This window comes from Pseudonaja textilis, chromosome 1 (genome assembly GCF_049901715.1).
Source record: "Pseudonaja textilis isolate UNSWEBS1 chromosome 1, rPseTex1.2, whole genome shotgun sequence".
NCBI lineage: Eukaryota > Metazoa > Chordata > Lepidosauria > Squamata > Elapidae > Pseudonaja > Pseudonaja textilis.
Window position 1 is genome coordinate 150,709,552 of NC_141990.1, and position 144,179 is coordinate 150,853,730.

Sequence of the window (144,179 nt, forward strand, 5' to 3'; positions counted from 1 at the left end):
GCTGTATCTATTCTTTTCTTTTTTTAAAAAAAGAGCATATGATTTATTGGAAGCCTTCTTCCATTTCAGAACCCTTCATCATTATTGCACTGAAAGATAAATCACAGTTATCATTTGACATCAAAAGCAGAAAGTTGTAATAAAAAGCTGCTGGGGGAACATCTGAAAAAGGATGCAAGGTCTTGGCAGAGCTGTGTGCAGATTGAAAGTGGGGCCATAGATTTAGCAATCAACCGCCACTACCACCCCAGGTTTGGTCAGGCTTGGGTAGAAATCTTCCACTTATACCTCTGCTCGGGATAGTCTCTTCTGGCTTTCTGAGAATGATATTGATGGCTTTTCTAAGATTCCTCACCTCTGGAATTCCAGTGATCCTACGTTACTACATTAATGATAAATGATGGGTTTCTGCTCTTTTGGAAGTGTTCATGAAGAAGGGAGGAATACTGTGGTTGCTGGAAATGGTTCCAAAGTAACCAGCATTTTATTTTCAGAAACCCAGGTCTTCGTTTGTTTTACATGCTGATATTATTGTCATTTGCAGAAGAAGGCAATTTGCAGAATAAATCAAAACATGTTTTGAGGATTGTGTTTTCCCAATTGACCACTAACCAGTAGAAATCAGATTTGATTTTGCAGTTTTAGAATGCTTAGACTGAAACAGCATGTTGTACTCATCTCAGGTATCACTCAAAATGCTGTTGCTTGATGCCCAAACCGTCTACTGCATTTCAAACATCGGGTTTTGAAATATCTCAAAGAATTTGAACAGCGTTCAGATATGGAAAACAGGCAAGGCTGAAAGGAATATCTTTCCCGTGTAATTATTAAGGAGGCTGCGATGAAACACTAATCATGAACAAAGATTGCCCAATTTCCCCTCCACAAGAGAATCTATTGTTTCAGGCAACAATCCTACATTAAAGCAATTACAGGCTTTTAAAAAAAGATTTAAATAGAACCCCAAGTAATTTATGGGATTCTTTTGCATTTGAAAATGGCAGAGTTTAGGTAAAATAGGTATACATGCTCTATTAGCAGCAACCCTCAGTGCCAGTAGATACTTGCATGAAAAATGCTCTTGGTGTCAGCTTCCCTTCATATTGCTAAACTGCAGTCCCCATCTTCTTAACCAGTACAGCTAGTCCTTAACTTACGATCACAATGGAGCCCAAAACTTATGTTGTTAAGGGGGAAATTTGCTAAATGAGTTTCCCTCCATTTTACGACTTTTCTTGCCGCATTTGTTAAATGGATCACTGTTAAGTTAGTAACATGGTTGTTAAGTGAATCTGGCTTCCCCGTTGACTTTGCTTATCAGAAGGCCACAAAAGAGGATCACTGGACCCTGGGACAATGCAACCATCATAAATATGAACCAGTTATCAAGCATCCAAATATAAATTACATGACCATGGGTGGGTACTGCAACGGTCATAAATATGAACCAGTTGTCAAGTATCCAAATGCAAATCACATGACCCTGGGGATGTTCCAATGATCATAAATGTGAAAAATGGTCATAAGTCACATTTGTCAGTGCTGTTGTAACTTCAAATGGTCACTAAATGAACTGTTGTAAGTCGAGGACTACCTGTACTGCTTTCTGATATGCTATCTGTAGTTGGGGATAAGAGGGTTATAATCCAACTCATTTGGAGAGAGTGCCAAATTGTGGAAGGCTTGCCCAGAGGACATCCTATAAAGATAGCAATCCCTTCTGTTCAAACATTACTTCTATTTTGTACAGCAGCTCAGTCTTGGAATGAGCTAAGGATGTTTATGAAATCAACCTTCAGTGGCCTTTGACATATTCAATATCTGATGGCATGTTTGGAATATACATTGATACATTTATTAGCATGTCTGTTTTTATAGGCAATTATAGTGATGTGATATCTTTGCAGTATAGGCTAAAAATGTGGAAGAATTGGAATTTGTCATTCCTTTTTAAAATATGGATCCATCCTAGAGATATCAATCTTATATTTGAAGTTATATGATCCACCAATGGAATTCTCTAAATATTTACATTTTTAAATGTGCCAGATTATTAGCAGTGTGTAGGGAAACCTATAGATAAGTGTATACGCCGTTCAAATAGTTTACTCTGTGATGTATCAGAAATATTTGTTTACACATTTATTTGATACTACCTATATCACCATCTGAGATGTTGGATTTGATGTACCAGTGGATGCCAACTGGTGGGCCATGGCCCACTGGTGGGCCGTGAGAAAATTTTGGTGGGCCATAGAGAAATCTCACCCCCAGAGCACCCCCCCCAAAGCAATTAAACTAGGCTGCGCAGAAACACAAGGCTGTGCAGCCCACATGGTTCACGGGAACCCTCCCTGCCCACTCACTCCTTACCCGGTAAACTTGCCTGCTAAATTGCTATTTTTCCTTTTTCTGACCATCATCTATTCTGCTCTGCCAGGAGATTTAGATTAGCTAGGAAGCAGGAAATGGTTGGATTTCTTGCTTTCTAGCTAGTCTTTAGCTCTTCAGCTTAGCACAGCCGAACCTCCCTTAGGACTGAAGGTTTGCTTGCAAGCAAATTCAGCACAGACTCACGACAAGCAAATTTGAGAGATTGAGCTAGCTGATGGCAGATAGATAGATCACTGAATGATTCTGTGAGCAACTCAATCTGCCTGATTTGCCTGATTTAGGGTAGAAGTTGCTCTTTTTTAAAAATAAAAAATTCAATATTTACATGCATGGTGTGTTGTGAGTTAATTTTGTGAGTTTGTTTGCAAGCAAATTTCATGTGACAGACTGAGCGAGTCAGTGGCAGATAGATAGATCTCTGAATGAATCTGTGATTCTGTGAGTAACTCAATCTGTCTGCCTGCTTTACCTGATTTTGGGTAAAAGTTGCTCTTTTTTATAAAAAATTCAATATTTATATAAATATTTATAATATTTACACAAAGCCATGCCCAGCCAGTCACATGACCATCAAGCCACACCCACCAATTAGGCCACGCCCGCAAAACTGGTTAGTGGTCCCTGGGATCTAAAATTATGAGTTTGGCGGTCCCTGAGGTCCAAAAGGTTGGCGACCCGTGTGATGTACAAATAATGGGAACCACTTGCTCAGCAAAGGTCAAATAGAAAATATTTGAGAGCAGTGAAATGGAAAATATTACACTTCAGCAGAAAAGATTCAGTGACATAGGAAAGACAAGATTTAATTATTATTTTTATTGTACAGCCTGACTTTGGAGAATGTCACTGTAATTTGGAGAGAAAAGAAAGGATATAAACTTAGCTTAAAAGAGAATTCTTTTAAACTTCTGTGAATAGAAACTCATCTCAGTGGACAAAAATGAGTTGTAAAAAAAACCCTAAAGAAGAGGTTAGTACATTCTGATAGTTCTTGAAGAGCTAAGAGAATGATGATAAATAATCCCCTAGGGCTATGCAAAACTTCAGTCCAATCACCTAATTGAAGAAGAGCTATGACAACCTCCACCATCCTCCCACATATACAAACCCCACATATTAAAAGTGAATCAATTGCATTATTTCGGATGCCTTCCCTAACTATTTCAAATGGTAACGGAGGTGTTCCATTGTTGGAAGAGTCTTTCTGCTCAAGGTCAGGAACCTCTTCAGTCTATTAGAACTAAGAGGTCCTTGGCGCTCTCTGAGCTTGATTGTTTTCTTGCAGATGTTTTATTACTCACACTAGGTAACATCATCAACCAAGTTCATAGAGCATCAAGGACCCCTCATGTCAACCCAGAGCTACAAATATTGTCTGTTATTGGCACTATCAGAACTGCTGTCCAAGTCTTCAAGATGACACAAAGTGATTCACTGAGGGAAACCATATTACTTCTGAAACTCGATGAAACAAATTGGATAGTCTCCCCAATGCAAATCCAGACCTCTTCAGACAAAGCCATAACTATCACACTGTCAATCACCCACAGTGTACAGATTCAGGATTTGCACATCACACCAAGCCATGGCACTATAAATAACCCATAGTGGCTTGATCCACACATACGTAAAATAATAAAACATGTATTACAAAATCAACATATGGATTTTTATGTTTGTACCCGGCTGTAAAGTATAAGGAGCTGTAGGAATAATCATAAGAGTCAGGAGAAAGTGCCACAAACTACAGTCCAAAGGACAAGTGAATCAACCCTCCCCAATTCTCTAGAATTAAAGGCAGTGGAGGAGAGGCATTGTGTATGATTGTGACCAGTGTCTGCAGATCTGAAATCTGAAGAAATTACAGAAGAATGGTCCCAGATTCCTTTGACGAAGGACATCTTGCTGTTTTTTTCTGGAGTTATCAGGCCACTTCCTTTGAATCTCTAGGGGTGCTTTGTTATTGGATGCTATGTTAGTGGAAGATGTCTTTTGATCAAATATTAGGGCAAGGTCTTCTATCTTGGTTGCCTGCAGATATGAATAAACTATAGTTAACCACACTCTATTCTATCAAGGAATAGTGAGTGTTGTAGCCCAACAGACTGGGTATGCAAAGTAGGAAAAGCTATATTTGGAGTCTACAGAGCAATGATGATGATGGGAGCTGTATTCTCCAATTGAAAAAAAATATATATACTAGGGCTTTGAAGGCAGAATAATGCCATTTTCCCAATTTCTCAGTTAGAATTAGTAGCATTGTATCAATGATACACTACCTACAATTCCATTTCTTAAATATTGAATAAGAGCAGCTCGATGGCCAATAAAACAAATTGCCATTTCTGTTAATTACCTTAAGCTACTTTGAAGCAATAAAAACGAGTGGATCTTTTCTAATACAAATTTGGAAACTTCTGTATTTTGCAGATACCTTGCCATTGTTCACCCATTGAAACCTCGGATGAATTACCAAACAGCAACCTGTCTAATTGCTTTGGTGTGGATCGTCTCCCTGATCATTGCAATACCATCAGCCTATTTTGCAACCGAGACTGAACTGTTTATGATAAAAAACCAAAAGAAGTTTTTCTGTGGACAGATTTGGCCAGTCGATCAGCAGATGTATTACAAATCCTATTTTCTGTTCATCTTTGGTGTCGAATTTGTTGGGCCAGTCTTCACCATGACCCTCTGCTATGCCAGGATTTCACAGGAGCTTTGGTTTAAAACTGTGCCAGGCTTCCAGACAGAGCAGATCAGAAAAAGGCTTCGTTGCAGAAGGAAAACCGTGCTGGTGCTCATGTGCATCCTAACTGCGTATGTTCTCTGCTGGGCACCCTTCTATGGCTTCACAATTGTCCGTGACTTCTTCCCCACTGTCTTTGTGAAGGAAAAGCATTACTTGACAGCCTTCTACATTGTGGAATGCATCGCCATGAGCAATAGCATGATAAACACCATGTGCTTTGTGACAGTCAAGAACAACACCATGAAGTACTTCAAGAAGATTATGCTGCTTAGGTGGAGGTCCACCTACTATGGATCCAAGGCTAGTGTAGATATGGACATCAGAACCAGCGCAATGCCCATCACGGAGGAGGTGGACTGCATTAGACTGAAATGAAATCTTGACAGATATTCATCTCACAGCCAAGGTTCCATAGCCTCATTCACTCACTGCTTTGCTTTCTTTTCTTCTTTTTTTCAATGTGTCAAAGTTTTACCAGGGAAGTTGCTGTCTAGAAGAGCACAGACTGAACAAGCTCCCTGAAATGCTCTAGAAAGCAGAACACTAAGGCACAACCAGCTTTATCACTGTTGACTTTGTTGTGATTCAATTTCTCTGATTTGAAATTATATTGACTGTATATCTAAGCTGGAAATCAGAAAATGGTGAAAAAAATGGGATTATTCCAAAATTTAAGATTCTTTCTAGACTCTCATAAAAATCCCCATTACTTCGTATCAGGACCAAGGCAAACAACATGCTTGTTCACTTCCATGTGTAAGACAGAGAAAGGCAAGAAATCGTTTATTATCAGCCAGTTGTTATGGATCAATGGGCTTCAAAACGTTCCTTATATTATCAGAACCTACCCAAGCAATTCCAATACTGTGATAAGGTCCCTTAAGATAGACATTAGAATGGCTGAAATTTGTCAAATTTTCTGTAAAACTTCTGCTCTTTTCTTTGTAATAGTATCAGTAATATCCCTTTCTTGCAGAAATCTTGTAGCCTATTGATGTTTATAGATGTATGAATGAGATGTTTTTGTTCCTATTTTCAGGTTTGACAGAGCTGCTACACTTTCTCTCAGTCAGCTTCTTCCATTTCTTGAATCTATTTAACTTACATTTATATTTGGGAAAAAGAAAACAGACCCCTACATTTGTAAAACACAGGGGGTTTTTTCATTATTGTGGTCATCGTTTTTATTTATTTATTTATTTAAATTTAAAGGCTGCCTAACACAATTCTAGCTCAGATGTGATTATTGTTTAAAGTGGTCTAACAATCATATTGCCTTCTGAACCATAGTTTTTTGAGATGCCCTATCTTTTTCCAGGGCTTTTCAAAACCTGAAGCTGGTTTGGTTCAAAATAGCTATAAAAAAGGAAGGCCTTTCTGCATCCCTGAAGTGCTGAGTAGAAGGTGGTTAATTATGCTTGTGGTACCCAGATAGAAAGAAAAGCCATAAAAATCAGTTACCACACGTGTACATAATTGAGAGAACTTTAAATATATTCCTGGATAGATATAATTCACAGAATAAACTGAGAAATCTGGAAGGAGCCCAAACATTGTGCAATATATATACGGTGCATATACAGTATTCATCTGTACTTTCTTACAAATATTTACCATGACTTGAAAAATGCAAAGTACACATTGCAAATCTGAAACACAAAACAAATGTTGTCTGATTAAAAAAAAATCTATACTATTCTCCTGAAACCAAAATGTCCGTTCTCTCCCCCAAAATAATGCAGTCAAGAATATCAGGGAACTTACCAAATATTGTGAGTCAGCCTTGCTGAATATGACCAACCTCCTGATGAGTACACTTCAACTCCCAGAATTCCTCAGCTAGCCTTAAGTATCCATGGGTGCAAGGTGACAAGTGGGAAATACATTCTGACCACTAAGTATGATGTTAATAATGCATGTATGATGAGGCAATGCTTGCATCATTATGTCACAATACTTGAACTGATACTTATGCCTTTAGCATAGCCATTACTGAGCATTTGGGGAGTTGAAATCCCACCCATTTGGAGGGAGCCCCAAATTGGGCTTCATCCCCACTGTCTGCAGAGTTACCCCAATTGGTAAGAGGAATCCTGACAGACTACCTACTCTGAGATTTCTCCAGGACAATTTATAAGGCATTAATAACATCTTCAAGCTAAGAAGCTTACTTGAAAGAGCCAGTAACATTGGATGCCCTGAAAAGAACCAGGTTTGTAATGGAATAGTTGGGGAGCTCCAATTATTGTCACATTTGTACTCTTTCCTCCAAATAACATCATCCCAGGCTAACACTTGCAGTGTAAGAAGAGATGGTCAGATCTCGAGTATGATCTTTGTTAGTGTAATAATCTCCTTCCTTATAGCCAAATAAATGGAGGTTTACTCAAAATTATCCCATCAAACTTACTGGAACTTGCTCCAATATAAAGTTGGAGTAAAACAACTAGGAGCAAATTACAGGCTGAATTGCCTCTAATTATTGTATGCTTTGACCACACTGTTGGGTAACCCATACTGACAAACTGCATAAACTTCCACAAAACCAGTGCCATTAGATTCATCATACTCTTTTGTGAGGAATCCACATTTTTGAAACAGACAATAGCAATCAGTGAGGGTCTGAATGCAAATCAGGATAGTTGGCTTCATTTGTTAGGTTTTGAGAATTTCATATTGTAGTGCTACAAAGTTTGGTCATTTTGTAAAACTAGTTTTGATGTCAAGTGGAGCTTTTGTATCTTGGTCTTGTGTATTTAGGAATCAATGTGGGAGAGGAGGTTCACAATAAAATGTTAAGATGTGACAACCTGCAAGAGATCTCTCAATAGGTTTTAAGGGCCGTAGGGCTCATTTGAAAGGGGTTTATCTCAAATACATACGTTTTCCAATTTTTCCCATTCTTGCACCCTGAACTAGTGGTAATAGCAATCTCTTGTAAAAATTGGTCCCCCTCAATTCTAATTTTATGTCACATGGGGAAAGGGGAACAAGTCATCTCTATTTGATTCTATGAATATACCAACAGAGACATACACCTCATCTTCATACTGGATAGCAGGAGTGTCAAACTTGATTTCATTGAGACTTGCATCAGGGTTGTGTTTCACCTCGGGCTGGGGGAAGCATGGCCAGAGTGTGTGTGGCTGGGTGTGTGTGGCCAACTCAATGTCACTCATGTCAGGGGCACCTATTGTCCCTGTTGGAATCTGATTCAGAGGGGGAGGCCAAGCAGCTGACAGGGAGTGGAAGTGTGGCTCCGTTGGCTGTGGAAAAAACTGGAGAAAGGCACTGTCAGCCTTCAAGATTTTCTCCCTTTGCTTTGCATCTTTCGACTGTCATAAGTAACGGGGGGAGGAGTGGGGAATGGTTATGGGAAGCGAGCTGGAGGTGTTACAAACCAGAACTGTATAAACTGGGGGGGGGGGTACATTTTTGCTTAGGTTTCTATCCCATCCTATGCACAGCTGCAACCCTTTATCAAACTATGTCAAGGTCAACGGACAGAAGCCTCATCACCACCTGGAGATGCCCACATGATGATATACACAACTTTTAATTGGATGAGCCAATTGAACTATTGGGGGTGGGAACGTTGCTATTTCTTTGTATATGTGATTTACGTGCCCATTTTCTCAGATTCAGAATTATTTTGTTGCTACCACTTGATTTCCAGTAAAAGATATCTTTTCTCTGATTAAAGGAGTCTAAGTATGTCTTTCTTGGATTTTGAATGGAGCACCAGCTGACAGGCACAGTCTGGCTGGGCAGAGCAGGGGAGAGGTAGAGCAAGGCAGAAGGAATTTGGAGGAAGACCCAGGCCCATCACCTCTTCATCCTAGGGCACGCAGGGAGGAACAGAGAAGGAAGCAACATAAGTTGTGTGGCTTATGGGGGAGGAAAAGGCCCTGATTCCCTTCATTAGCTTCAGCTGGGAACACAGCAGGGGTGGGATTCAAATTTCTTAACAACCGGTTCTGTGGGCATGGCCTAATTTGTGGGTGTGGTTTGGTGGTCATTTGACTGGGTGGGCGTGGCTTGGTGGTTACATGACCAGGTGGGCATGGCTTGGTGGTCATGTGACTGGGTGGGCATGGCCAACTCAACGTCACTCACATGGAGGGGAAACTTGCCTGGCTTCTCACCCTTCCCCTCCCAGCTAATCCTCACTTCATCTTTCATGTTATGGTGAGAGAGAAAGCTTTTTCAAAGTCATCTCTTCCCCTTGACACTAGCCAATAAGATGAGATTTTGTTATCAGAAGACCTGATAGCAAATATTGTTTATCACCATTCTCTTGGAAAGACTGAGTGGAGAGGTTTGTAAAGAATAACAGAGTTGGAAGAGACCTTGGTGGTTTTCTAGTCCATCCCCTGCTGAAGCATGAGACCTTATGTTATTACGGACAAATGTCTTCTTAAAAACTTCCAGTGGTGGTATACTCACAATTTCTAAAGGCATCCCATTTCTCTGATTAATTGTTCTCACTGTCAGGAAATTTCTTCCTATTTCTAGAATGGATCTGTTTGATAAATTTCCAACTCACAGTTACTTCCAGTTGAGCCAGGCACCACCTATTCTATACATTTTTTCTTGCTTGTGTAAAATCTTACTTTACTCTCCATTAAATTGTTCTACAGTGGTATTCAGTTTACTACAATAATTTTTGCAAAATGCATTAAAGCTTGAGGAATACATCTCTATGCTTATAAAGATTATTCTTTGTGAATATTAAAGCACACAGTCAAACAAATATTTCCAATCCTACAATTGAAAACACATTTGAAAGATATTTTCAAAGCAATCAATTAGTTGATGTCTTACCATTCTTTCTCTTCTCCTTTAATTAAATCTTTCTGCTTTATATAATTTTTTCTTCTTTCATAGATCCTTCACAAAGTACCATTTCTAATTTAACTGGAATAAAAACAATATTTCTGGTCTGGAATTCCTTGACTCACACTCTTCAGCTCCTCAACACTTCTCAATTTTTTCCTTTCCTTTCTGTTATGTACTTGCTGTTATGTGCATGCTTCTCTTTTACTGTTCATTTTCAAATTAACCCTCCCCTGATGCCCACACCTGCGTTTAATTCAGGTAGACCCAAAAGACAATGCTTCTTTCCTAAGTTGTCAAAATGGAAAGTACTCCAAAGGGAATTACTCGTGAGGGTGATATTACTAATTCATAAACATAATTATCTTCCTCTCAGAAAAGATGGGGACTTAACAAACTATTTAAGCAATGCATGATTAACTGCATAGCACCAAAAGGCGGATGAGTTCCTCATTGAGACCAACAGTGATACAAGCAAAAATAAGTCTTGTTAGGAAAGGCTGTCTAATAAATATGTACACAGGTCTTCTCATTATAAAATCCTCCTGGACAACTGTGGAATTTTCTCCCTTCCCTCTTTTGGGAAGATTTACAAATAACTTCCAGCCAAGTTCAGCCTGCAGCCTCACCCGCCGCCATTGGCACCACTTGCCTGGGCAGCGGTTTGGCTTTACCTTGCCCAACCTTCTTCCCGTGGCTGGTGGCAGAGGGGAAGGCCAGCCCTCTCAGCTCCAGCAATGCCCTGTGTGCTGAGTCCTGATGTGGGGCTCACCATACCTGAGTGGGGTGGCAGTGGTGGTGGTGGCAGGGTCCAGTTGTTTTCATCAGCGAGAGGGGCTGTGGACCCTCCCTCGCCAATGGGAAGGCTCTTGCTGAGAAGGCAAGCAGTGGCGGCACATCCCGGAATTTCCTATCGGTGGGGAGTTTTCTCAGGTGGCTTTGGTAGCGGCAGCTGCGGCGGCAAAAGGCAAGCGGGGGGAAGGCGAGCAGCGGGGGTGGCAGTGCATCCTGGAACTGCGTCGGCAGTGGGGACTTTCCTTGGACAGCTTTGGCCATGGCCTTTGCTGCAAAAGGTGAGCGGGGGAAGGTGAGCGGCAGCAGAGGCAGCACGTCCTGGAACTGCGCCGGTGGTAGGGAGTTTTCTTAGGCAGCTTTGGCAGCAGTGGCAGCAGAGCACACCAAGTCAGCAATGGCAGGGCATTCCCCCAGGGTGTGCGTTTCCCCAGCCAGATCCAGCCATGGCAGCACCAGAGGGAGAAAGAGAATGTTCTCTTATCTCCCCCAGCCAGCACGACCATGGCCATGCAGCTTCTTCCTGGCCAGGGGGAGAAGGAGAACGTTCTCCCAGCCAGCATGGATATGGCCATGTGGTGGTGGGGCAGCTAGCTAGCTAGGTCATGAAGCAATCCAGGCAAGCCTGGGAACAGGGAACAGCTCAGCAGCCTAGCCCGGCCCAGAAGTCAATTCGCCCAGGGCTTGCTTGTAGGCTCACTCACTCACCCAGGGAGATCAGGGAAGGCAGGTTAGCAATGGTGGGTCAGATGAGAAATGAATGGGTGGGATGGGGTGAGTGGGCAGGCAGGAAGGGGTGGGGCCAGCTAGGGGTGCAATTTACCAGTTCTCTGATCTCTGCAGAATCATAACAACCAGTTCTACTGAACCAGTCCAAACCGGTAGAATCCCACCCCAGGAACACAAAGTTTAGAAAGGAAAGCTGTGCACAGCAACTTGTTGGAAACAAATTGTGAGTTATCTGTTATTGTCAAGGCTTAACTGGGTTCCTGGCATCTTCCCAACTGTGTGTGTTTTGTTGGCCTTTCAAGTCTGCAATTCCTTATCCTGCCCTGAAGTTAAATTGCTGTTGCATGGTCTGTATGTACTTTGTTTTCAGACTGAATTTCCTCCACTTAAAGACTGTTCTTTCTCTAGCCAAAGGTAACCTGGACATTGGGGGCAAGGTTGGGGGTGGTATTAAAGGGACTTTGCTTACTTATGTGACTGTGTTGCCTTTGTGCCATGCCCTGGGTCATCACACCTATGGTGCCCTGGGTGGGGCTGGGGAGAACGATTGCTTCCAGAAGAGGAAGGCAAACCAGGGAGAGCACCAAACCCTTGTCCTCCAGAGAAGCCTCACCATCCCTCTCAGGCCATGCAGAGGACCCCCAGACAATGTTTCCAGGGTGGTCCCATGGGCCCGTGGGCCTTGAATTTGACACCACTGCTGTATAGTCTTCTTCATCTAATAATAGGCAAACCGCTGGTCATCTCAACCGTGCTACAACAGGAATAATGCAATATCTTTCTGATCTCTCTCCCCACCCCCAATCTGGGGAATATCAGGAAAACTATTTTATCAATTTGTTTCAGCTTCTGTCTTCAAATCCTACTTGCAGTCCTACTTTGAAGAAGGGTAGCTACACTATTTGGCAATAGAAAAGGCACAAGGCACAAGAAAAGAAAGGAGTCTTGTGTTAGGTTGTAGACTTACTGCAGCTTTATTATGAGAATTGTTCAAGGCACAAACTATTTGCCTCAAAATTGTGTGTGTGTGTGTGTATGTGTGTGTGTAAAGGGAGAGATAAGGTTCAAAAACAATGCAGGTAAACATATTCTATGGCAATAAATATATAGAAATTAAAACACAAAAATTATAGATGTCTACAAGAGACACCACAAAACTTGCATCTCAGCATCATAACACAAATACTATACATATTTACATTAGATGTCAGGATTCAAGGACATGTCATCCTTTTTCTATCATGATAAAAGCTAAGATAACACTAACTTTCTAACTTTACTAGATTCATTTAGCAGTGGGAGAGATAATAGAAGCAATGGTTCAATTAAAATCTATTTAATTAATGGTTCAACCTTGGAATTAATTACACAGAGAAATGGGAGTTTGGATGTGTTCAAGTAGAAACTGCATAACATCCATCTTGGGGTAGGGGTTAATTTAAACACTTGTTCTTCCTTATTACCCATCATCTGTAGTCTTGCCCAAAATCCCCAATTTAGGAATTAACTGCAAATGCTGTATGTGTATTTGGAATGTTGATGTACCAAACCTAACACAAACAAACATAGCTAAACAGTACAAATAACTTTATGAAAGCTATACTGTACTGATAAACAATATAATAAAAACTAAGCTCAAGTCAAGATCTTATGCATGATGATACAGTCTCTTGTTAGAAACATTTTTTTAAAAAAAGATAGGTATTGAAATGTTTTTCTAGTCACATCCTTAGACCAGAGTGATAAGCCCTGGAGATTTATTAATATTTCCCCCAAAATCCATCTCCCCAAAGTGCATAAAACATGTACTGATAAGATCTCTTTAAATGCAACCTTCTCCCTTCAGTCATGCATAGCAAACACAGATAACATACCGTGGTATACCCATAACTACACTGTTGCATTCTGGATTAATTAAAGCATCTGGATGATCCAAGGGCAGTTCCATGTAAAGTGTAATTCAGAAGTCCAAGCAGGAAGTTACTAAGCCATGAGTAACCACAGGCAAGATCTCCTGACATTCAAACTGGTGCAATGAGAGCGGAAGAATTTTGTGGAAAAGCCCTCATGGCCATGGTTTCCACTTGCTCTTTCAACAAGAGTGAGAGTCTAAACAGAGCTGTCAATCTCCCAACCTGTGGGCCGGATGCGTCACATGCTGGCTACGCCCATGCCCAGTTTAGTGAAGGAGAAAAAAGTCCCAATACGTCACATGATGCCACTATTACGATGTGTGTTTGATACCCTTGGTCTAAGAGAACCTCCAAACTGCTCATCTTTTTTATCTAGGGGAGTTCAACCCCATCCAAATTTAAAGATGGAGAATCTCCAGACTTGGGAGGTTTCAAAACTCATAATTACTCTGTTTTGCTTGGGTTAAATCAAAACCTATTCTTTCCCATCCTAACCTTCTCAGCCTCCAGACACAGAGAAAGTATTTTGATGACATCACCTGGCTCACCTAGGGGAGAAAAAAGTATAAAAGTGAATCATTAGTAAATTGATGTCTGATTTCATGCTAATCATACCAGTGGTTTATTTGTTTATTAATCATATTTATAAACCACCTATCTCACTTCTATGTGATTGTGGGCAGTTTATAAGTTTAAAATATCCATTCAATCTTTATTAAAAAATAAACAGTTTAACATATAAATGCTGGAGAGAATGCTGAAGGTTTCACATAGAAGTTAAATAGGAATTGAGGGAGAAACCCACAGAAATCAGCCCTTCCCATGCTAACATCAGCTGGAATCAGCCTCAAAGGAAGAAGAACCTCCACAGCATTATGCTTCCTAATCACCAGGACAGAAAGACACATGGTATTACTACAAAGACATGTTGCCATTGATACCTTAATAGGACAACATATGAATACCATTGTGAGTTGACCAGACCTTTAAAAAAAACCCAATTTATTCCCAATTTATTAGTTGTGCAACGTCTACCAGTTTCATTGACTAACACAATCTGGGAAGATTCATTAAAAACTCTATTTACAGAGAATATTCATTTCCTCATAATTAGCCAACCTATCTCCAGCAGGTTATTCACCATAGGGAAAATTTTGTCTGCTGTTGTAGCAAATTCAGAATACTCTACCACCAGCCCAAAGGAACATTTAGTAGCTTTTACTAGGAAGAAGTGCTTATTAATAAAAGATTGCTGAATGAATATGTATGAGGAAAAGAGCAAAAACATGAATATGCATTTGGGTTTGTGTTATATAATTGCCACCAGTTGCTTGTAAGCTGCCTTGAAAAACATTTGACTGCAGAAAAGCAAAATACTTGAACACGTCAATATTTTGACATTCAAAGCACTCCTTCTTGACATCACTAGACTTATCATCAGAAGAAAGAAAATACATTCCAATGGGCATAAAGATATAGAGAAACTGTTTTGATATAAGCTGCTTAAGAAATGTTTTTCCTGAAAAATGGCAATAAATCTTCCAAAAGAAAGACAGGTTCTTCAGTTGCCATTTTTCTTGATTATTTTCACTGCAGTAACTCAATACTGGGCATGTTGATATTATTGTATTGTATACCTGAGCACTCGGGCTGGTTTTGGCGGTTTTTTGTTTTGTTTGTGTTTTGGAAGAAATGCTTGTAGACAGGGAGGAAGAGGGACAGGATGAGCATGAATCAGCAAATTCTTGGAAAGGAAAATGTTTTTAATTCTCTTTCCCTTCGCCTACTATAATTACTGGTTATTTTTTTAAAAAAAGTTACTTTCATATTATGCTCAATTCCTGGTGACCTCATAGACATATCCGTGTGTGTGTGTGTGTGTGTGTGTGTGTGTGTGTGTGTGTATGTGTCCAGCTGCATCAAAACAGATTTGTTACTTTTTTCCAGGGTCATTTTTCAACTTCCCAGTCTACCTGGGACCTTTAGGTGGTCTTCCATCAGAGTAATATAATTTTTGATCTTGCTTAGTTTTTCAAGATCAGCCAAGGTCAACTAGATGTTGCCATTTCCTGAATATAAATGGTTCATCAAATCAACTCTTTTGATTCCCATTTTGTTGAAAGAAAGAGAATCTATAAAGGGCTGGATTCTGATTTTTTGCTTACAGCTAACATCACAAAAAATAGTAATCACATTTAAGTTTATTGTAGTTTGAAGGACAAAAAGAGAGTCAAGAAATTTGTTTTTCACCCCGACCCAAATCTAAATAATTATTGCTTTCCACAATTTCTTGGCAATCTCCCTTTCAGTCATACATGAATGAGACACATTCCAAAGGAACACCTATATTCAGGCTCAACTTCCAGCCTTTGGTATTTAAAGGATAAAATAATTTTCATTCACAATGTGTTCAAGTTAAACATACTGATGTAATATATACCATTCCCAAAAGAAGCTTCTAACAATTTTAAACCTGTGCCCAAAGAAATTAAAATATGTTTCAGATTTTTGTTGTATTACTGAGCTCAGTCTGTTGCCTTTCTACAGCCCAACTGTATGCAGTGGCAAAAACCAAGAGGGAATATCATATACCTGCTGGAGATAAATAATGCATTTATGGTTTAAAATAATAATATGGCCAAAATATTTATTTTATTTATTTATTTATTTTTATTTGTCAATTGCTTACAAGAGAACAGGTATAAGTAAAAACATAGTTATGAATACATGGATACATATAAGAAAAATTAAAAAAATATAAAAGAAACAATAGGACAGGGACGGTAGACACGTTGGTGCACTTATTCATGCCCCCCACAGACCTCTTAGGAAAGGGGTGGGGTCAATTGTAGACAGTCTAAGGTTAAAGTTTTTGGGGTTTGGAGAAAAAAACCACAGAGTCAGGTAGAATATTCCAGAAATTGACCACTTTGTGGCTAAAGTCGTATTTCCTGAAGTCAAGTTTGGTACGATTAACCTTGAATTTGTATCTATTGTTTGCTCTTGTGTTGTTATGGTTGAAGCTGAAGTATTTATTGACTGGTAGGACATTGCAATGTATGATTTTATATACTATACTTAAATCGAACCGAAGGCGACGTAGTTCTAGCTTTTCTAGGTTTAGAATTTCAAATCTGCTGGCATAAGGTATTCTGCAATGAATAGAGGAGTGGAGAAATCTTCTTGTGAAATATTTCTGGACTTTCTCAGCTGTGTTAATATCAGATACTTAATGTGAGTTCCAGACTGATGAGTTGTATTCAAGCATTGGTCTAGCAAATGTTTTGTATGCTCTAGTTATTAGTGTAATATTACCAGAGAAAAGGTTACATAAGATTAGGTTAACAACTCTTAATGCCTTTTTGGCTATGTAGTTACAGTGGGCTCTAGTACTTAGGTCATTTGAGATGAGTATTCCAAGATCCTTGACAGAGTTTGTATCATCAACAAGGTCTTAACTATTCAGCCTGTATTTTATTTTCTGATTTTTTTTTTGCCAATATGTAAGACAGAGCATTTATTTGTTAAGATTTGAAGTTGCCATTTGTGTGACCATTCTGATACATAGTCAAGGTCTTTTTGAAAGGTATCATATACCTGCTGGAGATAAATAATGCATTTATGGTTTAAAATAATAATATGGCAAAAATAAATGTGACAGGTTAGAAAATCATTATGTTTAGGCTCACCATCATTTACTAATGGTGTCAAGAAAAATATATTGCTGCAGATTATCATAAATTATGGTGATATGTATCATATGGTAAGCCTACTTAGGAAATGTCCTGATCATCTTTTTTTTTAAAATAAAGTTTTATTTGGGTTTTCACATTCACATTTTGTACACATACAAAATACAAGTAAAACATCTTTTTTGGAAATAGCATGGTCCCAGGTTGAACTTCTTTATACAGACACAAAACTCAATTTCATGCTCCTTTTTGTGTTCTATTCCATATCTTATACTATTCTACATTTTCTATATAGTTTTTCCCCTCTTTTAATTTTCTCAATTTTATTTTGATTATCTCATCTCAATTCAAATCATTATATTTATACTTTTGTCTGTTCTGTTTCAATTTCATTTTATCTTTTCTCATTAAACAAATTTTCTCCTGTAGTTACTAATTGAAATCATGACACCTTTATATCTTTTAATTACATCTATTCAACTCTTATTTAAATGTCAATATATACCTTAAGGTTATGACCTTCAATATAATACATAATACATAATACATAACTTCCAGTCGAATTCTGCTTGGTACATTCTTATAATACACACTATATTCTTTTAAAAAATAATAAAAAAGATTATAAATATATGTAATTATAAACCCTCATTCTATTCCAATTCAGTTCTATCATTAATAATCATTAAAATCTTAACATCTTTAACACTTCTTTTCAATTAAATATCATACTTCCTTAAAAACACATATAATCTCCATAATTAATTTTTCCCTTATTTCTCTTCACATATGTTTTATAAATCATTAGATATTCATTTTGTTACATTTATTTATTGACAAGCATTCCACTGAATTATGATAGCTATTTTATCAGACATTTTAATCATACATTGTTTCATATTTTCTAAAATTATTTCTATTTCTAATATAACAATACTATCTTATGTACCTTTGCAGAATCCCTTTTTCCATTAAATTTTCACCCATTATCCCTAAATAGGCCCTGTTTCTCTACATTTTGTTTCTGTCCTTTATAACTTCTTTTCCTTTCTTTCTTCCCTCTCATCTTCTCCCTCCCCTTTTTACCCCCTTGTCTCTCTACTTCTAATTCTCTCTTCTGCATTTCCCTCTTCTGTTGCTTTTGGAGTTGTTTTTCCCAATCTTAAACTTTCCATTCTCTTTCCCCACTTTCCTTTTTTTCCCCCATCTAAGATTACTTGTTCATTAAAGATGGCTTCTTCTTTGTTGCAATCTTCTTGTTCTGCAGGCATTTCTTGTTGTTTCTCATAATTCCAAATCTCCATTTCTAAAAACTGAAATACAAAGCCAAAAGAACCTCTCCCTTCTTGTTCATCTTCTTTCTACTTTTTAAGTTCCATTTTCAGTTCTTCTAAAAGTGGAGCCATTTTAAACAGTTTTAAACAACCACCCGATTGATTTTAGTCATTCAAATACAATAACCAAAAATCCAGAAATCATCAAGTAATCCAAATAGTCCTGAGTTATATCTTCTTATTTCTTTTTTGACTTTCTCTTCCTGGGGTTTTTGTTGTGATATTTCAGTTAAAATTTATCTTTTGGAAGTCTTGTTGAGATTTTGCTGTAAGTTCTTTTTTAATTCCAGGCAGTCTCCTCCCTTCCAGATCCTACCCTTTTATTCTTTTTCTCCCCTTTTCTGTTTTCAAAAGCTTTTAATTATCCAGAAATCTTTATTATCCCTTTGACTTTTTATTTTCAGCATTAAATGCCTATTGATGTCAAAGTGGATTTTTTCCCAATTTCTTGCTTAAGTCTCTTAGCTGTCAGTATAGGAAAAGGAGAAAAAAAAAACCCAAATCTTTTCCCTTTTCCCTCTCCTTCGCAGCTTGAAAATCTTCTTAGGGAACAATGTTATTGGTTTTTTTTAATAGTTTCAGTTCCAGGGTACCTTATTTGTTGCTTTTGCTGTTTGACACGGTCAACCAAAACTTTCTCTTCTTATCTTCCTCTTGCACATTCTTTTCCTTTCGAGTTCTTCTTTGTGGTGGCCATTTCTGACCACCGCTACAACCGCCTTCAGGAAAGGGAGTAATGGCCAGCTGGGGAGGAGGGATGCAGCTCTCCTCAACCCTGCTGGCAGTTTCCCCCCTCTTCACCACCTCTACAGGGTGGCTTAGCCCCGAAACCAGCTGGCTCGGGGCGCACCAGCGGCAAGCATGGATCAAAGCCTCGCAGAGACGAGGTTTCAGTCTGTTGCTGAAGAAGCTCAAACCGGAAGTCAGAAATGTCCTGATCATTTTTTGTGCCAGGGTGATGTTCGTTATATCTACCATTTATTTATATATTTATTTAAAGCATTTTAAATAGCCATAATTTTTAAATGAACTCTGGATGCCTTCCAACAATAATGAAAACAACTATCAGTATGAAACAAAATAATACATCTATCTATTCAAATCATAAATATTAAAAACTTGGCACCACAGTTAAGCTTCCACATGCAGTCCATTGTTAAATCCTATTCCCCACCTCATCCTACTCTATTCCTGTTTTCACAGGACCTGGCTAGGCAAGATACCATTTTTGTATGTCAACAATGTGAGGTCTTCAGAGCAAAAACAGTGTTTTTATAACACTGATTATACAGGGATGTATTAGGAAATGTTAAAGTGTATGGGTGTTATTTTATGCCAGAATTTTTTTTTAAGTTAACTACATCTCCTGGTTTGGAAGTTAAATCACAGAGCTAGAAAAAAAAATATTGAAAATTGTCAAACAGACTGCTCAGTGCAAGATCCACCGGGCAAGATGCATCTACACCATTCTGGAGATACCTCAGCCTTTATTTCCTTCCACTGAAGAGTTTTATCACACAATAAAGGAAAGAATATTGTCTTCTATACTTTATATATTATATTTATTATTAGCTTGTATATTTATATTAATTTTATTTTCAGCCTCTTGTCTGCACTTAGCCATTTTGTCCTGTTACTACATCACTTGAGTGGTCATAAATGATAGTTTTATTGCAGCAAGATATTATATGCACAAAGATGGAGAAATAGTAAAATATCTGGAATGGAGGAATGGATCATGAAGATGACAGAATTAGCAGAAATGTCAAAACCTATTTGGTCATGGATAAAAGAGTATGAGAGCCAGTCTGATGTAGTGGTTAAGGTACCAGGCTAGAAATTTAAGAGAGCGTGAGTTCTAGTCCCAACCATGTAGACTTGCTATGAGTAGGGTGGTCTGCAATTTTGATTTATACATCATTTATACATCAGTAAATAGATTTCCACAAACAGAAGGCACCCTTTTGTCCCTTACAATTTTTCTAAATACAGGAGAGAAAAGAAAAACAACTGGCTGAAAATGTTAGGTGTGCCTGTTAAGGACGGTAGAAGGAGACATTCTAGATTGTCCATGGGATTTTGTAATTTGTATGTAACCCATGTTGCCCAGGCCTTCCCTGAGATATTCCTTTCCATGTTGAATATCTTATTCCACTGAAAAGCTTGTTCTAAAATCCAGTCCATTTCCCTAAAATCTAGTCTATTTCCATTTTCCATTCTAAAATCTAGTCTATTTCCATTGATTAATTCTTGCCCCCAAACAACTCACTTCATCTTCTACACAACCACAGTACAACTCTATTAAACATACTATGGGAATCCATTTCTCTTCTCGAGCCTACTGTTGACAAACAAGTAAGCCAGCATGTAAATTTGTAGCCAGTATATCTACCTCCTGAACGGCAAAATCAACAAAAAGAAGCAGAAGAACACAGTGCCCTGATTTCTGTTTATAGCCTGAAACAAATTATATGCAAAGTCCCATCTTGGTCAGAAGGGTGGTTAATCATTTACATAAGGCAGCCATGCTTCTTGTAAAGCATCATACAAGTTATAAACAAGAGGACATCACCTGAATAATTTCCCATTCCAATCTACAGTAGATACTATAAATAATAAACATCAAGTACTTCTTTTTCATATATCTGTGTTTTTGCAGATGTTTGGCAATACAGTCTTTCTCCTGCTAATATCGGTGTATATTGAAAAAAAGCTCAGTTATGCCTATTGTCTGCATATAGGGAGTGTCTTCCATGGAACTATGGATAGAAGCAAGTGCCTACTGGACTCATCGGTTTTTACATTAATCAAATGAAAGCTTGGAAAGGAAAGCAAGTCAGTTTATGAAGTGTTAACGTTCAGAGAGAAGCAAGTAGCACAGGGGTGGGATATGACAGGGTTTACTACCGGTTCAGGATTTACGAGCTTCCCTGCCCGCTGCGAGCCGTGAGCCTGTAAATCGTCATCAGCAGTCTTCATTCAGAGAAGCAGCCTTTGAAACAGCCCTCTTTTCCTGCTTTTTTAACTGCAGCTGTGCCTCGTTTGGCAACTGAAGTTGAAAAATCAGGAAATAAAGATCAGGTAAGAGCCCAGGTGGGCGGGTGGGCAAAAACATCAGCAGACATAGAACCAGTTCTATGTCTGCTGCTCATCAGAGCTACCGGTTCTACAGAGGTGGACAGAACCGGTAGAATCCCACCCCTGAAGTAGCAGCTATGGATCTCTTAGGATGAGTGCTATTCAATGACCCTTCAGCTAACTTTTCCTTTCCAAGCGCGTAGTCATTATATTGCTCAATTGGCTTGCTTAAACCCAGTCACCTAGCCAGAGGCCTCCTTAAAGTGTTCTTTCCTTCCCAAGAGTCCAATCCCAAAACTTGCTTGTATTTTCTATTTTATTTTTAAGTATACAACTGCTGGTGATTTTGAATTCATCCAATGGGTTTTCTTTGGGAGCAAACTTTCTACACATGTGCATTGCAAACACACTCATACTCACATACATACACACACACCTTTGCTTTAAGAATTTCTTGAGATAGGTCAGTGAAAATTTTATAATACATTTTCTTCGCATGTTCTCCTGTATTTTCTGGCACCTAGCCCAAGTTGTGGTCCACGGAGAACCATCAAATGGTCCATCATAGCTTTCCCAAATTCATAATGAGTTGGCTTTTCACAAAGAATTATCAGTGGCTGAACAGAGGTTCATTGAATCATACAAGTGATAATCCCAGTAGCACTATAAGTAATGCAGCTTTGTATGCTTCATTAAATTTCTTCAAGAAGGAACTGATGAATTCACCAAAAAGCTCTCCATATGAGGGGAGGGGAGGGAAAGTTAGGGGCTACAACACCACCACAATGACTATTACATGGCACAACAAAGATACGGACAACTTCTTTGTAGCCATTTCATGATTGCTTGGGGTTTTGCAGCTCAGAACTACTAGCCCAAGCTAGTAGTAATGTTTAAAAAGTTCAACTTGATTTGAAGCTAATCTTTGCCTAATTCTCAACATGTCACATGTAAGTCTTTCAATGTTGCTATAGAATGCATAATACTGGGCTGATTGTGTAGGATCAAAATCTAAGCACTGGAACTTGATCTATCATGTGAGTTGACAACTTACCCTGTGATATTGTAGAACTATGTTCATTTGTGATCTTAGCTGAGCCATTTTCAAGTTCCACATAAGACAGCAAAGTTGAATTCCAGAACTGACTGGGAGAAGTCTTCTTTCTCTGATCTCTTAACACTTGTGTCATCACTGCTGCAGTTGTGAAAAGCATCATCCCCACAACTATCTCTAGTGGTTAAAAAGTCCTGACTCTGTATACTTGTATGGTCTAATTCTGTCATCCCCATTTTTCTGCCTGTTGGTGAGATCTTCATGCTTTGAATGTAATGACTTTGAATGTAAGATGCAGCCAGACTCAGAGCCCAGAATCTTCTGTTATCTTTGGGCATACTAAGTCTGGAAATTCAGCAAAAATAAATAAACCTCATTTTTCTAAACCCTTTCTGCCATGTTAACAAATATGTGTAGCACTAAGCATTCCAGAAGGATAGCAGAAGGGCTCAAAAGCCAGAGCTGCTCATATTGATGGTAGTATTGCCATGGACTATGTTGGCATAAAAATTTTTCTTTCCAACACAGGCATAATCCTTTTCAGAAATATCAGGATACAGTACATAAACATATTTACTTGGTAAATTAATACAATAATTCTTTATAATCCATGCTCACTTTTATCTGTTATATCTCATACATATGCATAAAGGCACAGTTGTGTTTCTGTAAATCTGTTTAATCGTTTAACATTATAGGAAGAATGACAAGGATCAGGGTTTGATATCTATTTAACGATCCCATTTTAATATGCTTAAATTGGTATTCTGGTCTTTGTCTTTTCCCTTAAGTTAAAACATATTCATGAAAAGTCACATACTGAGAGAGCTTTACAAGGTTACACTGTAATCATATATTCGTCCTGCATAATACTTTCTATTACACTCCAAGTAACCAATCGGTACTCAAAGTTGTATCTAAAAACAATTCTATACCTTTGTGTGCATCTGTACAGTATTTTTCAGGCTTAGGGTCTGTAATAATAATTTAATTAGAGTAATTAAATATGGGGTGCAAAACTCTGGATTTTCACCAGATGGCAGGAAATAATTCAGACTGCAAACAAACACACACACACACACAAAACACAGTGTGTGTGTGTGTATTTTATACACATACAACACATAAACTATTTTTGCTGCCATATAGTAGTCTTTAGTTAGAGGTCAGTTTTAATTAGCAGAAGAGTTGAAACAAAATAAAGAATGGGAAATAAATCCTGTTTTTTAATAAAGTTGTTGCTGAGAATGATTTTAAGAGGCTCCCTAGTTAAGCAGATGCAACTTACTGCATATTTGGAAAAACTGAAAAAAATATTTGGACAAGCAATAATTTTGCTTCCAAAGATTTTCCCAAATGAACTAAAAGAAAAATAGTGTATTACAAACATAATTCCACTATATAAGAGTAGAATCCACAAAATGTACTTGCATAGAACATAAGTGGAATCCCAAATGGCAAGAAACTGAAATTTTTACTGACATCAAAGTTTGAAAGGAATTATACAAAAATGTTAAGATCGCAGCTCAGTAAATTAATTGCATTCTCAGCCATTAAGGATGGTTTCATTTTTTGTTATTTTTTATCACTAAGTCTATCAACTAATGTTTAATAATGATTGAGAAAGAAGTTACAGGAACAAAAGGGATGGTCACAAAAATTTAATTATGGTGTTCCTTCACATAGCCCACACCATCTGACAGTGCTTCAAACCCCCTCAAAACCCCTTTCCCTGTACTTATTAGAAGCGATCAAACATGATGTTATCTGGAGGATTGTTCCCAAAACTACATTCAGATAGAGAATACTTTTTCTAAGACCCAATCCAATATGCACAAAATTATGCAATGCTTTCAAGATCATCACATTATTTAAGTGGACAGGAAGCTATGAAAAGCTGAGCAGGAGAATCAAGTGATTGGAAAAAACATGAATTAGAGAAACTTTATTCACAAATTGCACTAAATTATTGCTTTAACCCATTAGTACTGGAAGATTGGTGTATACAAAGCAGTGTTCATAAATGATCACCAGAACTGGCTGTGGTCTAATTTACACAGCGGCCATGACCTTCTCCTTTCATCCCAGAGTGTAAGGCTATAAAACTGTGCTCTTAAATGACAGGGAAGGCATACTCCAATTTAACATTAGGAGAAAAACGTTTCTAATTCTAAGAGCAGTTTGACTGTGAAACCAACCATCAAGAGAGGTAAGAGCACCCTTTTTCCAGAGCTTAAGCTGAGCTGGATAGCGTTAAGGGAGGCTTGGGTTGAGTGGAATTAAAGTTTGTGAATTAACTATCTCCTTCCATCTCTGTGATTCTCTGTCTGTTTGGTATATTTCAGATTTGTATAATAATTTACGCACCTGTTCCCTTGAGTCAACCTAACACCCAATGCACATCTTTAAACTTGGAGGCAATAAATGCATTTATAAAGATTCTGGAAGACCAAAGAAAATGAGATTTGCTACTACCGGTAATGGCAGTTGCCATATGTTGCAAAAAATAAATAAATCAATGTCTCTAGCTGCAGCAGTCTTTACAGTATCATCAAATTATAAAAAGCAGCCTTAACCAATTGCTCCCAATTGCACCATTAGGGAGAAAGAGCTAACTAAATCCTATTAGTAGATGTAAACTCTATTGGTGGGACTTCATTAGCTACAGTTCAGCTGTTTCTCATATTGTAAAATTATACAGCCTATTGGAGCTAGAAATAGAAAACCCCTGCTAGGATTTGTGAAATGATGCCCTTTCTATCTCTGGCCTTTCAGATGTGTGATACTATAGCTCCCATATCCCCCAGCTGGATGCATAATCTATGCTTTCTGGAGTGTACCACATTAAGCAAAGTTATTGAGCATGCCAAATTTAAGCTGGGTTTTGAAGCATTTGCATCAAGAGAATAGTTTGAAGCACAACACAGCAGTGAAAATGAGAAGTCCACTAAATAGTGTCTTCACAGATCACAAGTGAAATAGTTCCTTTCTTGGGAACTGAGATAAAGACTAAGTTTCAATTATATCCTAGAGCTTCATGCTTTTCTGAGGTGGTTCCCCCCCCCCATCTTGATCATCCAACACCTCTTCTTGCCTCTTCTGGGTCACCCATCATCTTTTCTATCTAATCCCTATATTTCTTCCTCTTTCTATTAGTGCAGCAACCTGCCCTTCAGTCACCAATCAGTTTCCAAAGAATTTCTCTGAGCCTTTATAGCTTCCAGAATGCACTACGGCAAGTGGCTGGAGGCCAGATCTTCAATGTGAAGCACTCCAAGGTGTCCACAAATGCAGTGAAATAATCTCCGGCATCAAATGGCATTTTTGCATGTACCTAGGGAGGTACTGTGTCTCTGGAATTGCTATGGCCAACTAAAATATTATAATTTTTATGAACATATATAAGATATGGTTAGATTCGTTGTTCAAGGGAGGAAAACATCATTGAAAAGGCCTAGAATTTACCACGATAAAGTTTCAAGAATGTGGAAGGTGTAATTTCACAATCAATATACTTCTTCATGAATCATGGTATTGCACAGATGGGATGGGATCGCAATATGCATATAAGAAAACTCATCTGTTTCAACTTTGTTTTGTGTTCCTTTCCAAATTATGTTTGGATCTATGGAATAGGGATGTTTGTAAATTGTGGTCAGGTGGTCACTAACACTTCTTCCAAACACAGAAACAGGATCTGACTTGAGACTTTAGTGCCAAGGACTCCTGAAAGTGTTTTAATAAAATAGGAATATCCATTATTTTGAAAGACAAATCTATGGTTTTGAAAATGCCAGTTGTACATGTACTTTAATTCATAGAACACAAAAAGTATTACATTATCTAACAATAGCACTCAGCAATTGTCCATCTCTGTCGGACAATTGTACTATGTAGAGGGAAGAGGGGATGGCCTTGAAGGACAGAAGGACACAAGGCAACTGTAGGTTAAAAGGATGAAGACTGATGAAAGTAACTTGAGAAAACATCTCAGGCAAGTCCCTGCCTAAATCATATAAAGAAATAGGGAGGGGTGTGGGAAGCGCACTCAAACCTGTAAGGTTCTGTTACTGTGGTTGTTACAATAAAAGTAGTACTGACTAACATGACATTGATTTCTTAGTCTAGTTCGTAGGGCTGATATACCTATCAAGCTTCCTGCATTCAATCTTCTCTAACGTAATTTTTTAAACCTGCAAGATTGACTTCCCATTTCTATTTAAATTAATAAAAATTGGTTGGTTAGAGTGGTCTAATACAGCAGAGATTACTGTTACAATTCTTTTATGAAAGTAGATAAAAGCTTTATAGTTCAAATGACGCACAATCTTTAAATCTAAATGGCTTTCTGCCAAGCATAATATTTACTTATTGTATTTTATAAGGTTTTTAATAGCAAAGTTTTGGCAAAGTATCTGAATGTTTCTAACAGAAGAAATATTTTTCTATCTCTCTGTTTAACTTTAAAATAAAGCTGACCAACATATTAAGGAAACATCAATGCCTAAAATATGAAGATCTTCTGCTTAAATCTTTTAAAGATTTTTTGATAAATTTGTAGCATATGATGCACTGAAAATAATAAATTTGTGATAATATGATACTATGAACATTAACAAATAATGATACCTGTTTCCAAGCATGTTAAAGACTGTCACATATAAGATAGGACAGATGTATTCAGTTATTCCATAGGACAGAGCAAGAAACAATGGCTCTAACGTTATAATAAGTAAATTTCCATTTGACATCAGAGAATATTTTCTAGTAGGTTTTTGACTATGCATCAGGAGTTGGTCTATTCTCTTCGTTGGAAGAGTTTAAACAAAGGCTGAAGGCCATCTCTTAAGGATGCTGTAAAACAGGGGTTCCTGACCTCTGGGCCACAGATGGTACCGTGTTAGGAACTGGACTGCACAGCTGGAGGTGAGCAATGGGCAAGTGTGCAAACCATCTCCCCCTCCCTGGTCAATGGAAAAATTGTCTTCCACAAAAACATCCTAGGTGCCAAAAAGGTTGGAGACTGCTGCTGTAGACATTGATTCAAGCATTGGGAAGAAGTTGAATTAGTCCCTTCCAACATACACTGTATGATCCTATGACTTGGTATGCTAAATAGGTCTTTCTGCTTTACTCTGTCTTTTTGGATGTTTTTACAATTCACTATCTAACCTCCTCCCCCCAACACAACACAATTAGAATATATAGAGCATTATAGGAATAGGCTCGAAATGTTGGTGAGCTGGAGTTGGAACATATTTGTATCTGATTCTATTCTATTAATATAAATCTTCAGTGACTTTATTAATGGGAATGTTATCTACGTATGCTTTGTAAGTGAGTTTTCATTTTAAACAGTTTTCCCCATGGTGTTCGTATAATTTCTGAACAGATCCATTTCAAAAATAGCTACATATGAAATTAAGACTAATGACTAATTAAGCAAAGCAAAGCTTGCTTGACTGAAACAAACCTCTTTTGTGATTTTATTGAAAGTCAAATAACTTGTTTATTCACTGGCCAGTCCTAAGATTTGATTATGGCAGTAATGAACAGAAAATTCTATAATAATTGGAAAGCTAAGATGAAAAAAAGGTGGGTGATGGTTTTCTATCCTACCTTCAATTTGGCTTTTTATAAAAGGTTCCCACTGATATTAAAGGAATGGGGCTGGCATACATTTGCCATGTTTGATCCAAAATTCAAAACTAATTGCCTTTCTTTTGTTCAGTTTGCAAAAACAAAAACAAAAAAACACACACACCCTTTCTGTTCTTCATCCTTGAGATCTGCAGATTCTGGAAAGCTAATTTCCAATTCCACAAGTTGTATAAGCTTTTCTAGCCTCCTCTCCCTCACTTCAACTAAGATGTGTTGATAAATGCAGGATTACTTTTCAATGTGCCAATAACAAAAATGCATCGATAGATGGGTTGTAGTTGGTCCAGTGGCAGTCATAGAACAAGGGAGTTAAAGAGTTTCAAACAATATTTGTAATTGAGAGAGAATTCTTTCAATCCCACTCAAGGGGAGCCTTGATAATTCATCATTTTAAGTGCCAGCGCTAAAGAGATCTAAAATAAGGAACCCATTGTGAGACTTTACTAAAATGACATTACTAAATATGTCAAAACATGACCAGAACTTTAGCAGAATATAATGTATTAACTTTATTATATATAATGTATTAACTTTATTATATATTATATATATCTGTCATAGTTTAGGACAGACTCAAACGCATCTCCTTACCTGGGCTTTTCAGATTTTTTTGTGATTTTATACTGTTATATAAAGCTTTGATGCTGTACATGCCATGTCCATTTGTATAAGATGTACATTTGTAAAATTAAACAATGATACCCAATATTCTCCCTCTGTTTCCAGATGAAATTAGTGGAACTTGAATCTACCCCAAGTTTGTTTCTGGCTCCACTTGGTGGAACATATAATAAATCCTACAATTTTTTTTTAATTACAAAAGACAAATAATGTGAAAATAAGATCCACTTATGTAACCATATATCTGTGGATATACTGTAAATGTCAGTTTTAAAGCCTATAACAGATCAAGTATTGTTCTTATTATCAGAAGGTATGTGAAAACATTCACTTTATTATGTGTGAGGTACAACAACATAACATTGTATTCATCATATGGCAAGAGCTCATCTTTTAAGTGTTCAACCCGTTTAAATAATCCTCAGGATTGTTGCCTATTACACTTTTTCTACTGATCTTGAAAATGTGTTCTACTTCAGTAGACTGCTGAAGGTCATTGCTCTGTAGTTATAATTCTGCTGACCTCACTCCAAAGTTAACTGCAGTTCTAATCTTGTTTTGTCTGGTCAACAATTTATTTTACACAATGTAATTTGTGCACTTGGTACTGTGGAATGCAAGTGGACCAGCTGTTGCTGGAAAAATAATGGTGCATTTAATTTTTTTTGAAATATTTTGCTTCCATGAACTTCAAATGAAATACTTTGTGAAGCGATCTATAAATATTTCAAATGGATGCATATTTATCCCTCTAAAATATGACAATTAATACCCCTGAAGGTTACAATTTGCACAATGATGAACGGGAGGTTGCTTATTTCATAAATAGAAAATCCATTGTACTCACCAAAGAAGCATTTGGGGTCAATGGCAATGTCTTAATGGAAGGAGGAAGAAGTCATAATGCTGGTTTATGCTACATGGCTTCACATACTGCATGTTTTTTAAAGGCACAAGGAATTGCTGATGGAAGGAGACTTCATACCTTTTACTTCTCTCCTCCTTCCTTTGGAGCTAGCAGCATTGCACAAACTCCAGTGCATATTTTACCAACCATTTCAACCTTCATGGATATGTGTCACACAACCCCTACCATTATCCTTTATGATTGGCTTTATTAAATAGGGAGGAATGATGGGAGTTGTAAACCAGTAACATCCAAAGAGTCATTTATCACTGGCATTACTCAGAAACCTCTGTACCATTTTGTTCAGGTAAAGCGTTCATTTTTCATTCCATTCGTTTATTTTTCCTTGCATATCCATATTTCTTCTACTCTTTAATTTATGAATTTACAGAGTAGACATTATTTGGATTTCCTGCGGTCTCTGGAACTTTTGTTTGTTTATATCCTGTCTTTATTATTTTTACAAATAACTCAATCTTATGAACATATCCAACACACCTTCCTTCTCCTATTTTCCCCACAACAACAACACTGTGAGGTGGACTGGGCTGAGAGAGTGTGACTGGCCCAAAGTCACCCAGTTGACTTTCATGGCTGAGGTGGGACCTGAATTGAGTCTCTTACTCTCTGAGGCCTGGTCCCTTAACTGCTAGACCAAACTGGCTCTTTTTCTTAAAAGGTAGACAATATAACTAGACATGATCACCAACAAGTAAAAAAAAATGAAGGATATAAATATCACTGTCATCTAAGTTGAATATTTACTATATTTAACTATACTGATATGCTTTCTGAAACATTCTCACAGTGCTACTAGGGAATAATTGTGTGGCTTTCAAGATATTATCAAAAATTCCATTGCTATTTTTTCATGGAAAAAAATTCCCTGCAAGTCATTCTTTATAATGTGGAATGGGCCAACATACATTTGGCTAAACGAAGAGCTGAGAAAAAGCACTTTCTCAGTCAGGACCTCAGAGCATCTACAGGTAGTCCACGGCTAACAATTCAGTGGAGCCTGCCCATCATGGTTGTAAGTCATGACAGATATAAATAAGATCACACTTGGTTCACTATGGGTTTCTTTTGCCAAAAACTGGAAGTAATTGCCAGTTTGGGGCAAAACTGTTGTAAAAAGTAGTCACACAACTGCAAGCAGTTATAAATATTGATTGATTGCTGAACACCTGACATGCAGTTATGTGATCTGGAGGGAGGGCATCAGAACTTAGGAACTGAATTGTAAATACCATCACAGAGGTCCGTGATAATGAGGGGTTGCTAAGCAACCAGCCATAAGTCAAGGACTACCTGTAGTTAAGCGATGCAATGAAAAATTCAAAGCCAGAGTATTTTCAACAACCAAGTTCTTGTTTTGTATTTCTTGATGCATTGAAGTTTAAGAGAAAACATCAGATGCTCAAAACAAGCAGCATGATAAACCTGCTTTCACTCAGATCCCAATATCTGATATATATATTCAAAAGGAAGAAGGGATTGTAATTCTAAACAGAATCGTGAAAGCAGAGAAAAACTTTTATCTTTAACAACAGCATCAAATAAACTATGGCAAGTCTTAAGAGCTCAAAATAGCATTGCACTCCATTTCTTATTCTGATTATCCTGTTGAACAAAGACTGGCCAAGCCAGGGAAAGGAATCAAACAGAGAAATAATCTGGAATCCCTATATGGGCACAAGAATGTTAAGTCCAACCTTCAATGCCTTTGAACCATATCTAGTCTTGTCCAGGTGCAAACCATCAATCTGAAAAGATTCCTGTGTGTTGGCTTGTGTAATAAAACAACTAATTGAACTCTTCATATATGGATCTGGTGAATCATAGCTGACAAATCCATATCCTTCGAAAATAGCCATTTTTGGTTCCCTTTCCTGTTAAGAATGTTTTTTAATATTTGTAAGTCACTTGGAAGGAAGGAATAAACATTTCCTCTTTATTTTTTTATTTGGAGAAGAAAGTGGGGAAGAACTGCAGCTCTAAAACTTTATTTCTTGTGGCTGTGCCTTTCAATTTTGACTGTTTTTTATATTTCAATTTATTTCTTTGTCTAATGGCTATATTGAAAAATAGTTGCAACAAAGAAAAGTATGTCATAGAACTTACAAGTGTTGACTGAAAAGTAATGCTTCCAACATTATAAGCCACCAACAGGTGGTGGGTGGACATTGTTGTAAGAAAAGGCTGTACTGCTATTATAATCAAATGGAAGCCAGCAGTGAACCCTTTAACCAATATACTATGATTGACTGCTGAATAAGTCCCTACAATTGACTCATAGATAAATGCAGCTTGTTTATAGTGATGATGTGTTGGCCTATAAACTGTGCGTCGCTGGACCAAAAAAAATGAGAAGATATTAAATTGGGAAGAGCTGACTTTTGTGATTAAAAGCCAAGTATATGATCTCTGACAGCAATCGATGAGTTTCATATGAGAAATATTAACTGATTAAGGACAGTGTATTGCTCAGAGAAATTGTCGTCAAATTTGGCAGTTCACAGAAATGTGTGGGCCACGTTATTGATGGTCTCAACATCAGAAACTTTGTGCAAGATGGATTCTTTGTATGTTGACAGTAGAGATAGAGATAAAATCTTCAAAAGCCAGTTATTTGCCAGCAATTATTGTCATGCTACAATGAAGATGGGGAATCATGACAGTAGGGGAAACTTCATCACTAGAAGTCACAAAGAAAATGTTAGTTTACAGAAAATAAATCAACCCAAGAGGCAATTAAAAAGTTGGATCTCACTGTTTTACTATAGAGCAGGGGTGTCAAACTCAATTTCTTTAAGAGCCGCATCAGGGTTGTGTTTGACCTCAGGGGAAGGGGTGAGCGTGGTCAGGGTGGGCATGGCCAGCTCAACATCACTCATGTCAGGGTCGCCCGTGGTGTCCCGAACGCTCTGTCAGTGAAAACAGGCCCCCAAGCTCTGTTTTCAGCTGCAACAGCCTCCTGCAACCCTCTACAAGTGAAAACAGAGCTCGGCAGAGGCATGTACAGCCCTCCTGAGCTCACTTTTCACTGGCAGAGGTACCACAAGCCAGTCCTTCACTATTTCCAGAGCAGCCCCACAGGCCAGATCTAAGCACCCAGTGGGCCTAATCCGGCTCTGGGCCTTGAGTTTGACACTCCTGCTATAGAGTTCAGACTTGGCACTATGCTATTTCTAGTTTTTCCCAAAACTGAAGAAACATTTTAATGGAGCATCTATTTCACTTAAATAAAGTTGTGAAAAGTATTATGAAGACAAAAAGGGTTGAAGAGACAAAATGTGGGGTTCTTTGTGACAGTTTTAAGAAGAACATTTTTCTGCTAACACAGCCAAAATGAGACAAAACCAAGAAATCCTGCTCAAAAGTAGAAAAAGGAAAACCAAGGAAAAAGATTAAAGGATTTGTAGTTTGAGGACACTGTGTGCATACTATAGGTTGCTTCAGCTCCCTTATTCCCCAAACTCTGCCAATCTAGCAATGAGCAGATTTCTTTTTTAAAAAAAAGTACATCAGTTAGCTGAAGGCATCTTGACAGATCACCCTACCCAATAACAAATTGGTAGTTGTGATTTGCTCCAGTAGAACTGACTATTACCGAATGTGGAAATTGATCACAGCAATTCTGTTGGTCACTTGTTTCCGTGCTATAGAAATTCATGGAAAAGCACAGGAGGAAAGAGAGTACAGGGAGTCGTGGTTGGAAGCATCAGGAAATTCAGCTGCTATCAGTATTAATAACAGAGTGACACCAGAGAAATCAATATTACAAAACCAGATTTGCTCTTATCTTGGGAAAGAGAAAATGTGCTCAGATTATGTGCTAAGAGTAATTACCTCTTAATAAAAGAAATCACACTTTCCTCTAAAAGAACTCAAACAAAAAGTGCAACTGAAAGCCAACACTCCTTAATAAATGATGACTGTTGTGGAGCAGAAGATGGGAGGGAAAATTAAAATTTATGTTCTATATTAGGTCAAGCTCCAGGCTTCACTGGACACCAAAGTCAAGTTCCAGGCTTCACTGCAAATGCATTTTAGCTCCCACGATACAATGAAGATTAACACTGCAATTAACAGCTGATAGATAGCAATGTTATCTGTAGGAATATTAAGAGTCAAGTATATATTTCTTTTGTCTTGGAATACTTTTGCTTAATTATATAAAACTAACCAAGCAAGGAAGAATTGATAGACAATCTATGACCCATTTATCTGTGAGTGATATTGCTCCTATTCTTTCAGATAAAACTTTCCCAAAACTGACACTCTCAGCATAAAGCTGGTGAATTGAACAATGCCCTCCTGCAAAAGATATTAAAACTGCCAAATTAATTAATTGATCTGACAATAAAGTTAATTCTCACCATACCTAAGTTCAGGGCACCTTTCCAAAAAGTATAATAGCTGTATGTTTCCAGGTCTTATGACATGGTCTTCTAATATGGGGGTTTTCACATTGGGTCCCATAAAACCTGGGGATCCACAAGATCTTGGATGGATTCCATGGAATTAGGGGGAGAGGAATTCTCTGCAAGGAACTAAGAGAGAGAAAACTAAGAGTTTTTTAAAGGAACTCTTAAGAATAATTTCTCCACAAGGGACAAGAATTTAGTCCTTTGTAGAAAGGGTTTTGTCTCCATCAGACCTTTGCAGAGACTTTTTTTCTTTTAGCCACTAAGATATAGTTGAAAGAGGAAGGCTTATTAGCTAACTTTCAGAACCCTCACCTTTCTTAAATAATGGTCCTGGGGACTTTTGTTTTTAGCAAACAGGTTCTGTAAAATGAAAAGTGTGAAAATCCCTCCTCTAAATGGACACAGTCAGTTCTGACCCAACTTTGAATTACTGGCAGCCATTTTAAAACACATTTACACAATGAAATTGTATGTGCTAATTCTATCACATAAACAACAGTTTTAGCTCCCATCTTTCCTTTCTGCCTAGTTAATCCTTATTCATTCTGCACCCTAGATATTTTGGAATTTAAGACAAATTATTCCATGAGGAGACATCTGTTTGAAAGGAATGTTGTAGAGTTGCCTCATTAGAAATGTTGAAAATAGATATTTTGAGTTAATTAGGCAGTGAATATGAGCCTGATGTACAGACACTTATGCTTTATAGATAAACCAGAAAATTCCATCCTAATTTATTTCATTACACGATATCATTTTATCTTTTTTGATAAATGGCAGTTGATCAGTTAATGTTAATTGTCTCAATAATAGTTTGAAATACTTAGAGGCTGAATTTTTATTCCTTTATCTTAGCGTAATGTTCTACACTGAGAAAAATTGAACTAAATCCCATTTTCTGGCATGAACACACAGCTAGATTTCCATTCAGTAATTAATATGAGATGTGATGAGATTCACTGTATTTTAAGATGTCTTTTTTATTCCTTCATATTACAAATATAGTTCCTATCACATAACTTTGTTTGGCAGAAGGAGCCTTTGATATTTCACTGTGTAAAATAAAACTGTCTATTGGAACAGGCAGATTTTACTTTCCACATGTTCAGACACACCCATTCATTTATTTAAAAAATTGGGGCTTCATTTTTCTTTCTGCTGAAAATACTACATATAGTAACTCATATAGTAGCAAACCATCAGGTGCAGCCATATTGAACATTTCAAAATGACTTGAGCTGAATGAGATTTCTAGGAATTGCAAATACACCATACTGACTTTTATTCCAGTCACATCACATTGATAGTTTTTCTATTAGGTTTAAGAACTGCAGTTTTGTTATTAATTTCTGATTTTGCATATAATTTCCTAGTTAAGAAACATTTTCTATGACTGCTGGCTGCCTTCAATTTAGCAGTTCGAGTCTCATCGGCTCAAGATTGACTGAGCCTTCCATCCTTCCGAAGTCGTTAAAATGAGGACCCAGATTGTTGGGGTCAATATGCTGACTCTGTAACCTGCTTAGAGAGGGCTGTAAAACACTGTGAAGTGGTATATAAGTCTAAGTGCTATTGCTATGTACCACATTATATATTACTCAGAAATATTTTATGAGAAATTAAATGATTCTTCAAATGCCCATATAGAACCATAGAAATTCTGCCATTAGGAAGTGTGTTTGAGTTCAGCTTATCAAGAATGGCAAGAAAATTACAGCTTTTGTTCCCAATGATTGCTGTTTGAATTTTATTGAGGAGAAAGATAAAGTCCTGGTTGCTGGCTTCGGTTGGAGGGATCATGCCGTTGGAGACATTCCTGGAGTTCGCTTCAAAGTTGTCAAAGTAGCCAATGTTTCTCTACTAGCCTTGTACAAAGGCAAGGAGAGACCCAGATCAGAATTCCTGTGGTGCTGTGAATGGATCTAATAAACATTTTTACTTTAATAAGGTTTCCCTAATGAGTCTTTCATAAAATGGCCCAAAATGTGTGGTCTACAAATTTTTCATGATGCTTTTGACTCAATTCTTACATAATATCCTAGAGTTACTTTGCTTGTAAGAAGATCCTGATGAGTTTAAGAGATTTTCATTAGTTTGCATCAATCTGAGTACAACTTCTATTGTAAAGCGGTCTATTTTAAATCAAGAAAATGAAAATTTTAAAGTTTATTTTGTAATACCAAGACTGCTAAGCACACTATATTTTCTTTGATGTAGTAGTATAACAAGGGACAAGCAAAGGTAAACAGAATAAACTATTTAAGTAAATAAAACCTCTATTTTAAACTTTCCATAGCAAATTCTGGTGCTTCTGGACCCCATTTGTAAAAAATGTGAGCAAAAAAATGAATTTAAAATATTAGGCAAAAGATTATTAGTCTAATAACTATTAATTTGAATTAATTATTCAAAATTAGAATTTAAAGGAAAATTGGCACCCTATGACCAGTAAGTGCCATTCGAACTTCAAATGGTCATAGTCGAAGATTGCCTTGCCTCAATTTTTTTGTTATTTTAGATTTTTTTTAAATCCCATGTCTAGTATTTTTATATTGCAAGGTGGCAAATATATCTGATACTCCTTCCTCCTACTTTCTCCATTCAACAACCCTGTAAGGGGTTGGGGTAAGAGAGATTGACTGGCCAAACCTGTAGCCAGGCTATTTTGTCATATATCTATCCTGTAAGTTCCTCTCTTGTAGATGGGTTTTGTACAAGATGTTTTGGGATTCCTATTTTCCAAAGGCAGTTCCACAGCTTGACTCAACACAATTAAAGGCCTTTCTTACAATAAAAAAAAAAGTATTTTCAATGAGGATAAAAGATTAATGTACCTGGAACCTGTTATAAAAAGTGAATCCTCTAACAAAAGATTAGATTAAAAATCTTGCTCAAATTCAAATTTCCCTAAGTCCTAAATAATATTGAATAAGCTGATAAAAACTGTCAATTAATGCTGATTTGTCTCAGCCAATTAAAATGGGCAACATATTATGGAGCAACTTTAATTTTCTAATTGTACCTCTTATATTTCTGACCCCTTCCTTCCTATATAAGTCCACTGTTGTTTTATTTGCTCCTCTCCTATATTACTATGTTATTTTTCTTTTTTCTTTTATTCTTTCAAGAGGTACAAATGGAACTGTCCCCACCCTTATAATGTTTTATAATTGGGGATGGGAGTAGGAGAATAACCTATAATAATATTTTATTCATAAGTTAAATAAAAAATAAACTGTCCATACCTCTTAAAACCACTATTAAAAGCTCTGAAAATAAAGCTCAAATAAAGCTTGCTGTATTATTTTTGTGACTTGGAAACAGACCATGGAACACTGGCTAGATTCCCACCTTACTCTAAGCCACAAAGTCTAGAAATGCTGGATTTGCACAACATGAACTGCCCAACCATACAAATCATACTACGGTTTAATACAAGACATGAAGAGCTATTGACTCCCAGCTCTTAAAAGCTAAGATTTGTAACTGTAAAGGTCTTGCAATACAGTTCTGACATTTTAGGAAAATACTGCACTTTGGATACTAGTGTCTGCCAGAGTTGACTGCTTTTGCCCAGAAGAATGACAGATGGAATCTTTTCTTGAAAAATCAGATCTTCATACTTATTATCTGCATACAACAGATTCAAAGTGCAATTCAGACATTTTATGTTGCAGTGTTGAGTTGATCAAATTAGGATTTGTTTCAGCTTCAGCCAACAGAATGTAATAGTTCAAACATTGCTTCAGAAAAATTAAAATAATGAAGAGAGATTGAATTGTCTTTCAGAATAAATTTATATACTTTCTTCTCAAATAGAAATAATACCACTTGTAATGTTAAACAGCATATTACAAGAAAATGCAGTTACTATTTACAGTTTTATTATCAGTCTGACAGAATAAAGAAATTAAATCCAAATCAGTGCATTACCAATATGGAGTTATTATTTATCCATATGTGCAATGAAATGTGTTAATACAAAGTTCAGGAAAGCACTCATAATTTTAAATCACAAAGCCATACCTATCACTACAAAAATATTAATCCAGAAATCTTGTGTACTCCCTAACATGTAAGATTTTTTCACAAGCTGTGGAGTCATTAAAATTTGAAAATGTACATATATAATCCAATTTTATGAAGTAAAATTAAAGTACGTCACTATTTAAAAAGTGACATTACCTAATGGGATACATGTTTCATGATGCATTATAAACTCTATCAAAATATTTGAATGCAGTTAGTTCTTGGTTTTAACAAAATCATGTGCTTCTTTGAGAAGCATGTCCGTATCTTCATCATCATCTTGACAATCTGGTTCCCAATCAGAATCTTCATCAGTAGGATCACAATCTTCCTCCTCGTCATCATCTATAAAACTGTCGTTCAAGTTGTATTCGTTTGGTTCACCATCATCATCACTCTCATCCGCAAGAATACTTCTTACTATATAATTTTCAACAATAAAAAATTAAAGCCTTGGGTTGCAATGAGAGTAATACCAATATGGAAACACAATTTGGACAGGTGAGAAAAAGTTATTAGAAATTGCATGAAAATATGGTACAGTTAAACTGATGGAGCCTTGCCTCTTCAATCTGTTTATTGAAACAAGAGAACAAGTCCACTGGTATCTTATCTTATTTGATAATGGAATCGCTCCAGCTTTAATGTTCTTCCATGCAAAGTACTCAAATTCTGATTTGGAAAGACTATTTGATCTTATCCCAATTTCTCAATAAACTTGAAAATCCATTTTTGTGCACAAATGCTAATTGAATTGATTGTCACTATTCCACATTGATGGCCACCAAATTCCTCTCTGATTTCTTTTGGCCTAGGCAATAAATAAATATTTAACTAATATCATTACATCAACTAAAACCCATTTTAACTTTTTTTTTCTGAGTCAAATATTCACACAGCCAGTATTTCTTGCTAGCATTCCTTAATAGCATATAGACAAATTTTACTCTTCCGGAGAAGTAGTAGTGAGGACTTATAGTATTCTTTTAAAGACTTAACAGGCATTTTAACAATAATAACTGATGGAAAATCTGGAGATTTGTATTTTTAGAAATTATTGGCTTAAAAGCATATTTTAATCTCAGTGTCTTTGGTTTCAAGTTCCAGTTTACAAATCAGAAATTTGCAAACTACTGAAACAAAATAACGTTGCACAGTACTAAAGATATTGAGACTTTACACATTCAATGTAATAGATGGGATATTATCACCATATTTAGAAAAAAACTCATTTAGATGAGAAGCCTCAAGATATGTATATATTGTACTATTCTGGGTTAGTCAAAGCTATTTTTAATTTTTTTGTCAGTTTAGTTTTCTTTCCTAAGGCTCTCCTGGAAAAAAAAAAAGAATTACTATATAACTAGTTCTCAACTTACAACAGTTCATTTAGCGACTGTTCAAACAACGGCACTAAAATAAGTGCATCCCTTTGGTCATGTGATCAAAATTCAGCTCCTTGGCAACAGGTTCATATTTATGATGGTTGAAGCGGCTTTTGCAACCTTCTGACAAGCAAAGTCAATGGGGAAGCCAGATTCACTTAACTACCGTGGTTGCTAACTGAACAACTGCAATAATTCACTTAGCTATTGTGGCAAGTAAAGTCGTAAAATGGGGCAAAACTCACTTAACAAATGTCTCACTTAGCAAGATAAATTTTGGGCTCAATTGTGGTCATAAGTCGAGGTCTACCGTATATACAAAAATGATTCCATTTCCCAAGTGTGTCGATATGAATTTAGATTTTTTTTTCTCTAAAGATACATATAAATCAGATATCCTGGAATGAAAACTTTGCAGCATTCCTAAGAATAGCCTTTTCAATTTCCTGTATCACAATATATAATACAAAACTACTGAGCCAGGACTGCAGAGAGACTTTAGCCAGGTCACATAGTTCTTCCAAGAATATTTGAAAATGACAATGTGAAGTGCAAACATAAGTTCTAGCTTTTGATAAGCTTTAACCTTCAAAAAAAAAAAAAAACCACTAGGAAGCAACAGACAAGTGAGTGAGCTGATCACAATTTTGCTCCAGTAATCCCATTTTATTTTTCATTCTTCATTTTGCCTGAAACGATATAGTTGGCAAGAACAGGCAATTGGGGACAGAATGTGATTACATCTTCTACTATCTTAGAAAAGAGAACATTTTGTATGCCGGATGATGAAAAACCCCAAGTCCTCTTTGTTGCATTCTAATGTAATCAAGACCTCTTTCACTCCTGTTACGTTTTCTGCCCTCTCTATCCTTTCATAAGTCTGGCTTCCTCTCTCCTCACCACTGGATCATTGCTTCCTTTACAGTACCAGTATTTAAATGGAATATAAAGAAGCATAATCTTCTTTCCTCTTCTTGCCTGCTTTACAATTTCAAGAGCAACTGTCCCCTTCCTTCCCTCTGCAGAGTGAAACAAATAATTTCATATAGTCAGTTTTGTCTCTTTCCTTCTTATCTAGCTGTATTTGAACATTACTTCTTTTAAGCACCTTCAACAGCTAACTATTGAATTGCTAATATACTGCACTTTAAAATAATAATGATAATGATAATGATAATGATAATAATAATAATAATAATAAAATAAAAACTCAATTTCTGTAAATCCTTTGTTTTCATCTCTGTTGCAGACTTAACATCTTATATGAATGCTCTCCTTTGAACAGTGATCCAAAGTTACTTGGTTTTTTTCCTAGGAAACATGCTACTTGTATTTGTAGCCTGATGTAACCAGAATTCAATTTGCTATGGGTAATTATTTCTCTAGTACATCAGTAGTTCTCTTTCTAAAAATCATGCCCTTGAAAGTAAATTATGTGATTAAGTCATGGGTCCAGGTTTAAAAAAATTAGCAGCAAGCGTACGGTGACCTGATTATGTCACACAACAACCGTTTCCCTGAAAATAAGACCTACCCTGAAAGTAAGTCCAAGCTTGATTTTTACACGTGCGCCCAATATAAGCCCTACCCCCCAAATAAGCCCTAATTAAGATCCTGCCCACTCTAAAGTGGACGGGTAAAAATTAAGCCAGGGTGGGGATGGGGGTGGTGGAGCTGCCTACTATTTACCTTTGGACAGTTGTAGCCAGGCCTCGTGCACCCCAACACCTGCCTTGCCAGCCCACTTCTTCTGCAGCTAGTAAGGCTGGCAAGACTTTCCTGAAGGCCTCTGTAGCTAATAACAGATCGATCCGGAGCTGTTATCAGCTGCAAAGGCCTTCAGGAAAGCATTGCCGGCTGCAGAAGTTCCTAAAGGGCCCTGACAGTGAAAAGGTTAGTCAGTAGATGACATCAGGGGTGGGATTCTACCGGTTCTGTCCACCTCTGTAGAACCAGTTGCTCCGAAGAGCAGCAGACATAGAACTGGTTCTATGTCTGCTGCTGTTGTGGCCCGCCCACCCACCCGGCCTCTTACCTGACCTTTATTTCCTGCTTTTTCAACTGCAGCTGCTTTGCGCGACACAGCTGCAGTTGAAAAAGCAGGAAAAAAAGGGCTTTTCCAACCACTGCGCACTTGCACGCAGCACTGCTCAGCTGTCCGGACAGTTCAGCAGGTGGTAAATTGCACTTGAGTGATACTAATAGACAGAACTGGTAGTTATACCAGTCAGATCCCATCCTTGGACGACATCCCCCCAAAATAAGACCTGGTGCCTTTTTTGGTAGCAAAAATATATACACTGCTCAAAAAAATAAAGGAAACACTTAAACAACACAATGTAATTCCAAGTCAATCACACTTTTGTGAAATCAAACTGTCCACTTTGGTAGCAACAGTGATTGACAATCAATTTCACATGCTGTTGTGCAAATTGAATAGACAACAGATGGAAAGCATAGGCAGTTAGCAAGACATCCCCAATGAAGGAGTGGTTCTGCAGGTGGTGACCACAGACCACTTCTCAGTTCCTATGCTTTCTGGCTGATGGTTTGGTCACTTTTGAATGCTGGCGGTGCTTTCACTCTAGTGGTAGCATGAGACGGAGTCTACAACCCACACAAGTGGCTCAGATAGTGCAGCTCATCCAGGATGGCACATCAATGCGAGCTGTGGCAAGAAGATTTGCTGTGTTGTCAACATAGTGTCCAGAGCATGGAGGCGCTACCAGGAGATAGGCCAGTACATCAGGAGACGTGGAAGAGGCCGTAGGAGGGCAACAATCCAGAATCAGGACCACTACCTCTGCCTTTGTGCAAGGAGAGACAGGAGGAGCACTGCCAGAGCCCTGCAAAATGACCTCCAGTGGACCACAAATGTGCATGTGGCTGCTCAAATGGTCAGAAAAAGACCTCCATGAGGGTGGTATGAGGGCCCGACGTCCACAGATGGGGGTTGTGCTTACACAAACGTATTGGTATTTGCCAGAGAACACCAAGATTGGCAAATTCGCCACCGGCGCCCTGTGCTCTTCACAGATGAAAGCTGGTTCACACTGAGCACATGTGACGGACGTGACAGGGTCTCGAGATTCCATGAAGAACGTTCTGCTGCCTGCAACATCTTCCAGCATGACCAGTTTGGCAGTGGGTCAGTAATTGTGTAGGGTGGCATTTCTTTAGCCCTCCATGTGCTCGCCAGAGGTAGCCTGACTGCCATTAGGTACTGAGATGAGATATCTGAGATACTCAGACCCCTTTTGAGATCATATGTTGGTGCGGTTGGCCCTGGGTTCCTCCTAATGCAAGACAATGCTAGACCTCATGTGGCTGGAGTGTGTCATCAGTTCCTGCAAGACGAAGGCATTGATGCTGTGGACTGGCCCGCCCGTTCCCCAGACCTGAATCCAAATGAGCACATCTGGGACATCATGTTTCACTCCATCCACCAACACCACATTGCACCACAGACTGCCCAGGAGTTGAGGGATGCTTTAGTCCAGGTGTGGGAGGAGATCCCTCAGGAGACCATCCGCCACCTCATCAGGAGCATGCCCAGGCATTGTAGGGAGGTCATACAGGCACGTGGAGGCCACACACACTACTGAGCCTCATTTTGACTTGTTTTAAGGACATTACATCAAAGTTGGATCAGCCTGTAGTGTTTTTTTCCACTTTCATTTTGAGTGTAACTCCAAATCCAGACCTCCATGGGTTGCTAAATTTGATTTCCATTGATAATTTTTGTGTGATTTTGTTGTCAGCACATTCAACTATGTAATGAACAAAGTATTTAATAAGAATATTTCATTCATTCAGATCTAGGATGTCTTATTTTTGTGTTCCCTTTATTTTTTTAAGCAGTGTATATAAGACAGAATCTTATTTTCAGGGAAACATGGAACTTTTTCAGTTATCAGAATAAGCAAATTTCCAAAAGTTTGTCCCACTTCTAGAAAACATTTGTTCACTCTTACCATAAAACTTTTAAGTTAATTCTCATCTTTCTCAGCCTCAGTTAAGTAAATAAATTTTATAAATTAATATCATGTGTGCCATCAATGCTAAAGATGTTTGGGGGAAAATACAAATTCTCAGTTCTTCCTTTCCCAATAAATGTATGCAATAAAAATGCTATTGGTAATTTGGTTTCCAAATAGCAAGTTACTCTAAAAAGTATGTATTATAGATATTTGGATACATTAGAGGTCATTTCTATAACTGATAAGATGTTCCACAGCTTAGTCTACAAAGCCACAAGAAACATACTGTATATAAAAAGGTCACTATTTTATATTATGGCTCAAACTGCTTACAAAAGAAACCAAATGTCAAATCCAAGCATTACAATTAATCTCTTTTTACCTAAGAGAATTGGTATACTTACAGAAACGTTGATCTCCATGAACAGATTAAAATATGTCATTATTCACATAAGGGGAACTTCTTTAAGGGTATACAGGTTAGTCCTCCACTTATGACCACAATCAAGCCCAGCATTTAGTTATGGAGTGAGTTTTGCCACATTTTATGGTCCTTTCTGCTACAGATAACTGAATCACTGCAGTTGTTAAATGAATCATGTGGCTGTTAAATGAATTCCCCATTGACTTTGCTTGTCAGAAGCTAGTTGATCTGGTTACAAATGGTGATTCCATGATCTTGGGACAGTATACCTGTCATAAATTTAGCCAGTTGCCAAGTGCTCCTAGTTTGATCATGAGATCATATAACGTTATGTGTGAAAAACAGTCATAAGTCACTTTTTTCAGTGTGTTGTAACTTCGATCACTAAACAAATGTAAGTTAAGGACTGCCTGTACAAAGTATATATATCTAGCACGTCCATATCAATAGGATATTGAGAAAAATGCGCTTTCTTTCTAATTTTATAGGGCCTGTGAACAGTGTCACCTACATAAACAAACTGGGACTTCCCCTCAAAGCATTTTTATCTTTGTTTTATAATGATGGCTTTAGTAATTTTTATACTAATTTATCTGGGTAGGATGGTGACCAAAGCTAATTACTGAATTCCTCTGTGTATTTAGAGCAGTGCTTTTTTAAAATGTAAAAATGTCTCACCTTTTCTTGTAATTTTTGATCTTGTCTGCCTTCTTTCAGATTCTAGAGAAAAGAAAAAGAAATTATTACCAATAAAACAACCCAAACCGCTATGAATTTTATTAAAACGGAAAAGTGAAAGGGAACACCTGTTAAAATTCTCCTACTTATCTGCACTTCTTTAGAGGAGTTTTAACTATTCTCATATTGCCACCAAATCGCAGGAAGAGGCTTTATAACTTCTTTATTTATTTTGGTTCACAGAATAGCCAAACATGTTCTGTATCAGGGCTCTTCCAGTTTCAGGATTTTTTGGCCAATAAAAGTGTGCATTCTAAACACTTTACAAAGAAGCAAATCAGGCAAAGGACAAATTTCCGTTATGCAATATATGAAATGCATGTGACTATAAAGTAAGAAGTTGGAGCTGGGATATAAACATTACTTTGCAATTGGCACACTGAAAGATAGCATTCAAGCCATGGGAAGCGATGACAGCTCTTGGCCTGGATGAACTTGACTGTTCATACTTGAAAAGAAATATGCAAATAGTTAAGTACTTAAAATTGATACTAACACAGTTGATTTTTTTTATAGGAAACAGCAGATGACAGGACTTTGGGAGAAAACGATTGTTTTCTTTTTATCACAGTTGACAACTAGTTGTTCCTCTGTACTTTAGAGGGTAAGAGCTTGAAGACTTCATCTCAGGCCAACTTAAGTTGTAAAGGAGATTGAAGTATTTTTAGAATGAAAGAACCAAAGCGGATCTTTTTGCCTATTAGTACTAGGAGACTGTGTTATTCAAATTTTGTTAAGATTTGTGGCAAAAAGGAGAGGCATCGTTGTTTCACACTGTTTTTTATTGAGATTAAGAGTGTGAAATACTCTGCTCTGCCATGGCAAGTCTATACTTTATTATTTTCAAGCTATTTCTATGGACATGACTGGAATATAGCTTGTCATAGCAACCACACAGATAGGGCTACTAAAAAAAAGTACCCTGGCAATGAAAACTACTTCATCAAAGCCCTACCCCTTTTCCATGTATCTCATCCCACATTTTAAAAAGATAGCCATGCCCACCATCTTTTTATTCCCTTCCCCCTACCTGCTAAAGTTGCCCCTGTATCTTTCTTACCATATACAGCAAGCTCCTTTTTTATATATTGATACTGCAATAGTTTTACTCCAGTAACAAGAATAATAAAATCTCTGTGTATAATTATATTTAATATATTGGTGATATTTTATATGAAGTGCAAATGTGCTAGCACCATAATTCAATTCCATCAAAACTGTCCAGTTTAATTTTTTAAATCCCTGCTGCAATTTCCCTGATGAATATCTAATTCCACATTAAGATTAGAATCTGGTTTAATTTTTGTAGAGGCTCGCATACTGCTTTGCCACCTGAATTTTTGGCTTATATTAGTTTTCATTCACAGTTGCCTGAGTTCTTTAACTTTGTGAATTTATGTCATTATGGAATGTAGTTAGTAATCTATAGTAGCTTTAAATTTTACAACTTAACAGCTACCTCATTTCATGCTAAGAAAGTTTGGTTAAACCTGAAGAAATTCATCCTTGACAACAAAATTCAAAATATTTTAAATATAATTCTCCACTCTTATTGTGACTGGCCATCTTATCCTTCTCACTTGCCAATTGCTTAATTAATAGCTTCTGCCAACTTATGGATAAGTCCTTAAATCTGCTTGATTTAATATTCTGCTGGATGGAAAAATTAACAATTTTGCCATGAATTCTTTTTGTTTGGCTTAACCATTGGACCTAAAAGTGCTTCCAGTAATTCAAATGTATGGTAGCTCAGAAGAGAAACCTTTTGTTAGCTGGCAAGTAATCTGAGATTTGCAAAATACTCACCAAACTTGGTTCAAATGACACTTCTGTTCAATCTTTAATATCTGTTAATTTTACTAAAATATATTGTAATGTGTTATATTAGTGTAGTTTTAATAAGCAACATTGTTTTTGTTTAATTTATAGACAACAGCCAAATCAAACTACCTGAACTATAATAAGAAATGTTAGAATTTCCAAAATCATATCAATTCCCATTCTAGCAGAATTGCACTATACTATATGAGCAACAACACTTCCATAGTACTACCTCAGCACAGGTAGTAATTTACCTCATTAGTTACATTAAGAAAAATGTATTCTCCATATACATTAGGATAAAAGCACTTTACCTGGAGGAGCTGTGTGTTTATATTCCAACTTGTGCTGTGGATTTTTTCTGCAAGAGAAAGAGTTAGAGAAGATAAAACTGGGGTTTCCATCTAATCATCTGAAATTTCAAATGAAAACAAAAATCAAAATCAAAGCAAATAATTCTTCATCTTTGTTTTAAAGGGAAGCAAATCAATTACAATCATACTAGAAATATGATTTTCTCATTTTGAAAAAATAACTTTTGATCCATTCATTTTCTAGTGGAGTGGCAACTTTAGCCAGTTCCGTTTTTACTGATAAAGGTTTCAAATATTTCTCAATCTATCATAGGTTCCTATGCCTAAGATTCCTCCTTGAAGAATAATTGGGGGGAGGGGAGAGATTGCAATATGTTAGTCTTTTTAGGGGCCTGCAACCAAAATAGTGTGCTCAGAATGCAAGGGAAGTAACTGTTCTCCCTTGATTCTTGGCATTATTGGAGGCTCCACAAATAAAGCAATGGATATATATATATATTTCTTTTTCTTAGCTGGCAAGGTATGTAGTACATTTGCAGGGAGTGGGGGTGGTGAGTTTGATTTACTGTTCAACTTTGAGGGAAGAACAGTAGATTTGCCCAGTGTGGATGGTTGAATGCCATCTACTGAAGCTTGAACCATTAAACCCAATTCTGCTGAGAGTCATGACAGAAAGTCAGTTAGATGACTTTTGTACTGAAATTATCATTATGGAATCCCGAGCTGCTGAAATCACAATAAGACTTATTTCCTATGTTGGGAATTTAGAGGAACAATCTACTGTGACCTTTTTAGTGAGCTACTGGTAATGAACAAAAGCCTTGGCTGTGTCTTTCTGCTAAATCAATGAAGCAAAATGGATGCTCAGTAGTGGTGGAAAATTCTCAGACCCTCTTTCTGAAAGGCATTCTTGTTGCCATAGGCACCTCAGTGTAACAAAATTTCCTCTGCAGAAAAGTCAACAAAAAGTTAATCTTCCAAAGATAAAAACCAACAAATTCTGCATGACAACAAAGACAAAAATGGCAAACAAAAAGAAGAATCCAGATGGTATAGCTGATATGGAAATCAAAAGAAAACTTAAGGGACAGACAAAAATTCTATCCAGTACAGTGGTGGGATTCACATTTTTTTACTACCGGTTCTGTGGGCATGGCTTAGTGAGCGTGGCAGGGGAAGGATACTGTAAAATTCCCAGTCAGAGGTGGTATTTGCTGGTTCTCCAAACTACTCAAAATTTCCCCTACTGGTTCTCCAGAACTGGTTAGAACCTGCTGAATATCACCTCTGATCCAGTAGCACATGCTCAAAGGGTGAACATTCAGCTAAAATATTCCAAAGTTTTAGAAATTTCCATCATTGTTTTGTAAAAGAGCATCATCCCAGATATGTCATATAAAAAAGCCACAATATAAAATCAAGTTTTAAAAAAGCTTTGAATAGGAGTTAATCAGCTGTTTAATAAAAAATACTGGATAATTGTCATTTGTAATATGCGCTGCTAAAAAATGTACTCTATAGAACTTATGCTGTTAAAATATGGCCCACCCAGATTCTTTCTAAAATGTAATTTTTTGCTGTAAACTATAAATTAAAGATAGGACTTACAACCAACAAAATTGGAATATATAGCAAAAGTCTTCTTGGACAAATCACTTAAGCTATTATATCTATCAGGTCTGTTATATCTAACAGGGACCTTGAAGATGCTCCATCAATCCAACCTAGCTCAGAAGGGATTGGGTTGCCCTGAATAGGGCCACTGGCCAACAACTGGAAAATGCAATAAGGATGGAGAAATAAGCCTTTCTCACTACTCTTATTGTCATAAGCTAGGCTCTTACAAGGCTCTCCCTTGTGTCTAGTTAGATTCACTCAGGCAGTATTTGACTGCAACTGTTATAGTCCCTTCCAGCAACAGGTTGGGTGAATGGTCTTCACTGCTTTTTGCTTTGGTATTTTTTTCTGTGATTTTAAATCTTGTATTTTAGATTTTATTTTTGGGGTTGTAGTGAATCTTTAATAACAACTTAGATAATCATACGTAATGTTTATTCAGGTAAAAAGTTGGGTCTACATGATTTCAATACATACAGGTAGTCCACAACCTACAACCACAATTGAGTCCAATTGTGAGTTAAGTGAGTTTGCCCCATTTTGTGACCTTTCTTGCCACAGTTATTAAGTGAATCACTGCAGTTGATAAGTTAGTAAACCAACTGTTAAGTAAATCTGGCTTCCCCATTGACTTTGCTTGTGAGAAGGTCACAAAAGATTATCACATGACCTTGGGATACAGCAACGCTCATAAATATGAATCAATTGTCAACCATCTGAATTTTGATCATATGACCATTGGGATGCTGCAAAGTCATAACTGTGAAAAGTGGTCATATGTCACATTTTTCAGTGCTGCTGTAACTTTGAATAGTTACTAATCTAACTGTTGTCAAGGTTACCTGTATATGTGCTATGTTTGAGTCAATCAGGAGAAAGTGACATACCATGCAAATGAAACATTTATCATCCAAACTCTGAAATTATTTGAAATGATCATTCTTACCTGTAACAAGCTGTTCCATAAGGACATTCAGGCCTATCATCATCAACCTGAGTTAAAGCATCTAAGTCTTGATAATCACTATCACCAGGGTGACTAAACTGCTGGAAATGTATAGGATTCTTCCTGTGAAATTTAAAAATACTAGATCAATTATCAAGACGCATTTCAAATGTATGCTGCTGGGAGAAATATACCATATTAATTCAGTTTAACTAATGTGAATGACAGTAAAACAATAAAAAACAGAAGGAGTATATATTACTAAAATATTTCAATTAAAATCAAAGGAAGCAAGTAGTTCTTTTGGAAACCTACCCTAACTGGGTTGGCCAAATAGGACTATTTGCCAGGATCGGGGAATTTCACAGAACATAGGTAACTGTCTATATATATATACCTACCTACCTACCTACCTACCTACCTATATATGTATACCAGATGAACACTATACAGAAGCCTGATGATGGCAGATGAGATTCTGCCGAAACGCTACAACTTTAAAAGCACAACTACAATGACGTGGGAAAATACCCGAACAAAGCTGAATGCCATAGATAGATAGATAGATAGATAGATAGATAGATAGATAGATAGATAGATAGATAGATAGATATAGATAGATACACACACACACACACACACACACACACACACATACACACAAAGCTTATGTTAGATAAGCATGAAACAGTTCAAACTGAAAAGGCTGAATTTTTTTTACAGAATTATAAAGCTCTGTATTGTATTATCTCTTTCTATTTCTATTTCTAGCACACATCTGGCCATGCTAGTCCTGGTGAACACACGAAGAATAGCAATATCCAATAGTGGATTTGCTATATTTACCTACTGCATTAGAGATCAAATGTGCTCAAAACACAGAAGCATCCGTCAAGACATATACTTTTACCACAAGAATGTGGTGCTGGCTACCATTTTGGCTGGCTTCAAAAAAAAGATTGAACCAATTTCAAGGAAGTTGTGAGGATCAATGGCTATTAGCCTTGATGGCAATGTGACTGCCTCTGAGGGCCACCTGCTGGGAGACAAGTAGGCTTTCTTGGGCAGTTGGCTGACCACTGAGAGAACCAACTGCTGGACAAGATGGAACAGGACTCTAATTTAACAGGATATTATTTATGTTCATCTACTGTTACATGGTATTACAAGCATGCATATAGATTGCAAAGCATACCCAATCGTACTTGTAACATACCATGTAAGAATCACATATGGAAACAAAGTGCCTCATATGACAGGAAAAACTTAAAAAATATGAAAACACAATCTGATATTATGCACTTCTCTTAGCACCTGATTTTGCTCAAGAGTCAATAGTTAATTGTCAAATGACTAACTTCTAATTGCTTCAATCTACTTTTGGTGTGCAAAGAGAAACTATTATTCTCTTAAGAGGCATTCTGCCTTTTTCTTCTCCCTACCATTTATTATAAAAGAATGAGAATCAACTTCGCCTGGGGAGAAGTGTTTTTATAGCATTCACAAACAGAAGCCTTAAGATGCAACCATGTATGATTAAATACTCTTATTTTTAATTATTGTTACAAAGAGACAAACTGCTTTGACAGAAAACTCAAAACAAACCTCTTATGCAACTAACTGTAGTACCCATAAACAAATACTAGCAACAGCCATACACATTTCCATAGAAGTTATTTAAAAGTGCAGAGACCTCTTTCAGAGCAATAAATATAAGATAGCTCCAGTGGTGTAAATTATTTTGACAGATGTATTAAATCAAATAAAATGGCTGCAATAATAATTTGATACATTCCATTTCTCTTATAAACTTTCAATATGCAAGTAGTTCTTGACTTAACGCACACTTGGGAATGGAACTTTGATCACTAATGCAAATTTCTGATGCAGTTGTTAAGTGAATCATCACATGACCTTGACAAACTTTACAACCTTTTTTGCCACTGTCATTAAGTGAATCCAATTTCCCCCATTCACTTTGCTTGTTGGAAGCCAGCTGGGAAGGCTGCAGAGCAATCACACATACTAGGATGTTATGACTGTCATAAATACATCCCAGTGCCCAAAGGGTAATCAGATGATTGCAGGGACATTGCAATAGTCCTAAAAAAAAGGACTGATCTTAAATCATGTTTTTCAGAACTATTATTGATAATTAATAGCAGCACTGAAAAACATGATTTAAAACTGCTAAATGAATGTTCTTAAGTTGAGGATTACCTGTATAGATAGTTCTTCCCTATATGTTTCTTTATATAAGAAACTCAATCCATTTAGATGAAAATAAGTAGAAAACCATCATATTTCAATATTTTCTTTCGCCTACCATTTCTTCCAGTCTAAGCTTCTGGAGCAGAGGTAAGTTTGTGCATACTATATGAACAGATTGCACTCTCGTATCATTTATAATATAGGTTCTTAAAAATTCCTGAACATTATTTTGTCTGAACGTTGACATTCATTTCCAATATTACTACAGTTTGGATAAATTATAACAGCTAAAATCACCTGGCACATGTCATTTAATTCATAATACCGAGTAAGCTGTACATCGCAATATTTCAATTTTTAGATACACAGTATTCTGAGGAAAAGATCTTGAAATTACATATTAAAAGAACATTGACTGGCAATATCTACAAGCCAGAGCTAACAAAACTTGCTCCCCACTGATCTTCAGCCAATTTAATAATTACGGACTGAGGATGGCTTCCTATTTTTACACTCTAACCATTCCCAAGTATAGAAGAGCTCTCTCCCTAGCTCACTTTAATGTCTTGCCCTCAGCACTACTGGATAGGCGATTTAAGAGGCTCCCGATTAACGAGCGGCTATGCCCCTGTGACAGAGCTGAGGTTGAAACTGTGGAGCATGTCCTTTTATATTGCCCTATGTATAACGCAGGCAGATCTAAGTTTCTGTCCTTGAAACAGACCCTTCCAGACCCAATGTTAGTGATTTGTTCTTACATTGTCTAGGGGATGGCTCCTTATACATCACTTCTCAGGTTTCCAATTTTTTTTAAGAGCTGTAACCATGAGAGGAGAACGCTGTAATTCCCCTTAGTCAAGTTTTTGGTGACCAATTATTCATGACTAATTTTCCCATGTTGTTCTTTTGTTGTACTTGTGTTTTGGTCTGTGACCACAAATAAAGAAGTATTATTATTATTATTATTATTATTATTATTATTATTATTATTATTATTATTATTATAGAACTTAAATATCTGTTTTAAAAATGTGAGGTGAACAGCATTACTCAACAGAAACAAATGGAAGCATGCCGAACTCCCATGCTGTACGATTGTTAGTGCCTTATAGGAGCCCTGGTGGCACAATGGTTACAGTGTAGTATATGCCCACAGCCAGAAGTTGAATCCTGACCGGCTCGAAGTTGACTCATCCTCCCATCTTTCCAAGATTGATAAAATAAGGGCTGAGATTGTTGGAGGCAATATGCTGACATTTGTGAACCACTCAGAGAGCACTCTGGACCAATAAATAAGTCTAAATGCTATACAGTTATTTTTGCACTAACTCAGCAAAGTATTTAACAGAAGCAAAATACAGTCTGTTAACAGCTTAGATTTTAAATATAAATAAAATAAAAAGAACCCCGCTGTCCACAGATTATATGGCTATGCACCAGTAAATTGCCATTTAGAAGTTTAACAACTTGATTTTACCTGTAGCAGCTTTTCCCATACTGGCAAGCAGTCCTCTGGGGTTTGTTTATGTGAGAACTCTGTTGCATCTCTTGACTTTCCATTATATTTGACGTATCTATTCCAACAGCCTGGTTCAGAGTAGTCTCTTGAATATCACCCTGATCGAGTAATGATTGTGATGGCTTCTCCTTATAAATCTGCCTGGGTTTAGAGTTAATATTCTCCAATTTGTTTTCTTTTGTATTTGTTGAATGTACTTGAGCAGGCTGAGATGCTTGTCCATCTGACTTGAGGTCCAGGTCTAGCTCTTCATCATCCAGCTGATTGTTAAATTGCTCAAACGAACTTTCAGCTTTCTGAGATATTTTTTTATTTCCATTCTTTGGCATCTTCTTCGCAACATCTTTAGTAAATAACCCCTATATCATGTGGAAATTGGTATGAAATTGTTCATGAAACAGATTATAATTTACTGTTATTTATGTGAAAATAGTTTAACTAAGATAGATTAATTAATCATGACATAATAAAATTAGACAGGTCTCTGCTTCATGGATTTTATGTACACAAAGAAAAACAATTATGAGGACAATGAATGCTAGAGAATAAAGGATAACAATATTAAGGGAAAATGTAGGAATTAAAAGAAAGTTGAAAATTAGCAAACACCCTCCCCCGCAAAAACAAGATGGTAAAATCATAAACCTGAGCAAAATAGTGTGAATTATGAGAAAGGAGACTGATTTTGACAGTAAGATCTGGAAACTGAGATTAAAAAATGAATTTGGATAGAAGAGAGTAGTCACAACCAGAATTTAGTTCAAGGAACAAACAGAAAAGGGAAGTCATTGGAGTGCCTAATTAGCAATACGCAAAAATAATTTCAAGAATAATTCCCACTAGCTAACAAAAGTTTGGACATTTAAAGTTCCAATATCGGCCATACATGTTTCTAATATGTGCTGAAAAATACACAACCCAAAGTGCGCCCTCGTGACTAGATAGTATTAAGAACTGAAAATGTGGCAATCCTTAAATGAGGACTCTCTTATCTGCACTGCAGAACTATTAAAATTAATGTGGACTTGCCACTTTGAGGGAAATGTGGTTCTCAAATTCCCTTCTCAACTGAGATGCTTTTCTTGGATCCAGTTACCAAAAAGATATGACCAAAATGGCACCATTTGGATATAAATCTTATTAAGGGTACTATATTTTATAGACTTCATGACACTATTTTAACCTTAAATTATCAAAGCAATAATAACAAAAATTACCTGGCCACTCAGACATATGTCTGCATCATAGAGCCATGAGAACTATGACATTTGGACAGAACAGAATAGAATCTGGAAGGGACCTTGGAGGTCTTCTAGTCCAGCCCCCTGCTCAAGCAGGAGAACCTATACAGTATCAGACAAGTGACTATCCAGTCTCTTAAAACCTCAAGTGATAAGAGCACCCATGATTTCTGAAGGCAAATTGTTCCACTGATTAATTGTCTTTACTGTTAAGAAGTTTCTCCTTAATTCCATGCTTCTCTCTTTGATCAGTATCCAACCATTATTTCTTGTCTTGCCCTCTGGTGCTTTAGATAATTTGACCCCTTCTTCTTTGTGGCAGCCCCTGAAATACTGAAATACTTCTTTCATGTCACCCCCTAATTCTTCTTTTCTTTAGACTTAACCAGACCCAAAATCTGCAGTCATTTTTCATATGGTTTAATCTCCAGGCCTTTGATCATCTTAGTTGCCCTTTTCTGAACTTTTTCCACAGTCTTAACATCTTTTCTGTAGTATGGTGACCAATATTGGTTGCAGTATTCAAGTGTGGTCTTACTAGGGTAAAGTGCACTAATACTTCATGTGATCGTGAGTCTATGCCTCTGTTTATACAACCCAGGATTGTATTAGCTTTTTAGGCGGCGGCTGCATACTACTGGTTCATATTCAAATGATCATCCACTAGGATTCCAAGGTTCCTCTCACAGTTACTGTTTTTGAGCCAGGTCTCGCCTAATCTGTACCTTTGATTTTTCCTGCCTAAAAGTAAGTCAAATGTAAGTCAAAAAGTAATTGACTAGCATTCTTGTAACTCTCAGCTTCACTAAGGACTAGTATTTGCAAGAATATAATGACCAGTTATATGAAATGAAATGGGATGCTATTCTCAGTGATACTAGGGCAATGGTCCATCAGCCCTTTTCACTAATCCTTTCCGTTGAGATTACTAGCATTAGAACAAAAAAACAGAGTCTGCTTGTATCTAAACGTATCTCATTTTTGACTTTTCTAATAGCATGAAAAGCAATCAGTGACTTCATGAGAAAAAAAAACTAGCACAAAACATCAGATGGAAGAAAATAGAAACATGCTTGAAATAAATGAATTGGCTATTATATGCTTCGGAAATAGAAAACAAGATGAACCATTTGGACTGCAGCAAACCACCCTCTTGGTCCTGATATTTGATAGCTTCTTTACTGATAAGGTTCTTCCTTATAAGTATTATGCATTTCCATGAACAAAATAGCAAAACCCAGTATATTAATAATATGAAGCATTAATTGAAAAAATAGAAAGGAATACCTCTTTTTGAAGGACAGGATCTTCACTTTCAAGAATTTTCTGCTTTTTACTTATACCTGGATTTACTTCTTCATTGCTACCTATTTTGAATTTTAAAAAATAAAATAAACTCTGTTGAACAGAACAATTTTATAATCTAAGCTATAAAAAACTGCACGTATTAGAAAGATTTCATATTGTCTTGTTTTAAAAATAGTAAATTACAATGTATCAAAATTCTGTTTAAGACCAATTCTAATGATTTGTAAAATACTGTGCAAAACTGAATATTTCTAATATGAGATGAAATGTAATGTAATGCTTCTCAGTCTGCACAAAACAATGTTTTGTCGAAGAATCCAAAAATCAATGTGTAATATAGGTGATATAACTATTACATATATAGAGACATATAACTATAACTATGTGTATATATTGGTGTGTGTGTGTGTGTGTGTGCGTGTGTAAACATGCACACATATATACACATAATATAGTTATATGTCTATATGTATGTAATAGCTATATGTATAACAATATGTATATGTTACAGATCAGTGTATCTCATGCTGACTAGGGAATTCTGAGAATTAAAAAGTCCACATATTTTAAAATTGTTGAGGTAGAGAAATACTGTTATAGGTATACTCCACCAATATTTACATGTATTAAAAAAGCATTCATCATTGTAACAGATACAATTTTCAGCAGTATGTCTATAGTTACTCAAAGAGCATGTTTGAATGAATAAATTACACTTTACTGTACCATAATGACAAACTTCTCCCGGTCTTCTTCATAAAGTCAGAGATTTATTTCTTTAAAAAAATTATTACTGACTAGTGCATACTAATTTTAACTCTTTATTACAAATGTTCAGAACCATTCTCCTTGGTTTATAATAAAAGCTAAAAAATGTGGAAAGTATACTGGCGCCATTCAAAGCAAAAAAAGTGCAGTTTTAGTTTTGGATTATCACCTGTCTGATTACCACCTCATTACTTACTTACTTACTTATTTATTTAATTTATATTGCCAACTATTCGCCCATGGCGACTCGAGGCGGTTTACACAATGTAAAATCATATTTAAAACAAAACAATAAAAATAATAAAAACTAACAAAAAGAATCAAATAAATTAGTAAAGTACAATAGAACAAAATTTGGGAAAACAAAAAAAATTAGAAATCTAGTTAGTTGGTCCTATATTTGTAAGCAACAATGTTTTATAATCAACATAGTACAAAATCCTGATTATGCTGGTCTTATCTGACCTCAGTGGAGTAACTTCACTACATATCTCAATTCTGTTGTTGACACAGTGTCTAATCTCAAGCAAAAGTAAATGAAATTCTATTATTCCAAACTCCAAAAGGAGAATTTAGGAAAGACAACTGCTATGATGTCTTCCATAGCAAATATGTCTCTACACTTACCATTTTTAGAGGCTGAAGTTGACTGAGTTGAAACCATTAGATCTGCTGGCACCATCCATTCTGGAAGCTGTCTTTTTCGCTGAGCAGGCCTCAACTCTTCTTTTTTTGGAACAGTAAACTTCAAAAAAAGGAATTATATTATTATATATTTTGCACAGAGGTTAAAAAAGAAAAATGCACATGAGATCAATGGCTATCTTTTTCCATAATTGCCATAATATTGTTACAATATACCTTATAGTCCTATATTTATGCAACTGTATCATGCCCTAGTCAACTCATGTATGGATGTTCTGAAAGTCCCTGAAAACCTAACTGTTTTCCCTGGCCCTGAAGTACAGATAATCCTTGACTCACAATCAGTTGCTTAACAACCATTCATAGTTATGATGACTCAAATAAAGTTATTTACAATCCATCCTTGAAATTACGATTGCTGCATCACTCCCACAATCATATGATAGCAAGTCAAGTATTTTGCAGCTGCCTGACATTTATTAGTTGCAGCATCACATAGTCATGTGATCATGTTTTGTGCAGTTTTGCCATGGACATTAAGCAAAACATTTGCTAAATGACCATGGTAACTCAATGACCATTGTACAAATAGTTATAAAACTGAGTCTGGTTATGTGATGACTCGATTTATGACTATAACGGCTTACAATCAAAATTCAATTGTGATCATAAATTGAGGGCTACTGGTTATTGTTGTTGTTTGATTTGGTTTCTGTTCTCTTCTAGATGACTGTGATCTGTTACTCTGTTTTTACTGAGTATTGTTCTTTATTCAGAGTAGGCAACCTACCAAGAGTCGTTTTTTTTGTATCCTGCCTTTCTTATTTTTACAAGTAACACATCTAAAAGTGTGGTGAACTTATTTATTACACCATCCTCTTCCTGTTTTCTTCACAACAATCACCCTGCAAGTTGAGCTGGACTGTGACTAGCCCAAAGTCATCCAGCTAGCTTTCATGATTATGGTGGGACTTTTGAATTCATAGTCTCCCACTTTCTAGCCTGGAGCCTTAACCCCTAGACCAAACTGGCTCTCGGAAGGGGAAGGGAGGGGAGAGGAGAAAATATCCCTTGTTAGACATTTCATAAGGGCCTCTGTGGTGCAGTGGTTAGAGTGCAGTACTGCAAACTACTTCTGCAGCCAGCTGCCTACAATTTGGCAGTTCAAATCCCACCAGGCTCAAGGTTGACTCAGCCTTCCATCCTTCCATTGTTGGGGGCAATAGGCTGACTCTGTAAACTGCTTAGAGAGGGCTGTAAAGCACTATAAAGCGGTGTATAAGTCTAAGTGCTATTGCTATTGCTATTTCATAAGTGCATGCCGTAACTCTGTTAAGAACAAAGTTCTCCTCTCTTAATACCATACTGCTCCCTATCCATGTTGCTTTTATACTCCAGCCCCAATAAAGACTTCTAAAAAATCCCAGCAAGTTCAACAAAGACTATTCCATTCACAGTAAAGAGATATACTTTCAACCTAACTCCTTCACTGGTAATCACACTCTTTATATGACAGAAATAACTTCATCCAAAACACTTCTCTTAAGATGCCACCCATGATCACAAGATTTAAACTAGTAATCCAGACAGAATTCACATTCATTTGTCTGGATTTGAATCTATATCACGTAAAGGCATAGGATGACAGGCCAAAGCAAGTCATGCCTGATAGTAGATCGAGATCTACATTTTAACCGAGGGGTCCCCAACCTTTCCGGCTTGACAGCCCAGCCAGGAGGGGGGAGTGGGAATGGTTCTGTGCGAGTGGCAGGCACAAATGGAGCTTTGCATGCAAGCACCTGCTGCTCCCGCAAGTGGAGCTGCACACGTGTATTCACCTGCCACTCACATGGCCTGGTTCCGAATCGGCCAAAGCCGAGTAGTGGGCTGCGGTCCGGGAATTGGGGATCCCTGGTTTACTCTACTGGCCTAGCCCTGCCACAACAGCCTCTCTGACAATAGATTTTCTATATATTTCTATATTTCTTATTATATGTGAAAAGCATCTTCATCTTAAAATTCATTTAGCTTTTCTATTAATAAAATTGCAGTACACCAAAATTGAAAATTACCTTCTCTGGAATTTCGTTTGTTTTTTCCATAACTGAATGTACTTCCGGAAGTTGTTTTTTGCTAGAAGGGATTGTTGATTTTTCTGAAACCTGACTGTGAGATCTTATAGTAGACTGCAGAGTTGTGGGATTTGATCTGGAAGGTCTTCTACACCGAAATTATCATTTTCCCTATTGCATAAAATAAACCTCTCAATGGCAGTGGATTGACACAAATTGCTACACATTACTTAGTAGAAGAAATGAATAATTTAAAATATAAAATTCCACCCAAATTTATGATTTGAGACTCAAATTATTTCAGTGGAATTATTTTTATTGTTTCTTATTGTTGCTGCAGTTGTTCTGTTTTAACCCTTTTTATTTTGCGCCTTCAGGCCAATTTTTGGATCTGGTGACTAGTCCCTACAATATTATTTGCAAGATTTCGGAAGGGGTTTGCCATTGCCTCCATTTAAGGCTGGGAAAAAATGGCAGCCCTAACTCACCAACATAGATTGGAGAAATAAACAAATTCAATCATTTTACCAGACATCAGGGCAGTCCTGGATGCATCCTAAAACATTTAAATATTTGACACAGCCTAATTTCAGTACCTACAGCATATTCCATTCTACTTTTTAAACAATAGATGAATGCAAACCCATGTATTAAACATTATGATGCCACCAAGTGGAACTGAAGGAAGGCATTTTTTGTGTGTGCCTAATTTTTTTTTTGAAGTTGCCCAAAATTGATGATATCCTAATATGAATTATGGGAAAATGTGCATTAAACATATGTGCAAATCTTTCAATATAAGTGTCTTGGAATCAAAACAGCATCTACAAGAAGCTTTTTTTCTTTACTCTTAAAAGAACTGTATCTTTTTCCAGTCTAGTTTGTTGCATGGAAAGCTGATCCCATTGTTGCTGTTCAACAAAGTGGTTCTCCATGCATAGAAGGACAGCTGGAAGTTGCTTCATAGCAGCTATGGAAGCCAGGAAATTATAACAATGGAGGATTTGCTTCATATTTGCTCCTGCCTGTTCCAAAGAACACCTTTTAAAGAATTTGTACAATACAATGTAATGAATCTATATGCTATATAAACTTCTGGTAGTTTTCCCATGATAATAGGCATGGTACACAAGTGCTACAATATCTTTTTTTTTTTTAAGTACAAAACAAATACAAATAGACAGGAGAAAAATAAGTAAAAATGGGGAAAAGAAGGAAGAGACAGAACTCTGCAGCAGAGTGTTTATCCCAGCCTTTGAAGCAGAAGAAAATAGAAGATTATATTGCAAACAGACAGTCTGTTCCAGTGAGTAACTCATTCACAGGCACCTTGTCAGACAAACTTAATTTATGTGATTCATTAGAAAGGGACTTACAAACCGAACTGGTGTGTAGAGCTGTCCTCCTCCCTCTCGGAGGGTGGCTCCTGTTCTTGGAGCCCAGCAACAGCCTTCTTTGCGCAGGGGGGAGATGTAACAAATTTAAAGAAGGAAAATGTGACAGACTTCCTCTCTAGACGATGTTTGCTTACAGCTCAAACTGTAAACTCAATATATGGTCTTTTGTCAATTGTCATAAATAAGGTCGATTTGCCTGAAAGAATCTTTTGCAACGTTTGTTAGGAGCCACTCAAATACTATAGAAGGACTTGGGAGGATAACCATGGATAGATATGGAACGGCTAACTCAGAAAATGAAACTAGTGAAGGACCTCGTTTTCCTCCCCAAAATTTGAACACACATAGAGAAAACACTCAATCAGGTATAGGCCTAAGAGATGACCAACACTACAGTCTGCAAACTAATCAGGTTGGTTACCTTGCAAATTTAAGACAAGAGAGTAAATAGAGGGTGTTGGAGGAATAGAAAAGCTATTAGGCTGTCCCTGAGCCAGCTGCTCCATTGTAAGCTCACTCTGATAGATTTACTCCATGCAGAGTGGCTGCCAGCAAGAATGCAATGTATGAGAATTCTCCTATCCTTCAAGCAATCCACAATACCCTCCCATGCTTTTCCGAATGAAGCTCTTTCTGAGCACCTTGTCAATATTTCCAATAAGGGTTTTTTGCACAGAAAAAGTATACCTGCTCCTGAAACAGCATCACCAAGTGGGAACTGTTGCTTTAAATCTAGGTTGCTTTTTAATTGTTTTCTATCTTTTTCTTTCTATTTTCTTCTTCCTTTCTTCTTTTCTTTTTCTCTCTTACATTTATGTGTGTGTGGTTGGTCTGTTTTAATTGTAAAATCAATAAAAATTTATTTTAAAAAAATCTAGGTTGCAACAGTTCTCACATTGCTAAACCTGAGGCTGCTGCAACTGAACTGACCCCAAGAAGGCAAAAAAGCAATATACAAACTGTGTTACCCACAGCTGTAGGAACTGCTGAGGATGTCCCAGAGGAAACATTGATTGACTTATTCAGTGCATTGTCAGAACCTGAGCAAGTTAACATCATTCAAAGATTGGATGACCTAAAAGAGGCATTGACAACAACTCGATCTACAACAAAGCCTCTATTTAATTTGGCTCCACTAACCACACAATCTTGTGACAATGTATTTAATCAACAAACTGCCTCTACCTTAACAGTAAAAGAAGGTACTGTCACACAGGCTGACTGGGGGGTAACTGCACTGACTGACCCAACCTCTGAGAAACAACTGAAAGACAAAGAGCTTCATCACACAGTGCCCCCTAAGCTGACAATCACTAAGGAGATAACCCAGCTTCCATCTTCAAATAATTTAGAAGCTCCCATAACAGCTTTCCACAAGATGAATCCTCAGTTATGCCACTCCATAAATGGACATAAATCTACATTTATAGATTTAAACCAGAGTACCTGCCCACTGGGGGAAAAAAATCATTCTTGGAGCAAGAGCAAAGGCATACTGGCAACTGAGATACAGAGGAGCAACAAGTTCTGCAACCCATGAGGAGAAATATTGAACCTCACAACAATTGTGTTTATAGGGGAAGCTTAGATGATATTGATCTGGCTCCAATGTCAAATTGACATCTTTACCATCCAGCCAATTAACCAAGCCAGATCATCTTGCTTCTGAGAACCCCATACAGTTGGTGACCTGGAATATAGCGGTCTGGAAAGGGACAGATGATAGTGGACTAATGAACTTTTTCTCTAGATTTGACGTAATAGCCCTTCAAGAAACTTGGCAAACCGAAGTGGACGAACCAGTACAACTGCCAGGCTTTCAGGGATGGGCCTCCCCAGCTCAAAAAACAAAGGGAGACCCTCTAGTGGACTATGCATTCTTATAAAGCAAGAGGCAGGGAGAGAAATTATATAACGAAGATAAATATCCGTACTTTCTGGCTGTTAAATTTGAATATGACCAGTTTGAGTTAATATTGGTAAATGTATATATTCCCCCAAGCACATCCCAGCATTATAATTCCGAATATTGGATGTGCTTGGAAGTTATCCTAGAAGATATAGCAATACTGTATCCTCAGTCAATAGTGGTTTTATTAAGAGATCTGAATGCTAGACTGGGTCCCTCTTTGTATGAGCTTGCCCAGAAGAAGGGAATCCCAGGGGAGTTCTTTGAAAACCATCCTCAGTGGCTCTCGTGAGATTGTAAAAGTAATGCCGCTGGTTTGCTCCTAGTCTCCTTAATTATTGGGTAATCTCCAAATTTTGGGAGATAAGGATAAGAATTACATATACCCTTATACACACCACTCAACTAATTCATGGATCTCTTTTGTGTGTCTGGAGATAAGGTTGACCTCTTTTCGGAGGTCACAGTACACCTTAGCGACAACAGTGACATCAGCCTATAAGTGTGACATTGCGAGGCCGCTCAGATTTAAGACCATATAACATGGCTGACAGATAGCTTACTAAAAAGGTAGAAGTGACCCAAAATAAAAGGTTAATTTGGGCTAAGGATGATACTAAGGCAATATTAGAATGCCTTAAAACAGAGAATGCTATTAAGTGGGCTAGAACAATCCAGTCATCTACTACTGACTGGATGTCAGCCTACAATGCATTCTCCAATCTTTGTAACATACTGAAGAAACATCTAACAACTAAACCTGCTACAAAAAGAGCCCAAGTGGGTAGACCTCACTGGTTTGATTCGGATTGCCAGCGACTGAAAAAGAAATTGAAGGCAGCCATAAGGCTTGCCCAGAGGAACCCTACTGCCTATATACAAGCTAAGATGTTGCACACAAGAAGGGAATATAAAAAAACTATAACATTAAAGAAAAAAAGATTTGCCATTTCAATCTGGTCAGAACTTGAGTTGGCTGCCAGAAGCCATAACTCAGTATTATTTTGGCATTCTGTAGCAGGTATCCTGAAGGAACGGAGATTTGCATTTGACAAACCAATCTCTGCTGAGGATTGGGAGAATTATTATCAGTGCTTGTTTGCCTCCACCGAACTAGTAAAGAAATTATCTTTAAATAGTGATTTAATAAACCCTAGAACTTCCCCGCTTGGCCACCAGTCTCAGAAAAGGAGATAAGACTACCCAAATTATGCCTACTAGAGCAAATAAAACTACAATTACAAACCTCCTGGATCATTAAACTAACAAATTTTGTAAGAAACTGTGGTCTTCCTATCTCTTGTGTAACAGAAGAACAATCTAAAAAAAAGAGTTGCCCAAAGAACTGAGGATATAGATGCACAAACTGATACCGCTATCCTTAGTAAGGTAGGTAACTTGAAATGGTTGAGTAAATACCAATGCACTTTCCACATTGCAGCAGCGAATCCACATCTAACAGCCTGGGCATATGCCAAAGCCTCACGTAGGCAAAGGAGTTTTGATATATGCCAAGCCTCATGTAGGCAAAGGAGTCTTCGATACCTGCAAGGCCTCACGTAGGCTGAAAGCAGGTATCAGGAACAAAAGGATGCTGCCCACCTTGGGCTACTGGCTGGACTGCAGGCGCGATTGGTTATTTTGTATCCCTTAAGCACTGTGATTGGGTGCTACAATATATCCACTGAGACCCCAACCCTTTTAACATGTAAAGTAGGCTGAACTCTCTTTTGTGACGTTTTTGTTCAATAAAAGGGCTTCCCTGAGCGCGTGCTCGGGCTGCTCATCCAAGACTGAACCGGCTTGGTGTCTTTCTTGATGCATTGGACTCAATGAGAAGCCCTCCTAATGCGGAACAAAGCCGCATCTGGTGACCCCGACGTGATCTGCTGAAAAGAAGCAGACTCGCCTGCCTTCTACCTCCCATCTCACCCGGCCGGACGAGCCAGTTGCAACCCAGGGACGCCGTCTAGTCACGGATCCTTCCCCAGGAGAAATCCTCCCTTCAGGTGAGTATGGGCGGAAATTCTCTAAAGTGCAGATGGTGCATCTGCAAGAATTAAGGGAATTAACGAAGAGCTCAATTTTGATTCTTAGGAGTCAGGGCAAAAGCTCCTGGCTCCAACTAAAAGGACCTCAGAGCCCTTTTAAAATACATCCACACGCAGTGTCCGGCTTATCCGGAAAAGGGGTCCTTAAAAGTCTCCACATGGCAACGTTTGGGTGACTTTTTCATGATACTCCCAGGGCTCCGCCAAAGATTTTAACCACTTGGAGGGTGGTAATGGAATGTTTGATAGTTCAGAGCTCAGCGCTGACTAACGCTGGCAGCCCCCTTGCAGGAGGTCCCCTCCCTATGCTGCTGAGACCAAAACCAAAGATGCTCTCCCACTGGAAGCCTCTTCCCCACAGCTCCTGAACCCTTGGTTCCTCCTAAATTAAATCCTGTGGGGGATCAGACACCCATGGGAGCAGTTGCACAAGCCATAGCACAGGGGTGCAAGGAGGGCTCTCTTACCCTAGAGGAGCTCTCCTCTGCCCCATAGAATATGTGGGGGATGGAGCTGGGAATGTGCCTAGGCTTGAACCCTTATCCATGAAATTAATTAGAGATTTAAAACAAGCTGTGGCCATGTATGGCGTTCAAGCACCTTATGTCAGAGGTCTCATTAACACCAACAGCAGCTCCTTTTTTCTCCAAAAGGCTGTCCAGAGGCAAATTTCAAATGGAGAGGCCTGCAGAGAGCTTCTGTTGAAATTAGCCTTTGAGAATGCAAATGAGGATTGCAAAAGGATTCTGCAGCCTCTGGCTGCCCGAGGGGGCTTCCTCTCGGACTATCTAAAGGCTTGCAGAATCGTGGGGACTGTTTCCTACAATATGAAACACCTGGCAATGGCCCTGCAGCACGCAAATTCTCAAAACAGGCCGGCTGGGAATTGCTTCAATTGTGGGAAACCAGGCCACTTCAAAGCACAATGTAGGGCTAGGGACGATCCACAAAACAACAACAAGCCAAAAACAATTTACCCAAGGTGCAAAAAAAAGGGTACCACTGGGCAAACCAGTGTTGCAGCACCACCCCCAACTGCAGGAAAACTAGAGGGGGGCAGTCAGCCAGCCCCACTCCAAAGGCTGACACCATATCTTTCCAATTAATTGCTTCTGAAGATATGGAAATTGACATCCCAGGAACTGTGTACTTTCTCCCCATGTGTCTGAATAACTCCTCTCCCTCCTCTCTCGCTTTCAATGGAAAGTCCTACCTCAGGGCATGCTCAACAGCCCCACCATGTGTCAGCACTATGTAAATAAGGTCCTGTTACCCTATCGTTCTGCCTATCCACAATTTCTGGTGTATCATTACATGGATGACATCCTTGTTGCTGCTCCTGGACCCCAGGTACAGTGTTTGCTTCTTCTCTTTCCTGAAAGCCATCCTTGCAAAGGGAGGCTTGCACATAGCACCTGAAAAGGTGCAAGTGCTGACTCCCTATGCATATCTAGGCTATAAAATGCTCTCAACTACTGCCTATCCTTCACTCCCCTCACTCTCTCTGCCTCCTCAACCTACCCTGGTTCAGCTTCAACAATATCTGGGCACCATTAATTGGGCCCGACCTTTCCTGTCACTAACCACTGACACTCTCTCTCCACTATTCAAGCCCTTACTTGGGGAAAAGGGCCCGCTGACAAAATATCCTTGCAGCAACCTCAGCTTCAAGCGCTGACCCATATAGAAGAGAACATACGTAGAATATGGGTGGATAGGGCCGCTGCCAATACTCCTCTAGATATGGTCATTCTAGCCACCCCAAGGCTCTTGACTGCGGCAGTGACCCAAAAGGACCAAAAGCTCCACATCTTAGAGTGGATCCATCTCTCCCACACACCCCGATGCTCCATCACTTCCAAACCAGCTCAATTGGCTCAATTAATCATAAAGGGCAGGAGCCGCACAAAAGCACTCATGGGGATAGATGTCTCCACACTTTTATCCCCTTCTCGCTGCAAATTTGGGAACCTCTATTCCAAAACTCCCAGGAGCTTCAGTTGGCCTTATCCGACTGGCCTGGGCTAGTCTCCTGCCACCCACCCGCTGACCCACGTTTTCAGATCATTAGAACCATACCCATCTCCTTCTCCTCTCCCATCAGCAAACAACCTTTGGTCAGTGCCCTGACTATATTTGCTGATGGCAGCAGGAACGAGGGGCATGTGCTTGGCAAAAGAATGGAGCATGGCACACCAAAACCACCCTGTGCAGACTTCACCACAAAGGGCTGAGCTTGCTGCAACCATACTAGTCCTCCAAAATTTCAGCGAACCCCTCAACTTGATCTTGGACAGCCTGTATGTTACCCAAATAGTCTCTACCATCCACGACTCTTACCTCTCTCCTGCTATTGACAAGAACCTTCTCTCTCTTTTTGTTACACTGCAACAGCTTGTTGCACAACGTCAACACCCTTTCTTTGTAGGCCACATTCGCAGCCACCAGCCTTTCCCAGGAATTCTCCAGGAAGGCAATGACGTGGCCGATCAAGCAGCTGCAGGTATTATGACCACGCACACCCTAACTCCCTGGGAAAGCCATTCTTACTTTCATCAAAATGCCAAAGCCCTCATGAAACATTTTAACCTTACCATGGCAGAAGCCTCAGCCATCAGACAGCAATGCCCCACCTGCAGTCAGCAAGCCAATTCCATCCCCTTAGGAGTAAATCCCGCGGGTTGAAAGCCTGTGAAATATGGCAAATGGACGTTACTCAGTTTCCTCCATTTGCCCCTGGAAGTATCTGCATGTCACAATTGATACTTATTCAGGGTTCATAATGGCAACCCCGCAGAGAGGAGAAAGCCTCTAAACATGTCATTAACCACTGCATTCGCACCTTTGCATCGTTGGGACGCCCAAATGAAATAAAAACAGACAATGGTCCTGCATACACTAGTGTGGCTATGTCAGAATTTTGCTCTAAGTGGCAGGTCACCCACAAATTTGGGATCCCTTACAACAGCCAGGGACAAGCCCTGGCAGAGAGAGCCAATTTAACTTTAAAGACAGCACTAGAACGACATCTGGCCAAAGGGAAAAACCCCTTGGCCTCCCGGCGATGCAAAACATCCTTAATCTTTGCCTTTATACGCTTAATTTCCTCAATTTCTCTGGCACCCCTGCTACAACAGCAGCAGAGCGACACTTTTCCTCCCCCTCTCCTGATTCTCCCAAACCACAGGTGTACTACCGCCAACTGCCAGACCCTGCTTGGAAGGGTCCTGCTGATCTCCTCACCTGGGGTCGTGGCTACGCAGCTATCCAGCTTCCAGATCGTGTCCTGTGGGTTCCTGGACGGCACGTCAGGCCATACCACCCCAAGGTAGCAAAACCACCAGCTGCAGACATATCAACATGATCTGCCCTGCTGCTTCGCTGGCCCTCCTCCTCCTCCTCTTCCTCCTTGCTGCGCACGCCCAAAGTTTCCATTCCATCCAGAGTAACATACTTCACGCCAGACACCCCCTCCTGCTGACCTGCACTGCATCCTGGGACATTTTTCCTCCTTATCTCAGATGGTCAACGCTTCCTCAGCCATGGTCCTACATCTCCAGCAACGCCTCTTTCCGGGTCAACACCTTTGAACAACCCCCTCGAGCTACACTCCTCATATCCCATCCTACTACAACCACCTACTATTGTTCAGGTCGGCGCCTCCATGATTCTCACGCGCAACACCTACAGCTCCTGGACAATCCTCAGACCTCGCTCATCTCATCATCATCACAGACAATTCGTGAATCAGCCTGACACTCATATTCAGAACCCCCTTTGCTGCATAGGATTAAAAGATCACCAAAACCCTCCAAACCAGATGACTGCACCCTGCTTGACCAAAACCACACAAGCAGGCTTCACTCGACTGACTCTCATTTACCATACCCAGCAACCTCAGAGATGCCTTTCTACTGGGAAAACTTGCCAGAATAACGGGACTATGTATCAGTTATGCAAAATGAACTCAAAAACTATTTGCTATGACCCCAAGGCGGCTGTTCGCCTCAATGTTACTTTGTGGGCCGGACTTCCAAAAGCCTCTGGCAGAGCTGATCCTGAAGGGGAGGGAAAACTTTACTACCTAAATCACACTACTGTGCTTAAGGATGGTACTGACCCAATTGTCTTAACTTTTGATGTTTGCATTGCTTGTTCCAAACCAGGGGATATCCTTGTGGGTCAGATGATTGGAAAACCAAATATGCTCATGATCATAAGTATTTGTGTCCCACGCCCATCAATTGGGCCGTAGGAAACCCTAATCATTGATCCCTTGTGGGGCTCCATTGAATGCTCGGGTTGGTCTTGTGTCTGTGATTACACTGGGGGAGGATACTCAGGTTGCAATCATCTGTCACATTTTAAACGAGTATCAGGGGTCTACCAAGGACAACAAGGTAGAGATCACTATCTCCAGACAACACCCTGCCATGGATACCTATGGTATAGGGATCGATGGCATAGGAGCAGACCCAAACACCTACATTACTATAAAAACAGAAGTGATATATGAGGGTAAGGAAACATCATTAGGCTGGTCAGTGTATAATAATTTAAGGAAGCTAGATAAAGCCCTGATACCAGCATAATAGCAAAAAACCTATTCATGGACATGGCAGAAAAATTGCAAAACAACTTGCAATAACCAATTGCTTTGTCTGCGGGGAACCACCACAGGAGAACAGTGGCCATGGCAAGCCTTAGAAGCCTCGCCATCACTGTTCAACAACATGTCTTCTATAGGAAACATAACAGCCAGAACTGCCCCTGACCCCTTATCTGGACAATTACTACCAATCTAATCGGTAGAAACTGCTTCTCCCGAACGGGTCCATTCCGGTAGGACATCTCCTTTGTTTAGGTACGTGGGACATCTCCTACCAGAATTGGACAGCACCTGATAATGCTACTACCACACCCACAAAATTCAACACAACCCTCCTCCCTTATCTCAGGGACACTTCATCCTCCCAGAACTGGACTGCACCCAATGACATGTATTGGATCTGCGGTAACCTAGCCTACCCATCCCTCCCAGCAGATTGGCAAGGGTCATGTGTATTGGGATGGATAAGACCTTCCTTCTTCCTCCTTCCAATCTCAGTGAAGCAGGAACTAGGCATCCCTGTTTATGACATGTTGTCTCGCAAAAAAAGGGAAGCCGACAATACTTTTGCAGGCTTCCCCTGCCAATCAGAATACACAGGGGACACCTGGACCTCACAGAGAATCGTCTGCACCTATGGCATGGCCACTTGGGCCCAAGACGGGTCTTATGGGTACAGGACCCCCATATATATGCTTAATAGAATCATTCGCTTGCAAGCTGTCTTAGATTTAGCAGGTCAACGAATAGATAAGGCTCTAAACACTCTTGCAACTGCTACAGACAAATTACGCACAGCTGTCTATCAAAAATCGCTTGGCTTTGGATTATTTATTAGCCAAGGAAGGGGGTATGTGGAAGGTTTAATCTCACAAATTGCTGTCTTCAAATTGACAAGGTTGGCAAAGTTGTAGCACAGTTAACCACTGAGATGCGACAATTAACCTACAATCCGGATCAAGTATGGCGAGGTATGGACCTCAAAATATCTTTGGCTCCTGGCTCCCAAAACTGCCAGGATTACAAGCTATAATAGCGCTCATAGGTATTATTGCTGCTGGGTGTGTTATTCTTCCATGTATATTACCAATCTTTGTTCGCACCATCTCTAATAGTCTGTCACTGCTAGCAGAAAAACGCGCCATTGCACAGGTCAATGCCCTCTGGGAAAAAGAATCTCTGTACAAAGCTATACCCTCAGAGGACCCCGATGAGAACATGCGCAGGGCTTCTGTATGGACTATAGCGAAGAACCAGAAGAAATCCCTCTGCGTAAAACTAAAACAGAGGAGATGCAGCAGCGAATCCACATCTAACAGCCTGGGCATATGCCAAAGCCTCACGTAGGCAAAGGAGTTTTGATATATGCCAAGCCTCATGTAGGCAAAGGAGTCTTCGATACACCTGCAAGGCCTCACGTAGGCTGAAAGCAGGTATCAGGAACAAAAGGATGCTGCCCACCTTGGGCTACTGGCTGGACTGCAGGCGCGGATTGGTTATTTTGTATCCCTTAAGCACTGTGATTGGGTGCTACAATATATCCACTGAGACCCCCAACCCTTTTAACATGTAAAGTAGGCTGAACTCTCTTTTGTGACGTTTTTTGTTCAATAAAAGGGCTTCCCTGAGCGCGTGCTCGGGGCTGCTCATCCAAGACTGAACCGGCTTGGTGTCTTTCTTGATGCATTGGACTCAATGAGAAGCCCTCCTAATGCGGAACAAAGCCGCACCACATAGATAGCTACTTGAAGTCACAACTCCCAAAACATCTAGATATTCACGAGAGCGAGATTTGAACAGCTTGACACAATGGTTAGATACGGGAGATTTCATGCAATAACGTACAATGAGCGTCTCTGCATTTGCGGAGTAGCAGAGGTAGAGGACCTGGCTCACATCCTATTTGATTGTTGCCTGTATAAGAGGATGAGAGACAGCTATCTTGGTCTATATATCAGACGAATGACCCATTGGGATACCCATATCAAAATAACTTACCTTATGTCTGGCCAGAACTTGAAAATAACATTTAAAGTAGCACAGTATTTAAACAAAATGATTCGGTTGAGATCTGCATATGTGGGATTGATTGGGGTAGATTGCAAGGGCGACTCTGAAATATAATGTTATTATATTTTATCCATATCTTAAATTATTGTACATTATTACAATTTTATTTTGGATTATATTTTATTACTATTTCATCTTAAATCGTATTTTGTCTAGATTCCATTTTAAATTGTATTTTATCAAGTTCCATTTTAAATAGTATTTTATTAAATTTCATTCTGAATTGCTTTTATTAAATTTTAGTAACAAATTGTTGCTGGAACTTTGCACTTTGATATGGCCCAAGGGCTAATCAATAAAGACATTATTATTATTTTATTATTAAATGCTATTAATTTAATGCCCTATAAATTTAAGGTATTTACTCCCTGCTATTTTAGTAAAGTTAATGTTCCTACTTCATTCTACATCTGGAATGAACTTCTGACCAAAAAAACAATCTTTTGCTCTGAAATACTACACAGAAGTTTGCTGTAGTCGGATTTATTCTTGAACATTCTTGCTATTCTTGTCAGGGGAAAGGTGGCATTATATTATTTTACAGGTGGCATTTCCCCACAACAAGAATAGCAAGAATTTTCAAGGATAAATCTGAAAAATGTTGGAAATGTCATCAGATACCTGGCTCATATTACCATATGTGGTGGACTTGTGTGGATGCTAAAAAATACTGGACTAAAATCCACACGTGATTGGAAAAAATGACAAAAAGGCATATAGATTTGAAACCAGAAATGTTTTTATTGGGAATTTTACCTGAAATATATAGTAAAGACTTGAAATACCTGATCATAAATGTATTAACAGTGGCTAGGATTGTATTTGCTAAAAACTGGAAAAATTAGAAAATACTATCCCAGGAGGAAATCATTAAGAAAATATTGGAATGTGCTGAAATAAGTAGATTGACATTTGAAATTAGAGAACAAGATGATAAACAATTTTATAAAATTTGGGATCTATTCTATCAATGGTTAGACAATAAAATATAGTAATGAAATATGTAGACTTTTAGAAAATAATAAATATATAAAGATCTATTATTTTCTTATTATATCTACAAAATGATTCTAGGATAGATCTGGGATAATCTGAATTGTCATAAAACAAATTAAGTAAAATATGATCATTTTGGAAAACATGAATGAATAAAAGTATAGTCAAATGATTAATAATGATATTAATATATTTAATATATTGATTGAAAATACAAGATTATATACAATGTAATTATAATTGAAGACTATGAAATGGAAGCACAAAACAATTTGTAAACCAACCAGCACACTGTATGTACATATATGGAAGATGATTTGATGTTTTTATGTTTTGTTTGTTTGTTTGTTTTAACAACCGATAAAAATTTATTAAAAAAAAAGTTTGCTGTAGTGTTGTCCTTGAACTCTGTCATTACAATTTTCATTACTTTTTGTCATTTTGAAAAAAAAAAGATGTTTCCGTTATCTAACAAGATCAAATATTTAAAATATTAGTATATTTATATGTATATGTATCAAACTCTCTAATTACACTTTGCATATGTACAATTGTAACAGGATTCATCTTAATTTTTTTGTGGAGAAGGAATAATACCTGCAATTACAGCTAACCTGGGATAAATAGCATAATTTACTTAGCTACCACTTACTATAATGAGTCAAACTTAATTTGACTCATTTAACATACTGCATAGAGTACATTGTAAGAGGCAATTTGACACTGAAACATATTTTCAACATTAAATCTCATTACCTTAGCAGATTTTCCTTTTCCAGTGGAATACACAGAACCTTGAAGGTGTATTTGTCTACCAACAGAGAAAAACTCTCACCTGAACACAATTGATGCCACTTATCTCTGTCCAATGGAAATAGTTGGTCATCTTCAACAGGCCAATAAAAACAAGGATTCACATGGACCTACCAATTAAAAAGACTTTTAGTATAGATTATCAGTGAAGACCTGGTAGGACTTAATAGACTTAATCACTGTGCACTGATTCCATTATAATGCAGTTTATTCTGGGAGATAATTATTTTAAACTACAGTGAGAAAATGCTTCTTATATATTAATTGCATTCAGACCACAAATAAGGTTTACTAGTACAGGATCAAGAAATTCCTTGCATGAGGTATTTCCATCAATTTACATTTCTGACAAATGCCACTACAGAGAAGTTCAGCTCCCTTGTGGGGAGCTGAACAATAATGATCATAAGCCATGGTGATGTCAAATGATTATTTTGCACTAATGGCACTATTATATAACAAAAACCAGAACATTTATGCAAATCAGAACATTTTCTTGCTGACATCATGACACATGTATAAATGTTTTTCACCCACCATGAATGCCCAAGCTACAATGGAAACAAGGAAACTAGACTATTGGATTACTGAAGATAAATAGCTGTTCTTTCAATCCTACCTCACAAATATATTCACTAAATCCTTAGGAAATGAAAAGAGAAATTTGAAGTAATGGCTGATTGTATTTTGAAACACAGCACTGCCCCTCTCTGTTGTTCATTTCAATAGCCATTTCTCTTTTCAACTATGTAAGCCTAGAAAAATATGTAGCTCCTTTAACAGTAGTAGTAATTGATTCTTAAATAAAAGTTAGGCTCAGGTGTTATATCATGGTAGGTGCAAATATAATTGGCCAGCCTGTTGGTCGTTATAGTATGTGAACTAAAAGAATAAAATAAATAAAAGTGCTTTAGATCTAGTGCAGATATTTTTTTCGGTACGTTTGCAGCTCTTTAAAGGAAACATAGTTTTTCCTGGGTTGGCACAATATTGTATCAATGTGTGAGCTTCAGAAAATATATTTGCAGAAATGATGTGATAACAGGAGAGCAACATATAGTTGCATTCTATCTCTGATCGATTCAAGCCTTCTGAACAACCAATGGCTTGCAACATGTGAACCAAATCAGGGATTACTTACATTCAGATTGTATTTTAGTTATTAAATACAAAACAGATTTAAAAGTATATTCTGAAAAAGTATTTTCTATTTTTTAATCCTGAATATCTATATATAAATGTATATATATTGAATTCTACCATTTTAACCTATTTCAATGTAAGACTAAAAATGAAAGAGATAGTCAATATTAGAATAAGTTGTACAAAACTTAGATTTTTCTTTTAATTTTACATGGAAAAACAGCAAACACTACCCACCAGTTTGATGCTAAGCTGGTCACCAACTATTTTCAGAATATCATATGCTTCCTGGAAACTTTTTTTTCTGTAACCTGGAAATAGGCAATTCAATTATTTTGCAGCAGAGAATAGGATGAGAAAAGTATTGTATAAATAAGCTATCTCTTTCAAAGAGAATTTCTTTAGTTTTATCTATGAAAATACTGTTACCTGTAAACATTCTGTTCATCCTTTTACAAACAGTAAAATATGCATAGCAACTCATGCCAAATACCAATTAAGATATCCAATTAAGAAAAGAGCTAATTTAAATATATATTCACATTAAGACAGAGAGAAAGGGAAAAAAACCTATCTCCATTTACTTTCTAAATCTATATTCACTATAAAATAGTGAAAAACTAAAGACAGAGCTCTTCCACCTTAACAGCAATTCAGAATTGGAGCTTCAGAAGATATGTATAATCATGCAAACAATATTTAAGTAAATTCATTTGTGCACTCCTATTAAAGATACAGAAGCCTTGTCCTTTTTTGGTCCATTTATACAACATCATGGCTGATGGATCAAAATACAAGCATGAAACGACATTACTCCTAAATGATTTCAACTGTGATCCATAAAATCTGAACACAAAAATATGTTGTATGTCATTTCTTTTATTGTAGTCATCCACTTAGATTTACACAAATCTAAGTAACTGGAAAAACCATTATTAAACTAAAAAGAAAATAGTGAACATAATTATAATTTCAAGTATGTTATAATACATAATTATAATACAAAATATGTACTTCAAGAAGTACAATTAATTGTGGGACAGAGATTCCTACACAGCTTGCATATTGTGACCTCTAGTGGAAAATACAATATATGTACTCAAACACACAGCTTATCAGTATGAGTCTTCTTTCAACTACCGAAAGTAAACTGTAATCTGCAAATTAGAAGGTACAAATTCAAAGAGAATGAAACAAAAGGCTTGTGGTTGAAGAAAAGATGGACTGAAAATGATGACTTAAGTGGAATGAAGAAGCGGCAAGTGTCTTGAGAACTCTGGTTAATACTTCAGACTGCTGTTCCTCACAAGGAGACAAGATAGTAAGGGTCTCATGCTGGTTCAAAACTCTAGGCTCAAATCCAGGCTCAAGTTTTGAAAGGACACTACTTGTATACTTTTTCTTTGCTACATACATGGTTTTTCTATTTTTCTTCTATTTTCCCTTTTTTAGTATCTACACTAATATTTTTCTTTTTTTTCTTTCGAATTTACTATTGCAATTATACACTTTAATAAAATTACTATAAAAACAGAGTCACTGGTTGCATTTGCATAGCACCAGAGGTTCCTGGCAGCTCAGTTCACAAAAACTAAGATTTTGTCAAGTGGAGCAAAGTAGGCACCTAGGAGCAGAGTCACCGGTTGTATTTGCATAGCACCAGAGATTTCTGGGAAGAGTATTTACATTCAGCTCTAGAATCTTTACTTCTTGCTCCTTAGAGTCTAAGGCTTAGACCAGGGGTGTCCAACCTTTCACCTTCCCTGGGCCACATTAGAAGATGAAAATTTGGTTTGGGCCGCACATAAAATAAAATAACAGTAACGATACCTGATCATCCAGAAAAACCATAGAAAACATAGTTAACATATTAAATTTATTTGGAAATGAAGTTAGTGAGATGTTTTTATTATTTATTATTAATTATTTATTAAAAATTATTTATTTTTTTATCACGTTTTTTTTATCGGCGGCGGGGGCAGAAGCAGCAGCGGGGGCAGAAGTGGCGGTGGGGGCAGAAGCGGCAGAAGCAGCCGCGGTGGTGGGGGAAGAAGCGGCGGCGGGGGCAGAAGCAGCAGCGGGGAAGAAGCGGCGGCGGCAGGGGCAGAAGCAGCAGTGGGGGCAGAAGTGGCGGCGGGGCCAGAAGCGGCGGCGGGGGCAGAAGCGGCGGTGGAAGAAGCAGCAGCGGTGGCGGGGGAAGAAGCGGCGGCGGGGGCAGAAACGATGGCGGCGGCGGGGGTGGCGGCGGCAGGGCAGCAGCGGTGGCGGGGGAAGAAGCGGCAGCGACGGGGGCAGAAGCGGCGGCGGGGGCGGTGGCAACAGCAGGAGGTGGTGCTCTGACGGCACCCGCCTTTTCTCTTGCTGCTTGGTCTGGCGCTCGCCTCGCCCCACCTTGCGCCTGCCTCTCCTCCTCCACCTCGCTGGCTCTGGCACGAAGGTTGGGGTGGGCACTGGGCCGCATTACGAGGCGACCTGGGCTGCATGCGGCCCGTGGGCCGCGGGTTGGACAAGCCTGGCTTAGACATTAGACTTAAAAGATGGCTACCAACTGGTGAACCTCCAGCAAACTTTATGGCTGAACTGCTACTGGATCCAGGGCTTGCATTTTGCAATCAAGTGCTATGTAATCCTCTCAAGATAAAGGAAGAAATCATATTCTCTCATAATATATCTTCATCCAGAAAGGAAACTACATATCAGAGGGAAATTTTCCTTTCCAATTTTTAAATGACCTCAGGATCAAAGCCTTGGGCAAGAGCACCTCAATCAAACCCCAGCTCAAGTTGGAATCCCAAATAACTCTTCTAGTATCAACCAAACCACAATACAAGCTACACTAAAGTTATCAGATGCTCTAGGAGTATTGCCCTGCTCAATGGGGATAAAATGCATGTATTCAACATATAAATTACAATGTGCATATAAGGTCTGGTGCAATGATCTAGAGTCCTCTAACCATACTCTTATGTATGCAAGCAACCAAGCAACATTGCTTCTTTTAGCTTTTCCACCTTTACGTGTTATTTTTTTTCCTTGTTAGCTTGCAAACGAAGTCCATTAAATCTTACCGATTTAATGGTTTCAATTCACCAAGCTTTTGAAAAAGACAAGCCCTAATAGACTGATGGGGCGGGCTCATTGGTCCAGCAAGTTGCTTTGAATGCACGACCAGGTAAAGGACGCTGTAACAGATTCGGTAAAAGCACGCCAAAAATCTTGAATAGCCTCCATCAAGGTTAAAAAGTACCCAAATTTGTTTGGGCAAAGAGCCGTCTTGGAAGGAAGGAAACTTCGCGACCGGACGGTCTGTAAAGGAAATACATATCTCTCCTTCATTTGCCCAAAAATGGGTTGCTCGCGAACTTGCTGCCAGTGCCGTTGGTCCTCTCAACCAACTACACAAGCATATTTAGACAAACTGGCACTCCTTTGGTGCGCCGCTGAGGCGCTTCCTCCCAAAAACGAGCCTCTTCCTCTCACTGTCTCCCCGAGCGGCAAAGGGCAACCCCCGTCCACTGGCACTAATTGAAACCCCAAAATGATAACAGGCCTCTCGCATTTCCCCCCCAAGATTCCACAAGGGGGAAGTAAACACAGCAACGTACCGTCCCTTCTTATATATATATCCCTCCTATCTGCTTGAACGGAAGCATACCATTCCGGTGTAACCAATAGCTCGCTGCCTTTTAAGAGAAACACACCCATTACCGCGCCACAAATCCACTACGGAAATTCCTGCCTCGCCACTAAACTACAGCTCCCGAAATGCTTATCGGCAAAGGCGGGTGGTTCGGGAACCTCTAGTTACGTAATTTGTAATGGGGAAGGAACAACAACAAAGAAGAAGTAAACAAAAAACAAATTCGAATGGAGAAGCCGTTAAAACCGTTAGCGGGAGCGGAGGGCCGGGAGCCAGGTGAGCGGCCTCGAGCCTCCTGCGTTCTTCTGTGACGTCGCGATTCCACCCAATCACTGAACAGGGCGGAGCGGGGCAGTTAAATAGCGGCGGCAAGGGGTGCGGTTTTCAGCTGTCATAGGGAAAAAAGGTGGCTCGAGGAGGTTGTGGAAATATGTTGACGTACATTCTCAGGCGAATTCCTTTCAGTTTCGTAAAATTAGATAGTGCTGATGTGGAAAGTGCACAAGTGTCCCGTCATAATATGCAAAGTTCGCCATGAGGGGGCCCTTGGTGCTCCTTAAGAAAACAGATGTTTTATAGAATATGAATTGCCAAACAGATATTGATATAGGATTACATTTATCTAACTTTTAAAAGTGACAATATCAAGTCCAACCCCGTGACCCTCCAAATGTTACCAAAATACTTCCTCTCCAGCTGGCTGAGGTTACTGGGGTTTCTGGAACACCAAAATTTCCCCAAACCTGCTTGAGAACAGAGATGTGCAATCTCTCCATCCAATAAAGGAAAATATTTGTAGCTCAGTGTTGAAATGAGGGATTCTTGGTGCTCTCTGAGCTTGGTTGTTTCTTGCAGACGTTTCATTGCTCAACGAACCAGCATCGATGATGTTACCTAGTTTGGATAATGAAACGTCTGCAAGAAAACAAGCTCAGAGAGCATCAAGGACCCCTCATTTCAATCCTGAACTACAATAGTCTCTTTAAAGTTTGCCATTCCTAACATGTATATGCACCCACAAAAACAACCCATCCTGTGAACAATAAAACTTCTGGGAGCACTAAGGACTCCACAGTTCCTCCTTAAGCTACATATATATTCAATTTTTATTACATCCCAGCTGCAACTGTGCAAATAAAAAAAACTACATGTTTCAGGAGGGAGCTAATTAGTGTGTTTAATTTGATTGTATTTTTTATTCTAATTCAATGTGTGGAATTTTTATTTGAGATGTATGCAAGTTTGATGACTGGTAAGGTTCAATACTTTAAAAAAATATATTCTAGAAAAAATCCTCAAGACTCTATTCAAAGTCACTAATTCCTGAAGAGAGAAACATAGTTTTTGATCCATTTCAATTATGAAGTTTACATTGTTAATTGCTTTGCATTGAAACCCCCCCCCCCAAATGATTTAAAGCCATCCAATTTTAAATCCTAGGGAAACAGTAGTCAAGTACTCCAGTACTTACATCTTTAATATTTTCATTTCATATTACATTTAATATTAAAGGACTGCTTATTTGGGTGACTGTGCAAAACAACTGCTAATTCTTTTGTTGCCAGGTGAAACTTATTTACACTTACATAAAACCTTCAGCTTCTTAGCTTATTACTAAATCAACCCCTCTTGCCATGTTTCTGTACTCATACATTCGCCCCCGCCTCCCCCCCATGTTGAAATACCAGGTTACAACACAGTATCAGCCCCACCAGACCATTCCAGGCTTTTGTGGATTTTTCCCCTTTCACCATCTTGCTGCAAAAGCCTTAAGGGGCATTTTTGAGGGGAAATAACAAGAAGTATTTTAGCTAGTTGATGGGCAAAGTCTGTCTCTCTTTATTTTTTAGAAGAATGGCTCAAGATCATTGACAGCATCACTTAAATTTTCCTCCCAACCACCCTGCCAAATTTGTCAAGCTACAGTAGCAGAAGAAATCAAACCATTCTTGTCAGGCTGTGAGCTTTATGTAGGAAGCAGAAGTCATTTAAAACTATGAACATTCAAAACTTTAAGAATCATAGTTATTGAAAAACAAGGTTTTTTTACATATAAATATGTAGACACCACCTATCCCATCTATACTATTCTGTCATATATCTTTAGATTCTGATCATGACTCATCACTTTTATGGGTCTTGTCTACAGTCATAATGTAGAATCATTGACTTACAATGGAGTGTTAAACTTGTCTTGGGAGACCCAATTGCAAATCTATTCTCTGCCAGTTGCTTGGGGCCAATTGGTCTTAACCCAGCCTACCTTACAAGGTTCTTTTGAAAAAATAAAGATCACCATGTAACCATGGTGATCTTTATTTTTCCTTTCTTCAGTTCTGGAAGAAAAGTCAGGGTGTAAAATTAACCAATTAATAACTAAATATACACGTTTGATAGATGGGTAGACCATGAATGTATCCTTACCTTCAGGTAAATCAATCATCCTAAGGGGCCCTTATTGTCTGCCAGTGAGATTGTGTTCCACGCTACTCAGAGGAATAGCTTCCTTTCAAGTGGACAGCTCCTCAGGCCTGGCTGTCAAAACAATTATAGAAACTTTTGTCCAGCTTTCAAGCAACAAACAAATGTAAGTTGAAACTGAATAGAGTAATAATAATGTGTATTAGTAATAAATAGTAATAATGTATTAATAATGCATATTAAAGTAACGTATATTAATAAAGTAATAATATATATTAGATTTGTAGCCTGCCCTTTTTTCCAGGTTCATATTCACACTGAAGCAGTACAGTAAATTTAATTGTTTCATATGGCAGATGCATGTATTGTATGTGCAAAAATCTGAGAGCAATTATTTCCTTTGGCTCAAATTGGAAAACTTGTCTCTTCATAATTGCTACTTTTCAGTTAGTGTATCACTTCAAGATGCTCCACTTTAACTGAATAGAAAAAAATATGTATGCCTGTATGGACACACACATACACTCACATATCTATACAGTATGTTCCTTAAGAAAGGCAAGGTATCATTCAGAGGAAACAATTAAGCAGTAATATTAAAGCCAAAATTCCCCAAATTATTGTGCTCATGGTCACTATATACAAAGAGATATTTTAGCACTGATATTAGGCAGAAATCGTGTTTTAATGACATTAAGTGGCAGCAAATGTTTCTAAACAGTTGGTTACAGTTTCATTTCTGATACTTTTCTTTTCAGAAAGGCTGACTGGTATTTAAACAAAGTCTAAACTATGAAAAAAGGATCTAAACAGAAATCATCCAAACAAAACCAGCAGACTGTTGCAACAACTACTTGTAAGAAATTATTCTTTAAATTTTCCAAACAGAGGAAACACAACAGTCAAGGGGATTTTGTGAAACTATTTCCACTAGAAGTCAGCTTAAAGATTTTTAGCAAACTTGACATTCACAGCTTATGCAATGCTGCAGTAACTTGCAAGAGCTGGAACCAAACCATTGAACATTGTGATGATTTATGGAAACACCACTGTTTAAATATAAGAGCTGTCTGTCAGCGAGAGGTTGATGATGACAGAGGAAAAGGGTATTCATGGAAGGTAAGTTTAATTGAGGCTTGATTTTATTATGATCTCTTATATCCAGATCTGATATCTCATGCACTAAGTCTTTTGGCACAGTTTAGGGTTTTTACTTGACAGGTTGATCTGTAATTTAAGACTATGTTACTTACCTTATTTTTTGACAAAACTAGAAAGAAAGATGACAAGACGATATATTTCTGTAAGCAATTGCTTTTAAGATTTTGCACCTTAAATTATGTCTAGTAAGCAATTGGCAACCACTATAGATCAAAAATCCATATAACTATTTAACATATCTATTTTACAGTATATCTTAAATCAACAGTGACAAATTGCAATGTCTAAAACTGTCATTTTACTATCAAAATGTAACAGTATTTTCCTAAGGGTCTCAAGGTATGTAATAAAAGGCCTAGCAGAATCCGCTGTCAAGGCTGTCAAGGTTCATTATTAAATATAATGAATATATACTGTGATATAAAAAAAAGGGAAAAGACCTTTTGGCTGGTGATGTGATTAGGTCCAGAAGAAAAAGAATGAAGCTCTTCATCTGACTCTCCATTTCTTTAATCTAATCCACTTCCACTTAAACTACTTTTTCTTTTTATATATATAAAAATATTCAGTAAACATAATTGGTTGTAACATTAATGGTTTAAGCTCTGAATCTTCTAGTATGTAATAATTTCCATGGATCACTAGTGGGCAGCAATACATTAGAAGTCTATTCTAATTTTTCCCCTAGAATAAATCATCCTTAAAATATTGGTTTCAAAAAACTTGCAATTCAAACACAAAAACTATATGATAGGATTAGATATGTCTTTTCTAATGAAAGGAATTTACAGAATTTTCACATAGTGAAATTATTCTTAATCTCATGTAAAATTCTTAATCTCACATGTGAAAAATTGGAATAATCTGGCTTGAAGCCATCTTTTACGAAGATGAATTGATTCCCCCCACACACACACTAATTATAGAATTGCTTGCAAAATAAGGCTTTTTATCCATAAGAATATGTTTTGTACCTTTATTTATATCTCTTTCCTATTCTCTAATTGCTTTTATCAGGTCACGCTTCATAGAAACTACTGGAAAAGCAAAGTAAAGTATGAATGGCTGAGTGGAAAATATAGCAATATTCAGTCATGGACTAATTTACCAGAGAAATGTATGTATCCTATGGATGTGGATACCTGGGGAGAAATCTTGGAAGCTGAACTGGAAAGAGTTTTATACAGAGGAAATTAGAGAGGAGTTTGTGTGTGTCAATGTGTGTATGTGTGTGTGTGTGTGTGTGTGTGTGTGTGTGTGTGTGCGCGTGTGTGCCTGTCCACATTTGTATATGTGTACATTTTCTGTAGTTTGGTTTGTGGCTGCTTTATTCATGTTTATTTAATTGTACATTTTCAGAACTGTAAATATTTTAATTCTTTATTACATAATTTGAAATGCTATATGCATAAATGATTCTTTGATGCTTATAAAAAGCACTTTATAAATAATGACAAATATTTATTTAGTTGGTGGCTTAGTCTACTAGTGGTCATTTCAACTGATTAGAACTGCTATTCCCTTCAATGCAAGTTAGAAGTCCATTAATGGAAATGATGGGAATTGTAATGTAAAACTTATGGAGGATATAGGTTATCTATCCTTAAAGAATATTGACTTAGAAGATCTTTGCTGATCAGACAGTTTGATTTATCTTTGGTGATTGATCAAAATAAAGAATGGTTGACTAATCTGATTTATCTGCTTATAAACATTTTGTTTCAAGATTGCAATTAAAGTTATTGATTTGAAATTAAAATCCACTGTTTTCATGAGCTGTAAGCCATAATCATCTCAATTATGCCACATCACGGCTTGAACTATCTTGCTTTGCATGTAATGAGTCTATCTCATATATTAGGTTCACCTTTTAAGTTGCATTACTGAAATAAATGAACTTTTGCACAATATTTTCATTTTTTGAGTTTCACCTGTAAGCTAGGAATAGAACTAACTTCTAGTAGCCATAGAACCAGTGATGGGATTCAGCTGGTTCACATTGGTTCAGCTAAATCTTGCCATGCCATGCCCTCCCCGCCCAGTCACTCTTTGCCTCTTGCACACACAAGTGGCTAATTTGTGACTTGCACAGTTCCTCCCCAAGCCAAACCTCCACCTCATCTGGGACATGATTGTTTCCTGCTCCTTGCTCGCTCCATCCTCCCAATATCATAAGCTGCCTCATCCGCTCTGAGATGAATATTCAACTGAGCAACTCCCGATTGCATTCTTGGCAAGTTGCAAGATCAGGAAGAGGAGGAGGGGTGTTGGTGGTAGTGGCATCATCATGGTTTTAGGGAAGCAATACAACCAGCCAGGTAGGTTACGGTGCCACTTTCTCCATCCATGGCAGTGTCTCCCCCGCATATCTTCCCCCCGTGCTTAAGAGTCTGAATAGTCAATTCCCGCCGAGGAAGGAAAATGAATATGCTGTCTGAGGAGCAGCGCTGCACTCCTTGTCTCTCAGTTCCAGCCATGGAACTTGCAGTGTAGGGCTGTGGGGTACAGCTGCCACGGGAGAAGAGAAACTGTGTGCTTGGGCTTCCCACCTCCTTTTCCCCCCCACTTTCTCCGAGGTACATGCTTCTCCTGGGATTCTGTCCCCACAGCCAGTGCTCATCCAAGATCGCCACCACTCTTGAGAGCACCCACACCGCAGTAATACCGGAGCTTGCCTGTGTGGGAGCCCTCCCGAGTCCAAGTCGCTGCCAGCTCCAGGTGGCCATGCACTAATTCAGTCATTAATTGAAGCTCTCCAACCTTTTGGGCATGCTCCTTTCTCCCTCCCTCATGGCTTCAGCCTCAGGAGGATTGGGGTAGCCTGCTGAATGGGTAATTCTTTGCTGCCCACTTTGTCTCCAAGTCACTCACCCCTTAGGCTTTGCTTGTCCTGGAGAAGAAGGGGAAGAAGGCTTATGATGTAATGGCAGCCAAGAGAAGGGGCTCTTCTCCTGGGTCAGCCATCAAAGAAAGTGCCCTTCTCCCCACTTTGGAAGGCCAGGCAAGCAAACAGCCTGGAGGTGGGGTGAGAGACCGGGAAGTGAGTGAGCAGAAAGTTTGCCATTGTGATCTCTGCTGAAAAGGATGTCCAGGAAGGATAGATTATGAAATGCATTGGCATTGGAAGCATGAATAAAAAGTTAAGAATTTATTTTTGAAGTGTCTCTTTATGTCTTATTTTGACCATTCTTTGATTATGAAATTGCAATCTTGGATCTTACTTCTAGCCTTAGTTCTCTAGACACACATAGGAAAATGGTAACTTAAAGTCGATCTAATTCTTAGAGGCTGTTTAAACAAGTTCTCACAGTTTTCTTGACAATCTTTTTGGAAGTGGTTTTCTTCTAAGAAACAGTGGCTCACCAAAGCTATTCAGCTGGCATTGTGCCTAAGGCAGGAATGGAACTCACCATCTTCTGGTTTTTAGCCTGATGCTTTGACCACTACACCATACATGGAATTATTCTCTTAACTGTCCTTCAAATAGAATTTAGCTAGCTAAATGTTAAGCTTTTCTGCCTACTCTAGGTACTCCCTGTAAATAACCCTTAATACTATCAAACTTACAAAATTTGCTGAAGTAATCTTTATAAATTGGACCTCATATCCAGGGTCACAAAATACAATATGAAGTAGGACAGGAAATGAGAACAGTGTACATTCTCTAAATTAAATTCTCTTGACTTTGTGGTACTAGATCCAAATAGTGCAAGAGAAACTATGATTACATCAAGTGTGCTATATGAACTAGTTTCATATTATACTAGTTTCATGAAGTTAGTAGACGGGTAGTTCTTCTAGTGTGTGAGATGTTCTTTTCTCAAATTCACTGTACTCATGAAGATGACAAAAGAATGAAAAGGCAGAAAACAATCATGCCTTAAGTTACTGGACCTTAAAGGAAGTGGTCAATGAAAGTATGTCTTGTTATTTCATTTCTTTGTAAAACTAAACATTAGAATATTCACATGCGGTAACAGGGAGCCCCATGAATGGCTCAAGCTAACTGGGAAGAAAAAAAATGAACAAAAAGTCAACACGCAATATTGAACACAAAGACTATAATTTGTCCAGGTTTTTTTAAACATCTCAATAAAAATGTCAACCCTGAAGTTGACTTGACCGAGACCATTTTGAGGCTTCAGTGTTGCCACACTGGAGCTGAGGGATAAGGATGGGGGAATAGAGACAGTTGGGGTTTATAGCCAAAACAAAATACTTTCTCCTGGGAACCAATGAAATTCTCACAGATGGCCAGAGAGAGGAGGAACAATGTCACTAGGAAACTGGGATGGTACCTTGATTGGATCATGCAACTGATTGTTTGGGGAAAGGGAAAAACTTTTAGTTAGGTGAAAACTGTGGAACACCCAGAATCAGTTTTTACCAGCCTGTGTCAATATGATATACCAAATAAAATAGTTCTTTGAGGAATTCACCTGCCTTGGAGTTCTGTTCACTATGGATGTATTACTTGGATCCCTGACACTAAATACTTATTTGAAATGCCAATAGGAATACAGTGTAATCTGTAGTGGAGAAAATAGATTAGGGGCACTAATAGCATAAGTTTCCCTTGATCTTACATAAGTCTTCAGCTATCATGTAAGACATTTTTCTAGGACTTCAGATTTATCAATGTGTTTCTAATGATTGGAACATTGACGTCAATGGAGAAAAAATAATGGAGAAAAAAAACGACAATGAGAAGTTAAGTGTGGCTGGAAAGAAGACTGATCAAATAATATTCAGTTGTCAGCTTCTTAGAAATTTTAAAAGTTCTACATATATTTGCAAGAACAAGATGTTAATACTCTAAAAGCAGGAAACATTGAGCAATGATGTAGAATAATAAAAACATAATTATTATGTAGAATAATAAAAACATTATTAAATTGACTCAAGAACTTCACATTTCCATTGCTGTATTGCAATGCTTCTCAGCCTTAGCAACTTTCAAATGTGTGGATTTCAACTCTTAGAATTCCCCAGACAACATACTGGGAGCTGAAGTTAAAGTTGAGAAACACTGCTGTATAGTGTTTCTGTTTTAAAACTTCCCAGAATTACAGAAGTGGGAGAGGCTGTTTAGAAAATCATGAGTTCCATACAAGAATCCATAGATTTAAAAACATCTATGGCATACCTGTTCATTTGTTTCTTTTTTCCTAGGTAACAAAGTCTGCCTTGTCTGACTCAAATGTCATTATGTTCTTTTCAGCCCCTTCAGGATTGATTTTTTTCCCTGCCTGCCTTTTAGGATACTAACTATGCCACCAACTTTTCCACCATCTGCAAATTTCATTAATGATCTGCAAGTCATTAATAAAACGGATGAAGAGAATAATGCCCAGGCTGATCCTTCAATAGCCTACCTGTTTTCCTATTTCAGTGTGTAAGGTAACATTAATGGGTACTTTTCTGAGTGCTGTTTTTAAATAGATGTGAATCTAGACCCATGATGGCGAACCTATCACCCTGGTTCAGCTCCAGTTCGTGCATACATGCACCCCTCCCACTGGCCAGCTGGTTGGTGGGTCTGTGCTGCACATGTGGGGGGGGGCTGCGCACACATGCGTAGGAGCAGGGTGCACATGGGGGCGCTGCATGCACAGGGGCAGTGCACACATTGCATTTTGGGGGATTGGGTGCACACAGGCACTTTGAGAACTCAGTCTGGAAAAAGTTAGCCATCCCCGATCTAGATTATAAACATACTCTGAAGGACAACTATTTTGTCATAAAATCTTTATGAATTGCTACTCCAAAACTGGAAGGTGAGGTGAGTGGCCGGGAGAGGTGAGGCTGAGCATGACAAGCAGTGGCTGGGACGGGGTGAAGTGCCCCTTGATGTGAGTGACATCAAATTGGCAATGCACACCCAGTCAAATGACCACCCAGCCACAACTACCCAGCCGATCCTTGGGGCAGAGAACCGGTTGTTAAATTATTTGAATCCCACCAGTGCCTAGAACCAATAGAACATTTATACATGAATTCAATGGGTCTTGCTCCTCTACATTCAGAGGCCAATGCTATACTGTGCAAAATATTTCAGTGGAGCAGTTTCTTTACTTTCTCACTAGTATTTCCGGAAGAACAGAATGTATCGTTGACTAACAGACAAGTGAAGAAGCTGGAGATGAAGACAAGTATGGTATCTTTCACAAGCAAGTAAATTCAAAGCCAGAAATAAAGCAGAGAATAACACAAAAACACATATTTGAACGCACGTTTTGGTGACTCAGCCTCAAGCAGGAACTTTTTCAAAAGAAGTCAAAGGAAAGTAATATTAAGATCATTAGTGCGAACAGTTTGAGAGAATAATAAAATAGTTCTTTAAAAATATCTTATTAACCAAAGGCATAGCGTACAGAAAGGCATAGCATACAGAAAGAAAAATTAACAATATTTAATCAAGATTAGCTTAAAACCAAGCTGAAAAATAAAAAAGGGGGAGGATGGAAATAAGATTTTAATATTGCTCTCGCTTGCCCAAGATGTGTTTAAAACAAAACACTCTTCAAAAATTATATCTAATCCTTGGCTTGAAAAAGAAAACAAAAAAAATGCAATTCTTGATTTATGGAAATGATTGGGGAGAAACACTCAACTTTAAATAATGTTTATTATAATTTTAGTTGAGTTTTTTTTTAAGACAGAAGAAGGAAAAATAGTAACTACACAATAACATAAAAATAACATTAAAGAAAAAATAATAATGGTCATGCAAGAACAATGTAGTTCTGGATACATTTCAGTGGCTACAAATAACATGATTTCAAATATATGAAATGTTAAGGTTTCAATGACCTCAGATTTGTGTTGTAGACTTTATTATATTATGATCTTTAAACTTCCCTACAGTTGCAACTTAACATCTTTTTTTTTTTAAGTGATCCCATGTAGACACCAAAATAACAAGAAATTACAAAAAATTAAATCTGCCATGTCTTTTTCTCTCTTGATAAGTTTCTTGGTATGTAAGCATATCCATTTTAAAATAAAATTTTAAACATACTTATTTTAAAATGGATATGCTCTCATTTTGTGGTTGCAAGCCGTTTATAAACTTTCACATACAATTGAAACTTTCAATACATAAAACATGATTCACAACTGTGGTTTGAGAGTTTCTGTTTGACTGGAAGAGTTATTGAAACTTGTGAGTAGGTGACAAATTAGATACATATACATGCCTGGTTGCATGCGCGTGCACACACACACAATATTTACAGATATAGCTAAAATATTGTGAAATGGCCAAATCTTGTCCAGAACATTGCCGATAAAGATACCAAAATCTTGCAAGACTTGGCTATCACGTAAGATTTTTGAAAATATACAAGTTAGCATTTAGTTAATTGGAGGTTTTCCAGTGGATGCCACAGAATATTCCATAAGTATTTACAGTATTATGGCTGACTTGAATCTTCAGTTGTGAAAAGAAATTGCACTTAAAAAAAAGGAGATTCAGCACTGAGGGTTAGACAGTGAAGAAGATTGGTGACCTGAAGCATTTTTAAATCTATAATAGTCACATACTATTCAGAAGTGGCTCAGGCAGAAATCTTTTTTATTTACTGAACTAAAAGAAGGAGGGAGAGGTGCAAACAGACTTTCAAGGTTCTATTATTATAGCCAATCTCAATAAAAGCAGCTTTAGCTCTCCTTGTCGAATTAATCTGGTCTAATAGTATAGCTGACCAAAACCTAGTCATGTGTTTTGCAGCATCTTGGAGTACAAGTGTCTTGCAGACCCTAGATGAACCTAGTTCCAGCTAGGTATGCCTCTTGCCTCTGTCTACACTCCATTTATACATCTCTAAATAAGCTAATTATGACAAGAATAAACAGTTTGATAATGATTCTTCCAGAGGAAAATAATGGGCTATAATAGAGCTTTAAGCTGTTCAGAAAACAGGAGGTGAGGAAGATGACCAGCAATTTATATGAGCTAGGAGTACAAAAAATGATGGCCCATAGGACACAAGCAACCCCAGTATCACTTTTGTGGCTCCTTGAACAACCTTCCCCATAATGGCTTTGGTCAGCAAATCAATATAAATTTTTATACTAGGGAATAATATGGAGACATTTTAAGGGACAAATAAGAGCCTTATCTCTTGCAGAAATGATGTATCCATTTTAAGCCTGTCTCCTTTCTCCAAGGCTTGAATTCCATACTCTCCATTTTTGTAATACAGCCCTCAACAAACTGTATGGCCCTTGAGGCAATAGTGGTTGTGTAGTCTTGATCAAAACTAAGCACAATAATGAAATGGGGGTCAGGTTAATTGCAGGGCTGCCTCTCCTTGAGAATATCTGTCCATCCCACTAGGTTAACTAGGGTAGGCATACTCCCAGTCCCCTCCCTTTAAATGTTGACATCTGATGGGACGTCAGAGACAGGCCGCCTTGGCGGCTGCCCCAGCCCTTTGAGACAATCTGTCACTTGAGATCTGAGGGATTCCTGCCCTTTCAACTTCCCAAAGGACATTGAAGAGCTGTTTGGGCTAGGATGGGGACTGAGCTGTGAGGATGATTGGTCTCGCGCCTGGAGAAGAAAGAGTACTTTTGTTTTTAATTATGTTTTTTATGGATTGTGTGAGCTGCATAAAGTCAACAAATGAGATAGGTGGCTCACAAATTCTAAAAATAAATAAATAAATCATGCATGTATACTTACATATATGCATGCATGCATACATATATACAATGAAACGCACAGGTGAGTTTGTGATATGTTTTAATTTAAAGAGGCTTCCCTGTTTGTAAAAGACAGTCCTTTAGTTGAAGACTTTTTTTTTTCAGTTTTCCCTGATATGGCACTCTCCTGAGGTAATATATCACTACTTCTGTAGTGCCAAACCAGAGAAACTATAAGCATAATAATTCAACATATCTGAGGGCTATTTCAATAATTTATTTATTTATTTTGTCAAGCGATTATAAGATAACAGGTAGAAGTATAAACATAGCTATGAAATGGATACATATAAGAAAAATAAAAAGAAACAATAGGACAGGGATGGTAGGCACGTTGGTGAGCTTATGCACGTCCCCTACAGACCTCTTAGGAAAGGGGTGAGGTCAACAGTAGACAGTCTAAGGTTAAAGTTTTTGGGGTTTGGGGAAGAAACCACAGAGTCAGGTAGAGTATTCCAGACATTGACCACTCTGTTGCAGAAGTTGTATTTCCTGCAATCAAGTTTGGTGTGGTTTATCTTGAGTTTGTATCTATTGTGTGCTCTTGTATTGTTATGGTTGAAGCTGAAGTATTCATTGACAGGTAAGTCATTGCAATGTATGATTTTATATACTATACTTAGATCGGACCGACGGCATCATAGTTCTAGGTTGTCTAGGTCTAGAATTTCAAGTCTGGTGGCATTAGGTATTCTGCAACAAGTAGAGGAGTGGAGAACTCTTCTTGTGAAATATTTCTGGACTTTCTCAACTGTTTTAATATCAGATACATAATGTGGGTTCCAGACTGATGCTCAGCTGGGCTCTAGAGATTGCAGCCAGCTGGTTACATGGTTTCTGAATTTTGCTCCGAGGCACTGTATTTGTGTTGTTACTACATTTATACCTTTCTATCAGCACACACACATTTAATGTAGATGGTTATGTTTTGAGATAAATTCTCTTTCTGCATTGGTGTAGCTCCAGTGACCTCTTTTAACTATTTAAAACAGATATCGTACAATAATAAATTAAATATCCTGTTTCCTTGGTTTGCAACATATGATAGCATATGATAGTTGTGAGACCATTTGAATGGTAACAACCACATTGTAAATTATCAAGGAGGCAGTAGCTCTCGGAGCAAGCTTTATCTTCTTCCTGTGGCTTCCTTTAAAGTTTTGAGTCACTGAAATATTCCTGTCAACATGAATGATTTACCATAATGGTTTGTTATGAGTAGGTTTCTATGGAAGGCATATATTCTTACAACTCATTCCAAAAAACTCTGAATTTGCATGAACGTCTGGGTGATTACTTTTCCTATGATCATTTTTCCCTGAGCTGTTTTCTCGTTTAAAAAGAGGTTTCGAAATTAGAACTGTATAACATGAAGTAAAATCTGCTACAGTAGAAAGCTAATCTAATACGGAGAACCATAAGCTGAAAACCACCAGTTTCGTATTTTATAGAAGTCAAACACTCTTTCTAGGTAAAGAGCCATGGTGGCGCAGTGGTTAAAATGCAGTACTGCAGGCTACTTCTGCTGACTGCCGACTGCCTAAAATTTGGCAGTTTGAATCTCACCAGGCTCAAGGTTGACTCATCCTTCCATCTTTCTGAGGTCGGTAAAATGAGGGCCCACATTGTTGGAGGCAATATGCTGTCTTTGTAAACCACTTAGAGAGAGCTGTAAAGCACTGTGAAGTGGTATATAAGTCTAAGTGCTATTGCTAAATGCTAAAGAAACTAGAGAATGTAGATTTCCATCGTTCCCTTTGTATTAAGTTATGCTTCCCCCAGTTTAGTCTTGTAACCCAAATAATTGACATAATCAGTCGATTTCAGCAACAAAGGTCACCCTTTTATGGCGCCTTGTAATTCTGACCAATCTTTTAACACTTGGTTATGAAAATTATTGAAATTACTACTGTTAAATTGAAATTAATTATAAGAGATTAAATCAAACTAAATTGGATTAGATTAAAATTAATAAAAATAAAGATTAAATTAAACCCTTAATCTAGGTGGTGAAGATTTGGGATACCAAAAAAATGTTTCTTTATTGCTGCTGTGGAATTAGCTTCACTGTAGTTTAGTCTGTGATCCAGATGGACTCTAATTCAATCATCATTTGGAAAGCTATCAAAACCTGATTGTTCCAAAAACCTTTTGGAGATTAGAATCTATGTTTTATGTGCCATTTGTTTGGTACTGTGTTATCCTAATTTTAAGCTTCTTTTAATGTGTATTAAGATGTGGATTGCATTCTAATTTAGATGTCTGAATGAACCACCCAGAGATGTGAAATTTCATTTGTAAATAAATAAATAAAACTATTTACACCTCAAAATACCCACCCTCTATCTGCACCATAAAGAAATGTAACTTGTCAACATCAGATTTCACTTTAAAAGCAGTGAAATGGATTGATTATTTACTTAGGCATGATTGACAATAAATCTAGTATCATACTGCTACATTGTAAATTTTTATTTATTTAGCTAATAAATTAATATAAATCTGGAATATTTTAAAATGGAGTATTTTGACCCATACTATCAATATTCTCTCAGTGTACAGCACGGGATTGGGGAGGATTCCTCTACTTTTATCTCAGGAGAAGAGGCCTATATCCTCTTGAATTGATTCAGGGTGCTTATGTATAGTTATACATATTTGTTTATAATAGTAAACATTGCTTGAATTATGGAAAATTAGATTTAATCTTTCACTGTAATATAATACATGTTTCATCAGAAATCAGCTGTACTACGTTTAGCAAAATTTGCTCTCTAGTAAAAATGTAAGAATATACCAGTCAACTGGAAATATTATGTACTTTCGTCTTAGAAATGTTACAGGATTTTGACTGAAAGAGATTAAATTGTGAATTAGAAAGTCCTTTCTTTGTACAGGTATCTTAATGACAATTTTTAAGTGGGCTTAAACTAGTCATTCTTTGAATTCTCACCTCCAATAGATGTTAATAATACTAATTCATCTCTTATAATTGTTACTTATGTATAAGGCAATACATGTAGTGCACTTTGAGCTTCTGGAATACATTATAATCCCAGATATTATATCCGTTGATGCTTCAGCTACTCTGGAAATGTTCTCAGACGATTGGGTAAAATTATGTATCTATACATGTACCTAGGGATGCAATGTTTCCTCATAATTTTCAATGCATATTTCCAAAGCATCATTTCCAAGAAAGAAAGAAATGATTCAGGTCAGTTGTTGGAAAATGTCTTATCAATCCATTGGGTCAATTTTTGAAAAGAATGAGTTACAATCCTGTAGAACCTATATGAAAAGCAACTATTCTGTAGCCTAATTTTCTGCTGTAACACCAGTTTTGATCTTCCTGTGGTTGAATAAACACAAGATCAATTTTCTTTGACCAAGTATTAATTATGCAACACACTGTTTTTGATGCTAATTTCCTTTCTGTGATCAAATTCTCCAGTTAGGAAATTGGAACTCAGTGGAAGTTCTTGAACTCATTCAACTTTCACCCTGTTCAGAAAAGCTCAGCACACTCAACCAGATGTGAAACACTCTTGCTTATCCAATTCCTTCTGAAACTTCTTTACTCTACACTCTAAACCTCTGGTGGTAGGAGACGTCTCCCTGCTAATCAAGGCCTCTCTTCAAGCACAGAGATGGCAAAGTTTGGTTATAAAATAACAAAAGGAGTAGGGGCAGTGGTGGCATTATATCGGTTCAGCCCTATTCTGGCATACCAGAAGCCCCGAAGATCAGCGGAGGCCAGACCAGTTCTCTCTGAGGAGCTGCTGTTGGGCCCACCCACCTGCCCGTGCTCCAATACTGACCTTTATTCTCTGCTTTTGAAGCGCAGCTGCTTTGCACGGCATAGCAGATTGCCGCACGTCAGCTGCTGAAGTGACACTAAGAGTGCAGGATTGCAGGAGGTGAGTCAGAAAGCCTCTGCACCTGGGCAAAGTGCATGTTTGGCATGTACGGGCATGCAAAGTGCGCCCAAGCCACACCCACTGAACCGGTGGTAAACTATTTTGAAATGCACCACTGGGTAGGGGGAAAACTGTCACCCCTCTTCTGCTGCTCATACTATAGACTTAAGGACCACAATTGAGCCCAGGATTTATGTTACTAAGTGAGAAATTTGTTAAGTGAGTTTTGCCCCATTTTATGACTTTTCTTGCCACATTTGTTGAGTGAATTACTGCAGTTGTTCAATTAGTAACATGGTTGTTAAGTGAATCTGGCTTCCCCATTGACTTTGCTTGTCAGAACATCACAAAATACGATCACAAGACCCGGGACACTGCAACTGTCGTAAGTTGTCAATCACCCAAATGTAAATTAAGTAGCCATGGGGATGCTGCAATGGTCGTAAGTATGAAAACTGGTCATAAGTCACTTTTTTCAGTGCTGTTGTAACTTCAATGGTCACTAAATGAACTGTTGTAAGTCAAGGATTAACTGTATTCTCAACATATACAGATGGACTAGAGCTTACAGTTACAAATACTCCTATTGGGGTATTTTTATTTTTTCCTATTCATTTCTTTTGGATTCCCTCTGAATATAGAAAAAGATAAATAAAAAAATATATAGAAAAGGTCACTCTTTTGCTCAATGGCCCCAAATCATGTTGTGTGTCCACATCAGTGGTATGGGATTAGTTATATAGGTGGAACTTTAATAAAGTAGTTGTAAAAATGAACACGCTATTAATAAAATGACTGTGACGTTTGTGGAATGAATGTCTTTTAAAGTTGGTCACACACCACATTCTTGGCTATATGGAAAATACAGTAAAAGCTGATGTGTGGAGTATCTTTTTTTTTTTTTTAAACAAGTTTTATTGATTTTTCAAGACAAACAAAACATATATAACCTCCTTTCCAAGAACTACCCATAAACTTCAACAAGACAAACAAAGCATTATTCTTTAAAACATGGTTCCACATTATCACACTTAAAGCAAAACATTGGAGAAAAAAAAAAAAACCTCCTTAGTTATCATTTATACATATCTTTTCCCAATTTCTCTCCCTTTAATTTCATTTCTCCAAGATTTTATTAATTTAGAATCAAACATAATCCACTCACTAAACATAAAACATAAAACTTCTTTGAAAAGTGACTTGGCCCCAGGTTACATCTTTTTTGACAGACCTAAATCAAATTCATGCCCATCTTATATACCCTTCATATCTTATTAACCATTTTGTATTTTCTATATAACTTCTCCCATCTTTTCACTCTCTTAATTATATTTTATTTATTTCATCTTATTTCAAAGTCATTATACTTATGTCTTTTGTCCGTTCTTTAGTAAACATCTATGTATCTCTTCCTTTAACCAAAAAATTTCCCTGTAATCGCTTTTGAAGTATGACGCCTTCTCCTAAATAAAACTTAAAATAATACATAATTTCCATTCTGATTCTGCTTAGTACCTTCTACATATTAAATCTTAAAATGAAAGAATAACAAACTTATAGTATAATTAAATATATAATTTCTATTCTAATTCTAGTTCTCATTATTAAACATTAATATTTCATTAAATATTCCAATAAACTGTTCCAAATACAAATACTACAATACTATCTTATGCACTCTTGCAGAATCTTCTTTAATTATAAGCTATCTATCATCCTTCATCTCTAATGAAAAAAACTTTTTTAAAAATCTTGTCCTAACCCGTGGCTTTTTTTTTCTTTTCCCTCCCTTTCTTCTCCAATCTGGTCTTTTTGCCCCCTCCTCTCCTCTCCCCTTTTTAAGTTTCCTCTCTGTTGTAATTCTATTTTCAGTTGCTTTCTAACATTGTACCTTCTTTTTCATCCTATTTTTCTTTTTCTTGGTTGTTTTATTAAATCTTAAATTCTCCTTTTCCTTCCTTCCTTCCCATTTTCTTTCTTAATCAAACTTTTTAGTCCATTAAAGATGGCTTCTTCCTTTTCTTCTTCTTCTTCTCCTTCTCCTTCCTCCAGTGTTTGCTGGTACGTAGAAACCGCCATTTCTAAAAAGTGGAAGGCAGCTCCCAAAGAATCCTTGCCACTTTGTTGTCTTTCTTTTAATTTTCATATTCCATTTTCAGTTCATCAACGGTGGTACCATTATAAGTTCTTTTTTTTAAAAACAACAACAACAACAACCCAGATGCTTTCAATCTTGAAGTAATTTCCAAATGTCAGAGTTATCAAACAATCCAAACAAGCAAAACTTTTTCCTCTTCTTCTCTTTACAGCTTTTTCTCCAGAGGCAAAATCCCAGATATATTTTAAAAGCCGTATTTCCATTAATTAATGGTCTTGAAATCTTCAAGGCGTCTCCTCCAGCAAAGTTTAGAAAAAAAGTTTTGTTTTTTTTTTTTTTAGTCCTCCTTCCCACTTATAACAAAGAGCTTATTTTTACCTTTAGAGAGCAGGTTTTTCTGTGCTCCTTTGCTTTCTCCGTAGGGAGGGGTAGTGAGCTTTCCTTCAGCACTTTTGCCGATGTTACAAATTCTTTTGGGAAACAAATGTATCAATCCAAAGTCAGGTTTCCAGGGTGCTTTAAAAGTAACATCATGTCCTGGTTTAGCCAAGAAAACTTCTCCTTCTAAGTCTTCCTCCTGCACAAACTTATCCGGTTGAAGAATCCTTCATGGCTGCCGAGACAGCCGCTCATCCGTCTCGGAAAAGGGAGTCTAGCCGGCTGGGGAGGGGGTGCGATGTCCCCAGACCCCTGCTCGGATCTCCTCTGTCTTCCGCTGCCCCTTCAGGGTGGCGACAACCCCAAATCCAGTTGGATCGGGGTACCTTGATTGGCGAGCACAGCAGGGACCCGCAGAGAAGCGGATTCCTGCCGTCGACGAAGCCTTACAACCCCGTGTGGAGTATCTTTAAGCTGCTATGAAAAATGCTGACTTTGCAAATATTGCTCTTCTGGCTTGTAAAGATGTAAAAGCAAATTTCTTGTTTACTAGTTGTAGTCGTTGTGTCTTCATAATTTTGTTAATATCTCTGTCTGGTCTGTCTGTCTGTCTGGTCTGTCTGTCTGTCTAATAGAATTAGAACGGGATCAATGCCATTTAGCTTTTCTAATACGATACCCTCCAGAAATACTAGGAATGGAAAGATTCTAGAAGTTATAATTCCCAAACATCTGTTAGGAAAACTTGTCAACTTTGTGCTAAAAAAAAACAACTATTTTATGAAAAAACCGGAAGAGAATCAAATTTATACCTTAATTAGCAAATGCATTTTTGTTGAACTTGTATCAGAGGATATGATGTACAAGTTAGTAAGATATTTACTATTACTATCAAATAGAAAAATATCTTTGACTTACAGTTTCATGTTTTAAGTTACAAGATCTCAGGTATTTATGAACACAGAACGGTGTTTCTCAACCTTGGCAACTTTCAGATGCATGGACTTCAGCTCCAAGAATTTCCCAGCCATTATGTTGAAGTCCACACATCTTAAAATTGCTTTTTTTAAGTTGAACAAAAGAACTGAAGGTTTGTGTTTTTAGCAAAGACAGTAATGCTGGCTTTATTTTGTTAAACTTTATTAAAAATATATTTTCCTGAAAATATTGTTTACAAGGAAAACGTTTTTCTCCCCAACCACCATATGCAGCAATTATATATAACATAGATATCATATCTATTCATCCATCTGCTTCAGAGTTACCATATAAAAGAAAACAAAGTGTAACAGAAGATCCTAATTATATGTATGATTACATTTTAAACAAAAAAATTGCGGGATTTGGGATCCTTCAGATGCTAGTAAACTGGTTCCCTCGCCATCCCTTATCGTTGGCCATATTGTTGACTGCTGGTTAATCAGCGGCATCTGAAGATCTATAGATTATCATTCCTCTTTGGGATAGAGGAAAATAGAAAAAAACTGACCTATGCAACATTAAATATTCTGCCAATTCTAAAACAAGCTATCGTTAAATAACAGTTTTAATTTAAAACCAGCTGATATTCCTTCACAGAGAGCTACTGAGCAGGTAAATCTCTTCTGAGGGTTTGTCTTTTTTTCTTTTTCTTTTTGCTAAAACCAAGAGTCTTTCATTTTCCAGTTCTAGAGACAAGCTGAATGGCCTTGATCCATTCTGTACGTTCTGCAGAAGTGGCTGCTTGAAGGACGTAGTGCACTTCACTTGCAGTAATAATCTCAAAGAGGTTTCCCTCCACTTCATTTTTCTTGCCTGATTTGGAGAGGAAAAAAAGGGGAGGGAGGTAAAGGGAACAAAGGACCAGGGAGAAGGCTTGTTTCAGTACTTCTGCCTCAGAAGAAATAATTCATCCCCATTCTTACTGGATAACAAGCAGGGGTGGGTTGCTGGAGGTTTGCAGGGGTTCGGGAGAGCCCCTAGCTAAGATTCTGTGCAGTTTGAAGAACCCCCAAATCTCACTCCCTGCTGGCCCCACCCACCCCCTGCCCCCCCAGGAGTCTCCACACAGCCCGTTTTGGATGCAGGTAAGTGCAGGGCATGCACGGAGGCTCTGGGAGGGTGAAAAACGGGCCTCCCAGAAGTTCAGGAAGGCCGGAAAAGGACCAGTTTCCGGCTTCCAAAGAGATTCCGGAGGCTTGAGGAAAGCCTCCAGAGCCCGGGGAGGGCAAAAACACCCCCGGCACCATGGTGCAGGAGGCTGACTAGGCCCCGCCCATCAGGGCCACACCCACCCAGCAACCGGGCAGGGAACCCTTTGGTAAAAATTTTGAAACCCACCCCTGATAACAAGCATACATGAAACTCTTTGCGCTTCCATTTAATCCACATACAACCTTTCTACCTTTATAAGCCACTCCTTCTGCTTATCTATGTAGAACCAATTGGTCCACTATTATTTTTTATGGCCTAAAGCTAAGCTGCAGATTAAGCCCTGCCACCTCCCAGAATTGGATTCCACCTCAAAGAGAGAGAGAGAAGGAGGGAGGGCACCTCACCTGCTTCCGGACAGTAGAAAAACAACAATATATAAAATATACTATTTACGTATATAACATGCAAATGCATAAGTTAATATTAAGATATCTATATTTATTCATAGTTAAGGTATAAATGAACTAATGTATAAATAAATCAGGGTTGCCTTGGAATCAACACTTTCCCAGATATTGGGAGTGAAAAGACAATGTTATTAGGTATGCTAAAATTATCGGAATGTACAAAATCTCATGGGGACTCCCCTCACTTTTCACAAATCTCTCCAGAATTGCCCTAATGCTTTTAACTTAAGTACTCCTGCTTAATGATTACCATCTGATGTGTCTTCAATTGCCGTCACTACACAGCCCCTCAAGTGGATGGCTCCAAGTGGCTCTTCTCCCTGAAAGAAATTTCATTCAATATTCATGCAGACCCAGACTTCAGAAACGAAATGGTGATCTAAAGACAGTGCTGCTTTTAGCAGTAGAATGCAAAAGTGGCATGTAGACCAGTTCTTTGTCATTTCTCTCTGGATAAAGAGAATATTTGAGATTGACCATAAAAGCTCCATACAGTTGCTTCTCATGAGGAGACTGCAAGATAGCAGTTTTACAGTAGATTTAGAGCTCTGGGATATGAGGCAATAGCTCTCCTGTGTAAACCATGGTTGATATCTTCAAAAGGAAACTGGATTTCATAATCTCTTTTCTAATTACTTTGGAAGTTCCTTGTTAACTGTTTTTCAGCTATAAGGAATCTTTGGAGCAATAGGTTTTACAACACCAGGTGAGTTTCCTTCAATCTTAGTAAGAGAAGTTTTAAATAAAACTTTAAGCACTTAATTTGATTTCTTTTGGAGTAAGCAGCAAAAGTGTCACTAGAACTCTGATTTTGGAATGTTTTAAATAAACTAAGAGTCCAGATGGATTTGAAATAATATTTTGGAATTAACCATCAAAATCCTTCCCACAGGAAAATACTTTTTGTTTAAATTCTCTTTAAATTTTTCTTTAAAAAAGGTAAGATGAGACTTTGAAGATTGAACACTAGAGAAAATACTAGAGAAGACCTCTTTCATTGCAGCTAAAGAGAATTACATTTAAATTTGACTTATTAGTGCAAAATAAAGAAAAATATTTTAACATTAGATGTACCTAAGGATATTTTTAAACTCTAGACCTTGAAGTTAATTTTAAGAAGTTGCTAGAGAGGAACAAATCTTGTCTGATAAGACTAAGACTTGTTTAAAGTGGATTTTGAAAAGACAGGCTAGAAGAATGACATGGAAAAAGATATCACACACACAAGAGAATCCAGTTGATGTCTCAATAATTGAACAATTAATAATTAAAAGGGATGTACAAATAAACCAGGAGATAATTTTCCTTTGTTGGATTTACAAAAGAGGTTTGTATTTTGAGAGAATGGATAAAGAAAAAAATGAAAAGAAATCAAGTTCTGGGACATTATTTGGAGTAGATATGTATGAGTAGTTTTGCTGACATATCGAGCAAAGACAGAGTCTTTATAGAAATTCTTAAGGAAACCTATAAAGAATAAACTGTAGTGAATGGGACCTTACACACTGTGCACACAAGCCCTATACTTCCTTATATATTGCTTATCCCTTTCCTGACCTCATCAAGATATCAGAAGGGATCCTTTTAAAAAGGAAGGAAGGAAGGGAGGAACTCACATATCTTAGTCAGATGTGTGGCTTAGAAGAAACAGCATCATATTAATTTAAAGATCTCTTCATGAACTATCTGACCTGGGGAACCTCCTTGTGAGGAACCATTTCATAACAATTTGCCCTAGGTTACAGTTTCCCTATTATTACAAATAACTTTGTGGCTTATTGGATTTCCAACAGCTAAATGATAATGTATTTTCTTTCAGTAAATTTTTTTGACTGAATAACAACAAGAAAAAGAGGCTGAAGAGGAATAGATAAGACAAGACTTGTTCAAGTTCCTTTTCAGAGTTCTTTGCTCAACACAAAAAGGTCAGGGAGAAATAGAGATGGTACCCAAAGATATAAGAGGCACGGTCCCATTATCTCTGCAGTTTTGTTGTCACATGTGCATAAAAGAATACTTTTGGTTGTCCAAGTGTTTGAAGAATAACAACATTTATTCCTGTACAGAGACAATGGAGCAGTCTTTCTCACACAGATGACATCCAGATGTGGTGGACATCAAAAACTAAAAACCTCAACTACCATTGATTCTGGGTGTTAAAGTTCAGTACTACCAGAGACAAATGTGCAAAACTATACAAATCCACAAGAGTTATCTACTCAGGAAAGGGGCATCATTAAATGATGCAAAAAGTTACCACATCACTTAAGGCTGATAAAACGTACTTGAGCTTTGTTATGAAGGATAGGTGCTAGTAGTAAATTAGGGGTGCTAATAGTAAATTACTAATAAACATATTATTCCTACAGTGTTCAGAAGGAGATTTCATCACCACATAGCATTTCAACAAAGTTGAATGATATACCCACTTACCGCCGCAGGATCATAGTAATGCATGTAGGCGGGGTCCTCTCTCAAAACAAATTTCCGCACTTTCCAGTTTTTCCTTCTATGACCCTAAACAAATATTTAAGAAAGCATAATTTTTAATGTTCTTATGTGCAGGCATAAATGTCAAACTATTACCAAGCCTTATTCTCACAATTGAACACGATACTTTAAATTATTCTCATTCTGATAAAATCAATAGCAAAGATTCCAGTGATTTTATTGGACTTTACTCTGATGATCAAATTGATTATTTTGTTTATCACTATGTCGTTACATATGACATAAACCAGGCTCAATAACATCTACCCTTAGGACTACAAGTGATTGCTGAATTCCCTTTCTGCAGGTCTTAGAGCCCTCTTGTTTTTGATTACTACCATTTGGCTGAATTTGATGATTCCATAATCCCATATTTTTGAGTATGTGTAGGGCAAACAGAAGCAGCTGTAATGCAAACTAGGAAATGGATTTACTATTTTAAAACAATATATTCTATCTGTCCTTCCTCCAAATAGAGGGTGGGAGGGTATTGAGGGAAGGGGGAGTAGAAACACTTTTGTCTTTCTCTCAGGTATGTGTGGTTCTACCCAGTTTGTTTTGCCTTGTTGCCTCCTTAACTATATAGATCCCAACCATCAAAAGATTGTCCACCTTTGATTTAAACTCAGCCACCTGTATGTATTTATCATATAATTACATTTAATATGAATCACATCAATTATGTACATACAAACTTTCAGTGTTTGCATTGTCTTCCTAACTTATAGTCAAGCTTGCTTTTTATTAATAAAAATATGAATAAAAATCAATTCTGGTTTTGTCTCCCCCACTTTTTTTGTGTTTCTTTCCCACCCCACCCCACCCTTTTTTTTTTCTTAAAAATGCTTAGTAAAAAGCTTGCTGTAAAAGTAAAGAAAATGTGTCAAAAAGCAAAATGGACAGCATAAAAGGCAATTAAATAGACTTTTACATCTGGTAATTTGAGATTTTTAATGAAATAGATATAAAATGCTTCAAGTTTAATTAGTTAAAGGTTACGTCTTTCTCTGAGTAAAATTTACTAGTGTATTAAATATGGGTAGCAAAAAATAAGAGTCAAACTTTATGGCTTTGAAAGTCGTTTCAGAACTCATCATCAATTCTGCTGTAGGTCTTGGTCATTTCCACAAAACATTGCGATTTTAAAATTTTCTGCCACAACAGCGTGAATCAAGTCGGAAACTCAATGAGTCACATGCTTTTAAGTCTTTCGGTGTTATTTTATGTGAAGTCCTATTGTAATTCTATTAAAGCCAGATCCTTCTGTCTGGAACAATTGGGACATCAGATGAGTGTTACATTTAATCTGTACTACTGAGGAAAATGACTGTTATATTTTAGCTCTCTTTCCAAAGCTGTTGCAAGGGCAGATGACATCTTTTTTTTAAAAAAAAATCATTTACTCATATACCAGTAATAATCAGCTCAGAGAACTGGCATGGATGTTCAGTAAATCTAGACTTTTCAATACCAGTCCTGCCTTCTGATGTTTATTTTTTTGCCTCAAAAGCATCTGAGCTTTGTTTTTCCCTTTTCAAAAAAGCCTTCCACCTCTTATTCTGTTCTGTGGGTTGAAACAAGTTAGGGGCTGGTGAATGGGGTTGGCAAGCTAGCTCAGAACATTTGCAGAGTGACTGTATCCCCACTAGCAACTGATTGCTGTTTAGCAGTGCTACAGTGCATGATGCTGCAGGTGCAGAATGTAGCCAGGAAAATTCAGAGAATGTTCAGTACTTTGGTGATATTTTTAGACCAGCTGATTTCACACACATATATTACTTAAGTTTATATTTTATGTAACAAAAAAACAAGATATACACCAACCTGCTTCAGCAGACAACCCTGTTTGATCACCAGGCCTCTGAATTCTTCCTTGAAGATTGTGTCATCATCACTGGAGTTGCCCTCACAGAAGAAACCACTGTCTACCTATTTGAAGACATTGAAGAAGCCAAGTTGATAAATGTCTCCTAGAATAGTTCAGGCTGTTAAACAATGCTAGCGTTAGTTGGACATTTTAAAAAAACAAAAACTTTGTTGTAAAGAATAGAGAAGCCATTGGCTTATCTACCAATTATTTCAATAGGGACATTTTTTTGTGTATCCACTTTGTCTTTAGAGCAGAGGACAAACAGACAAAAAATTCTTTTCGTAGTTTGCCATAGCTGCTTTTCCTTCTTGACAAATATATTACTAACTTTATCTTTTATGCTATAAACAGATTTTGGCAGACTTTGCCTAGTCCTATGCAACTTACCTGTAACACCCCCCACCCAAATGAAATCAATCAATCAAATGAGCAGCTGAGGCTCATATTATAAGAAGAGCTCAGTTAGAAGAGACTGTAAAGTTTGTTGCTTGTGTCTTAATACACAGAATTATACAGCTGGGTGGAAAAGTGAAAGTGCATGACAAAAAGAAGCTATTCGGCTTGGTGAGGATAGGCTAAGGACTGACATCAGTGTTGTTCAATCAACCAAGTATGATCTCTTGAAACACTATTAACATACCTTGCCAGATTAGGGTAAGTATGGCCAAGTAGAAAATGCAGCAGCCAAAATAAAGGACTTAAATCTATCTATTAAATGTCCTTTAAGTAAAAGATCATCTTTTTCCAAGTAGTATGTGGCCACTCTATCTTACCAAACTTATATAATGTGTAGCAGTGGTGGGATTCCAATTTTTTTACTAACAGTTCTGTGGGCGTGGCTTGGTGGGCGTGGCAGGGGAAGGATACCATAAAATCTCCAGTCAGAGATGGTATTTTCCGGTTCTCCGAACTACTCAAAATTTCCGCTACTGGTTCTCCAGAACTGGTCAGAATCTGCTGAATACCACCTTTGAATCAGGATCCTAAGTAATTTTTTAACACAGCATTTGTACAAACATATAGAGTGAAACTCAATGCTAGTAATGCATCACCTTCAATTTTTTGAATGTATTTTCAACAATTTAGCCACTATGGTTTATGGCATTATGGAGATTATGGCCACAGTGGATGGTCTATCAGATTGTTGACTATTTTCTAGCTAATAGAGGACATGTTGTGTGAGTCCAGTTTTAAGCTATACTAGATTGGTCTGACTATTGGTCTGACTATAAAACAGAGGTGATAGAGGTCAACTTTTATCATTATTTGGAATTTAAGAAGTAAAACATCTATGCAGCTTTCATCTTTCTTTCCCATCCAGAATAATATTTCATGCCATAGAATATAAGTGGAAAATGTTTTTAAGCTGCAGGATATGGAGTGGTTGATTGAGGAAGGTATGGTTCAATTTACAGATCATGTTCCAAGTGCTGATAAAAAAAACCCTTGGTGGTTATCATCAGATTGATCAGCAGATGTTTTGCAAACAGATCCATGGTTAATTTATTCCTGAAGCTCACTTGTGGGACAAGTTAAGCAATTCTAACAGAGAAGAAGCAAAAATATCTGAAGTTTGGTTGGATTGACTCTGTTTCCAGAAAGCATATATGTTGGACTAATATCTATGGTTAACTATCACGTGATAAGAAACAATGGCAAAGTCTATACATTTGTAATCAACAATTACACATTACACATTCCTATGAAATGACAGCTACTACAAAGGAATTCTATACTGTACTGATTCAGTTCAGAGCCTCCATAAAGAGGGTGATTCTCCATTTATGTTTTATTTTTGGCATAAAATGCTGAATCACATTTCTATTAAGAAGAAGTTATCAAAATATTTTTAATTAATAAATGCCAGAAACCTTTATAACTGACTGACAGATTAACAGGACAAAGTTATGCACATCTATTCAAAATTAAGTAAATCCCCACTCTGTTTGATATAGATGTGCTTAGAATTTCATTCTAAGGCACAATTTAATTATTAAATCATTCTGCAATTTCTATACTTTTGTAATGCAAGCTGCTGTTACTGTAATCGAAAACATAAATTAGCTTGGCGGATGTTTTCACACAAGCTCAGCCTCAAAGTAAAAAAAAAAAAAGTCTTTTAACAGATACTTAAAAGTACCTGAAGTGCCTGATTTGCATTCACCAATATATAAAAATAAAGACAATTAATTCAAGAGAGTGACTTTGGACTGCAAATTTGGTGCAGTTTTTGGGGGATGAGGGAGATGAAAGTTATCGATTTTATTAATTTATTGAAGCCTTATGCCAGAATCACTCTGGGAGTAAAGTTAGTGCAGAATTTATACGTGTTGCACATGGAAGCATAAGAAGTTTCAATTTTCAATTCTTACCGAGTGTATATGTTGTTCAGACTGGTAGCTGGAGAAGCATCTGGTCTAATCTAATGCAATGTTTTCTTTTTTCTTTTAAATGGTAGATATACACACACACACACTATATATATATATATCTATGAGTACAGCTTTTGTTTTTTTTGTTTAAAAAAGAGTGAGATAGGGAGAGCAAGTAATGCATTAGATGAGACTAGATGCTTTTCTTATTGCTTGTTTGATAGCTTTACTCCAGAATTTTTTTCTGTGATTACATAAAGAAGACAACATCTTGACACTTACAAAATAATAATAGGCATCCTCCAAATCCAAGAAGGAACTTTCTGATAGGCCTTGAAGCGCAGTCTTCGATGTATCATCAGCAGCCTGAAAGTAGCCTTCATTCAATAGGGCAGATGCCAGCACTATACCCTCTTGCCGATTTCGTAATGAGTTGTTTGACAGTAACCAATCAACCACAGAACTACCTGATGACAAGGGGAAGAACAAAGGATGGTCACCAAAGATACATAAAAAAGTAGTAGATATGGTAAGCATTAAGAAAACAGAAAAGCAAATCGCCTGATGGTGATTAACTCTGAATCTTATCTGAGATAGATTGCAAACTTCTAGTTTAATGAAAAGAAGAACTAGGGGTGACATGATAGCAGCATTACAATATCTCAGAGGCTGCCACAAAGAAGTAGTCAAGCTATTCTCCAAAGCACTTGAGGGTAGGACAAGAAACAATGGATGGAAACTAATCAAGGAGAGAAGCAACCTAGAACTAAGGATAAATTTCCTGATAGTTAGAACAATTAATCAGTGGAACAACTAGGCTCCAGAAGTTGTAAATGCTCAAACACTGGAGGTTTTTAAGAGGAGTTTAGACAACCATTTGTCTGAAATGGTACAGTTTCCTGCTTGGGCAGGGGATTGAACTAGAAGACTTCCAAAGTCCCTTCCAACTCTTTATTCCCTTATTCTGAATTAATAAATACTGAAGCGAATGTTTTTCTGATGTCTTCAGAGAAAGTTTTTGTAATCATTAGCAGTTGAAAGGAGGAGCAACAATTCCTTGTAGTACTTCCCATTATAAAGGGTACTCTAAATTTCTTCAATCAACTGAAATCACTTCTCTCTTCCTTTTACAAAGTTTTGGTAGACTCATCAATTTCTGGAAAGCATGCAGTCTTAATTATTTTTGTAACTCATGTTTTGTGACAAGAAGTTGGATAGTAAGAATATTAGATATGCCTGGGATTAAAAATGTAATAGTTAATAGCTACCAAGCTTTTAGAAAAGTGGACTGTAACATATATTCTTTATTTTGAGAAATATTGGAATGCAATTTGATTATAAGGATAGGACAGGACATCCTTATCACTAGAATTGAATGCCTCAGATTATTTTTATTTATTTGTGCAATTTATTTGCTGCCTTTTATTTCTTATTTTATGTCATCGCTATAATTCTGTTTTTTTTAAAAATACATTACAGTTCCATTTTTAAGTATATGTTTTAATTTACCTATTTTGTTGTTCTTTAAGCAATTCTTAACAACTTCCTACCTGTAAAACAGTGGTTGAATATTTTCTTGTCCTTTTCCAGCTTCATTTCCCGTATCCCCTTGTTAGGGTCTTTCATAGAGAGATACAAAGCACTGTGCACAAAACAAAAGGTATAATATAACCACACACTGAGATTTGTTTTAAACAGCAAGAAGTAAACAAGTGTTTTAAAACAAAGCAGTAACATGCTGAGCTGTGATAATAATAGCATAGCATTTCGATTTATATACCGATTCACAATGCTTTACAGCCCTCTCTAAGCAGTTTACAAAGTCAACATATTGCCCCCCCAAAATCTGAGTCCTGATGAGAGAGTAATAAGAACAAAAGGCTCAGAACTGAAATTGGCTCAGAACTGTTGCCAAAATAAGTATTTAAGCTGCCTGAGAACAAGAAAGGGGGGGGGGAACACCCCTTTTTTTCTGAGACCAAAACATATATAAGGTATGCTTTAATTCCAGCTTGTTGATGTAGAAAAAAATAGGAATTTGGATGGCAAGTTTCAACAAGGAATAATTCAAGCAGCTGCTTCTGTAGCTGCCGCATAAAAATAAAACTTTTGAAATAAAAGTATTTTCCCATTTTCCACTTATATAAGCAGTGTTTAGCTTTGGAACACACCTCAGATTGATGGTTTCAGGAAGCCTGATAGATTTCTTGGTTGATTTCCTGGAAAACCGTTGCCCTCCCAAAATGCATTTGATGGCCTTCTTGATGTCTTTCACCCAACCATCTCTCTCCTCAAGATGAGAAGCTTGGAAGATGTGATCTTGTTGTTTGGCTGTTGTGAGTTTAAAGACAAACTGGAATAGGAACACATTTTATTGTTAGCCCACATAAATAGGGGTTGTTGTTTTTTTGTAGGCAGCTTATGTTAGTAAGTAGTGTAGAATAGTTAGTTTATACTCTAGCTAAAATGTCTAAACAGGCAATAACATTAAAACAACTGGAAAAAACCATCCTGTTGATTGTTAATATAAGAACTTTATGTTGAGAGATGAGTGACTAGTTTCATTAGCTCAGAGTTAGAAAGAGAAATGGTGATAGAAAAAAAAGGAAGAGTGCTCAGTTCTGGATCTTTTGGCATCCTTCAGTGGCAAATGGGCCACTGAAATGCGCCAGTTCTACAGCACTGTAGATATGCTCCCAATCTCTGCTGAAATAGGGAAAAACCACATCTCCCCTCAGTTGTACTAAATATGATATGTTGTCTCTTGTCCATTTGCCATTGTATATACCACCACAGTCTGAGATGTGGATACTACCATACTTTAAAGCTGAAACTCTCCTCAGATGATCCTTAGATTTGACTAAGAAACAGCAGGAACCATAAGAGTTATTCAGTTTATTTACTTCTATATGGAGTGCACCAAAATACTTTCCCCTTTCCATTTTATCATATAACTTTTAAATAAACATCTCCTTATTATTTGGACAGGGCGTTTCAGTGAGTTCTGATTGTCTGAAGAGAGATTTGGTTCACTGTGTATCGATTCACGCAAAAGTATCTACCTTAAAATGCCTACAGGGGGTAGAAAATAAATAATCTATCCACAGTTTAAATATTTCAATGACTTTAAAATTCAGAAGACATATGGGTGGAAGCAGCACAGTTGAGTGTTTAAATCCCATTCCCACTAGCCTGCCATACAAGGAGAATGGGGAAAGGGAAGTCTCCTTTTCTGAAAATATTACACAATCCTACCTAAAGTGCTCAGCTGAAAAGAGAGGAAATTCTGTTATACTAAGCATTCTATGCCAGAGCAAGACTGTCATTTGAAATGTGTTAGTAACAAAACCACAGTAAAAACTGTCTTCACAGATGGCTTGAAGGAAAAAAAGGAAATGCGTACATGGGTTGCACATGAATCCATTTTTTTACTAATGATTTTATTATTTTTTTCTTAAAAGTATTGTGGTAACTACCCAGCCAAAGAAAATTGTCTCTAAGATCAATATCTTTTCCATTAACTTTGCTGACTTTTTTATATTCTTCAGTCACAGGAACAAAAGAAACAGCTATGCTGGATCCAACCAAAAAAACTATTTTGTTCAAAACTCACTGTGGCCAATCCTGTTTCTATTTGTCATTAATTATTTGGCTCTTTTGGCAGTAAATAAAAAAATATATAATTTGGGATTACTGGTGATGATGTTACCTGCACTGCCAAGGTTTTATTCCTATCAACACTTCCTGCTGGGGACCACAAATATGATGTGATGGGGTCATGTATGCTGGATGTCAAAGGTCAAGAATAGGGCATGGCCTAGGGACATGTGCAGCTTTCCATCACTTCTCTTACAGACACTTGAATCTCATATTACATCCTATGGGCAAAAGTTTGGGGTTGGATGAGGTGGTTCCCCTGTGAAATAATTAGGAGAAAAATAAACGATAAGATTTCACAAGGCATAAAAGATTGATTCTGCCTTTTAGACCATCCCAAATTCCAAATACACCATACCTTGGAATGATGCCTTCCGAATAATTTCATCCCATCCCATCCTACTTGGTGATGTCATAATATTTTTATATGTAAATGTGTACCCAGGAAGGCTACATATTTACATACACAAATACACAGGCAATGTACATATAGTCCTTAAATACACACCCATCCATTCCCCTTGAATACAAAAGGTGTTGCCTACTCTTGAGATAGGCCTTACTTCAGCATGCTTCGAAAAACATAACCACTCACCGTTCTCTTAGTGAAATCCTGGCAGGGACTGGTCAGTGTGCTGCCCTTGAGGGGAATCATTCCTTTAGGATTGGTATCAGTCTTCTTCTTAAAGAATTCAATTCCATCTTCTGATAGCACTACCCACATGGGCTTCCAGGTATTAAACATACTCCCCTGTATCAATCAATTAAGAGGGTATTATCTACACAGCCAGGGATGGCACAAAAGGAAGTTTTTATTGCTTTTAAAAAGAAAGGTTTATTTTATTTATTTGATTTGTCATTTGCTTGCAAAATAATAGGTATAAGTATAAACATGAGTAAGAATACAGAAGATAGGTACGATTAAATGGGGACAATAGGACAGGGACAGTGCACTTATGCACGCTTTTTATGCAGGCTATCAAAATGAATATTCACATTCCAGGAATGGGTTGATATACACAGTTTGCTTTGCAGCCATTTTCCCACTGAATGTCAGCAGGTAATTTCTGAATGCTGGATAGTTACAAATGTAATTGGCTTGTGATCATACTGGAGAGACATGGGACAACGTCCTTTAGTGGGGCCCATGCTCTCTCTTAGGCAGTCCACCAGTTTAGATTCTTCTCTCTTTTTCTTTCTGCACTCTTGAAACACATTCCAGTGTTTCCTCCCCCGGAATCAGACAACAGTACTACTTCTGAATGCTTCTGGAGCTTCAGTATTTTGCATTGAAAATAAGCGTAAGACAACATGAAATAGGGTGGGAGCTCTTGACTGCAAGACCCATAGGTATGGCGATATGACACCACTAAACCTGATCTGTGAACCTGCCAATAGTCAGCCCTGCCTTAACTTTCCCAACCTTGATTCTTGGAAATGTATTAAAGCTACAACTCTTATAATTCTACAGCCAATATATCCAGGGGGCACAGTTTGAGCTTCAAAATCTGTGATGGGTGGTGAGAGTGCTTCTACACACACACACACACACACACACACACACACACACACACATCTTCAAATAAAGCTTGGCCCTTGGATTTGGTTAAGATGACAATGTCAACTGTTTTAAACAAAGAGATTTTATTTGGTCTTGTTTCTGTTGGGATATTGCTTCTGGTTTTAATGCTTGTGATAGGAAAAAAATGAAATTTAGAATCTAATTTCAAGATTTAGTAATTGTGTAGTTACAGAGCTGGCTTGTGCTAATTATAGGTAATGTAAAAAGTTGAAGTTGTAAGTTAGTCTTTTACTATTTTAGAGAAAATGGGAAGTCAACACTTTTCTCTTTTCTCATTTTTTTAAAAAAATCCTGCAACCCCCTCCCTTTTTTTTCTTAATCCTTATTTTCATTATATTTTATGTTATAATAAACTTCAATAAAACATGGTTTTTTTTAAAAAAAGATAAAGCTTGGCCCTCAGGAACTACATGGACACAATCATGATTATTTTGGCAATGGGACGATAAGGGTTTGCCATTGTCTTTTCTGATTTTTTTTAAAGAGTTTCGGTAGTCCTTGATCATTTTTGTGAGGGAGTGAAATTGGGATTGCTGCCTGTGTTTCGGAAAATCAGCTGCAACCAGCAGAAACCCTGCCTCCACACTTCCCTCAGGCACTGAGACAGGCACTCATAAATTTACTCACAGGCATCCTAGCTGATGTTGCATCCTCTGTCTTAATTGAGCCACACCCTGGTGTTTTGACAGGTGTGACAGTCAGAGGCAACTTCACCCCACCCAGTCTTGAACTTACAAAAACAAACACTGACAAAATGAGAAAAATGTGTGGGTAACAAGAAAGGCCTACAGATGAAGAAGCAGAGGTGACATCTGGTCTGCGAGTTGGCAGCTAGCAAAAGCAGGCAAGAGGACTTTCAATTGTCATGACCACAAGCTATGATGAGCACCATATAACAGTGGAAATCCAGCTTGGAGTTTGCCTGAAGCTCAGCAGCAGCTGGGAGAGGAACAGCTACACTGAAAAGTACCTCATCCCCCCTAGTGCAAGAACATTTGGAAAAAGCAAAGGTTTTAAATTACTTTAAAAACCTGGAGGTGTATTTTGAACTGAATACTAACAGACTGATGGGACCAAAATGGCTCAGTGGTTAAAAATGTTGAGCTTGTCAGCTGGAAAGCTGACAGTCCAGGTTCAAGCGTCGAGCACTGTGCAATGGGGTGAGCTCCTTTTACTTGCCTCAGCTCCTGCTCACCTAGCAGTTCATGAATAGATAAATAGGTACCACTTCAGTAGAAAAGTCACAGCATTCTGTGCGCCTCAGCATAATAGTCATGCTGGCCACATGACCATGGAAGCGTCTTCCGTGGTTCCCTCAAATAAGAAACAGAAAAGAGCAAGACTTCCTAGAGTCAGACACAATTGGGCAGGGGGAAACTTTACCGTTGAATTAACAGACTGAGTATAAAGGACTGAGCATATACATATATACTCCTGATCTGACCCAAACCCTTCTCCAATAAAACCAACATGAACCAAAGAGAACGGAAACCTTTTAATGATTCTTATGAATCCCCGGTTAAAAGGCTGCTGCAAACTAATTAACTTTGATAAACACAAGCCTCGCCAAAACTGTGCGAGGCTGCCAAGAATAATAGATAAGAAATATTTTACAACACAAGAGTCTTCAAATACCAACTTAAGATACTGCAATGTCCATGAGGCTGGAGTTTCAAAACGTTTTTGCTTCCTACAAAGAACTTCTGATTCACAGCTGGCTTTTATTTTCTTGAAGGAGGGGCCATTACCTTACTCCCAAGTCGCCCGTGCTGCTGCAGCTGCTCTTTCCTACAAGCAACCCTACGCGCATGAGCACTTGGCACAGGCTCCTCAAGAACCTCCTCATCGCTGCTGCCAGCCCCCACAATCTCTGAAGGCAGCAGTCCATTCCCTAATGGTCCTGGCCCCTCATCTGAGTCTTCGCTCTCCTCAGCCGTCCGCACCTGCTGCTGGCTAACCACAACAACTCCATCTGATACTAAGCAAGCTTGATCCTCATAGCTTCTGAGTACCAACATGGTTAACCAGGTGCCGCCATTTGCTATCCTCACATTTATTCACTACAATAGCTGTTAGCGCTCTGGGATAAATAAAATAGGAAACATGACTAGATAAGCTGACTCCATATTTTTGTAAGTCAACATTAATAGAATCTTGTAAGTCTGATGGTACAAACTTCCTGTTGCCATTTTTGCTCCACTAAGATAAAGTAGGTCCTTCCTAAGTTTCTTCCTCTGACCATTAAACACTTGGGGGCTCCCCCTTCTCTCATCTGATTGTTTCCCAGCCAATAACTCTTTCTCTCACCCCTCAAAGTCATTTACACGTTCCATTACAGGAATTTTTTAAATCTTTAAAAATATTTCAGTAGCTTTTTCTTTGTTTAATGTTTTCTTTTGCTTTCACATGCAGTAATGCCATTTTTAATGTTTATTGTTTCAACTAGGGTTCCCAAAGGCAAAAAGTTTTCCAGACAGCCAAGGGATCAGGTTGAGAGCTCACTCCCATTCCTTCTTTACTTCAGAGGCATTTTAAAAAACCAAACAGAAGATTCGGGAAGGATTGGGGGAAAAAGAATTGGGGGAACAAGAAACACTGGGAAAGACATTAGCTTAAAATGATCTTTCTGGTGTTCAGCATGAAGCAATTAATATGGTTGCCTAAGCCCTCGCAGAAAAAAAAAAAAAAGGCATGGAACAGGAAATTTAATGTACCAGTATTAAGAAAATAATCAAGATGCATAGCTGATTACAAAGTCAATCAGTCTGGAGAAGGCAAAGGATTGCAATTGGTGTCTTAAGTTTTTGCAAAAAATTAAGGTACCTGTTATATTTTTTGAAAAGAATACTCCTCTCATCGCAAAATACAAAATAAATAAATAAATAGAAATCTGAAAAACCCAGTCTATTCTGACAATACTGTATCAACTTAACCAGAAAGAATGAGCGCTACATAGTTGGTGGTTCCCAATTCATAACATCCTGATTGCAAAAGACATCTAAAACTAGCCCAAAATGCCTGCTCCAAAATTTGTTCCCATTTAGTTATACAATTTATATGGCTTCTTTGACAAGATCAAGAAGGATCTGTTTCTTCCAAAATACAACAAAATTCAAATGAAATCTCTAGCGACATTATATGTAAGTTTTTTTCTTAGTGAATAGCTTGAATCCATGTAACTGTATCGCATTTTCCTTTACAGACTGAAAAATAAAATCTGATAGCTGGAATCCTATAGATCTCACTAACTCATCTGAAAACAGGATCAAAGATCAAAGCCAAGGGAGAAATTCTTGCCACAGGAATGGTGTTATTTTTATGGGTGCTGGGAGGGGAACACTCAAAAATGAAGAACTAGCATCCATGCCACTTCCCTAAACCTTTACTTCTTCTTTTCTGTTACAAAGAAGAAATTTCCCCAGGTTAAACAATCTCTTCAATTCAGAACCCAAAATCTTACCACATACACTGTGCTGCGGAGTTAAGCATGTTATAGCCTGCGTGCACAATTAAATAAAGCCTTCCCATAATGCAGTCCTAAACACATTTATCTAAATCCCATTAAATTCTGATTTCAGCATCCATATGCCTAGAATTGCACTAGTACTGCTTTTCTGGCTGAATTACCATGGCAATGTACCGTACTCTATATAGTTGCCTTTGAAGGCACTCCATTTCAACTGAGCCAAATGCAGTAGTTTGGATGAGGGAATGGCAGAATTGTGCCAATTTCAAAGAGAACTATCTTTTTTTTCATGCTCAGTTCAATTTGTTTTTAGGTTCTTCCCTGCTTCTAAATGAGACCTACAAATGTGATTCTTGCAGACCCTTCTTTTTTAAAAAATAGAGCCTTTGTATGAGTTTTTGTTTCAATTTACTGTTGACACGGTTTCTATGACTATGTTTTACGAAGTGCTGTTTTTAATTTGCTTACGGTTTCATATGCGTGTCTATCTATATCTTCAGCACTATGACAATATGGGAAAACAACCTTTCAAATGATGTATGTTAAACAATCATCTGAGGATTTTCTCCCATACTGACACAGCATTAAGGAGATGAAGGTCTGGGAAAGAAGACAGGAGGGGAAAACTGAGATGTGAAGGAAAAAAAATGTATCATTTATCACATGATACCTTTTTCCCTCTAAGCCTTCACATTTCTAGGAAATGGAGAAATGAAAAATAAACCAGCAAGGAACAATATCAGATCAGTGCTTCAGATTCTATTCTTGTCGTTGCTCTTATAATTCATTAAATATTTTATCTGTATACTGGAGCCCTATTTTAGTTCCTCCCATATTCCATTTAATTTGCTTTTGTGGTCTTAGCATTTCCTGATTGGTCTCTTTGCTAATCATCCCTCAGGACTAGTTTCCTGCAAGTCCCGGTGATCCACAAACCACAATTCTATTTTAGCCTGGTGTAGATCCAGTGGGTAGTTTATGGAGCAATATCTAGTACAAATTTAGCCATTGGTGTTAATCAAATACTACAGATAAGATGTAGATTGGTAAATTAGATGAATGCAGCCCTGATTTTGCAATTTAAATTGTCCAAGTTCCCATTAGTTGAAGGCAAGTTGACTGAAGTCATCCCACATCTTGAATGCAGCAACAGATAAAACTAATTCTCTACCCACTTTCAGGCCATTGTAAATGTATAAGGTTTTGAAGTTGGCTTCTCTTCTAAGCCCACCTATGTTCTCTGTGTAGCAATATTGTCCAGGATTGCTACATTCTCTGCTGGTCAGCAGCTGGCATTTAGTTTATTAGTTTTCTGCCTTCTGCACAGAGGTGGATTTGAAGCTGTACAGATGCATATAGATAAGTCAACAAAACGTCCATAACAAATTACATTTATTAGTTCATCAGGTATCCTCATAACTCACATTTGTGATGAATGAGGAAAACTCCCCCAACCCATCGAGGGTCAAACTAGTGACTAATCAGGATTACAGATGTGGTCACATGGCATTGACTACATTTCCCAGGATACTTTTAACTACATTTACCATGATGCATTCCCTTAAGGGGACAGCTCATAATTCCTAAGTAACTATCCAATTCCCATCGACTGCCTGAGACAGCACACTCCCTGCCTGGAATTGTAAATTCCACTATTAAAGGAAAAGAAAAAATAACTATAAACTAAGATAAGCATTAAATAGTAATACTAACTGAATAGCATATTATAACTAAGATAAACAGTAAGCTGTATAACTAAGAGAAAAACAGTAAACATTAATAAAGTATCAAACAAAGCAAAGCATGCAAAGCTTAAGGTTCAATCTTCAAGTTCGGTCTTTCTCCGCAGCAGCACAAGGTCGGTGACCGGTCTGTTGTAAAACTTCTTGGTGAAAGTCTGCTGGTCACAGGAGGAGTCTAACGACCTCACTATCAGAACCTTGACTTTGGGGATTAGTCCATCAGAGCTGGGCAGGGTTTGATACACAAGTCCCATAGGCCACGCATTGCGATGCATATCCTTGTCTTTCAGCAAGACAAGGTCTCCCTCTTCGAGGTTCAGTTCTTTGGTCTTCCATTTATGGTGGTCTTGTAGGGTAGACAGATACTCTTGCTTCCAACGGTTCCAAAAAGTGTTGGCAAGCTGTTGAACATGTCTCCATTGTTGTTTGTACAGGTCCTTAGAATCAAAGTTCCCTAATGGCGCGGGCCAATCACCTGTCTTCTGAGTTAGCAAGGCAGCAGGAGTGAGAATGGTCAGATTCTCAGGATCTGAAGAAACTGGAACCAAAGGTCGACCATTGATGCTGGCTGCGACTTCTGCCATAAGGGTAGATAAAGTCTCGTGTGTCAGTTTAGGTGCTTTTGCTAACATCGAATCAAGGATCTGACGAACTATTCCAACCATGCGTTCCCACACTCCTCCCATATGAGATGCGTGGGGAGGATTAAATATCCATGTGCATTTGTTGGCTTTAAGGTAGCCATTGAGTGGCGAGTCAGGGCGAATGCTGTCTTCTATCTGTAGTTCTTTACAAAGCACCTACAAAGGCCTTTAGTACTTCTTCACTATTGGATGCTATCTTGTGTAGCTTGAGGTTGGCTGTCCCCAGCATTTGCTGTGTATTCTTCAAGAAGTCTATGGCCTCTCCGGGGGTGGCTATGGATTTCAAGCCATCGTCCACGTAGAAGTCGCATTCTACAAAGCGTTTAGCCTCTGTTCCATATTTGTCTTCTCCCTCTCGAGCAGTACGTTGGAGACCATAGTTCACAATAGCAGGGGAAGAGCCATTGCCAAATACATGCACCCTCATTCGGTATTCAGAAATCCATTGGTCGTGCTGATCATCACTAAACCATAGGAAACGGTGGTGGTTTCGGTGATCTTCCCATACAAGGAAGGAATTGAACATCTGCTATATGTCGGCCATAACTGCTATAGCTTCTTTTCTAAAGCAGATGAGAACCCCAAGGAGACTGTTCATCAAGTCACATCCAGTCAAAAGGGCCTTGTTTAGAGAGTGGCCTTGGAACTGTGCACTGATGTTGAAGACTACACATATTTGGCCTGGTTTCTGTGGATGGTACACTCCAAAGAATGGCAGGTACCAACATTCATTGCCGGGTCCAGGGGTGGGGCTGGCTCAGCGTGTCCGTTCCTTATCATTTTGTCCAAGAACTCCACCGTATGAGCTTTCATCTCTGGTTTCCGGGTCATGATTTGTCTGAGACTGAAGAGGCGGGAGAGTGCATATTTCTGGTTGTTTGGCAGGCATTGTCTGGGAGTGCAAAAGGGTAGTGGCATGACCCAACTACCGTTTGTGTTTTGTTGAAATTCCTTGTCCATGAGCTGAAGGAATCTGTTGTCTTCAATGGACAAAGCTAAGTCGTTATTTCTCTGGTGGTCTGGAATAGTGCCTCTCCCAAGACAGGTTTAACTGTCAAAAGCGTGAAGTGGTCATCAGATGAGATGGTCTGCCATTCTTGAGAACGGAAGTAGCTAAGGCAGTGGCCTTGGTTGGGGCCTGTAGGCGATCGATACAGACTATGCCTACAATCCCCCAACCTAGTGGAGATTTGATGGCCACTGGGGCATCTACAGGGCTGCTGACTGACTCAGAGAAGAGAAGGGTGCGTGGGGCATTATTTCCCAGCAAGAGTAGGATATCAGCCTCCGGATCTAGAGTGGGGAAGTGATGAGCCAGGTGCTTGAGGTGAGGTATGCTATTTATGACCTCAGGTGTTGCGATCTGAATGCGATCGTTTGGTACCCCATCGCATTCAAATACAGGCGGTAGTGGGAACTGGAAACTTCCACCCAATGACTCTATGCAGAGTCCAGTAGCTCTCCTCGCCACCGTGCTTCTTGGTCCATGGCACGTTGATACAGTGAAGTGAAGTTCATCCTGTTGCACCTCAAAGAGTTCGAAGAATGTGGGTCTGGCCAGGGTGCAGGTGCTTTGAGTGTCTAGCAGCACGTACATTTTCACGGCATCTTCGGGGCGTCCTTTAGGGTACACTTTGGCTAAGCAGATGGGAAGGCACAAATGAGGGTGCAGTGAGTCAGTGCACAGTGCTGTGCAGTTGGTCACCCTTGGTTTTGGTTGCGATGTGGCAGTCTGTCGAGGAGCCCTGTATGTTTCTGTGTTATGTTGAGGCTCCTTGTCCGAAGGAGGGTTATGAGATATCTGCATTGGCGGCCCTGTGGACGCCCCAGTGGCCATCAAAACTCCTTTTTTACTTTTCTGCCTTCTGCACAGAGGTGTGATTTGAAGATGTACAGATGCAGATAGATAACTCAACAAGATGTCCATAACAAATTACATTTATTGGTTCATCAGGTATCCTCATAACTCACATTTGTGATGAAGTTCTTCTTTAATGACCAATCCTTTGTATATCTGCCTTGTAGTAAAAGATGGTTATCTCCTAACCCATCTCGTAGCGATAGAAAGAAGGTGCCATGAGTTAGAGAGTTCAGACAAAGAATGAGGAAAACTCGCCCAACCCATTGAGGGTCAAACTAGTGACCAATCAGGATTACAGATGTGGTCATGTGACATGGACTATATTTCCCAGGATACCTTTAACTACATTTACCATGATGTATTCCCTTAAGGGGACAGCTCATAATTCCTAAGTAACTATCCAATTCCCATAGACTGGCTGAGACAGCACAATTAGTGTGTAGTTAATCAAATGATGGTCCATTGAGTCAATGAACTTTCCTCACCCTGTGTTTTCCCACTCACTTTTAGAAGCTCAGTTCTCCATTCAATCCTTACATATCTTGCTGGGCCTCTTTTCAGTTTCTACTCGTGTTGAAGGTACTTTGCCTCCATGCTTTCTCCATCCCCACCCACCGTATTGCAAAAGTTCCCCTTTCCTTGTTTCCCCTAAATCTTTAACCTCTAACGTAAATATACGAGAAACAACTTTTAGCAGATTCAACTTTGCTCCAGTTCTTCCATGCTACAGAGTTTCTATGGATCTACAGGGGAAAATAAAAATGAAAGATAAACTTGTTCCCCTTTACTTTAATTAGTATTGCATTACAGCAATGGGGGAACTATGAAGGGAGGGGGTGGAAGAAAGGGACATCTGCGTAATGTCTTTGCACTAGACTAGGGACAAAAAAAATAATAATCAGAAGCTGCCATCAGACAAGGGATAATTTTACTGATAAGCCAAGCCTTTTCTTCTGATAACAGATAAATGTTCTGATAACAGAATACATTTTATATACAGTACACATACAAGACACAGGACTAGCGAAAAGAGGCAACCGTTACCAAAATCACAGTAGGGAAAAGAAAAAGTTTAAGCCTTTTGCCAATTAATCACATTCCATGTAGAAATTCTACTATGCAAATAACATTAGAAGTGAGGAAACACTTTCTTAGTGCTGATCAGAGATGAGGCGTCTTATTTTCCAAAATACTTAAGATAGCACAGGAAGAGGCTGACTTTCAAAGTTGGCAGCAATTGAGAAGAAAAGTAATTTTACTAGCAATATAACCTAGTTTTATGATACAGCTGATACTGAATAACAAGGAAGGAAACCTGAAACAGGTTGCTAATCACATGATAAATTTCATGCCTAATCAGGATTTCAGTTTCTGTCTTTGAAGCCCTAATCAAGAAGAATTCAGTGGCAGGATTTTTGTTTTGCTGACCATGCTTTATTAACTACGCCATGCAGAGTTAGATTTTTGCACTACACTAAGCCATACTCTGGATCACAAGCCAAAATGGTGAACTTCATACAACACAAGCCAAAACCAAACATACCACTTTGAACAGTATGGGTTGTCATAATCCAGTTTTATCTAGATTGTATGCAAGTCTGATCACTCATAGCTTAAAGTAGTCTTAATTTAATTTAATTCTTCCTACAATTTTTTTTGAATAATTGTTTATTAGAAATTTGAACACCATGCTTTAAAAGAGAGTTTTCCAGTGCGCATTAAATCCCACTATTGCTTAAATAGATAAAAAATAAATAATTGATTAAAATACAAGACATACTGGATGATTAGAAAGGTTTGTTGCAATAGACAAATTTAAGAGACCATAGTTTTGGTCATTATCCTAGAGAATTGGCCAGTAAGGCTAATTCTTATTAGGCAAGGAAATTACATTGTCTTTCTGATGGATCAATTACTATGAATAGAGTAGAGTAGAGTAGAGTAGAGTAGAACAGAACAGAACAGAACAGAACAGAACAGAACAAAATAATAGAGTTGGAAGGGACCTTGGAGGTCTTCTAGTCCAACTTCTTGCTCAGGCAGGAAACCCTGTACCATTTCAGACAAATAATTGTCCAATCTGTTCTTATAAACTTCCAGTGTTGAAGCATTCACATGTTCTGGAGGCAAGTTGTTCCACTGATTAATTGTTCTAACTGTCAAGGAAATTTCTCCTTAGTTCTAGGCTGCTTTTCTCTTTGATAAGTTTCCATTTATTGCTTCTTGTCCTGCCTTCAGGTGCTTTGGAAAATAGCTTGACTCCACCTTCTTTGTGGCAACCCCTGAGATATTGGAATGCTGCTATCATGCCACCCCTAGTTCTTCTTTTCACTAAACTAGACATACTCAAATGCTCCTTTAGCATTCTGTAATTCAGCCTCCCTTCCCTTCATGTCATTCAGGATCAGGTGACGATGGGAACAGTAAGTCACCCATAACCTTGGAGAGAGATTGGCCATGCTTGCAGAGGTCTTTCCAGCAAGTGACAGTATTGAGTTGGCAGCCAACTATTAACTCAATCAGCCAGACAAATGGATGATAATATTAAACCTTGAAGGATTTAATATTTCTGGTTGTACATTTCTCGGGTTTAGATACTGGCAATATCACAGTCCCAGTGTTCTCAAAGAAAATACCAATTTACATTATTGTCATTCCCCCATCTTAGCATTGGTAGAAAATGGAAATTACATGACAACACATCTGAAAGGTACCAATCTGTAAAATATTGCAGAGATAAAACAATGGCAAATCATTTCTGAAAAATCTTGCCAAGAAAACTGCAGGGATTCATCCAGGCAGTCTCCAAGAATGAGACAAGAGTGAAGAAAAAGTATATTATATGTATACTATAACAAATGTATGTATAGTATAAATCTATAAATACATAGCTGTAATTCCATAAGAATGTAATTCAATATAATCCTCACATACCTTCTTCACTAAATAGCCTTCCCTTATCCGTCTGGGTTCTCGTTCAGGTCCTTGTTCCATCTTTGCACTGTTGTTCTTTAGTTGAGTTCAGCAGAGCTTTGCAAGTTGCATTTATACAGTTATCACTTTCACAAGTTCCTCTGAGTGTTAATCACATGAAAGCATGCTCACTTCCTCTTCCGGAAGAAGGACGTGTAGAAAAAAATGTAAAGGGTAAATTAAGAATGTTTTTTCTCTTTTAAGTACAGACAAATAACATGAACCCAGAGACATCTTTTCATTAAATGAGAGGACAACTGAACAATTACCAACCTGAGATATTTATTTAGCTTTTGTCAGTGATAAAAAAACAGTTATCCTAATAAATAAAGCAAAATAAATGTGGCACTTTTCTCTTGTTGAATAAGATCCAGATGAAGATTATTTGATGCCTTATTTAGGGCTCTTATTAAAGGGGATGATTTTTATGTCTTCATCTCAGCAGTTTTCCATTTTTTCTTTTCTGGAAAAATTGGTGTTTAAATTGGTGCTTAAATTTTCAGAATGTTGAAAATCTTACTTTCTTTTTAGCAGTTTTAATGTCTGAGTTTTTAAGAAACTGGGATATTAATATTGCTCTGATTCTGGTTTTATTATTTTAATAATCTTTTTGATCATTTGATCAGTAATCCCTTCTAAATGATAGGTATAGACAACAAATATATCTTTCATTAAAATTCAAAGCACTCAAAGAGAAACAGAATGGAAATTTTGTTAATTCATGATTAAGGATCTTGACACAATAATGTATGAGGGAAGCTTGAACACCATACAAGCCCAGTATAAAAATAGCCTACCTTCTCAAACAATCCTCAGAAGAGAAGAAAGCAGAAATACCTAGATGGGTGTTCCTTTCATTTAGTTATGGTATTTTTACATCATGAATACATTATGAGCAAGAGGCTTTCCCATTGCTTGAACTCAAGTGCTCTCTGATCATCTGATCTGATGGAAAATTATGCAAGAATGAAACTTGCTATACCCATTGTTCATCTCTATTCTGTCTTAAATGACTCTCTTTCAAGAACCCATTGTCCTCTGGGAGAAGGATTGATGTCTCCCAATCTGTTTGGCTCAAGACCTATTTCTATATTTCAAATATTTCCATGAATCTTATGGAAAATAATAAAACAGCTCCAATCTGAAGGAAGTTGCTCTATTAGAGAATTGCATATACTATAAACTATAAGATTCTCAATTGAGGTGAAAGTACTAAGTAAGTCTAAAAACTATTCCCATTGTCTCAGAAAGAAAGTCTCTCTATATAAGCGAAATACCACTCATGGTTCATCACAAAATCTCTAGAACCGTAAGGCCTACAAACTTGAAATTTGGCACGTATGTTCCTCTTGGCTTCTAGGTGTTCACTAAGAAAGGATTTTTTGAAATACCATCCCAGCATTAATATTTCTTATATTATTATTATTAACACGCTCTAATGCTAAGGAGTTCTACTCCCCCTCCCCACCTGAAAATAATTCTGTTCCAAATGCAAAATACAAGCAGAGGAGTTTCAGTTTTAGTTTCAGTTTCACAGCACTAAGCAGCTTTAGTACAGAACAGTTGAGCTAAACCACACCCAGACTCCTTGCTGTCTCCTTGCTCACACAGCAAATTCTGCTTCAGTTTCCAAGCAGCCCTCAACTCTCTCACACACTGACAGGACACTAGCTAGATGAATACCAATGGATGCTGGTAGGCAGAGGCAGAATTCCCCCTTTTATCCCCCTTTTATCCCCCTTTCCCAAAAACTAAGCCCAACCACATAGTTTCATAGCAAAGTATGGGTATCGAGCTAGTATGAGAATAATAGTAACATTTGCTCTTAGAAAAAAAATATATTATCACAATAAAAGGAAGAAAGAGATTGGAAAGCCCACAATAAATATGAAATAACTCTTCTGCTATTTTACAAAACAAAATAAATGGCTGCAAAGCAAAGTGCTAAAGATTTGTAATTCTATGCTTACATGAATTACGGTGAAGTCTTACATTAATAACAAAAGTGCCCTCTTCTGGTACTGAAAATAAGATGTTTGTCTTATATTAATGTAATGTATATAAATGCCTCCTCACAGCAATGGGTGCTATATTCCCTGTAAGAAAAATGACTACATCTGCAGTTTTAGTGAGCTAAGCCTAGGCATGAAATAATGAGCAATTTTCAAATTCTCCAGAACTGTCTTCCAGCTTAGATAATAGACAAAGCCAACAGAGATGGGACTAGATAAGTGTTTGGATGATGCTGAGTCATATGAAGTTTTTCCTGTTTCTCTCCTCTTTTATTCCATCCACCATATAGCTTAATCTAATACAGAGCTCTAATACAGAGTTCTGGAGAAACCAAAATGCATAGCATTTTTGCAACATGATAATATAATAGCAATGATTGATTTTTTTTTCCTGTATGTGCTTATGTGTATACCTCTATACTGTAACTATCACCAGTTCTTACTATTTTAGTTTTTAATCAAATGGGATATAGCTGTCAATATTCCAAGTAACACATCCATTGAAAGCAGAACTCCAAGGCAGGTAGATTCCTCAAAGAACATGTTTATCGGATACATCATATCGGCACAGCCAGTGAAAACCAACTCTAACAGTTCCTGTGGTTTTTCATCTCATTAAAAGAGTAAAAATCCCCTCCCAGGTGTCACTGGTCACATTGTCCAATGAAGATGGATGGCAGGCTCCTCTCCTCCTTCAACAGCCATCTGTTACAATGACCTTGGTTCCCACAGGAAAACTGTTTGTTTTGACTGTTAGCTGGGCTATCTACTTCCCCTGTTAATAAACTGTTGTTTCCCAAGGATTAGTATCAAACATTTGTTCTGCCATCAAATATCATTGGAATGATACATACTGAAGTCTAATAAACATAATAAAATTTAATTAAGTTTGACCAATCTTGTATGTTCAATGACATCTGCAAACTATACATTTCCAGTACTAATCAAGCAAATTAAAAAAAGCTGAAAGAAATAATGTCATGCTTGTGTATTGAGTGACCTGTGCCCTCAAAGTTTATAGTCAATATGTAAAATGTCAAATACATTTTGATTTTTTTCTCTAAAAATTGAAACATTCCTTGTCCAGCCATCAAAGGAATACCCTTCAAACAACAATCACATATTTTATGTTTTATTTTTTTACATGACACTTTGTGGAAAAATATTATTTTACATTTTTAATTTTGAGTACTGATATGTAAAAAACATACAAATCTGGAAGAGATTGCAGACATTATTATATCAGTGAATAATTTATTGCAGAATTACAATTGTGGATTCTGCATTTATAAAGGTGTAAAGTGTGCATAAATCTATGTTCATTTCATTAATTATTACAAAAGTGTTTTTGCTACTAAGTTGAGTAAATTAAAACTTATAGCTTAATGATATCATTGCTATTTTCTCATACATTTGTTTTCCAATTATCTTATACTAGATTGTACAAATTTAGTCATTTAACTTTACATAGAGTTTCTCATGTTATGCAAACATTCAGAACTGAAGATTTTCTTTCACTTATAAGTAACTGTAATGCACACATTCATTGTATAAAGGCTTAAAGTAGCACTTTTTAAAAATTGTTGGTTTTTTTCAAAACTGACCCCCGGTTTGATTACAAAGCTGAAGCTAGCAGGATGGATTAACAGAATGCACCAATGCATTAATCTGAGTAACCTTTTGAAAGGAGAGTAAAAATATCACGGTATCTGGTAACTATCCACACCTGTGGTGCTGAAAGGACATTTTGTCAAAAGAGTTACCCTGTAGTAAGATGGGAAGCCAATACATTTTATAAATAAATAAAAAATGAGACCAACTATTTGATTTTCTAACAATAATGCAGCTCATAACTTAGTTTTTTGTTCACTATTACAAGTGAATACTAGCAAAGCTGATATAGTTACCTAATTTTTACAAAGATCACTGGTTGTCTAGTTCATTGTGTAATAAAAATAGTTTTCTTCCTAATTCCTGCATTTTTACCAAGTATTTTGTTAATTATTAACTTCACTTGTTAACCATGACTGATTTAATGATGTGTATATTTACTCTGTTATTACAACACTACAAGATCTCCTAATCAGATCTTGCATTATCTCAAATTTGTTGTTTGACTAATTTATGTGCACAAACAAGTTACTTCTAGGCAAGTTTATTCCCCTATTTCACCATAAAATCAAGTTCCCAGATAAAAATACTTATATATTCTTTCAACTTTTTTACCTACTATTTTTAAAAGTTAGTTAAAATATAAACAGAAACAAGCAGTTACACATGCTGTACTTTGACCTTTGGATATATAATGAAGTTTGTTTTTTAAAAATGAACATCAAATGAAACTATATTTAAAGCTGAACCTCCCCCACTCTGCAACTTATATAAAATTGTGTATCTATTGACAGTCAGGGTTCTTGTTATGATTAAATAGTCAGTAATCACTTGTAATCAGACCCTGTTGAAAACAATACTAGGAAGTGTAGTTGCTATTGAGGTCCTGTAGATGACATTAGCAGCATACTGCAGTGTCTAATACCTATATGGGCCTCTTTGCTATTGCATGATCTCATTCCCTATCTTGGTGAAAAGTCCCAGACTTATAGATGATCTCATTTTACTAACATCACCACTATTCTTAAAGATATACTGTATCTATGCTACTCTTCCTTGCTTGTAAAAATAGTATAAAAGTAAATAAATGCCACGTATGTGGTCAGACATCTTGGCACCCTGCACAATGACTGATCTTTGAAACCCATCAGGAAGTTCACTTGATTTGGATCTCAACATGAAAAAGATGTTAGATATAGATGGTTGCCTTTTTTTCTTAAACATATTCAAAGTATATCTCAATTTAAAATACATTGTATAGTGTTGCTACTAATAATAGGGAATCAAAGGAAGCAGCCTAGTTCTCTCGTGTTTTCTAAAAGGTGCTCGTAAGACTAGCAGAATAATCTATTAAGTGGGAAATGTAGATTTATAATGGAGAATTTTGTACGAATCTAATCTTACTTTAAAAGAACTTGCTTCTTTTTCTTTCTCACCAAGTATACATACACTTTTCTTATACTGCAATGTAATTCACACTATCCTGATTTTGCCTGAGTCTTGAAGCCATAAATATTGCAGCATCTTTCACATACCCTGCAGATGGCAATCTTGCAGTGTGCAGGCCATATTTAGAAACCACTAGCCAACCTTGGACAGTTCTGGTTAACGTTTTCATGGATGAGAGACAACCAGGAAATCAAAGAAAACAATTAAAAGCCATGCCTACATGTTACTGAGAAAACAACATGCTCTCCAGGAGATGCGTTCAGTTCAACTTTAATCATTTATTCAGGAATTGGGTTTCCAAAAATGCTCATTGAAATATATATGTTCCCAAATTGTATTGCTTTAGAAGATAATTATTCATTCCCTCGTCTCTATTTCTTACTGGGAATTTGGTTGAGAAAGCTATGGGTGGGTTTAATGTATGTACCAAGGATATGAAAGAGTGTCCATTCCCATTCACTGATAACATGTGAACCAAAAAGCTTATTCATTACAAAATGTAGCCTCCAGTTGAAAAGTTTTTCCCCATTTTGTTTGTCTGTCTGTCTGTCTGTCTTAGATAATATCCATCTCTCTCAGAATGGTTCTGGGTGGTGTACAATTAACAGCATTAAACCATAAAAATAATATAAAATGCAATACATCAATAAAAGGAGCCAGGTAAAAACCAATAATAGGTTGGACCAGAAGACCTCCGAGGTCCCTTCCAACCCTATGATTCTAAGTTAAAAGTTAAAAAGCAGGGGAGGAGGCTTCAGGGAGCTAACCATCTCTAGGATTATATGCCACTCTACAAGTCCCATGGATGTTGGAAGAACTTGGTCTTCAGACTCTTCTGAAAGGCCAGGAGAACGATGGCGCACTTAAACTCTGAGGGGAGGATATTCCAGTGGGCAGAGGCAGCAGCAGAGGAGGCCCTCTTCCTTGATCCCACCAGTTGAAATTTTTAATTGACAGACTCTATAACATACCTTCCCTGCCTGGCCAGATGGGATGAGCTGATGTGATGGAAGTAAGGTGGCTCCAAAGGTAACCTGGCCCTCTGCCACGCGGGGTTTTAAATGTGATAATCGACATCTTGAAAGCAAACTGACACCCAATGAAAGTCTCATAGCAAAGGTGTTACATGCACCATTCTTGGGGCACCCAAAGTTGCTCACAGGACCCCCATTCTGCAGCCGCTGAAGCTACAAACTTTATTAAAGTTTGCAACCATTATTTGAATGCTTAAAGAAAGAGGCATGATCAGGAACGAAGAAATGGCCTCCACCATGCTGTATTTGTTATAAAAACCACCAGTTAAGAAGACTAATATTGTATCAAGCAATTCCATCTTGTTATCATCCTCACTTTAAGATAATACACCTGGATTAATTGGTCAGGTTTTCTTTACTTAAACTGCTCCTACTTCTGTCTTCACTCTCTTGCTCACCTTCTTTGGGCAGTTGAACAGAGGAGACAGGCCCTGGGGAAGAGTTCCCCAGAAAAACATACCTGCAATGGTCTGTACCTGCTCAGTTGCCTTCTCTAATTTTGGCAATGAAAGCAAAGTCTCTCTCCAGCCTGGAAGCAGTTTGAATGTAGCTTCCTTTCTATCAACCCTGGCTGTCCAGTGCCTGTAGCCTCCCATATAGGTCCCATTGGAGAAGGCCAGCTGAGAGCCACAGGCACGAACACACCTAAGGCATCTGCAGGGCATCAGATTGAAAAAGGCTGCTGCTGATGGAAAACGTCCCATCTTATTAAAAATTGTAGCAAATATCTGTCACTTGGGTTGCAGATTTGGGCAGATATTTGTCCTCTGAGCTTGCTGCTTGGCTCCAGACATTTCATTACCAAACTAGGAACATCTTGAGCAGGTTTTTGGGTGAAGTGAATCAACCACCCAGGATTTATCATGAACAAGACACTTCACCTGAAAACCCTGCTGAAGATGTCACCTAGTTTGGTTAGTGAAACATCCGGGAGCCAAGCAGTGAGCTTGGAGGACAAAAACCATAGCATCTTATCTTAGCATATTCTTCCAGAGGGTCAGAAGGTCAAAGCTCAGCAAGCCCAACCCTGCTTCCCCATCAGTTAGCAATGAGGGTACTGAGAAACAAAAGCAGTCTTCCCCCCACCTTCATTCTCCTTTAACCTCAAACTATCCACTACTGACCTCACCTCATTCCTAAGAGGTCTGTGAGGAGCCTGCATAAGTGCCCCATCGTGCCTCCCGTCCTTGTCCTATTGTCCCCTTTTAATCGCACCTATTTCCTGTATTCTTACTCATGTTTATACTTATACCTATTATCTTGTAAGCGACTGACAAATCAAAATAAAATAAAATAAAATGCAGCGCAAAAGCAATGGATCTAGGCGGGCAGGGAGCGCCTACGCTCGCTTTTTTGAAGCAAGACCTGTCAACTTCGCCCTCCGCGAGCGCAGGGAGCGGATTGTAGCCACGGCGGCGGGCCAAGCGGCTGAAGCTCTTTCTTCCACCGAAGTCAATTCGAATCAACGCTACTTACACACACACACACACACACACACACACACACACACACACACACACACACACACAGGCCGATTTTCTGCCCACTTTATCCCGCGCTCCAGCTGTTCGGGTTGGAGCCCCTCCCTCAGTCACCCCGTGGATTGGGCGAGCGCAGGAAGCAGGCCGAACCGGATTCGCTTTCGCCGCTAGAAAAACCGACCAGGCACAGATGGGCCCGGCGTGGTCGATTCCGGATTGGAGCGGGTGCTTAAGGGGCCGCCATCGTCATCTCGCGGGGGGCTGAGTGCGGGTTCCTCCTCTTTTCTTTAGTTCCTCCAGCCGCGCCGCCAGCGCCATGACCGAGGTGCCCCCCGTGGTCCGGATCAAGGTCTCCCTCAAGATCCAGCCGAATGACGGGCCCGTCTACTTCAAGGTGGACGGCCAGAGGTTCGGTCAGAATCGCACCATCAAATTGCTGACTGGGGCCAAATACAAGGTCGAGGTGGCCCTGAAGCCGGGCACCATCCACGCCACGTAAGTGCGCATCCTTCGCCTTCCCCGCCGGCCGCTTCCCTTCCTCGGAATCCGCCCGCCCTTATTTATTAGAGCGCCGAGATTTATTGCTGTCGAGCGGATGGGCCAGGCGCTTCCATTTTCCCGCCGGGGGATTGCAGCTTCTGTTAGCCGGTTTCGGACAATGCCTCGCTCCCCTTCTGCCCCACACCCCACCCGGGCAAGCAGCCGTAGGGCGGGAGATCCAACACAGCCATCTGGGCTCCCCGCTTCTCGGAAGAGCAGAGCAATAAGACTAGGGAAACGCCCGAGTCACTCCCTGCTACGTGAAACCATAGAACATAGGCTTGGGGGGAAAGCAATGGGACCCAGGCCTAAGCCTGCAATCATCGTTAGGCCGGGGGCGAGAAAAGAGAGACCGCTGCAAGCAACGCCGAGCAGAACGGTGGCAATCCGAAAATGAATGCAGGGAAGCCGGTTAATCGGCCAAAGCTTTCCAACTCTGGTTATATAACGGCCTGCCGGCTTACCCAAGCTGCCTCTTCTCTGTTGGGTGCGGCTTTAGGTTGGGGACATAACCAGGTTTCATCTGTGGCCCACTTCTCTTTAGAAAAACAATCGCTCTGCCCAGAGGTATCTTTTCAGCCTCTTGATCTTGAGCTCAGTCGATTCAAGGGATAGATTATATAGATCTACTCTATATTTGGGGATATGGTAGGTGTAGCCCAGTTTCCCAAAGCTCCTGTTTAGAAGCATTGGGAGGGGGTGGGGGTGCCTTCCAGATGTTTTAGCAAAAAGTCCCGTGTTCCTTTGCAAGTGATCATGCTGGGAAAGGTTGCTGTTTGGAGGTCACTGGTTGCTTGCCTACTCTAGGTGAAGAGAAGTGCAGATAACCAGATTTGGAAGGGACCTTGTAGGTCATCTAGTCCAACCCCCTACCCAAGCAGGGGACTCTACACCATTTCTGACAAATGGCAGTCCAATCTCTCCTTGAAAGTCTCAAGTGATGGTGCTCAGGGCAAGCTGCTCCATTAATTGATTGTTCTGTCAGAAAGTTTCTCCTGATTTCCAGGTTAAATCTCTCCTTGTTCAGTTTCCATCCATTATTCCTTGTCTGGCCTTCGGGTGCTTTAGAAAATAGCTTGACCCCTTCCTCCCTGTGGCAGCCCCTCCCCGTGGGAAAGGAGTGGTGGATTCTCCCATGTGGGGGATCTGGCGTTAGGAGGGAGTGCAACAGTAAAGGCTTTAGTCTGGAAGTGCACATGTGCTTTACATGCAGAGTATTTCCAGGTAAAGTTAGGAAAATTCTCTTTTCTGACTATCTGGAGACGTGATGCCATGTATGAGAACTGGGATCTGAGCACATGGGGTGTCTTGCTTTCTAATAATAGGGCACAGGTTTGGTATGTAAATGATTCAGTGCCAATTCAGGCAACTTCTATCTTCAAATAAAATCTTCAGATTGAATTGCTGAATGTATTGGATCAGATTGGATGTTTTTAGTCTATAATTTAGCAATTTGGTGGACAGCTGTGCACATGCTTCCTCTTTATTGAATCCTTATTTAAATTGTTAGAGCTGGGTGATTCACATCCTCCTAATTAAACTATGTAAGAGTTTGGTTGTAACTTGTGTTTCTCTGCCTTTTGAGCTTTTTTAACACCCAAGTTTCTAAGTCTTCACAATTTTCTTTGAGCATGTGGTTTTCCTTATTCCAATTGTTTTGTTATTTAAATGATGGTGGAATCAACAGTATGGATTTTAGTCAAAAGAGAGAAAGACAAAACTTTAAAGCATTATTTTTCCTTCCTGCCCCCTTCCTTTCCATGGTAGTACATAGCCATTTTCCACGTGTTTCCTCCTCAATATTTCATTTTGAGTGAAAGATTATTAAAGAGGTTATTCCCCATCAGTTTAATTGATTGTGTGCCATAAGTAATTTTTGGTACCTAGAGTCCGTACTGATATATTTTTCTCTCTGATGATTTATTCCTAACCTGGGATTTATGACTTCCAGTGGTAGAAGATGCTGGAGGCAGATGATCACATTAGTGACAATAGCAAAGGTATCAATTCTTACTGTGTGGAAGAAGGCAGTGAATAGACCATGTGGATAGAAAATCATTATCACCCTTCAGATTTGTTTTTAAATGTTCTCATCTCAAAACAAAGGGATCATTCAGTACTAACAGATATTAAGATTACCAAACTCTGTTTCAGGACAATGGGACTAGGTGGCGTAAATGTGCCCCTTGAAGAGATGGCAAGAGAACCACAACTTGTTACTTACACTGGCATCTACGACACAGAAGGAGTTCCTCATACCAAAAGTGGGGAAAGACAACCTATACAAGTCAATCTACAGGTAGTGTATATCTCTGAAAGGAGTTGGTGGAGGAGGAGGCTGAAAAATAAATGGAATGAAGTTAGTAGAAAGAAAACAGTAAACTTCATGATATGTGAAATAGATTTGATCATATTCATTTTTATTACAATGAGCTGTGCTTGGGGTGCACACACCTTTTCAGATTTTCAGATTTATCTTTTTTCCCTGCTTCCAAAAGAAGCAAACTAGTTTTGTGGTCAGCTGTCACAGAAAAGAAACCCCTAACTACAATGCAGTTTGCTTCTTGACCCTAAGATTGTTCTGACTCTTACTTGCTACTCAAAAGAACAAGGTTTCTTCCCAGAATTTATTTAATTTAATTAGGATCACTACTGAAACCCTGATACAACCTTTATTTCAGAAGTCCTTATTTCTTCTGACAATGAACTTTCACCTTTTAGGGTTGCAGTTATAACTGCAACTCACCTGTACTTTGCCAAGTCCATAACCTCAAAGTACATCCTTGATTGGAATCTCAAAAATTGAAACAGCAAATGAGGCAAGAACAGAGGACATTAGCTTGGAAGAGTTATGATCAGAGCTGGATGCACTCGTCTCCGACTTGAAAAATTCCTCTTGCTACTTGAATTGAGAAAAAAAAATCTGAGCACCCCATGTCTTGGTACAAAGCAAAGATGCACCACCTGAAGGACCATGGCTGCATGCAATCCCAAAAGCTTTTAACTTTATCCCAGAGGAAAGAATTTGTTCCTTGTCAATAGCCCCATCTACAATTTTGTCTGCTCCAATCTCATTTTGGGAATGTATGACACTTTTTTACTTGGGAAAAATTATTCATTCCTGGTATGCTATATTTAAATCTGCAAAATGTTGGTAGTATAAGAGTAGAGATCTATGTTAGGTTAATTCCCTATTTTATACATTTTTCTGCCAAGGATCATTACATCATAAAATTGTCCTCTTAAGGAAGTTTCTGGAATTTTCTAAATAAGTTTTGACATTATCAGCATGTGAGCAATTACAAGCAGTCATATTCCTGGAAAGATCTCCCAGTGTATCTTGTATTACATCTGAGGTTTTATTCATTTGTAGTCATTTTACCATAATTAAAAATATGCAGGGGAAATGGATTTACATAGCAAAGCACAATCCTCTAGCGTCCTCTATTAGCAACAATGCCTCTGGGCTTCACATAGGTGTTTGATAGGTATTCTTAGAAAGGGTGGGGGGGGGGGAGACTGCATAATGGGGAGGATGCTGGCCAGCTAAACAAAAAAGAGAAACTAGGGAGATAGACAGCTGAACGAATGGCCAGAAATGGTCTGGAATAACTTCTCCCAACTTACTTTCCTAGTAAATTGATGTTTTTTGCCTATATTATTTGTCAAGTACCCATAAGATGTTCATCTATGTTTAACATCCCAAAATAATTAGTAATCCATTTTTTGTTATTACATTATCTTCATCAAAGTTTATGACAGGAGTGGGCAGCCTGTGGTTCTAGAGTCCCCCCCATGTACCCTCCGCCCAACCTCCTTCTTTTGAGATCTCTGGCAATGATGTCAGAAAAGACACAGTTGCTCACCATTTTGAATTCACAAATATGTGAAAACTGTAAGCAGTTAAAAAAGCAAAAGGCAACTCCCCAATCCCAGATAGGCTTATGTATATGATGTGACACCCACCCCCGCTCCAAATTTGGGAACCCTTAAAAATATTAAATGTGTCTCTTGGTCTCCAAAGGTCTTCTACTCCAATTTATGAACTTTAAGCAGTAAACCTAAGTTTATTTTAGTAAACTTTCAAAAGTTCCAACAATCGTTGCTAGAGATCGGTGTTTCACATGGGAAGCTTAGTTCTTCATAAGATTTCCCCTTGGATGTAGATGGGAGCGACCATTAAAATAACTTTGGTGTTACGAGGTCATTCTTCTCTCACTAAGCTTAAGTAATGAACAGTATCGTTGTCATGTCATCTACTAAAATCTACGTGTGGTTTGGATCTTTCTATTCTTTTTAAACACATCTGAAATCAATTATTCTGCAAATAGAAAGCATACCTAATGCCAGGACTGCATTTTCAAAAGCATGAGGTGCCAGGATAAAGGTGAAAATCTATTCCAGATAGAACTTACATTGGATTTTGTGAAATTAAAATTCAAACTTAAAAGAACATACATGGAAGTACAGTTGATTTGATTATTATTATATATGTTTAAGAATTTTCCCCTTTGACTAAATTAACAATTACAATTTAAAAACAACACTGAAAGTCCCTTTAATACTACATCTTAAATTTTACGGCCAGAAAACTGTTGTATCACTTTGCACTTTATAAACTAATATTAAGCAAATATTCATATCCGATATATGAGACATAGAAGCTTCTGATTCTGAGTAGACCCAGAAGTCATTATGGAAAGGAGTTTTATAATAAATCACTCCATTGGAAAAACTGAAATACATACAGATGAGCAAAGGTCAGTCCACAAACACGGGGCTGAAACTCTGACAAAGACTAGCTGTCATCGGTAACATGACCGAATGCTTTTTGCAGTGTTTCTTTAAATTGGGTTCTTTTCAAAATGTCTGACTTCCAATATAATTTTGCTTTATGGCAGGAGTGAAAGCAGTGTAGCCTTCTTTTACAGCAGTGGGGTAGGTGCAATCTGCATCACAGCCTGTCCTCTTTTTTTTTTTTTTGTCCGTTGGATTTCCCATCTTTTCCCGACTTTGCCCATTTCTTGCGATATCTCCCTTTGTTGAACCTCTCTCTCCTCTCTTATATACTAAATTCCCCAACTATAATCTGTTCTTGCCCCACCCTTTCCTTCACTGCTTTTTTTCTTTGTATATGCCATTTCTTGTGTGGTTTCTATCGTCATTCTGCTTTTCCCAGTTCCCTTCCCCCACTTCTTTATACTCATTCCCCCCTTTCATCATTCTTCTCCGTTTATTACCATATTATTTCATTAGCATAGACTTACTACAGCTCTACATTAACTGAACAGAATTAAGACTTCCTTCTTAAATATATTTCTGAAGAAAGAGGTGCCTTTTCAAGAGGCAACTGGAGTTTCTGGTTTAGCTAAAAGAATGCAAATGACCAGCTGTCTACAAGGAATATAAATCCTTCCATTCCCCACCATCCGCTCTGAGCTGAAGAAGCTTCTTGGATGAGAAGTGAAATGTCTTCAAAGAAAAACCAGAAAGTCCAGTTGTCTCCTGAAAAAGCACCTTTGGGACAACTGTGACCTGGATGATTGAGAATCTCCATAGACAATTTCTGGCAATGACTTCCCTTGTTTATCTTTAATAGTGCATATATTCACAAGACAAGAATTTTATTCTGATTGTTAAAGAAAACTAATGCCCTACGTTTGCGTATCTGCTCTATGGGGAAAATAGAATGATCCCTCACTCCAAATTTTTGGGAAGAGAGAGGAACTAGCTTGATATAGGAAGAAAGGACTTGGCAAAGATCACCTCATTCTTGCCCTTTCAGCAGAAATGTTGCTCTGAATAAAACTGCTGATGGAAAGCTCTCTTGCAAATCTAGATCCAAAATATAATGTTCATTGGCAGTTATGCTACAAACTGAGGCAGATTTATTAGACAGTAAAATATTTAGCCTCTTCCCAGATGTGAACAGATTACACTGATACATATCTGTCTGTCGTGAGAAAGGGGGCTTTACTCCTTGCTATGCAACATGCTGTGGGTTTTGTGGCCTCTTGTATAGATTGATTGGCTGGTCATGTCAATATTTAAAGAGGAAACACTGCTCTGGTGAAACAATGAGTTTGTAATTTCTCTCCAGGTCACTGACATTGGCGCTTTTGAAACAGTCTGGCAAGTCAAATTCTACAACTATCACAAGCGTGACCACTGCCAATGGGGAAACAGCTTTGGCTGCATCGAGTATGAATGCAAACCAAACGAAACACGCAGCCTCATGTGGATCAACAAGGAGACCTTCTTCTGAAGTGAGGCAACTGTCTCTGGACAATTGCTTGGTGAAATAACTGATCTTCAAACCAGTGCAAAGCCTTACTCAGGCCCTCGGTTATAGATGTTTTTGTGGAATAAACTGGATTCCTCCCTTTCCCCACCTTGCAACACGTTTGCTTGCAAATAAGTTTCCTTTGAAGCTGCCAAGAGTTGCTTCCAAGTGAGTAGGTTGGAAACGGTGATCATAAGAAATGAGTGTTGCTGGGAAGATGGCTCCTGCTCCCTCCCTGAATGTGAATGGCCCCTCGCTTGCACTGGGGTGAGTGGCCAAAAAGTGATACTGCAATATCCACTAGGCTCTAGAAGCTCCCTTTCCATAATCTTCCTGAGACGTACTATTTGTGACACCCCCAAATCATTGCTTTAAAATGTTATCTGCTACATGGTAATAACAATTTCTCTATTTTTTGTGTTGAGTCTGGTTCTCATTCATGCTAGCAAGTGTTGTGAAATGCTGCTTTAGTGCTGCCACTATGCTCTGAAATTCAGGATACCTTCTCCTTTCTACTAATGCTTTTCCAGAACTGGGGAAGTTACTGGACTATTTCTCTCAGCGCTCTTCATTCTCATCCATGCTGGTTGGGTCTTCTGGCTGTTCTAATCCTCCAATCTCTGATTCCTCTAGTACAGATTACAGAGCACAGTGCTTATTTTGGGCAACGGGCCATCTGATAAAGGGTTAGTAAATTATTATCTGCTCAATTTTTTTTTTGCTTAGTATTCACAGCGAGGGAGTAGAATCGCTGAATATTATATAACTTGAGTAAGTTTTCACTTATCAAACCATTAGCAGTGATGGGATTCTTGAAATTATGCAAAATATCAATGGTTTTAAATGGTATCATATTTCTCACAATAATGCAATTAAATATATCCTAATGTTGCATATCAAAACCCACAAGTTTGCGGGTTACCTGTCCAGTGATATTTTTTAAGGAAAAATGGAATTAATTTGCTACAAGTAACATTTGAGCTGCAGCAGTTCAGATATTTCAGGTCAAACACGATTTTACCAGGATGCTCTCCAAGTAAAAAGAAAGCTGTTTGTATATAAGCTTGTGCAGGATTCTGGAATCTGGTGCTATACCCTATATAACAAATCTGTTTACAAATCTGTGGCAAGTGAGAAGCACATTGTTTATCTTTTATGAATTTCTGATAAATGTTGCTTCTTTTACAAAGTACAATTGGATTAATAAGAGGTGGTTGTCTTGATTTGCATATTAGTGTATTTGTGCCATTCATGAGAACAATCTGTAAAGTGATACAGCTTTTGATCTTTGTAATAAATGAGTTGGAAACCTGTGTCTTCCTTAGCAGTTATTTAGCATTCTCGGAATAATAATTTACTTGTACCAATTCAGTAAGCAACAGAAAATTTGCCATGCAAAAGTAGGGAGAGAATGCTGGATCTGGTACATTTTGAAAATCCTACTTCAGCTTCTCTGTGTGAGCCATACCCATCACTAGAATTATAAGCATGGCCTCCCCATAAAGGCTAGATCATGCAGAGCCCTCTCTCTGGGCACGTGAGCTGTTGCCTCAGCTTAGCTCTACCTCGCATGCGCATGCACGCCTCCCACCAGTCAGCTGGTCTTTGGGTCTGCCATGCATGCGTGGGGGGGCAGGGTGCATGGGGGGACATGCATGTCCAGGGATGGGGCGCATGTGGAGGAACACATGCGCATGCACAGGGATGCACACACATTGCATTTTGCAGATGTGCGCGTGCTTTGGGCACTTGGTGCCTAAAAGGTTAGCCATTACTGGGCTGGGTGATATTACATGACTTCATAGTTATCACAGTTTTTTGGCAACAGTATGCAAGTAGATTGCTATTGCTTGTCTTGAGATACATATTGATTACTTAAATACCTAGGTCAGCTTTTCTAAACTAATTTGCTTCAGAGGAATTGGGGGATGATCCCCATAATTCAGATATCTCTGTTGCAAGAGTACAGATAGCCCTTGACTTACAACAGTTCGCTTAGTGATCGAAGTAAAGGCAGTCAACAAAGTGACTCATGACCATTTTCCACACTTACGACCATTGCAGCATCCCCTGGTCATGTGATTTACATTTGGATGCTTGACAACTGACTCACATTTATGATGGTTGCATTGTCCTGGGGTCACATGATCACCTTTTGCAATCTTGTGACAAGCAAAGTCAATGGGCAGGGCAGATTCACTTAACCGTGTTAAAATTAGTAACACGGCTGTGATTCTCTTTTATTAAAAATTAAAAGAATAGGAGACAATACAAGCTACAAAAATACAAACTGAAACATATAAAAGAAAAAAAGTGGAAAAAAAGAAGTTCCCCCTTCATCATAGCAAGTAAAAGCAATCTTAATAGCTTATCACTGCCTCTGACATCATCTCTTTTCACCTCATAGCTCATCTATTGATTTTAAAAAAATCAAATCCAGCTTCTTTGTCACCAAAAGCCAGTCAGGGCAACCAGATGTAAATATTTCTCTTTTAGCCCTCATCAGATAAACCATGCTCCCTGAGTTTTTGAAAATATCTTTTTAAACCCTTCAAAAAGTCCCAGAATTAGTTTTCTGTACATCTGTTTCAAACGGTATTTTTTCAGAACTTTAGCAGATTTCTTTTGTATATCCAATTAGATTCTCTTTCTCACTTTTAATAAAGTTCTTCCAAACTTTAACAGAGCAATTCTGTATATAAGAAAATATCTAAATCAGTTTCCTGGTTCAATATTTGTACATCTCCTTTTGGGAATAAATAAACCATCCATCAGTTCCTGTAGAGCCGGTCTGTTGGCTCAGCTCCGAAAGCAGCCCCCAAGCCTCCCTTTTGAGCAATGCCAGATCTCTCGTCTACAACACTGACAAATTAGAGCTGCAGATGGCAGCAAGCAGGCTTCTCCGTGAAAGCTGCATGATTACCACGGAGACCTGGCTATATCCATCTGTACCCGACGTGGCAGTGAGGTTGATAGCCATGACATTTATCGCTCTGATAGAAATGGTGACTCTGGTGAGAGCAAGGGAGGAGGACTCTGTATCTATATACATAGTGATTAATGGCAGAGTAGTCTATACATATTGCTCCCCAGATGTGAAACTGATGACTCACATGTAGGCCATTTCATCTGCCTAGAGAAATCACTGTGATAATTATTATAGCTGTTTATATTCCACCTGATGCCAATGTCAGCATGGTGCTTTCTAAGCTATATGATGTCATCTCCAGGCAGCAGCAAACTCACCCAGAGGGCGCTCTTGTCATGGCTGATTCTTTCAATCAAGCCCCTAAGTTTGTGCAGTACGTGCAATTTTCCACCAGAGGGAAGAACACTTTAGACCAGGGGTGTCCAACCTTGGCAACTTTAAGACTTGTGGACTTCAACTCCCAGAATTCCTCAGCCAGCTTTAGACCGTGTGTACTCTAACCCGAAACAGGCAAACAAAGCAATCCCCCTCACCCACCTGGGTACATCCGGCCATCTTTCACTGCTGTTATGCCCGAAGTATTTCCCTCAGGAAAAGAACTCAGCCAATCATGAAAATGATTAAAACCTGGCCAGAGGGTGCTCTCAGTCAGCTGCAGGACTGTTTTAAAACCACGGAGTGGACTTTATTTGAACATCAAGACCTGCATGAATACACAGATACCATACTTTCTTACATCAAAAGTGTGCACTGATCTTCAAGACCTGAGTGTAATGCAATGGGGTGAGCTCCTGTTGCTTACCCCAACTCCTGTTCACCTAGCATTTTGAAAACATGCAAATGTAAGTAAATTAGTAGATATCACTTCAGTGGGAAGGTAACAGCATTCTGTGCCCTTCAGCCTATAGCCATGCTGGCCACATGATCACAGAAGTGTCTTCAGACAATGCTGGCTCTTTCAGCCAAGAAACAGAGATTAAACACTGTACCCAAGAGTGGGACACAAGTAGACAAGAAAACCTTTAAACCTACTCTGTGGTAGGTTTATTCCTTGACTGCCCTTCATTTATGCACCACTTCAATATCCTTGCTATCAATTTTAAGGCTGGTTGCTGTACCTTTTGTGATTAATTTTATCTTCCTATACTCTCATTTTTTTTTACTGTGCTCCTTGAAGTTTTTTTTTTTTTTTTTACGAGAGCTTGCAAATCATTTGCGTTTTTGGCCTTCAGAAGCGTGTCATCAGCAAAATGCAGACCGTGGCTGTTTCTTCCTGCAATTTAAAACCATGGTCATCTTCTTCTGATCCAGCTTTCCGCAATATACAGTATATTCCATGTATAGATTAAATAAATGAGGGGAGAGTATACATCCTTGCCTCACTCCTTTTCCAATCTGGACTCGGTCTGTTTCACCATGTTCTCTTTATAATATGGCTTTCTGGTGTGCATTTAAGTTTCACATGGGAACAATAAAAAGTTGTGGAATTCCTATTTTTTCTAAGCATCCCCCAACTTGTAACAATCAACACAATTAAACACCTTTCCATATTCAATGAAGCACCTGCTGTTGGACTTCTGACATCTCAATTTGCTGAAGCCCAAAATATGAATTTGTAGTCATTTCATGTCATACTGCCTTGTGTTGAGCTTTCTTGTGACCATGCTTGGAACAGTGGAAACATGTTCCATGTTCCCACTGTAAATCTTTATTTGCAGTTTGAGATATTCTTTTCCTGTATGGCAACATCCTAGAGCAGGGGTGGGCAAACTTTTTGGCTCGGGGGGCCTCACTGACTTTTAAAATTTGACAGACGGGCTGCCACCTGGTGTCGAAATGCCTGTCATTACAAGTCAAAATCAAATGAATGCAATCATTCAATCATTCACATCAAACCTTAATTCTGTACCAATCTTCGGTGTGCCGGATTAAAAAGACCAATGGGCCGGATGTGGCCCCCGGGCCGTAGTTTGCCCACCCCTGTCCTAGAGGCTTTAATGTAACCATGCCATAAGCACCATTAGCATTCCAAAATAGCCTCCATTCTTCCTCATTAGCAGGTTGAGTGCCATCCAACCTGAGGGGGCCATTGTTATATGATTATATCCTAAATCATGTTATATAAATCATAAATCGTGTTATCTAAATATTATCATGTTATATAAATCATAAGATATTGATTATGTCTTAAATCATGTTATATTTTCTATCCACATAGTTTTCTTGGTAAAATACAGGAGTGCCTTCTCCTATGCAGCTAGAAATGATGCCTTTACCATTGCCACTAAACATGCCTCCAGCACGTTCCTATATTGCTGCTGCCTGCTGCTTTAGTTGGGCAGCATCAATTTTCACCCAACTTCTCTACCAGCACACATACATGCACACATGCACATTCTTTCGTATGCCCTTCTCTTCAAATCGACTCAGGCTTCCTGTTTACCCAGACACAACAATCCCTTTCCTGCAGGGATCATTGAAAAAGTGAAGCTTAAAAAGCCCTCTTCTCCCATATTAGTATTGGAGAAGCTAATATCCATAGAGGATAATTGTGCTCTTTCCTGCAGAGATTTTTGGATTAGGGAGGTCACATGGGTTATTAGGATTTGAGTAGCCTGGGTCTAAGATACTTGAGGCAACCCATTCATCCAGATTACCTCGTTTGAACTTGCCAGGAAAAGCACACTCCAGAGGAGAGGCTTATGTAATTCTCCTGGCAAAAGTACAGAAGTGATTTCCTGTTAAATTCTTCTGGAATTTTTTTTTAACACTTTAAACTTTTTTTCATGATCAGCTTTGGTTTCAAAAGCAATATTGATATCTATGATTATATATACCATATACCAAAAATCAGATGGCCAAATCTTTTCCTGATTGCTTTATTTCTGGCAACCAAAGAAGACTTGAAGAATTTAAAGGGGAAAAAAAAAATCAATAGTCAACCTCAGTTAAAAGGGTTTCTTAAATTTTATCAAACTAATTGTTTTAAACAAGGGGCTTGGATAATTTCTCCAAATTAACAAGACATGGCTCATATGAACCTCCCTAAGTTCCTCCAGTATTGAATGGCAATGAGCCTTCTCAGGGAAGTCAAGTTTTCCATAGGATCAATGGCTTATATCAAAACAATGAAAGCTGCATTGCCAGTTACAATGCAGGCTCCATCCCTTTTCTTCCTACCTGCACCACCACCACACATGTACAGAAGGGGCAGAGATAGCATTGTGATGTCACAACACTGGAAGGACTGGACATTTCTTCTTCAACATTCAAAAGCAACTTCCCTACAGAAGTTAAGGGTCTTCGATCCACTGAGTGAAAGGAGCACACATTTATCTTTCCAGTGCTGTAGTATCAGCCATAATAACAGCACACATGATCCATTTATGTTGTCCCAATTGCAAAATTCCACATATTTGTTTTTTATTTATTTATAACATTTTTATACTGCCCCTCTCATTACCAAGCAACCCATTTCTTACCATTTGCATAGAAAATTAATTTAGTGATAACTGTTATCTATAAAAGCTAATAGGTTTCTTAGAATTATCACCATCTTTTCCCCAATTTGAGTTTCCCCATAAAATCAATTTGACATGGGGAAAAGAATTGATTCTTTTTTATTAGACATTCCATTCCATAACTTTCCAACTGATATAGTTTGTTTCCAGAGATGCTGGAGTTTTAGTATATTTGGATTCTAATACTGGTCACTCAAACTTATCCAAACTGTTGGCTTCCAGCATTTAATTCTTGACAATAGGTAAGCATTGATGATATAGATTCAGATTTGGAAAGCATCTATCTTTTGCATCAATACTGGAATAACAGTATATGGCTTAGAAATTTTAATAAAAGTAATGTCATCTACAGATAAAACCAATTTCTGTTCAACTGAGTTATGCATTCCTTCAAGAGAACTGTAACATTAAGGAAATTAACTTGGCTTGCTTATTATGCTACGTTAAAGTTTGTTTATTGATTTAGGTTTTTAACAGGATTGCTATGCCAAAACAAAACAAATGAAATGACAGCTTGGAGTATAATGTTGTTGCACTAATTGCAAACAGAAAGTTTTAGTTACTATGCTGCAAGATAAAATAAATATTTAAGGAAAAAAAAACCTCAAAATGCTTTTAAGTGAAAGAACAATTCAGTGAAAGGCATGCCTCTTATTTCAAAGCTATTAGGATTGCAAACTAATACACACAGTGCAAAAAATAAAATTGTCCACCTAACATTTACACAAGAACATCTCCAGAAGAGGGAGCATTTCTATAACAGAGGTTTATTTAGTTTCTTGTAATTTTGAGGTCACTTTAAAGTATCATACAAGTTATACTCATTTGACAATGTAAACTTTTTTACTGGCAAGTGGTAACTTAATTTTTTTATGCCCTCTATAAAAGTGAGTGTACGGAAGGCTACTTTTTTCCAATACACAGTAGCATGTCTGGAGGTTTTGTGAACCAAATCTTATCAAATTACTTTTCAAGTGAATCATTTCCCACATATTCCCATTGATGGTCAGTTATTGCCTTTATTTTTGGACCTTTGAAAGCAAGTAATAGAAGGCCTTTGAAAGATACAGATGAAACTGTTACAATAAGATGGTGATTGTTTGAAAGCAGCATTCCAACTCTAACTGAAAATAAGATAACATCTTTGGCTGTGGTTCTCTTCCCTTCCAGCACATTTAAATTGGCAAAGAAACCTTCCTTTCATTCTGTAAATGCCAGGATCACCATAAATACAATTCAATTTTAAATAAGTCTTTAATGCATGTTTGTAAATGCAAACTCAGCTTGTCATGGACTTGCCAGTCCTATCATTTACTTAATGAGAAAGCCTAATCAGCTGCTTTAGTAGAAATGTCCATGGCAGCTGTTCTGAGAAATCCCTATGGGGTGAACCATCTCTTCCCTATCTCAGATCTGGGTGATTCACAGCCAAGGGAACACAAAGCTTCCAATGTTCTAATCATCTGTTAATGAGGGGTTTTTTTGCATTCCCTTTGGTCTACTTTCTATTACATACTACTCTTGATAGTTTTA

At 38.1% G+C, this 144,179-nt stretch overlaps 5 protein-coding genes and 1 long non-coding RNA gene across 10 annotated transcripts in view; 4 read left to right on the forward strand and 2 right to left on the reverse strand.

The window, feature by feature from the left end:
* Positions 1 to 8,880, forward strand: part of PROKR1 (prokineticin receptor 1) — an 11,727-nt gene extending 2,847 nt beyond the window's left edge. For both annotated transcript variants that reach the window (XM_026712904.2, XM_087919282.1), the window contains exon 3: positions 4,825 to 8,880. In XM_026712904.2, coding sequence (XP_026568689.1) covers positions 4,825 to 5,521 — 697 coding nt within the window. In that variant the 3' untranslated portion in view covers positions 5,522 to 8,880. The remainder of the gene's footprint in view (positions 1 to 4,824) is intronic.
* A 26,969-nt stretch (positions 8,881 to 35,849) lies between these two features.
* On the forward strand, positions 35,850 to 36,998 carry LOC148127865 (uncharacterized). The gene is made up of 2 exons (XR_015740655.1): positions 35,850 to 36,902; positions 36,954 to 36,998. It is a non-coding gene; the product is annotated as an uncharacterized LOC148127865 (long non-coding RNA).
* Positions 36,999 to 37,974: 976 nt separating this feature from the next.
* Positions 37,975 to 75,618, reverse strand: APLF (aprataxin and PNKP like factor). Its single transcript, XM_087922263.1, is given in 13 exon segments — positions 37,975 to 38,645; positions 44,693 to 44,734; positions 46,888 to 46,934; positions 49,451 to 49,573; positions 53,139 to 53,539; positions 55,709 to 55,788; positions 57,125 to 57,242; positions 59,215 to 59,339; positions 59,342 to 59,385; positions 73,003 to 73,169; positions 74,440 to 74,478; positions 74,481 to 74,513; positions 75,490 to 75,618. Coding segments are annotated over 13 exon segments (1,554 nt in total). The 3' UTR covers positions 37,975 to 38,439.
* Positions 75,619 to 77,904: 2,286 nt separating this feature from the next.
* On the forward strand, positions 77,905 to 83,120 carry FBXO48 (F-box protein 48). Of its 3 annotated transcripts, XM_087919283.1 has the most exons (4): positions 77,905 to 78,118; positions 80,273 to 80,429; positions 81,022 to 81,382; positions 82,442 to 83,120. In XM_087919283.1, exons 3-4 carry the CDS (start codon positions 81,056 to 81,058, stop codon positions 82,619 to 82,621), a joined length of 507 nt encoding a protein of 168 aa, XP_087775409.1. In that variant the 5' UTR covers positions 77,905 to 78,118; positions 80,273 to 80,429; positions 81,022 to 81,055; the 3' UTR covers positions 82,622 to 83,120. The 3 variants fall into 3 exon arrangements, with proteins under 3 accessions (XP_087775409.1, XP_087775410.1, XP_026568625.1); XM_087919284.1 differs by lacking the exon at positions 80,273 to 80,429 and having other exon boundaries at positions 77,905 to 78,217; XM_026712840.2 differs by lacking the exon at positions 80,273 to 80,429.
* Positions 83,121 to 97,652: 14,532 nt separating this feature from the next.
* The window catches only part of PLEK (pleckstrin), a 60,811-nt gene continuing 14,284 nt past the window's right edge, over positions 97,653 to 144,179 (reverse strand). The window contains exons 1-10 of one of the 2 annotated variants that reach the window (XM_026712898.2): positions 122,584 to 122,604; positions 121,748 to 121,923; positions 110,114 to 110,269; positions 108,033 to 108,214; positions 107,412 to 107,503; positions 106,144 to 106,328; positions 103,444 to 103,548; positions 101,563 to 101,646; positions 99,380 to 99,449; positions 97,653 to 98,323 (exon numbers count right to left, since the gene is read on the reverse strand). In XM_026712898.2, coding sequence (XP_026568683.1) covers positions 98,184 to 98,323; positions 99,380 to 99,449; positions 101,563 to 101,646; positions 103,444 to 103,548; positions 106,144 to 106,328; positions 107,412 to 107,503; positions 108,033 to 108,214; positions 110,114 to 110,269; positions 121,748 to 121,807 — 1,074 coding nt within the window. In that variant the 5' untranslated portion in view covers positions 121,808 to 121,923; positions 122,584 to 122,604 and the 3' untranslated portion in view covers positions 97,653 to 98,183. Of the gene's footprint in view, positions 98,324 to 99,379; positions 99,450 to 101,562; positions 101,647 to 103,443; positions 103,549 to 106,143; positions 106,329 to 107,411; positions 107,504 to 108,032; positions 108,215 to 110,113; positions 110,270 to 121,747; positions 121,924 to 122,583; positions 122,605 to 144,179 lie in introns of those variants that run through there. The other variant, XM_087919286.1, reaches the window with a different exon arrangement.
* On the forward strand, positions 129,269 to 137,509 carry CNRIP1 (cannabinoid receptor interacting protein 1). Its single transcript, XM_026712900.2, has 3 exons — positions 129,269 to 129,868; positions 132,068 to 132,212; positions 136,014 to 137,509. The coding sequence occupies exons 1-3, from the start codon at positions 129,690 to 129,692 to the stop codon at positions 136,176 to 136,178; spliced, it is 489 nt and encodes a 162-aa protein (XP_026568685.1). The 5' UTR covers positions 129,269 to 129,689; the 3' UTR covers positions 136,179 to 137,509.

Coding starts and splice junctions, on each gene's coding strand:
- FBXO48 (XM_087919284.1), top strand. CDS start 81,056: ATGAAAAAAGGATCTAAACAGAAATCATCCAAACAAAACCAGCAGACT. Junction 81,383..82,441: donor GAAAAGGGTATTCATGGAAG/GTAAGTTTAATT, acceptor TGCTTTTATCAG/GTCACGCTTCATAGAAACTA.
- CNRIP1 (XM_026712900.2), top strand. CDS start 129,690: ATGACCGAGGTGCCCCCCGTGGTCCGGATCAAGGTCTCCCTCAAGATC. Junction 129,869..132,067: donor CCGGGCACCATCCACGCCAC/GTAAGTGCGCAT, acceptor ACTCTGTTTCAG/GACAATGGGACTAGGTGGCG. Junction 132,213..136,013: donor CTATACAAGTCAATCTACAG/GTAGTGTATATC, acceptor ATTTCTCTCCAG/GTCACTGACATTGGCGCTTT.